The 144,179-nt window shown below is 42.3% G+C and overlaps 3 protein-coding genes across 4 annotated transcripts in view; 1 reads left to right on the forward strand and 2 right to left on the reverse strand.

Moving 5' to 3' along the window:
- Positions 1-6,535: 6,535 nt before the first annotated feature.
- On the reverse strand, positions 6,536-61,514 carry nhlrc2 (NHL repeat containing 2). 2 transcript variants are annotated; one of them, XM_024387340.2, is made up of 12 exons: positions 61,321-61,513; positions 58,245-58,397; positions 46,875-46,924; positions 46,034-46,439; positions 37,856-37,977; positions 37,574-37,703; positions 21,416-21,509; positions 20,639-20,870; positions 9,187-9,309; positions 8,693-8,902; positions 8,188-8,404; positions 6,536-7,397 (listed from the first exon to the last, which is right to left on the reverse strand). In XM_024387340.2, exons 1-12 carry the CDS (start codon positions 61,481-61,483, stop codon positions 7,135-7,137), a joined length of 2,163 nt encoding a protein of 720 aa, XP_024243108.1. In that variant the 5' UTR covers positions 61,484-61,513; the 3' UTR covers positions 6,536-7,134. The 2 variants fall into 2 exon arrangements, with proteins under 2 accessions (XP_024243108.1, XP_024243109.1); XM_024387341.2 differs by lacking the exons at positions 37,574-37,703; positions 37,856-37,977 and having other exon boundaries at positions 61,321-61,514.
- Positions 61,515-61,907: 393 nt separating this feature from the next.
- dclre1a (DNA cross-link repair 1A (PSO2 homolog, S. cerevisiae)) lies at positions 61,908-96,921 on the forward strand. Its single transcript, XM_042305861.1, has 9 exons — positions 61,908-62,831; positions 65,804-67,099; positions 70,540-70,673; positions 71,765-71,883; positions 72,338-72,481; positions 73,889-74,034; positions 81,252-81,406; positions 87,244-87,385; positions 95,244-96,921. The coding sequence occupies exons 1-9, from the start codon at positions 62,366-62,368 to the stop codon at positions 95,423-95,425; spliced, it is 2,784 nt and encodes a 927-aa protein (XP_042161795.1). The 5' UTR covers positions 61,908-62,365; the 3' UTR covers positions 95,426-96,921.
- Positions 96,922-133,911: 36,990 nt separating this feature from the next.
- The window catches only part of ccdc186 (coiled-coil domain-containing protein 186), a 1,196,038-nt gene continuing 1,185,770 nt past the window's right edge, over positions 133,912-144,179 (reverse strand). The window contains exon 16 of the mRNA XM_024387342.2: positions 133,912-136,715. Coding sequence (XP_024243110.1) covers positions 136,659-136,715 — 57 coding nt within the window. The 3' untranslated portion in view covers positions 133,912-136,658. The remainder of the gene's footprint in view (positions 136,716-144,179) is intronic.

A 144,179-nucleotide genomic window follows, 5' to 3' on the forward strand; every position in this document is an offset into this window, starting at 1 on the left:
TGATGATCTTTATGGCCTTCCTGTGACATCGGGTGGTGTAGGTGTCCTGGAGGGCAGGTAGTTTGCCCCCGGTGATGCGTTGTGCAGACCTCACTACCCTCTGGAGAGCCTTACGGTTGTGGGCGGAGCAGTTGCCGTACCAGGCGGTGATACAGCCCGACAGGATGCTCTCGATTGTGCATCTGGAGAAGTTTGTGAGTGCTTTTGGTGACAAGCAGAATTTCTTCAGCCTCCTGAGGTTGAAGAGGCGCTGCTGCTCCTTCTTCACAACGCTGTCTGTGTGGGTGGACCAATTCAGCTTGTCCGTGATGTGTACGCCGAGGAACTTACTACCCTCTCCACTACTGTCCCGTCGATGTGGATAGGGGCGTGCTCCATTTGCTGTTTTCTGAAGTCCACAATCATGTCCTTTGTTTTGTTGACTTTGAGTGTGAGGTTATTTTCCTGACATCACACTACATACTGTACATAATATACAGTATGTAGTGTTTAATGTGTACTTTATATTGTATTTATACGGGGCTTATTTATAAAAGAGACCTAGGTCTCTATGTCTTCCCTGTCAAAATAAAGGTTCGATATGCTTGCCATAACAAAGTGGTTGAATAATTATTGACTCAAGACATTTCAGCTTTTCATTTTTAATTAATTTGTAGAAAATTATCAAAACATTATTGCACTTTGACATTATGGAGTCTTGTATGTAGGCCAGTGACACATCACAATTTAATCATTAAAAAAATGTCAAGGGGTGTGAATACTTTCTGAAGGAACTGTACCTCTTTAAAGCCTTTCAAATGTAACATTTGTTCTTTAATTGTTAAGTTACTAATTTGTTAAACAGATCAATATGCTTCAAATAAGTGTCTGTGAAAAGTTTCAAGGGTGTCAGTAACTAGAACTGCTTTCTTAAGTGCAGAGTACTTCTATTTTGTGACACCCTTTCAACAAATAATTTGTTTGGATGATTTGACAGGTTCAACAAAATGTGGAACTCACTGTGCAGTGGGATGCCCAGGGGAACTCCCCTCCGGTTGGCTAAAATCAGAATATTAACTTCCAATACGGAGTAAAGTATGAGAACCTGCAGTGTGGTTCCTTTATCTTTATCTGGGGCCTAAGTGTTACCAGACACCAATCAAAAATATCCAAGGAAGGGTGCATTTTAAAAAGGGGAGAAGACTGTTCTACAGTCAGTACCAGTCAAAAGTTTGGACACACCTACTCATTCAACGGTTTTTCTTTATTTTACTATTTTCCACATTGTAGAATAATAGTGAAGACATCAACACTATGAAATAACACATATGGAATCATGTAGTAACCAAAAAAGTGTTAAACAAATCCACCCTTTGCTTTGATGGCAGCTTTGCACACTCTTGACATTCTCTCAACCAGCTTCATAAGATAGTCATCTGGAATTCATTTAAATTTACAGGTGTGCCTTGTTAAAAGTTCATTTGTGGAATTCATTTTCTTCTTCATGCGTTTGAGCCAATCAGTTGTGTTGTGAGAAGGTAGGGGTGGTATACAGAAGATGGTCTTTTACCAAATATGGATAAGTCTATATTATGGCAAGAACAGCTCAAATAAGCAAAGAGAAACAACAGTCCATCATTACTTTAAGACATGAAGGTCAGTCAATCCAGAAAACGCCAAGAAGTTTGAAAGTGCAGTTGCAAAAACTATCAAGCACTATGATCAAAACTGGCTCTCATAAGGACCGCCACAGGAAAGGAAGACCCAGAGTTACCGCTGCTGAAGAGGATGACTTCATTAGAGTTACCAGCCTTAGAAATTGCAGCCCAAATAAATGCTTCACAGAGTTCAAGTAACAGACATCTCAACATCAACTGTTCAGAGAATTCGTGAATCAGGCCATTGTTTTTCAACAGGTCAATGACCCAACACACCTCCAGGATGTGTAATGGCTATTTTGCCAAGAAGGAGAGTGATGGAGTGCTGCATCAGATGACCTGGCCTCCATAATCAACTGACCTCAACCCAATTGATATGGTTTGGGATGAGTTGGACTGCAGAATGAAGGAAAAGCATCCAACAAGTGCTCAGCATATGTCAGAACTTCTTCAGGACTGTTGGAAGAGCATTCCAGGTGAAGCTGGTTAAGAAAATGCCAAGAGTGTGCAAAGCTGTCAAAGGCAAAGGGTGGCTACTTTGAAAAAACTAAAATAGAAAGAATGTTTTGGTTAATACATGTTCCATATGTGTTACTTATATGTTGGATGTCTTCACTATTATTCTACAATATAGAAATATTAAATTAAAAAATAAAAAACACTATATTACAGAGCCTTCGGAAAGTATTCAGGCCCCATTACTTTTTCCACATTTTGTTACATTACAGCCTTATTCAATAATGTATTAAATCGTTTATCCCCCTAACCACTCTACACACAATATGAGGCAGGTTGACATTTTTGCTAATTTATTAAAAAGAAACTGATTTTTTTTTTTTTACATAAGTATTCAGACCCTTTACTTAGTACTTTGCTGAAGCACCTTTGGCAGCGAAGACAGAATCAAGTCTTCTTGGGAATGACGCTACAAGCTTGGCACACCTGTATTTGAGGAGTTACTCCCATTCTTCTCTGCAGATCCTCTCAAACTCTGTCAGGTTAGATGGGGAGCGTTGCTGCACAGCTATTTTCAGGTCTCTCCAGAGATGTTCGATCGGGTTCAAGTCCGGCCTCTGGCTGGTCCGGCCTCCACTCCTGCGTTGTCCTGTTGGAAGGTGAACCTTCGTCGCAGTCTGAGGTCCTGAGAGCAGGTTTTCATCAAGGATCTATCTGTACTTTGCTCCGTTCATCTTTGCCTTGATCCTGACTAGTCTCCCAATCCCTGCAGCTGAAAAACATCATACTTCACTGTAGGGATGGTGCCAGGTTTCCTCCAGATGTTACACTTGGCATTCAGGCTAGAGTTCAATCTTGGTTTCATCAGACCAGATTATCTTGCTCCACATGGTCTGAGAGTCTTTAGGTACCTTTTGGCAACCTCAGGCTGTCATGTGCCTTTTACTGATGAGTGGCTTCCGTCTGGCCATTCTATCATAAAGGCCTGATTGGTGGAGTGTTGCAGAGATGGTTGTCCTTCTGGAAGGTTCTCCATCTCCAGAGGAACTCTAGAGCTCTGTCAGAATGACCATCAGGATCTTGGTCACCTCCCTGACCAAGGCCCTTCTCCCCCTATTACTTAGCTTAGCCTGGCGGCCAGCTCTAGGAAGAGTTTTGGTGGTTCCAAACTTCTTCCATTTAAGAATGATGGAGGCCACTGTGTTGTTGGAAGATCTCCAATGCAGCAGATATTGTTTGGTTCCATTCCCCCAATCGGTGCCTCGACACAATCCTGTCTCGGAGCCCTACAGACCATTCCTTCAACCTCATTTTTTTGTTTTTGCCCTAAACATGCACTATCAACTGTGTTACCTTATATAGACAGGTGTTTGCCTTTCCAAATCATGTCCAATCAATTGAATTTACCACAGGTGGACTCCAATCAAGTTGTAGAAACATCTCAAAGTTGATCAATGGAAAGATGATGCACCTGAGCTCAATTTCGAGTCTCATAGCAAAGGGTCTGATTTTTTATTTTTTTAAAAATAAATTTGCAAACATTTCTAAAAACCTGTTTTCGCTTGGTTATTATGGGTTACTGATGAGTAAAAACATTTATTTAATTACATTTTAGAATAAGGCTGTAACGTTACAAAATGTCAAAAAAGTCAAGCGGTCAGAATACTTTCCGAAGGCACTGTATATATACATAATCTATATTTCACTGAACCAATACTTTTCCCATACAAGACGACAGCCCTCCAATGTCAAGTCCCCTATACCTATAACAACAATCCGGAGTGCCAGAGAGCCCTCTGGGTGTTTGTAAATTGAGTATTGTCAGATTGTCCATTCCTTAATTCAGATCGTTTTGCTCTCGGAGCGTTCATAGCGCACACTGGATGCTCTGGTCGAGGATTAGGATTGATCCGAGCGTTCTGAACTCACAACGGCAGTCAAGCACCCAAACCTACTGGCTAACGTTGGCTTGCTTGGTAGCTAAGAAGAACACCTCACACTCTGACCATTTTACTCGCACTAACAGAGCTGGTTAGGCTATTTTCATGTTTTCCAGAGCGTTGGTGACTAACTGTGCTGCTGGCAACAACTGAATTACTATTTTTTTGCCGATGTTTAGTGGCACCGGCCTTATTCAATGGTTGCTGAGCCTTAGTAAATTCCTCAGTTTCAGTAAATTCGTCAGTTTCAGAGAATGCTCTGAAATCGGAGTAGATAGCCAGAGTGAATTTACGAACGCACCCCACGTGTGTCCTGAGGGAATACATAATCCCAAGGGCCTTGTTAGTCATTGATGTCAGCAAAGAAAAGAACAACACACAGAAAGGGCTCATAAAATATGGTTTATTACTTTGCCCTTCTTACATTGCATAATAAAATAAACCAGTTTGTAAAAAGCGCTGCCCTTGGAAAGTATAAAAACACACGCTGGACAGCTGGGACAGAGAAATCAGAATCCCCGTTTACACCTGATACTAATAGGCGTCCTTTGTCCTAATCTTGTCCACGTTCCAATTGTGCCCAACATGTTTTCAGGTGTAGACTATCCGATATTCCTGACCAACTCTGGAGGTAGGCCTCATAAAAGGCATTATGAGTGCTGGTAACACTAACGCTAAACCCTCACTTTAGATTAGGGACAAACTAATGATTACTAAATGGTTTATAAAGGACGTATATTAAACATCTTATTATCTTATGAATCATTAATACATCAGTTAAAATATAAAAGTTTATAAATGTGTGAATAACTAGGTTACTGACATTTACAAATGTGGGCGTAATGATTAAGTGTGATCAAACTTTTTGTAAATGCCTTATGACAAAACCAACAGGGCAAAATTGGGTGAAATGTAATTGTAACCAGTTTTGCCAGCTCTGAAGAATTATTTAAGTAAGCAAGTTGGCTGGCACAAATCCAAGCCAGTCAGCAGACACAGTGTTGTTGTGGACATAAAAGTCTATGAAAGGTTTTCTAGAGGTATTACAGAGTGCTTATGGATGTATTATGTAAACCTTATTTAGAGCCCACATGTTTTCCCCTATCCATAAACACACAGTGAAGAGGAAGACGATACATGCAATTTGGTGCTGAGATTCTGTAAAATAAAGACAGGGAATACTTGTGCAGAGAAAACCATGCACTCCCTCATGTGACATATAATAGTGACCCAATTCCATTTCGACCCCAAGTCTAGTTCCCCTAATGCCTACCTAAGCAGTGTTCACTGATCTAAAATGAATGGACAGTGATCTTATGGAGTTACACAGTTGATATAAGGAAGTCAAGTCAAATGAAATGAATTCAGTAGGCCCTAATTTATGGATTTCACATGATAGGCAGGGGCACAGCCATTGGTGGGCCTGGGAGGGCATAGGCCCACCCACTTCAGAGCCAGGCCCAGCCAATCAGAATGAGTTTTTATCTACAAAAAAAAGGCTTTATTACAGACAGGAATACTCCTCAGTATCATCAGCTTTCTGGGTGGCTGGTCTCAGACGATCCCACAGGTGAAGAAGCCGGATGTGGTCCTGGGCTGACATGGTTTACACGTGGTCTGCGGTTGCGATACCGGTTGGATGTTTTGCCAAATTCTCATTTTTTTTGGCTTATGGTAGACAAATTAATGCTCTGTTAACAGCTCTGGTGGACATTCCTGCAGTCAGCATGCCAATTGCCTGTTCCCTCAATCTGTGGCATAGAGTTGTGTTACAAAACTGCACATTTTAGAGTGTCCCCAGCACAAGGTGCACCTATGTAATTGGTAATGCTGTTTAATCAGCTTCTTGATATGCCACACCTGTCAGCTGGATGGATTATCTTGGCAAAGGAGAAATGCTCACTAACAGGGATGTAAACACATTTGTGCACAACATTTGACAGAAGTAAGCTTTTTCTGCATATGGAACATTTCTGGGTTCTTTTATTTCAACACTTTACATGTTTTGTGTGTATGTATATATAGAGCTGTTAACAGAGCATTAATTTGCAGGTAGAGGTTTTCTTATACTGATTTATATATATATATATATATATATATATAAAAATATATATATATATATAAAAATTCAGTATAAGAATACCTCTACCTGCATTCGAGAATGACAAACCTTCCATGTTTGATGGGTGCATTAAACTGTGCTCAGGATCAAACAAACTGATATCTCGGTATTATGACACATTTCAGTCCGTCTATCCACCCTCTACAGATCCTACTAACGCAAAGTGGGAGGAAGCGCTGGACACCGATATACCTGTTGCAGACAGGGAGGTTACCTTAGAATACATCAATACCCATTCAATTTGAGGGCTCCCGAGTGGCGCAGCGGTCTAAGGCGCGGCATCTCAGTGCTAGAGGCGTCACTACAGACCCTGGTTAGATTCCAGGCTGTATCACAACCGGCCGTGATTGGGAGTCCCATAGGGCGGCGCACAATTGGCCAGCATCGTCTGGGTTAGGGTTTGGCCGTGGTAGGCAGTCATTGTAAATAAGAATTTGTTCTTAACTGACTTGCCTAGTTAAATAAAATAAAAAATAATTTACTCCAGGCATTGTTTGATACAATTTAAGGACTTTAAACTTTTTATTTCTTTATTTTACCAGGTAAGTTGACTGAGAACACATTCTCATTTACAGCAACGAATTAGGGAATAGTTACAGAGGAGAGGAGGGAGATGAATGAGCCAATTGTACAGTACACTTATCAAAGACAAAGTTACATAGGATTTACCCCGAAGGGGAAGGAAGCAGGTAGAGTGGGCTTATCCTTTTGGGGGGTATTTTTTTCTAACTTTAGTCTGTTGATTGAATTAAGTCCGGGTTTGACCTTTTCTTCCCCTTTCCATGCTATTTTTGATATATCTACTTTGTTTAAACATGTCAATCAACTTCTGTGATAAATTATTTGTTACTGTTATCATTTGTGTTCAAAAGGAGCTATCAAAATGATTTCTACATTTGTAAACTTGAATCTTGATTTAAAAATGAAACATATTTGAAACAAAGCCCCAACGAGAGGGAAGGGCTAGAGGCTTGTTAAGTTAGAAGGCATGAGCCAGCGTCACGGTAACCGAGCCGTTTCTGGGTGTAGAGCCTATCTGGAGAGGTTGCGTGAAGGAGGCGGCTTTCATCATACAAGCCCCGCCTCCTGCCAGACAGCAGTAAACCCAAACACTCAGGGTGAGGGAGGGGCTGGACTCTGTCGCCTTGAGAACCGTTGGAAGTATGGCAGGGATGGAAAGGGGCTGGGAAAGATTTTGGATGTCCCCGGTCACCACCTGGTTCCCTACCAACCACTCGTTACCTGTACAACACAGGAAATAGTTAGGCAATATCCTATTTAATGGCACACATACAGTCAACTCATCATAGAATAATATAGCGGATATCAAGCACACATTTCACTCTATCAAGACATATTATCTTAACATAAATGGTAGTATTGCTTGCTGTTTGGGGTTTTAGGCTGGCTTTCTGTACAGCACTTTGAGATATCAGCTGATCTAAGGGATATATAAATACATTTGAGTTGATTTAGAGAGAGACTGAGAACAGGAGTGTTTGAATCTAAGGGCATGTCTGGAATGGGAGAACAAAGCAAGAGAAAAGATGCAGCTACATCAGTCAGCATGTCAATTTGTACTTCAACATATGGTGTGAGAGAGTGTGTCTCTGCTGCCTGGGACAATCTGGCACAATTTCTAAAATATCCTTCACTCCTGTTTAACCATTTTAAAAAGATTGGTGTCGCCAGCCAGTGGGTTAGGTGGAGCTATTGAGAAGGCACGGCAAAAAGGGCCTAGCGATTGGGATGCCACTACGACCCCCGATGTAAGGTTTATTTCATATCCAGGTTTGCTTTGACCTTGAATGGGGGAGTGGAAACTATAATGCCCTTCAAACCACAGCAATTTAACTGGAACACTCACTGGAGCCCATTACAGAACATTAAATTGAAAGGGAATGTTTTAGTAACTTTTTCCAGCTTGAGGCATGAATGGGAACAGCTTCACAGTCACGTGAACAAGGTTATGTTTCAAAATGTTGACAACATTGTGCCCTACTGAACATTACACTGGTGTAATTTTCATTACCTTCTGCTGACAGGGTCCAAAAGCTGGGTGCGTCTTCAGTGAGCTTGGTGCCCTCTGGTAGCGATAGCACCAGCTCCAAGTTGACAGTCTGTCCTGGTGACACTGCCAGTGGTGGCATCTTCACCCTAGAAGCAGATTTGGGGAGCTTGGGGACTTTACAAGGTCCAGAGGACTTAGTTGGTGCAGAGTCTACCGCGTCCTCCAATGAAATGGGGAACTACAAGAGGGGGAGAGAAGAGAAACACTTTTCTTTGGTGTTTCTAAAAGAGAAGCTGTATTAAAAAAAGAGTCAAAGGAAAAGCCCCATAACATCTATGGCTTTCCACTTGTTCCCTCTTAAAAAAAAGTTTTTGAGCAGAGGTCCAGTAATTTCAAACCAAAATGTTTTTGGCAAACTGTACTTTTTTAATATGAAAGCTTCCGAACAGATAGATACATGTTTATTCACACACACACACACACACACACGCACAATCATGCTCTTTCTGTCACACACACCCCTCACCAGTGACACAGTCTTGGTGTCCAGGTCCAAGACTTTGAGGTGGTGGTTGTTGGTGTCAGCTACATACAGCACCCTGCCCCCCTCCCCGACACACAGGCCACCAGGTTCATTGAAGCTGGACTCAGTCAACCCTGGCCCTAACACGTCACCTGCTTCCCCTGTCCCAGCCACAACCAGACACTGCCTGGTTTTTGGGTCCACCACTTTGATCTGAAACAAACAAACACAGCAAGGTTAAGAGGGATTCAATTTGTGAGTACTCTATACAACCAGACCAAACATACATGCCCTGAAGGCCTACTGTCTTTTCAAGAAGCTATCTCCAATCTCACAGCAGAGAATATGAAGGCTTTACATATGTATTGTCTATTGGCTGTTTCAGCGAAAACATCCAATGACACCCCACAAGCTCTTCCTCTTGATGACTTTGTCACTGATGTGAAACTACGCTGTATTTTAGGACATGTGAACATTACCACGTCTGAAAAACTGACCTTGTGGTTGTAGGAATCCGCCACATAGAGGAGGCCTTGGTCAGGAGCCCAGGCCACACCGAGAGGGTGCTGGAGCTTGGCGTCCACTCCTTTCCCGTCCACGTCCCCAAACGCAAACAGGTTCTGTCCCCCAAAAACACCACATGAAAAACATGAGTGACGTTACATGTTTCAACTAATTTCAATGCCACTAGTCATCCATCCATCTAGGGCAGGGTTGTCAAACATGTGGCCCAGTTGGAAGGATTCCAATCCAGGCAAAAGATTGTTTGGGATATTTTGTTTTGAAACTGAGTAGGAAGAATAATAGACCTACATTCATACAGCTTTACTGTCCAGCTCGCTTAATAAATGACTCAAATGAAAGCATTGAAAATCCAAACTATGGAGAGAGGAAATGTTGCTAATTTTCAGTGTGAACCTTATTGAAGAGGTTGCCCCTGGGGCAGAATTAGTTTGGCACCCCTGTTCTAGGGCCAATTTCGAGTCAGCAGCCTTGCCATTTTAGTATTAGGAATCTGAACTGAGTCAACTATTTGTTAAATGAAGCCTTCTGTATAAAGATTGACTTGATGATGAAGCAGTGCATTGATTGTATTTCAGAAATTGTACTACATTAAGCCTTTCCTCGGCAAATCATCTGAAGTTTCTAAAGACAGATTACTCTCATATGTATAAAATTGAAAACAATGCTCTGCTTGAGGGAGGTTAGTGTAGGTGTGTATTCATTATTAACATCAGGTAAAACATTTTGCAACGGTTTGCTAATGAAAATGAGTGTTTCTTAAAAAGGTCCAATGCAGATCTTTTTTATCTCAATATCAAATCCTTTCTGGGCAACAATTAGGTACCTGATTGATTGTTTTCAATTAAAATTGTCAAAAAGAAATAAAAAAATAGCTTCTTAGCAAAGGGCAATTTCTCTAGCAAGAAATTGACTAGGATTGTTTGGGGAGGCGAAAACCAAAAATGAACTGTTATTGGCAGAGAGGTGGAACTCGTTCTTATTGGTCAATTAACTAATTTACCATATGGTGATGTCACCATGGAATGCCAAAAGTCCATCCCACCAAAACAGGTTGAAATTTCAGGCAGTCTTTTCTGAAATATTCTACAAAATGTTATGCTGTTTTCAAATGAAACACAATACCTTGCTCTTGTTAAAGAGAGACCCAACCCGTTGCTGGAAGCAGTGCGATAAGGGACAGAGAGAAAAATGATTGCAGTTAATGTGCAGCCATTGTCAATGGTAGAGGATGTCGGCTTCAATACCCTAATGGCATATCTAGAACCAGAATACAAGATGCCATGTCGAAAAACCGTGACGGCCATGGAGAAATTGTACAATGATCGTTCTGCATGTACAAAGCGCGAGCCATACGTGGCTTCAACAAAAGATTGTTGGACGTCTATGAACATCACTGCAACGAGCCATCACATTGATGAGAAGTGGGACATGACGTCCCATGTACTGACAAATGAGAACATGGAGGAGCGACAGAGAACAGCATTAATACCATCGTTGCTTAGTGGGTGGGGAACAGCAGTAAGGTGAGCGCCTTCTGGTAAGTAGCCAGGACTGAGGTAGATTGAAATGCATTGCCCTCCAGAGATCATACGGATGACCATCTGTTAATTAATTTAATTTAGATGTAATTTTTTTTAAACATTTCAAATTTTAAGAAAATGTTTACATGTATCATATCCCTAGCACAAGTACTAAGTGTTGGTTGGGCTAAGCAGAAATGGACAAAGGAAATCCACTCATTTGTGCCCTGGCCTAAACATCCTCACCGGACACAAAATTGGTAGTTAGCTAAATGGAGCAGAGGATATTTTCAGTGGGTGTATTTCAAAACATGAGTAGTTTTTTTTGACATGAAAGCTAACATTACAAGCTTCCAACCACTTACTGGTTGTAGCTATAATTAGCCTAGCTATCTACAGTAGTTTTTTTTGTCTGCGACATGAAAGCTAACGTTACAAGCTTCCAACCACTTACTGGTTGTAGCTATAATTAGCCTAGCTATCTACAGTAGTTTTTTTTTACATGAAAGCTAACGTTACAAGCTTCCAACCACTTACTGGTAGTAGCTATAATTAGCCTAGCTATCTACAGTTGAAGTCAGAAGTTTACATACACTTGGGTTGGAGTCATTAAAACTAGTTTTTCAACCTCTCCATAAATGTATTCTACCAAACTATAGTTTTGGCAAGTCGGTTAGGACATTACTTTGTGCATGACACAAGTAATTTTTCCAACAATTGTTTACGGACAGATTATTCCACTTATAATTATCACAATTATAAGTGATTATCACAATTCCAGTGGGTCAGAAGTTTACATACACTAAGTTGACTGTGCCTTAAAACAGCTTGGAAAATTCCAAAAAATGTCATGGCTTTAGAAGCTTCTTGATAGGCTAATTGACATCATTGGAGTCAATTGGAGGTGTACCTGTGGATGTATTTCAAGGCCTACCTTCAAACTCAGTGCCTCTTTGCTTGACATCATGGGAAAATCAATAGAAAATCAGCCAAGACCTCAGAAAACAAAATTGTAGACCTCCATAAGTCTGGTTCATCCTTGGGAGAATTTTCCAAAACGCCTGAAGGTACCACGTTCATCTGTACAAACAAAAGTACGCAAGTATAAACACCATGGGACCACGCAGCCGTCATACCACTTAGGAAGGAGACGCGTTCTGTCTCCTAGAGATGAACGTACTTTGGTGCGAAAAGTGCAAATCAATCCCAGAACAGCAGCAAAAGGACCTTGTGGAGATGCTGGAGGAAACAGGTACAAAAGTATCTATATATCCACAGTAAAATGAGTCCTATATCAACATAACCTGAAAGGAGGCACAGCAAGGAAGAAGCCACTGCTCCAAAACCGCCATAAAAAAAGCCAGACTACTGTTTGCAACTGCACATGGGGACAAAGATCGTACTTTTTGGAGAAATGTCCTCTGGCCTGATGAAACAAAAATAGAACTGTTTGGCCATAATGACCATCGTTATGTTTGGTGGTAAAAAGGGGGATGCTTGCAAGCTAAAGAACACCATCCCAACCGTGAAGCACGGGGGTGGCAGCATCATGGGGGTGCTTTGCTGCAGGAGGGACTGGTGTACTTCACAAAATAGATGGCATCATGAGGAAGGGAAATGATGAGACGTCTTGTGGATATATTGAAGCAACATCAGTCAGGAAGTTAAAGCTTGGTCGCAAATAGGTCTGCCAAATGGACAATGACCCTAAGCATACTTCCAAAGTTGTGGCAAAATGGCTTAAGGTATTTAAGGACAACAAAGTCAAGGTATTGGAGTGGCCATCACAAAGTCCTGACCTCAATCCCATTGAAAATTTGTGGGCAGAACTGAAAAAGCGTGTGCGAGCAATGAGGCCTACAAACCTGATTCAGTTACACCAGCTGTCAGGAGGAATGGGCCAAAATTCACCCAACTGATTGTGGGAAGCTTGTGGAAGGCTACCCGAAACGTTTGACCCAAGTTAAACAATTTAAAGGTGATACACTCAATTAGTATTTGGTAGCATGTAAATTTCTGACCCACTGGGAATGTGATGCAAGAAATAAAAAGCTGAAATAAATCACTACCATTATTCTGACGTTTCACATTCTTAAAATAAAGTGGTGATTCTCACTGAACTAAGACAGGGAATTTTTACTAGGATTAAACGTCAGGAATTGAGAAACACTTAGTTTAAATGTAGTTGGCTAAGGTGTATGTAAACTTCCGACTTCAACTGTACATCCGAATTGTGTACATCTGTCATGTTTCCGAGATGTTTTTTAAAGAGCACATTTCCCAAACTCGTGATTTGTTGGGACTGTTGTCTGCCTGAAGAGCACCCTCCCCGGAATTGTTTTTCTCCCCTTTCAAAGGGGCCAAGAGAAATCCATGTGTTCCCCAGACCTAGTGCTGTTGCCCTAGGTCTGGTATTTCCAAGACTACACTATAGCCCAGTGGTTCCCAACTCTAGTCCTCGAGTACCCCCAAAAGCACACATTTTTGCTGTGGTTTTAATAAACAGAAATAGCTTATTTACATAAGTATTCCGACCATTTGCGATAAGACTCAAAATTGAGTTCATGTGCATCCTGTTTCCAGTGATCATCCTTGAAATATTTATACAGGTTGATTGGATTTACCTGTGGTAAATACAATTGATTGGACATGATTTGGAAAGGCACATCTGCCTATATAAAGTATTACAGTTGACAGTGCATGTCAAAGCAAAAACCAAGCCATGAGGTCAAAGGAATTGTCCGTAGAGCTTTGAGACAGGATTATGTCGAGGCACAGATCTGGGGAAGGGTACTGATACATTTCTGCAGCATTGAAGGTCCCCAAGAACAGTGGCCTCCATCATTCTTAAATGTAAGAAATTTGGAACCACCAAGACTTCCTGGAGCTAAACACCTGGCCAAACTGACCAATCGGGGTAGAAGGGCCTTGGTCAGGGAGGTGACCAAGAACCCATTGGTTACTCTGACAGAGCTCCAGAATTCCTATGTGGCGAACCGTACAGAAGGACAACCATCTCTGCAGCACTCCACCAATCAGGCCTTGTTGGTAGAGTGGCCAGAGAGAAGCCACTCCTCAGTAAAAGGCACGAAAGCCACTTGGAGTTTGCCAAAAGGCACCTAAAAGGAAAAAGCGAAGGGGTCTGAATACTTTCCGAATGCCTCACAAAGAATGGCACCTATTGGTAGATGGGTAAAAAAAGAAAGAAAAAAAAGACTGAATATCCCTTTGAGCATGGTGAAGTTATTAATTACACTTTGGATGGTATTACACCATCAATACATATACTTCTTCGCCACACAGTGTGTGGGTGGGCCATTTCAGATCGTCAGTGATGTGTATGCCGAGGAACTTGAAGCTTTCCACCTGCTCCACTGCGGTCCCGTTGAAGTGGATAGGGGGGGTGCTCCCTCTGTCGTTTCCTGAAGTACACGATCAGCTCCTTTGTTTTGTCGACATTGAGTGAGAGGTTATTTTCTTGGCACCACACTTCCAAGGTCCTCACCTCTCTGTAGGCGGTCTCATCATTGTTGGTAATCAGACCTACTACTGTTGTGTCTTCTGCAAACCTGATGATTGAGTTGGAGGATTGCGTGGCCACGCAGTCCTGGGTGAACAGGGAGTACAGGAGGGGGCTGAGCACTCACAATTGTGGGGCCCCTGTGTTGTGGATCAACAAAGTGGAGGTGTTGTTTCTACCTTCACCACCTGGGGGCAACCCGTCAGAAAGTCCAGGACCCAGTTGCACACGGTGGGGTTCAGTCCCAGTGCCCCAAGCTTAAAGATGAGCTTGGAGGGTACTATGGTGTTGAATGCTGAGCTATAGTCAATGAACAGGATTCTTACACAGGTAGCTCTCTTGTACAGATGAGATAGGTCAGTGTGCAGTGCGATTGCATCGTCTGTGGATCTATTGGGGCGGTAAGCCCCTAAGTGGGTCTAGGGTGTCAGGTAAGGTAGACGTATGATCCTTAACTAGCCTCTCAAAGCACTTCATGATGACAGAAGTGAGTGCTATGAGGCGATGGTTATTTAGTTCAGCTACCTTTGCTTCTTGGGTACAGGAACAATGGTAGACATCTTGAAGCAAGTGGGGACAGCAGACTGGGATAGGGAGAGATTGAATAGGTCCGTAAACACTCCAGCCAGCTGGTCTGCGCATGCTCTGAGAACGCAGCTAGGGATGCCATCTGGGCCGGAAGCATTGCGGGGGTTGACACGCTTAAATGTCTTACTCAAGTCGGCCACAGAGAAGGAGAGCCCACAAGGGGCCGTGTTGGTGGCACTGTGTTATCCTCAAAGCGGGCAAAGAAGGTGTTTAGCTTGTCCGGAAGCAAGACCTCAGTGTACGCGACATGGCTGGTTTTCCTTTTGTAATCTGTGATTGTCTGTAGTCCCTGCCACATACGTCTCGTGTCTGGGCCGTATAATTGCGACTCTACTTGGACTCTATACTGACTTTTTGCCTGTTTGATTGCCTTACGAAAGGAATAGCTACACTGTTTGTATTCTGCCATAAAATCCCCAGCTACAATAAATGTGGCCTCAGGATATGTGGTCTTCACTTTGCATAAAGTCCAGTGAAGTATACACGGCTGTATATATAACCGAAGAGACATCGCTTGGGAGGTAATACGGTCGGCATTTGATTGTGACGTATTCTAGGTCGGATGAACAAAAGGACCTGAGTTTGTATGTTATCACAATCACACCATCACTGGTTAATCGTGAAACATACACCCCTGCCTTTCTTCTTCACGGAGAGTTCTTTATTCTTGTCTGTGCGATATACTGAGAACCCAGCTGGCTGTATGGACAAAGACAGTATATCCCCAGAGAGCCATGGTTTCAGGAAATAGAGTATGTTACAATCCCTGGAAGGAGATTCTCACCCTGAGCTTGTCTACATTTTTATCCAGAGACTGAACATTAGCGAGAAATATACTTGGAAGCAGTGGATGGTGTGCACGCCTCGTTAGTTGGACAAGAAGTCCACTCCGAATACCTCTTCTCCCCCGGTGGTATTTTGGATCAGCCTCTGGAATCAGTTCGTAATCCCGGTCGTAATGCTGGTGAGTTACCACCGCTCTGATATCCAAAATGTCTTTCCGGCAGTATGCAATAAACAATTCCCTGGACTAATAATGCAAGAAAAAAAACACACAAAAACTGCAAATACTGCAAAGTTACTTAGGAGCTAGAAGCATAGCTGCCCTATCTGTCAGCGCCATCTTTATATTTAAATATTAATTTAACTTTTATTTAACTAGGCAAGTCAGTTAAGATGAAGTTCTTCTTTACAATGACGGCCTACCCCGGCCAAACCGTAACCCGGAGGACGGGCCAATTGTGCGCCGCCCTATGGGACTCCCAATCACGGACGGTTGTGATACAGGGTCTGTAGTGACGCCTCTAGCACTGAGATGCAGTGCCTTAGACTGATGGGCCACTCGGGAGCCCCATCTTGCTTTATTAACCATAAAGACTCACTGCTGTCATCGCTGCCAAAGGTGCTTCTACAGAGTACTGACTCAGCGGTCTGAATACTTACAGTAACAGTCAAAAGTTTGTCTGCACCTACTCATTCAAGTTTTTTATTTTATTTAAAAAAAAAACTATTTTCTACATTGTAGAATAGTGAAGACATCACAACTATGAAATAACAGATATGGAATCATGTAGTAACCCAAAAAAAAGTGTTAAACTAATCAAAATACATTTTAGATTTTTCGAAGTAGCCACCCTTTGCCTTGATGACAGCTTTGCACACTCTTGGTATTCCCTCAACCAGCTTCACCTGGAAGGTGTTTCCAACAGTCTTGAAGGAATTCCCACATATGCTGAGCACTTGTTGGCTCCTTTTTCTTCACTCTGTGGTCCAACTCATCCCAACCCATCTCAATTTGGTTGAGGGATTGTGGTGGCCAGGTTATCTGATGCATCACTCTCCTTGGTCAAACAGCCCTTACACAGCCTGGAAATGTGATTTGGGTCATTGTATTTTTATTTATTATGGATCCCCATCAGCTGTTGCCAAGGCAGCAGGTACTCTTCCTTGGGTCCGGCAGAATTAAGGCAGCTATACAGTTTTAAAAACATTACAATACATTCATTACAGAATTCACTAAGTGTGTGCCCTCAGGCCCATACTCCACATATCTACAACACAAAATCCATGTGTATGTGTGTGTGTATAGCACGTATGTTATCATGTGTGTGTATGCATGTGTCTGCGTCTACGTTTGTTACTTCACAGTCCCCGCTGTTCCATAAGGTATATTTTTTACCTGCTTTTTAAATCGGATTCTACTGCTTACAAATACACCTCCTCCTCCATGCTTCATGGAGATCATCCGTTCACCTACTCTGTCTCACAAAGACACAGCGATTGGAACCAAAAATATCAAACTTGGACTCAGACCAAACGACAGATTTCCACCGGTCTAATGTCCATTGCTAGTGTTTCTTGGTCCAAGCAAGTCTCTCTTCTTATTGGTGTCCTTCAGTAGTGGTTTCTTTGTAGCAATTCGACCATGAAGGCCTGATTCACGCAGTCTCCTCTGAACAGTTGATGTTGAGATGTCTGTTACTTGAATTTTGTGAAGCATTTATTTGGGCTGCAATTTCTAAGGCGGGTAACTCTAATGAGTCATCCTCTTCAGCAGAGGTAACTCTGGGTCTTCCTTTCCTGTGGCGGTCCTTATGAGAGCCAGTTTCATCATAGTGCTTAATGTTTTTTACGACTGCACTTGAAGAACCTTTCAAAGTTCTTAAAATGTTCAGGATTGACTGACCTTGATATGTTAAAGTAATGATGGACTATCATTTCTCTTTGCTTATTTGAGTTGTTCTTGCCATAATATGGACGTGGTCTTTTACCAAATCTTCTGTACACCACCCCTACCTTATCACAACACAACTGAATGGCTCAAACGCATTAAGAAAATAAATTCCACAAATTAACAAGGCACACCAGTTAATTGAAATGCATTCCCAGTGACTACCTCATGAAGATGGTTGAGAAAATGCCAAGAGCGTGCAAAGCTGTCATCATTGCAAAGGGTGGCTACTTTGAAGAAAGTAGTTTAACCTTTCTGGCGCAGATGTTCTGCTAGCGACCCTCCTCGACAACATCCAGTGAAATTGCAGAGCGCCAAATTCAAAATACGGAAAGTCATAATAAACATTCATAAAAAATACAAGTGTTATACATTGGTTTAAAGAGGAACTTCTTGTTCATCCAGCCGCTCTGTCAGATTTCAAAAAGGCTTTACGGCGAAAGCATACCATGCGATTATCTGAGGACAGCGCCCCGCATACAAAAACATAAACATTTTACAACCAAGTAAAGGAATTACAAAAGTCAGAAATAGCTATAAAATGTATCACTTACCTTTGAAGATCTTCATATGGTTGCAGTCACAAGAGTCCCAGCTACACAATACATGTTCATTTTGTTCAATAAAGTCCCTCTTTATATCCCAAAAACTCTGTTTTGTTGGCGTGTTTTGTTCAGTAATCCACTGGCTCAAAGGAGGTGAAAACATGCAGACGAATACATCCTAATAGTACCGGTAAAGTTCGTTGAAACATGTCAAACAATGTTTATAATTAATCCTCAGGTTGTCAATTGTCTAAATAATCGATAATATTTCAACTGGACAATAGCGTATTCAATAGAAAGGAAAAACAACGAAGGGCACGTAATCGGTCACACGCACAAACCAGCACTGCATGATTCTACAGTCCACTGACAGAAAGGTCTCATTCTTCATTTTTCAAAAAACAAGCCTAAAACAATGTGTAAAGACGGTTGACATCTAGTGGAAGCCATAGGAACTGCAATCTGGGTCCTAACCCATTAGATACTCTATAGGCAGTCAATTGAAAATGCCCACATCAAAAAAATCCCACTTCCTGGATGGATTTTCCTCAGGTTTTTGCCTGCCGTATCAGTTCTGTTATAGTCATTATTTTAACAGTTTTGGAAACGTTAGAGTGTTTTCTATCAAAATCTACCAATTATATGCATATCCTACCTTCTGGGCCTGAGTAACAGGCAGTTTACTTTGGACATGCTTCTCATCCAGATGTCGAAATACTGCCCCCAAGCCATAAGAAGTTTTAACTCTACAGGATCGGTGAGTCCCCCATGGGACGGTTGAGCTAACGTAGGCTAATATCATTAGCATGAGGATGTAACTAACAACAACATTTCCCAGGACATAGACATATCTGATATTGGCAGAAAGCTTAAATTATTGTTAATCTAACTGCACTGTCCAATTTACAGTAGCTATTACAGTGAAATAATACCATGCTATTGTTTGAGGAGTGCACAGTTATGAACTTATGAAAAGTTATTAATTAACTAATTAGTCACATTTGGCCAGTCTTAGTACAACATTTTGAACAGAAATGCAAAGGTTCATTGGATCAGTCTAAAATGTTGCACATACACAAGTGGCCAAAATATAAATTGCGCCTTGGCTGGAATAATATATTATGGCCTTTCTCTTGCATTTCAAAGATGGTACAAAAAAACAAAAAAAAACATGGTTTTTGCTTTGTATTATCTTGTACAAGATTTAATGTGTTATATTCTCCTACATTCATTTCATATTACCACAAACTTCAAAGTGTTTCCATTCAAATGGTATCAAGAATATGCATATCCTTGCTTCAGATCCTGAGCTTTGGGTATGTCATTTTAGGCAAAAACAGATGTATATTATTAAATCCAATTTATTTTCATCTTCTGCTTCAGAAAACAAGAGTGACGCAACAAAGAAATCATATTGGTTTGACTGTAGTGGAATTTCAGGAATTTAAATAAATAGTCATATAATCTCCTTGTGAGCATGCTCAATAAATTAAAATGATTGGATAACACGCCCATTATAAAGATATTAATAATTTCAAAAGGTTTGGAAACTTGCCACGACTGTCAACTAAACTTGCAACAAATGTTACATGGCGCTAGTAATGCTTTTCAAATCTTGTCACGACAAATGCTGTAATAATTCAGCCACTGCTCCAATTAAATCATAAAAAAACTCCCTCGTTGCTTGTTTGTTGTAACCCCTACGGCACAATATGGTTTCTCCTTCCTTTATAAAGAACCAGATCTGTGGGGAGGAAGACAAAGTGCTGAGAGGAACATAAACTGGGTGTGATTAGAGGGAGGTAAGCAATGCCTCATTGCTTCAAGAATATGAATAAGCAATGCCTCATCGCTGAGCGATAGCCTGGAATCAAGTTCTCCCTTCACCAGCCCCCTGCACCCTCGCCCTATTTAGAGAGAACAAGGCCCATAGGTGCCATTTGGGATGCACCCCTACCGTATAGTGTTTGTCAGGCTCAGGAGAGAACAGCCTAACATCAAGGATCAGCTTAAAAGTATAAATCTTCATCTTTAGGTGAAAGGGGGTTGAAACTTCTGACCCTGGATCAGTGTCTAGAGGTGATGTCATTCTACTAAGTGTGGGGAACTGGAACTGCAACACTTGAACCATGGAGAGTCCCCAGTTGACATTGATACTAATATATTGATGATAAATTGAGATAAAAATGACCAGCAGATTCCTTTGGGGTTGCAACTAGATTGTGCCCAGAAACTTTGGTTTGGTTTTAATTTTGGATTCATGAGGAAAAAAGCAAAACATACAACCCTGTGTCCCAATCCTTGACGCTCAGAAATACCTCTAAGAATAAGTAGAGGTTACCCCATAGATATAGAAGACTATTGTCTATGGGTTACCCCTAACCACTGATATGGGCATAGATATTTTTCCCTCCTCCTAAGGGTTAAGGTTAAGATTGGGGTTATGGTAATGTGAGGTTAGGGGTATCTTTTACCTTGAGCCCCCCCCCCCCCAACCTTTCCATCACAGGACTGACTCACCAGTGGGTCTCTCTCGCCCCCCACCAGCAGTTTGACAGCGCCGTCCTTCAGAGCCAGGGAGCGCACAGTGCTGCTCTCACTGTCGGCCACGTACAGACACCCCCAGGGCTCCTCCGGAGCGGGGGCCAGGCCCGAGGGCTGAGCAAAGCCGGCCTTTTGGGGGTAGGCGTTGTTGCGGTTCTCTTCGTTGCCACTCCCGGCGAAGCGCACACACGTCCCCGCTTTGGACTCGCTGGAGGGAGTTGTCATGCGGTTAATATTATCATCTGTGTGTATATGTAGCCTATGTGATCAAGTGGTTAATTCCGCGGAACCTGGCACACATGTATACCAGTCGGCATGGGCTCGAATCCAACCCATGCCCTTCTGACTTATAATATCGCCTAACTTTCCTGTCCCTTCTTCACTGTCCTCTCTCAATGAATATATAAAACCCTCCAAAATAAAATGATAATCCATCACTGGCACTAAAGCTTACAGTCAAATCGAAGGAATGGTGAAATATCACAACATTGGTCTGTAAACCAATCCTAGCCTCAGGAGCCCCATTGTTTGATCCTAAGGAACTGGATTGGTGTTACTTAAGCAATATGGTGCTAGCTCCCCTGAGAGTGGATCTGTCACATTATTGGGTTCTCGTACAGATTTGAAAACACCAAAAGGGGTAGATAGAAGCTAATAGCCTACTTGATTCTAGACTGAATATATGGAAGAACAACATTATCTGGCCCTGAAACAGTTGCCAGTGCACAAAGCGATTATGTGCCAGTCGCTCACCTTCTTTTAGGCAACTTCCCATTTTCCAGGAACAGAGCCCAGATCTGGTGTGTCCCTGCCATGGCCACCCACAGCATGTTATCCTCCTCACCGCCTGGAAAGTAACACAGAAATACCCCTTTCACACTACTGAGCGAGCCGAATCAAGCAAAGCCGAGCTATACAGTACTGCTCTTGCCTGATCACACATCCACCTTTCTTTACCAGATCCATTGACTTGATCAGGAACCAGGAAGGACAGATGGATTTTTAAAAAGTATTCAAGGCATATACCAGGGCCATACACTTGAATACTTTAGATCTGCAACAAGACATTGAGTACACAGGACCCAAATATTTCAGAGCTTGTACTATTGCTTTTAGTCATTGGATACAGTCTAAAATAAATCATTTATATTCAAGCAAGGACACAAAACATCTCCCCTATACTCACATGCTACCCGTATCAGCTTAAACAGAGTAATATTTGCTAGCAAATCTCTATGGGGTCAATTTCACACCTTAAGTATTGAATTCAAAATAAAATAAATTGTAAATATGAAAAATAAGTTGAAAATGTAAAAAATAATATTTGAGGAAAAGTGAAATGATGTTGAAATGATATTGAGATAACAAAAAAAATCAAAAGAAACATTTGTAGAAGTGTGAACAAAAATAATGATATCAAAAGCTACTCTTCCTGGGGCCCAGCAAAATTAAAGCAGTTATACATAAAACATTTTTTTTTTTAAACATTACAATCACAACAGATTTCACACAGTCCCCACTGTTCCATAAGGTGTATTTGTTTGTTTTTGAAATATAATTTTACTGCTGCGTCAGTTACTTGATGTGGAATATAGTTCCATGTAGTCATGGCTCTATGTAGTACTGTGCGCCTCCCAGAGTCTGTTCTGGACTTGGGGACTGTGAAGAGACCTCTGTTGACATGTCTTGTGGGGTATGGATGGGTGTCCAAGCTGTGTGCCAGTAGTTCAAAAAGATAGCTTGGTGCATTCAACATACCTCTAACAAATACAAGTTGTGATGAAGTCAATCTCTCTACTTTGTCTCTCTGTGGCACCTCACCACTGGACTGAACAGTAGCCCAGGTGTGACAAAACTAGGGCCTGTAGGACCTGCCTTGTTGATAGTGTTGTTAAGAAGGCAGAGCAGTGCTTTATTATGGACAGACTTCTCCCCATCCTAGATACTGTTGTATCAATATGTTTTGACCATGACATTTTACAATTCAGGGTTACTCCAAGCAGTTTACTCTCCTCAACTTGGTCAATTACCACATTCTTTATTACAAGATTTAGTTGAGGTTTAGGGTTTGGTGAATTATTTGTCCCAAATACAATTATTTTAGTTTTTGAAATATTTAGGATTAACTTATTTTGGCACCCATTCTGAAACTAACTGCAGCTCTTTGTTAAGTGTTGCAGTCATTTCAGTCGCTGTGGTAGCTGACGTGTTGAGTCATCCGCATACAGTTTAAGTCATAAGTTTACATATACTTAGATTGGAGTCGTTAAAACTCATTTTTTAACCACTCCTCAAATTTCTTGTTAACAAACTATAGGTTTGGCAAGTCGGTTAGGACATCACTTTGTGCATGACAAGTAATTTTTCCAACAATTGTTTACAGACAGATTACTTCACTTATAATTCACTGATTCACAATTCCAGTGGGTCAGAAGTTTACATACACTAAGTTGGATGTATTTCAAGGCCTACCTTCAAACTCAGTGCCTCTTTGCTTAACATCATGAGAAAATCAAAAGAAAATCAGCCGAGACCTCAGATAATACATTGTAGACCTCCACAAGTCTGGTTCATCCTTGGGAGCAATTTCCAAACGCCTGAAGGTACCACGTTCATCTGTACAAACAATAGTATGCAAGAATAAACACCATGTGATCACGCAGCCATCATACCGCTCAGGAAGGAGACACGTTCTGTCTCCTAGAGACGAAAAGTACAAGGACCTTGTGAAGATGCTGGAGGAAACAGGTACAAAAGTATCTATATCCACAGTAAAACGAGTCCTATATTGACATAACCTGAAAGGCTGATTAGCAAGGAAGAAGCCACTGCTCCAAATCCGCCATAAAAAAATCCAGACTACGATTTGATGAAACAAAAATAGAACTGTTTGGCCATTGTCATGTTTGGAGGAAAAAGGGGGACGCTTGCAAGCTGAAGAACACCATCCCAACCGTGAAGCACAGGGGTGGCAGCATCATGTTGTGGGGGTGCTTTGCTGCAGGAGGAACTGGGTGCACTTCACAAACTAGATGGCATCATGAGGGAGGGAAATCATGTGGATATATTGAAGAAACATCTCAAGACATCAGTCAGGAAGTTAAAGCTTGGTCGCAAATGGGTCTTCCAAATGGACAATGACCCCAAGCATACTATTAAAGTTGTGGCAAAATGGCTTAAGGACAACAAAGTCAAGGTATTGGAGTGGCCATCACAAAGCCCTGACCTCAAACATATAGAACATTTGTGGGCAGAACTGAAAAAGCTTGTGCGAGCAAGGAGGCCTACATACCAGCTCTGTCAGGAGGAATGGGCCAAAATTCACCCAACTTATTGTGGGAAGCTTGTGGAAGGCTACCTGAAACATTTGACCCTAGTTAAACAATTTAAAGGCAATGCTGCCAAATACTAATTGAGTGTATGTAAACTTCTGACCCAATGGGAATCTGATGAAAGAAATAAAAGCTGAAATAAATAACTACTATTATTCTGAAATGTCACATTCTTAAAATAAAGTGGTGATCCTAACTGACCAAAGACAGGGAATTTTTACTCAGATTAAATGTCAGGAATTGTGAGAAACTGAGTTTAACCTCTTGAAGCTAGAGGGCACTATTTTATGTTTGGATAAATAACATTCCCAAAGTAAATGGCCTATTTCTCAGGTCCAGATGCTAGAATATGCATATAATTGACAGATTAAGATAGAAAACACTCTAAAGTTTCCAAAACTGTCAAAATATTGTCTTATATTGCAGGCGAAACCCTGAGGAAAATCAAACCAGGAGGTGGCTTCTATTTTGAAAACTCTGTTCCATAGCCTGCCTTTGCTCCTTTTAAAGGGATATCAACCAGATTCCTTTTCCTATCGCTTCCTCAAGGTGTCAACAGTCTTTAGACAGTTTCAGGCTTTTATTTTGAAAAATGATCGAGAAAGATAACATTGTGTCATTGTATGGCCGGGTGCCAGCAGCGTTTTGCTTGGCGCAACAGAGTTTGGGCAGCCATTGCCTTTCCCTCTCCTACTGAAAAAGACAGTTGTGGTTGATATATTATCGGTTATATATATTAAAAACAACCCGAGGATTGATTATAAAAAACATTTGACATGTTTCTGTGGACATGACGGATACTATTTGGAATTTGTCTGCGTTGTCGTGACCGCTCTTTCCTGTGGATTTCTGAACATAACGCACCAAACGGAGGTATTTTGGATATAAAAATAATCTTTATGGAACAAAAGGAACATTTATTGTGTAACTGGGAGTCTCGTGAGTGAAAACATCCGAAGATCAAAGGTAAACGATTAATTAGATTTTTCTGATTTGTGACCAAGCTACTTGATGCTAGGTGTTCATAATGTTTTGTCGAGCGATCGATAAACTTACAAACGCTTGGATTGCTTTCGCTGCAAAGCATATTTTCAAAATCTTACATGACAGGTGGATTAACAAAAAGCTAAGCTGTGTTTTGCTATATTGCACTTGTGATTTCATGAATATAAATATTTTTTGTAATATTATTTGAATGCAATTCATCAGTTGTTGATGACAATTATCCCGCTAAAGGGATGGGTAGCGTCAAGAAGTTAAATGTATTTGGCTAAGGTGTATGTAAACTTCCGACATCAACTGTACATAGACACACTCCCAAGTGGCGCAGCCTTCTAAGGCACTGCATCTCAGTGCTAGAGGCGTCACTACTGACCCTGGTTCGATCCTGTGCTGTATCACAACCGTCCGTTTTTGCCTCCCATAGGACGGCGCACAATTGGCCCATCGTCGTCTGGGTTATGGTTTGGCCGGGGTAGGCCGTCATTGTAAAATAAGAATTTGCTCTTAACTGACTTGCCTAGTTAAATAAAGGTTAAATTAAAAAAATTAAATACTCAAAGCCAGTGGCATGTCGTTAGTGAAGATTGAAAAAAGTAAGGGGCCTAGACAGCTGCCCAGGGGAATTCCTGATATTACCTGGATTTTGTTGGAGAGGTTTCCATTAAAGACCACCCTCTGTGTTCTGTTAGATGGGTAACTCTTTATCCACAATGTAGCAGGGGATGTAAAGCCATAACAGCTAGGTTTTTCCAGAAACAGGCTATGATCAATAATGTCAAAACCCACACTGAAGTCTAACAAAACAGACCCAACAATCTTTTTATCATCAATTTCTCTCAGCCAATCAGTTATTTGTGTAAGTGCTGTACTTGTTGAATGTAACCTATTGAATCGATTTCGCCTACATGCTTTCCTGCAGTTACTACCGTTGGTTAGGTTACTCGGATCTTTGCTTTCACTGGCAGTTGTTTTCGATGGTTTTGGAAACATGTTTCTGAGAAGGCAGGGCTTGGAGGGAGGAGTAGATAAGTCTTTATTGGTCCACTAGTTTTGGAGTGACGATTCATCGTAACCAAATCAATGAGCAGGATAGACAGAGGAAGGTGGAAAACTGAAAAAAAAAGCATACTACAATTATTATTATTATTTTTTTTTTTTATCTTGACAGATTGTAAATGACTTTTATATTACTGTTTTATATCATTATGTCCTCTTGGTATGAATAGAATAGTTTTTATTTCCTTGCAGCTCTGTGTACGAGAAGAGTGTCATTATTTAGTGGACTGCAATAGACTGTAGGAATGTGCACTCCCAACAACTCAATGCCTCTCCTGACTGATAAGAAGTCCTATGATATGAGATATCCTGGGTGATGGAAAAGTACTGAAGTACATCTTTGTGGAAGGGAGGGGGTGAGAGCTAAGGGTATAAAGTGGACACTGCAATTTATTCAAGGTATGTATTCAGCTGTACATCTTCTCTGAGTAAATATTTGAAACGTCACTGGGAGTTTGGGCTCTTTTGTATGATATGTTTATTGTATATTGGTCTTCTTATTAAATGCCGTTTTCAGCAGGATTTCAAGCTTAAGGAACAGGTTTGGGAGGAAGGAGAATCAGGAGTGGAGGAGGGCAGCCAATAAATAAAGGTACGTTTGTATCCTACCAATTCCTCATGTGCCCCTTAAGGGCCATCTACCCATTCTGTTTGTCAACCTGTCGTGAGCCTTGAGATTGTTGAATCAAAGTATCTGTGGAGAGTGAAGTTTTAAAATGTTTAAGCGAATCGGCAATATGGCCATTTAGGAAAAATCCTGTGTGTGCTTGTGACAGGTGGATGCATCCTCTCCGTAACTAGTGGATAGAACCATTGTTATTAAATCTGAGGCCAGTTTATTAGTGGATAGCTCTAGGGATAGAGAAGTATCTTATGTATAGGATTCCACCGGAGATAAAAACTAGATCGTATGCGCATAGTTCTGAGGTGGGAAGTTTGTTGAGACTATACATCAACAAGCCTCCACCAAAACAGACAGCGGGCGGTGTGATTGATTCCCATGTTTATGTGCTACCTATGAGAAGACTCCCAAAGAATCTCTATGATGTGGTCTTGGTGATTGGAGTCACCCGTGTAAGGGACATGCCCATCAAGGCACTGCATCTCAGTGCAAAAGGCTTCACTGCAGTCCATGGTTCGAATCTAGGCTGCATCACATCTGGCCGTGATTGGGAGTCACATAGGGCGGTGCACAATTGGCCCAGCGTCGTCCTGGTTTGGCCAGGGTAGGCAGTCATTGTAAATAAGAATTTGTTCTTAACTGACTTGCCGAGTTAAATAAAAATCAATGGATAGCTCTGGGTGAGGAAGAGTCTTAGGGCAGGTCTTCCAGGGCAGGACCTCACCGAAAAATGTGTTTGAAGTCATATAGACTGCGCAGGGTAAAACGTACCAATGTTATTGGTAGATGCTACCTACTAGAAGATCCCTTAATGATCTATATTGGCTATTTGGCCCCAGTGGGGTAAACAAACCTATTATATAGTTCCCATATACAAAAATGTTGTCAGTGGTTTTGGCATGTTCATTGTAGACAGTTGGGTGAAGTAGCCAGTGCATTTAGGCCTTATTAGTGTATGGTCAAGGGGTGGGAATTGTATCTAACAGATTACGAAGGAGAATATATAGAAAATATTCCTAAAATGTATGAATCCAGAAATTCAGACTGGAAAATTAACAATTAGTGAGTGGTGATCAAAGTATTATCAAAGGATGCACTATAAAAGCAGCACAATATAACCCACAATTGTGAATTAAAGTAGTTTTAGATGGAGTCACTGCTTATTGGGAAAAAACTTGGGTTCCTATTTATGAATATGATGGGAATGAGAGACATTGTGTAGATTTGGTGACTATACATTCAATTCATCGAACTTTTACATTCAACCATCGAGAAGTCTATTTGTAAAAATAAGTAGAGGCAAGAATAGAGAGCTTGGTGGTAATATGGCTCTTCCTGCTTCCCAATCTGTGGGATGTTATGCTGCAGAGTCTAAAACACACAGCAAAAAGTAGGCCCCTTTGCTATTATGTAAATAGTTCATTTTGAAACAACATTCCTCAATTCAAAATCACCCACCAAGTGTAAAGAGACTAAAACATGACTGGAAACTACGCAGAAAGCGTTAGGAGAAAGTGACCAGCTTATCGCTGGTCTCCTACCAAAGATGAATGTATCACGGTACTTTGCTATGTGCATTGTTCCTAAGCACACCAAACATCTTTGTTGTTGTCGTCTGAGTCTGTTGCATCTTTCTTGTAGTCTGTTTTGTCACAAAATTCTAAGTGATCCATCTCTTTGACTCAGTATATAGTGATTAGATTCATTTCACAGCATAACCACACAAAATAAAAAAGTCCAATCAATGGACAGTATAGGTTGGATGTGTGCAAAATGCATAGGCTACAGGTTAAAGTGCATACGGTTGTGAAAGTGGCTGTCTCATTGATCTAGGCCAATTTGGACTGGTCACGACCAGCTACAGTGACTGTCAATCATCAAATCATTGGATTGAGGGAAAAAAAAAAAGACTGATCTTGCATATGAAATCGAATAAACAAAAACATGAAGAACGGCCCATGTATCATTCTGTGTTGTCTGGAAGCCGAATATTAAGTGGCCAAAACGTACAGTGGATAAGTTGAACCAGAAGTCGAAAATAAATTTGAATAATCAAATCATTATTCCGTTTCTCGTAATTCAATATTTCCTTTAGACACTGAAAACAAAAACTCAAATTGTTTGTGTTGTTTGATTTCAGAATCATCTCAAATAAACCAGGAATGACCATATACTTGTTTTTTACATTGTAATATTAATTGGCCAAAACATACACGGACATTATTGCAAGGTGAAACATGTATTTCTAAATGAAACAGTTACTACAGAAAGAATTCAGACCCTTGACCTTTTCCACATTTTGTTACATTACAGCTTTATTGCAAAATGTATTAAATAATTTTTTTAACCTCATCAATCTACACACAATACCCCATAATTACAAATCAAAAACAGTTTGACATTTCTGCACATTTAGTCAGAATAAAAAACAGAAATAACAAATTTACACAAGCATTCAGACCCTTTACTCAGTACTTTGTTAAAGCACCTTTGGCAGCGATTACAGCCGAGTCTTCTTGAGAATGATGCTTCAAGCTTGGCACACCTGTATTTGGGGAGTTTCTCTCATTCTTTTCTGCAGATCCTCTCAAGCTCTGTCAGGTTGGATGGGGAGTGTCACTGCACAGCTATTTTCAGGTCTCTCCAGAGATGTTTGACCAGGTTCAAGTCCGGGCTCTAGCTGGGCCACTCAGGGGCATTCAGAGACTTGTCCCAAAGCCACTCCTGCGTTGTCTTGGCTGTGTGCCTATAATCGTTGTCCTGTTGGAAGGTGAACCTTTGTCCCAGGTTGAGGTCCTGAGCGCTCTGGATACGTAAAAAAAAAAATCAAAGACATCTCTGTACTTTGCTCCGTTCATCTTTACCTCGATCTTGACTAGTCTCCCAGTCCCTGCCGCTCAAAAACATCCCCACAGCATGATGCTGCCACCACCATGCTTCACTGTAGGGATGGTGCCAGGTTTCCTCCAGATGTGACGCTTGGCATTCAGGCCAAAGAGTTCAATCATGGTTTCATCAGACCAGAAAATAGAGAGTCTTTAGGTGCCTTTTGGCAATCTCCAAGCGGGCTGTCATATGCCTTTTACCTAGGAGTAGCTTCTGTCTGGCCACTCTACCATAAAGGCCTTATTCATGGAGTGCTGCAGAGATGGGAGAAGCTTCCAGAAGGATAACCAACTCCACAGAGGAACTCTGGACCTTTGTCAGAGTGACCATCAGGTCCCCCGATTGCTCAGTTTGGCCATGCAGCCAGCTCTAGGAAGAGACTTGGTGTCTCCAAACTTCTTTCATTTAAGAATGGAGGCAACTGTGTTCTTGGGGACCAGAATAATTTTTTTGTACCCTTCCCCAGATCTGTGCCTTAACAATACTGTCTCGGAGCTCTATGGACAATTCCTTTGACTTCATGGTTGGGTTTTTGCGCTGACATGCACTGTCAAATGTGGGACCTTATATAGCATCCTTCACTCATGCTGCCAAACATACCCTTGTAAAACTGACCATCCTACCAGTCCTCGACTTTGGCGATGTCATTTACAAAATAGCCTCCAATACCCTACTCAACAAATTGGATGCAGTCTATCACAGTGCAATCCGTTTTATCACCAAAGCCCCATATACTACCCACCATTGCGACCTGTACGCTCTCGTTGGCTGGCCCTCGCTTCATACTCGTCGCCAAACCCACTGGCTCCATGTCATCTACAAGACCCTGCTAGGTAAAGTCCCCCTTATCTCAGCTCGCTGGTCACCATAGCATCTCCCACCTGTAGCACACGCTCCAGCAGGTATATCTCTCTAGTCACCCCCAAAACCAATTCTTTCTTTGGCCGCCTCTCCTTCCAGTTCTCTGCTGCCAATGACTGGAACGAACTACAAAAATCTCTGAAACTGGAAACACTTATCTCCCTCACTAGCTTTAAGCACCAACTGTCAGAGCAGCTCACAGATTACTGCACCTGTACATAGCCCACCGATAATTTAGCCCAAACAACTACCTCTTTCCCAACTGTATTTAATTTTAATTTATTTATTTAGCTCCTTTGCACCCCATTATTTTTATTTCTACTTTGCACATTCTTCCATTGCAAAACTACCATTCCAGTGTTTTACTTGCTATATTGTATTTACTTTGCCACCATGGCCTTTTTTGCCTTTACCTCCCTTCTCACCTCATTTGCTCACATTGTATATAGACTTGTTTATACTGTATTATTGACTGTATGTTTGTTTTACTCCATGTGTAACTCTGTGTCGTTGTATCTGTCGAACTGCTTTGCTTTATCTTGGCCAGGTCACAATTGTAAATGAGAACTTGTTCTCAACTTGCCTACCTGGTTAAATAAAGGTAAAATAAATAAATAAATATAGACAGGTGTGTGCCTTTTCCAAATCATGTCCAATCAATTGAATTTACCACAGGTGGACTCCAATCAAGTTGTAGACACATCTCAAGGATGATCAATGGAAGCAGGATGCACCAAATTCAAGTCTCATAGCAAAGGGTCTGAATACTTATGTAAATAAGGCATTTCTGTTTAATACATTAGCAAAATTCTCTAAAACCCTGTTTTCGCTTTGTCATTATGGGGTATTATGTGTAGATTGATGAGGAAAATGTTTTATTGAATCTATTTTACAAGAGACTGACAAGTTTCAGCAGAAAGTTATTTGTTTCTGGCCATTTTGAGCCTGTAATCGAACCCACAAACGCTGATGCTCCAGATACTCAACTAGTCTAAAGAAGGCCAGTTTTATTGCTTCTTTAAATCAGGACAACAGTTTTCAGCTGTGCTAACATAATTGCAAAAGAGTTTTCTAATGTCAATTTCCCTTTTAAAATGATCAACTTGGATTACCTAACACAACGTGCCATTGGAACACAGGAGTGATGGTTGCTGATAATGGGCCTCTGTACACCTATGTAGATATTCAACTAAAAATCAGCCGTTTCCAGCTACAATAGTCAATTACAACATTAAACAATGTCTACACTGTATGTCTGATCAATTCAATGTTATTTTAGTGGACAAAAAATGTGCTTTTCTTTCAAAAACAAGAACATTTCTAAGTGACCCCAAACTTTTGAACAGTAGTGTATATTTCCCTCTGTCTGTAAATGTACAATCTGCCAGTCGATGTGTGCTAAGTTAAGGGTCTTGAATTCGAGTGATAGTGCTTCACGTTGAGTCTGTCATTCTAAATTTGGGTTGAATAAGTTATCAATAGTTCTAACGATGATTCGGAAAGGCTAGGAGAGAGAGAGAGCACAAAGTGAGGGGAGGGTGCAGTGCTCCAATCTATGGAGTCTAGAGAGGGTTTCCTCCCAGGATAGTAGGGGTGTTGTAGTTGGGCTAACCACGACAGTAGGGGTTTTGTTTTACCATATATCATCGTAATCTTGTTAAAGCGCATCAATACATATGGCTTTCTGGGTGATACAGTACAGTTAATTAAGGCTTGTAGTCTGCGTCTTGCTTTGACACCCGAGGATGAGCATAAGGTTTTTATTCTAAGAGAAATTAAACTGTTCAATTATATTGAACTCCCAACCAGTCACGTTGTGCAGCCCCATTATGGGCTTTTAGCAGGACAATAGACTCTTACCAACACCTCTCTGTATTTTGATACTTTGTGCAAGGCAATTGATTAGCATTAAAAACTTTGTGTATGGGGTCTCCCGAGTGGCGCAGCGGTCTAAGACACTGCATCGCAGTGCAAACGGCGTTGCTACAGATGCTGGTTCGATACCGTGCCGGCCACGACCGGGACACCCATGAGGTGACGTACAATTGGCCCAGCGTCATCCGGTTTAGGGGAGGGTTTTGGCTGGCCAGGATGTCTTTGAAAACAAAATTATCTCCAAAATATCGTTATTTTTTAAATAAAAAATTTAGAATCCTCTAAATGTAATTATTTGCAGAGAGCCATATAGATTGCAAAATAGTTGAGAAGAGATTTGATGGGACATGGTTTATGAATTGACATGAAGTTTTCCGTTCCTCCTGAACAATAGTGTAAGAATTGCTAGTTCTCGGTCTTGCACGCACACCCAAAAAAAAGAGACACTTATTATTATTTTATTTTTGTTTCTACTTGATCAGAACAATCTTTAACTGGACTGTAGCATATTACTTACAAAAAAATACATGAGAAGTGCACATTTGTAAATCCCAAACTATAAAAATAAGGCAACGGTGGGCTTTTGGTTTCTCTCCCTCTAAAAACAGAGATAAATCATTTAAAATAACAAACTGGCTTTAATTGACAAATTAGTAAGAATGTCTCACCCCATGTTCAAGAAAGTCCTTTTTCTTGCTCACTTTCAGAAACAAAATCATCTCCAAAATATCATTATTTTTTAAACAAAGCGATTATAAATTTAAAATTATATAAAAACTCCTTAGATATTCTCACATATCAGATTTGCCCTAACGAAAAATGCCCCTTAGATATTAATTTAGAATGCTCCAATCCTCTAAATTTAATTATTGGCGGAGAGTCACATCATTGAACTTTTTTTTTTTTTGATTTACTGTAGGTGACATGAGTCTCACTAGTGTTGAGTAATGTGCTGTTAAGTGTGTAGGTCTTTTTTTAAATTAAATAAGCATATTGAAGTTAGAGGCAATAGGATTTGAAGCATTTGTCTACTCGCGTGTGGTCAACTATTTTAGCACCGTTTCCCGCTGCTCTGAGACAAGCATGGGGACTGGTCTTGATAAATCAATTCGATTTTTATTTTCACTGAATCTCTGTTTGGGTATTGGTTAGACTACAATTAGGGTGTGGAAATGTTCTTAGTACTGTAGCCTAGCCCCGACCGTCACGTTGTACAGCGTCATATTTTCCTAACGGAGGGTTTCGTTTTACGTTTTTCTTGGAATAGAAACACCATAATATTACTCTAATTAATTAAGCAACATTTCTTAAACTCAATCCCATATTCTATGTTCTTAAAAAAAAAGGTTTGAAATTCTCTAATTCTCTAAGCTTCTCAAAGACACCCTCTGGTGGTCAAACTAGCACTAAATTGCATTAATGGCAACAATGGCTGACAATTAAATAACGTGCCATAGAATTCTACAGCAGCCCGCAATGTGTGCTGCAGTATGACAACTTTTACAGGAAGAAACACTGTAGGATGTCATTGGAGATGTTGGTGGCTAGAAAACCGGGTATGAATTGGGAGACAGGTAGGGAATATCTGAAAGATTCAGTCCTAAATCTATCAGTGAACTGCAAAGGCAATAGGAGATCAGGAGCAGGAGACCGATTCAGTGCAATAGCTATTCTCACGGCAGTCGCTGTAGGGACAGTAACTGGAGGAGCAGTAGTAGTGATGAAGTATGCTATAGTAAAAGCATGGAACTGGACTACGGTGCAAATGAGGGGGATTTTGAAGTATGCATCATGGGCAGTGTTAGTGGTAGCAGGGGTTACCTTGATAGCATTGTGGGGATATCACCTTCTGAGGGCATTGACATTGAAACGTATATACAGTGCTGAATTGGCTCAAGATAAAGTAAAGTTGATTAAGGTCACCACACGTGTATATTGGGTGGCCCTGGAAGAAGAAGGAGATGGGGGCCGAAGGGATGATATGGCGTGAGAACACCTTTTGTAACCTGTGACTTAACGGGGAAGACTGGTTGAAAGCATGAGGTTTTTTTAGGACCTTAATTTTTGTGGAACCCAGCAGAAAAGCATCCCGAAGGTATAGAGTCAGGTTAAGCGAGAGTGGGAATTATCATCTTTGCATATCTTAATGCATTATTAATACTTTTGTTTTGGGTTTCCTTTTGCTTTTCAAGTCTTGCGCTATAACTCTCTTAGGAACCAGAAGGAGGATATGGGGAGTTTCAAAAGCTCCAGCTGAAATGTCATTATCAGTTGTCTGACGAGAGATGGAAATATACAAATCAACTGAATGTTAATCAGGTTTTATAAAAATGTTTCATTTCTAAGTAATTTCCAAGTTTATATAATGTTGAAGAGTATGGAGATATTATTCAAAAAAGAGGGACTGTTGGATTCTAGCTTGAAATATACTTATTCATGTTACCGTAAGAGAGATTACTGATTACGGTACATGTTTAATGAATGTATATGTTGGAGACAATGGAGAGATAACAACTAGGTGTATGGAAAGTTACTGAGTGAGTAAGGCAGAGACCTTACATTCTGTTAGAACATGTTATTGTTGAATCTCAATGATCCTAGGGAGAGAGGAAAGGGGTAACCGTCTGGTTTCAGTCACTGATAAGGGTTGGATAGCCGTGAGTTAGGAAGCAGTGAGAAATGGGGGCCGAGGTCATGTCAAATGAAGTGAGAAGGAACAGTCACCACTTCAGTTCCTGCCTAGCAACAGAGATGTATTGAGTTGCAAGGAGTGGACTCTGCCTAGGAGGAGGGTATAAATATATGTGCTTGTGTAAACACATCTTTGTCTTTTCAGCTGTTTGACCCAGTGGGTGAATAAACTTGGTTTGAGCTTTGACTAGTTGTCCGTTAGGTTCTGACAAACACCGTGAAAAACTAACAATTGTTTAAGGACAATACATTTTTTTTAAAGGAAATAAATAAAATTGCAGATGGCCAAATTGTCCAGAGCTGCATATCGTATGTCCCGATTTTGCACATCAGTACCATTCTCTCACTCCTTACGCGCTGCGCTGCCTAAGGAGAAGGAGAGAGCGAGAGACGAGCCTTGAGCTACTGTTGATTGCAAAGATGGAGGACTTCTTCATTGAAATAAAATGAAAGTTGGAGAGTATGCAAATAGTGAAAAGCCTACAAGTGGAATGTCCTCCGTATGAACAAGTGTTAATATTGCGGCGTATAAAGATAAGAACTTTCAGGTAGGATGCAAGTTAGGAACTTAATTTACACTTTTCTTTCATTTATATAATAAATCGGATCATTGTTATAATAATAAAACAAATTATTTTAAATATGAAAAAAAAAAAAAAGTTCCCAAATGGCATCCTACTCCTAGCGATTTGCACAGTAGCCTTGTATCCTTGTTATTGTAGGCCTGTTCACTTAAAAAAATATATGTTGACCTTTATTTAACTAGGCAAGTCAGTTAAGAACAAATTCTTATTCACAATGATGTCCTACACCGGCCAAACCTGGACGACGCTGGGCCAATTGTGCACCGCCCTTTGGGACTCCCAATCGCTGCCAGTTGTGATACAGCCTGGATTCGAACCAGGGTGTCTAATGACACCTCTAGCACTGAGATGCAGTGCCTTGGACCACTGCGCCACTCGGGAGCCCTTTATTAATCAAGTTCCAGTTCTTTAAAGAGTTCTTTAAAGATGCTAAATGTGTTTTGTTTCATTCTCTTAATAATTTTTTTGTTGGCTAAATGGTAGCGGCACTAGCATTTCTTGATAATTGCTGCAATATCGCCTGTTCAAAACTTTGTGAAGGTTTAAACCAGTTCCCAAGTGTTGTGTTTCATTCTGTTGAGCCATTTTCTTTGGCCAAATGAAGTCCAACTGAAATGTTGTATTTGTCACAATATACCATCCTGTTTGTATTTTTCCTATAAGTAATGTTTTGACTTACTTTTGATATTGCCCTAATAAAGTTCAGAAACTTTAGTGAAGGTATGGTGTGGTTATTAGCCTATTATACTGCAGGCCTATGATATGAAGGCAGTACTCACTGGCGCTCCAATTGACTGACAATTGAACTTGAGTTGAGGAAGAATGTTTTAGTGCTACCAGAGTTACTTCTATAATCTAACATTTTAATGCTTATCTTTATAAAAAATATTCATATTGAAAATGAATGAATTAGCCTATGCCTATTTCCGTTTAGCAGTAGCCTATCTGACAAGGATAAAGAAATGCATGTCGGTGTCGTAGCATGCCGCCGGCATATCTCCATCTCTTGCTCTCTGGGCCTAAGCTTCTCTTCCTTTACATTTCGTTTTTAAACATTAATATCATATAGTGTACGCCTAAGTCTATGCATGCAATGCCCTGATGCATTTAGTGCTCAAATCCCCGACAGCTGAACCAGGACATGGACATTTATTGTTTTAGGAAAGTAAAAACCAATAAAACAATAGTCTATAAAAGTTTAACATATGCTACACATCGAAACAAAAACTTATTTTTGTATTTTGTTATAGGCCATTAAGGACAAGAAAATGTGGTTCATTTGGCCAATATCCCTTATTTATTGACGGTGCTGGCTGTGTGGGTGGATCCCCTAATGGGTTACGCACCCAATGCATAATAAAAATGTCAATTTTTTAGGAACACAAGCAGACAAGCTCTATTTAACTTCAAGTTACTTCTAGGGATGCTTATTTTTGTCATCATTTTTTTGTTGATAGAATAGTTGTATTTACAAGGTTTGGCTGCACTTCTATCACAATAAATATAATTGTACATTTCACAGGAAGAAAAACAATATCTCACCTGGGCCGCAAACAGTGAAAAGTACCTGGAGCCAGGCTGTGAGCTATTGGTTCAGTTGAAATCTGGCGCGTTTTAGTAACTCTGAATAGCATATCGTGCCGTTTGACTTCTGTTAAGGCCATTTCCAATAAAACGTATTTGATCACGTTTGTAATTAAATGATGCAGAATGTGTTACCAGACATAATCACTGCCACCTGGTCAGGTTAGCATAAGGCTAAATGAGCCAGGTTATGTAATGGGAACAGCTAATATGTAGCATTTTATCATGTGCAAATACGTCCAATGACTGATTGGTTGATGCGCATTTTGAGATGAAAAAAAAAGTACCTAATGTTCGCAAGTATAGACCCAGTGGTTTTGAATCTGTTGTATTTAATTTGGTACTTAGTCACCCCAAGTTGGATCAATTTAAATCCATTCTAAGCGGAGACCTACCAGTAAGTTGGCTCTAGACTTACCTGCAGTCCCAAGGGCCAAGTCCCAGGGTGAGCTGATAGGCTGCTGGGGTCCCATGGCCCCTCCCTCCATGTCTGTGCCTTGAAATCCCACTCCTGCCAGGGTGCTGACCTGTCCCTCTAACAAGTCAATCTGAGAGCGAGAGTGAGCGAGAGATTGGACAGTAATAAAGATTAAAGAGTCTGAGGAGGTTCTATTTGGAAGTATTGGTCTTTTGACCAATCAGATCAGATCTTTTGCCAATAAAAAGGCAAAAGGACATTATTGGGCACCCTCTTTCTTACCTTTCTGATCAGATGGTTTTCAGTGTCGGCCACAAAGACAGTATCTCCTTTGATGACAATCCCCTGTGGGGAGCAGAAGGTTGCTTCGTCGAGATTACCGTCTTTCCTACCACTCTCAGGCCCTGTGACATCACAGGATGACAGGTATGGAAGACTTCATTTGGGGTGCATGTCAATAGTCTAAAGAGGCCTTTTAAGTTAGTATTTTCTTCATTTGCATTGACATGTCAAAGACAGGTTGGAGTACAGACCCTTGCCTCCTAGCTAACAGACTATACATACCATTACATTTCTATACAAACACAGCATCTGGATAAACTTGCGCTGCCATCACATCTTTCATTAGGTAGCAGTCTCTAGTAAAACAAGGTTAACAAAATTTAATATTACCAATAAATAGACAAATGGCATTTACGCGTAAATGAGCGAGTTCATTAGAACGTGCGTTGAAGATGTCGTTCCCATAGCAACGATTAAAACATTCCCAAACCAGAAACCGTGGATTGATGGCAGCATTCGCGTGAAACTGAAAGCGCGAACCACTGCTTTTAATCAGGACAAGGTGACTGGAAACATGACCGAATACAAACAGTGTAACTATTCCCTCCGCAAGGCAGTCAAACAAGCGAAGCGTCAGTATAGAGACAAAGTAGAATCTCAATTAAACGGCTCAGACACAAGAGGTATGTTGCAGGGTCTACAGTCAATCACGGATTACAAAAAGAAAACCAGCCCAGTCACGGACCAGGATGTCTTGCTCCCAGGCAGAATAAATAACTTTTTTGCCTGCTTTGAGGACAATACAGTGCCACTGACACGGCCCGCAACTAAAACATGCAGACTCTCCTTCACTGCAGCCGACGTGAGGAAAACATTTAAACGTGTCAACCCTCGCAAGGCTGCAGGACCAGACAGCATCCCCAGCCGCGCCCTCAGAGCATGCGCAGACCAGCTGGCTGGTGTGTTTACGGACATATTCAATCAATCCCTATCCCAGTCTGTTGTTCCCACATGCTTCAAGAGGGCCACCATTGTTCCTGTTCCCAAGAAAGCTAAGGTAACTGAGCTAAACGACTACCGCCCCGTAGCACTCACTTCCGTCATCATGAAGTGCTTTGAGAGACTAGTCAAGGACCATATCACCTCCACCCTACCTGACACCCTAGACCCACTCCAATTTGCTTACCGCCCAAATAGGTCCACAGACGATGCAATCTCAACCACACTGCACACTGCCCTAACCCATCTGGACAAGAGGAATACCTATGTGAGAATGCTGTTCATCGACTACAGCTTGGCATTTAACACCATAGTGCCCTCCAAGCTCGTCATCAAGCTCAAGACCCTGGGTCTTGACCCCGCCCTCTGCAACTGGGTACTGGACTTCCTGACGGGCCGCCCCCAGGTGGTGAGGGTAGGCAACAACATCTCCACCCCGCTGATCTTCGTTCTGAGCCATCTCCTGTACTCCCTGTTCACCTACGACTGCGTACCCACGACTGTTACCAACAACGACGAGACGGCCTACAGGGAGGAGGTGAGGGCCCTCGGAGAGTGGTGTCAGGAAAATAACCTCACACTCAACATCAACAAAACTAAGGAGATGATTGTGGACTTCAGGAAACAGCAGAGGGAACACCCACCTATCCACATCGATGGAACAGTAGTGGAGAGGGTAGTAAGTTAAGTTCCTCGGCGTACACATCACAGACAAACTGAATTGGTCCACCCACACAGACAGCATCGTGAAGAAGGCGCAGCAGCGCCTCTTCAACCTCAGGAGGCTGAAGAAATTCGGCTTGTCACCAAAAACACTCAAACTTCTACTGATGCACAATCGAGAGCATCCTGTCGGGGTGTATCACCGCCTGGTACGGCAACTGCTCTGCCCACAACCGTAAGGCTCTCCAGAGGGTAGTGAGGTCTGCACAACGCAACACCGGGGGCAAACTACCTGCCCTCCAGGACACCTACACCACCCGATGTCACAGGAAGGCCATAAAGATCATCAAGGACAACAACTACCCGAGCCACTGCCTGTTCACCCCGCTATCATCCAGAAGGCGAGGTCAGTACAGGTGCATCAAAGCTGGGACCTAGAGACTGAAAAACAGCTTCTATCTCAAGGCCATCAGACTGTTAAACAGCCACCACTAACATTGAGTGGCTGCTGCCAACACACTGACTCAACTCCAGCCACTTTAATAATGGGAGTTGATGGGAAATGTAAAATATATCACTAGCTACTTTAAACAATGCTACCTAATATAATGTTTACATACCCTACATTAATCATCTCATATGTATACGTATATACTGTACTCTATATCATCTACTGCATCCTTATGTAATACATGTATCACTAGCCACTTTAACTATGCCACTTTGTTTACATACTCATCTCATATGTATATACTGCACTCAATACCATCTACTGTATCTTGCCTATGCCGCTCTGTACCATCACTCATTCATATATCTTTATGTACATATTCTTTATCCCCTTACACTTGTGTCTATAAGGTAGTAATTTTGGAATTGTTAGCTAGATTACTTGTTGGTTATTACTGCATTGTCGGAACTAGAAGCACAAGCATTTCGCTACACTCGCAATAACATCTGCTAACCATGTGTATGTGACAAATAAAATTTGATTTGACCTATGAGGACCAACATATAATATCAGATTGGGTGTCAAATGAAAGCCAAGAGTCTATATTGTGGGGAAATTAAGACAAATACAGTGGGGAGAACAAGTATCTGATACATTGCCGATTTTGCAGGTAATCCTACTTACAAAGCATGTGGAGGTCTGTAATTTTTATCATAGGTACACCTCAACTGTGAGAGACGGAATCTAAAACAAAAATCCAGAAAATCACATTGTATGATTTTTATTAAGTAATTCATTTGCATTTTATTGCATGACATAAGTATTTGATCACCTACCAACCAGTAAGAATTCCAGCTCTCACAAACCTGTTAGTTTTTCTTTAACGACTAGCAATCCCGTATCCGGGAGCGTAATCATAGCCTCAAACGCATTACCATAACGCAACTTTTCCTATTCATGAAAATCGCAAATGAAATGAAATAACTATATTCAAACACAATCTTAGCCTTTTGTTAACAACACTGTCATCTCAGATTTTCAAAATATGCGTTACAGCCAACGCTAGACAAGCATTTGTGTAAGTTTATCATGGCATAATGCTATGCTAGGCTCTGCTGGCAGCAGGCAACATTTTCACGAAAATAAAAAAAGCAACCAAATTAAATAATTTACCTTTGAAGAACTTCAGATGCTTTCACTCAGGAGACTCCCAGTTAGATAGCAAATGTTGCTTTTTTCCAAAAATATTATTTTTGTAGGCGAAATAGCTTCCGTTTGTTCATCCTGCTTGGCTGAGAAATCGACCAAAAAAATACTTCAACTATAACGCCAAACTTTTTTCAAAATTTGCTCAGTTCTGTGGCACTCACAGACAATATCTTTGCAGTTTTGGAAACGTCAGTGTCTTCTTTCCAAAGCTGTCAATTCTATGCATAGTCGAGCATCTTTTCGTGACAAAATATCTTGTTTAAAACGGGAATGTTTTTCATCCAGAAATTAAAATAGCGCCCCCTATATCGAGGAGGTTAAGAAGCCCTCCTGTTCTCCACTCATTACCTGTATTAACCGCACCTGTTTGAACTCGTTACCTGTATAATAGACACCTGTCCACACACTCAATCAAACAGACTCCAACCTCTCCACAATGGCCAAGACCAGGGAGCTGTGTAAGGACATCAGGTATAAAATCGTAGACCTGCACAAGGCTGGGATGGGCTACAGGACAAATCGGCAAGCAGCTTGGTGAGAAGACAACAACTGTTGGCGCAATTATTAGAAAATGGAAGAAGTTCAAGATGACGGTCAATCACCCTCAGTCTGGGGCTCCATGCAAGATCTCACCTCGTGGGGCATCAATTATCATGAGGAAGGTGAGGGATCAGCCCAGAACTACACGGCAGGACCTGGTCAATGACCTGAAGAGAGCTGGGACCACAGTCTCAAAGAAAACCATTAGTAACACACTACGCAGTCATGGATTAAAATCCTGCAGCGCACGCAAGGTCCCCCTGCTCAAGCAAGCGCATGTCCAGGCCCGTCTGAAGTTTGCCAATGACCATCTGGATGATCCAGAGGAGGAATGGGAGAAGGTCATGTGGTCTGATGAGACAAAATAAGAGCTTTTTGGTCTAAACTCCACTAGCCGAGTTTGGAGGAAGAAGAAGGATGAGTACAACCCCAAGAACACCATCCCAACCGTGAAGCATGGAGGTGGAAACATCATTCTTTGGGGATGCTTTTTTGCAAAGGGGACAGGATGACTGCATCGTATTGAGGGGAGGATGGATGGGGCCAGGTATCGCGAGATCTTGGCCAACAACCTCCTTCCCTCAGTAAGAGCATTGAAGATGGGTCATGGCTGGGTCTTCCAGCATGACAACGACCCGAAACACACAGCCAGGGCAACTAAGGAGTGGCTCCGTAAGAAGCATCTCAAGGTCCTGGAGTGGCCTAGCCAGTCTCCAGACCTGAACCTAATAGAAAATCTTTGGAGGGAGCTGAAAGTCCGTATTGCCCAGCGACATCCCCAAAACCTGAAGGATCTGGAGAAGGTCTGTATGGAGGAGTGGGCCAAAATCCCTGCTGCAGTGTGTGCAAACCTGGTCAAGAACTACAGGAAACGTATGATCTCTGTAATTGCAAACAAAGGTTTCTGTACCAAATATTAAGTTCTGCTTTTCTGATGTATCAAATACTTATGTCATGAAATAAAATGCAAATTAATTACTTAAAAATCACACTGTGATTCTCTGGATTTTTGTTTTAGATTCCGTCTCTCACAGTTGAAGTGTACCTATGATAAAAATTACAGACCTCTACATGCTTTGTAAGTAGGAAAACCTGCAAAATCGGCAGTGTATCAAATACTTGTTCTCCCCACTGTATGCATACTATTATTAGTATTGGATAAAAAAAAAACACTGAAGTTTCTAAAACTGTTTGAATTATGTCTGTGAGTATAACAGAACTCATATGGCAGGCAAAAACCTGAGAAAAATCCAAACAGGAAGTGGGAAATCTGAGGTTAGTAGATTTTCAAAGCTTGGCCTACTGAATACAGTGTCTATGGAGTCAAGTGGCACTTCCTACGGCTTCCACTAGATGTCAACCATCTTTAGAAACAGGTTTCAGGCTTCTGCTATAATGGAGGACGGAATGGGAGCTGAATGAGTCTGTGGTCTGGCAGTGTCTCAGGCTCGTGACGCGAGCTCCCGACAGAGTTAGCTCTCGTACCATTGCTTTTACTCAGACAATGAAATTCTCCAGTTGGAACCTTATTGATGATTTATGTTAAAAACATCCTAAAGATTGATTCCATACATCATTTGGCTTGTTTCTACGACCTGTAACGGAACTTTGAGTTTTTGTCTGGACGAAGTGCTCACGCCTCATGAAGATGGATTACTGGGCTGAACACGCTAACAACAAGTGGCTATTTGGACAATGATGGAACAAATCAGTAATTTATTGTCGAACTGGGATTCCTGGGAGTGCCTTCTGATGAAGATCAAAGTTGTGTTATTTCCAACTTCTGTTGACTCCAACATGGCAGATATTTCTTTGGATGGATTGGGCTCTGAGCGCAGTTCTCAGATTATGCTTTTTCCGGTAAAGTAAAAAAAAAAATCAGAGCGGTTGCATTAAGGAAAAGTCTCTTTAATTCTGTGAATAACACTTGTATCTTTTATCAATGTTTATTATGAGGATTTCTGCAAAATCACCAGATGTTTTGGAATTAAAACATTATCTCATGTAACGCGCCAATGTAAACTGAGATTTGTGGATATAAATATGCACATTATCGAACAAAGCATACATGTATTGTGTAACATGATGTCCTATGAGTGTCATCTGATGAAGATCAAAGGTTAGTGATTAATTTGATCTATATTTCTGCTTTTTGTGACTCCCATCTTTGGCTGGAAAAATGGCTGTGTTTTTTCAACTTGGCTCTGACCTAACATAATCATATGTTGTGCTTTTGCTGTAAAGCCTTTTTGAAATTGGACACGATGGGTAAATTAACAAGAAGCTTATCTTTCATTTGCTGTATTGGACTTGTTAATGTGTGAAAGTTACACATTTCTAAAAAATATTTTTGAATTTCGTGCACTTCCTTTTCAGTGGAATGTTGTCGAGGGGTTCCGCTGTTGATTGTGGCCTGTGAAATGTTGTCCCACTCCTCTTCAATGGCTGTGCGAAGTTGCTGGATGTTGGTGTGAACTGGAACACGCTGTTGTACACATTTATCCAGAGCATCCCAAACATACTCAATGGGTGACATGTCTGGTGAGTATGCAGGCCATTGAAGAAATGGAACATTTTCAGCTTCCAGGAATTGTGTACATATCCTTATGACATGGGGCCGTGCATTATCATGCTGAAATATGAGGTTATGGCGGCGGCTGAATGTTACGACAACGGGCTTCAGGATCTCTTCACGGTATCTCTGTGCATTCAAATTGCCATCAATAAAATGCAATTGTGTTCGCTGCCCATAAATGTACACGGAGAGCTAACATTGATGACATGCATGTCAATCTCTCCTGGCTCAAAGTGGAAGAGATTGACTTCATCATTACTTGTTTTTGTAAGAGGTGTTGACAAGCTGAATGTACTGAGCTGTCTGTTTAAAATACTAGCACATAGCTCGGACACCCATGCATACCCCACAAGACATACCACCAGAGGTCTCTTCACAGTCCCCAAGTCCAGAACAGACTATGGGAGACACACAGTACTACATAGAACCATGACTACATGGAACCCAATTCCACATCAGGTAACTGATGCAAGCATTAGATTTAAAAATTTGATTTAAAAAGCAGGTAAAAATACACCTTATGGAACATCGGGGACTGTGAAGACACACACATACATACATTGTTGAATGTTGGTATTGAACATTTTGTGTTGTGGTTATGTGGTGGTGTAGAGATGTTATATGATGTACCGTTTTATCTTTAGCTCATTCAGTACAAACATAGTTCACCATTTTATATGTAATGTGGATGCTTTGGTGTGTTTCGACCCCAGGGAGAGTAGCATCTGCTTTGGCAGCAGCTAATGGGGATCCATAATACATAGAAATACCATGACCCCATGGCCAAATGGGGCACTCTGTCCACAACATTGACATCAACAAACCGCTCGCCCACATGACGCCATACACAAGGTCCACGGTTGTGAGGCCGGTTGGACATACTGCTAAATTCACAAAAATGACATTGATGGCGGGTTAGGGTAGAGAAATTAACATTCCCTGCAGTCAGCATGCTAATTGCACGCTCCCTCAAAACTTGAGACATCTGTAGCACTGTGTTGTGTGACAAAACATTTTAGAGGGGGCTTTTGTCTGCAGCACAAGATGCACCTGTGTAATGATCATGCTGTTTAATCAGCGTCTTGATATGCCACACTTGTCAGGTGGATGGGATTACCTTGGCAAAGGCACAAAACAACCGTAAGTTTTTGTTAAACCGGTACTGGTTACCTTCAGACGAGTCCCGTCACACTTGTGGGGGTAGTACAGCAAAACACCACCGCTTTCCACAGTGAGGTCACTTTAGTTTGCAGCCCAAACGGTTCAGACGCTAAAAACAGAAGATGGCACATCGACGGTACCGACTTCAAACTAGTTCACTGCCACTTGTGGGAGTTGTGGAGCATTTTTTTGTGAGAACACTGATTTTCAGGATGTCTCATGGTCTGATTAAAACCGCTCTAGCTGCATCTGACACACCAGTGCGTCAAATGACTCTAGGGGGTTAACAATTCTTTAACACTGCTCCATTTCTGATTCCTGATGTCAAAGCAGGGGTTAAGGTGTTGTTGGACATAAAAATCCCCTAATAGGTTTGCTACATAAATATGTCTAAGATTCTTCTGACACCCCACCCTTCAACTGGGTCAGAAAATACAGCATGTTCTATTCCCCACGGGTATATTTGGATTTCTCACCACAAGCTCTGTCAAGCCTTGAGGCGATCATAGAATTAGAGTGTGTAAAACGGGCATCCCCATTCATCTGATTTATTTTGAGGCGATGCTCATTCAGCCCTTACCTCCTATAGAGTAAAGCACCAGCCCAATGTTGGACACCACAAGTACCCGATGATGGCCCGTATCTGCTATAGCCAGTCTCTTCCTACTGGAATCCACTGCTACCTTCCCAGGAAACGAAAGAAGCGATGGGGGCAGAGAGTCCCTGTAAAGCTTGGTCCCCACAAGGTGGTCACTGAGCAGGACCTGGTCCCTGTAGTGTCGAAGGGAGGTGTTGGTGAAGAGCGCTAGGCGCTCACGGTGGCCCTCTCCCACCAGCGAGAAGAGCAGGTTGCCCCTGGGCCCAATGAGCACCAGGGTGGGCCAACAGGCCACCTCCAGCTCATGCCACAGCCGAGCGTCTCCATCGTTCACCACCGGGTGGGTAATGTTGTAGCGGAGCACAGCGCTCTGCACGTTCTGCAGCACCTTGAACAGGAGGTCAAATCCATTCCACTTAGTAAAACATTTTATGGTTAAAGGTTAACTTGAATTATAATATTACTTGCTGTTTTCATACACACACAGACTTTGGATTTGTTTTCCTACTTAGCTACTACCTCCAACAACTAACATTTCAATGTTGTGCAAATAAGATATTTCTACCATTCACTTTTATTGTTTTTGTTCAGTGCCAATGTGAGCAAATAGTACTTGTGACTATGCACACACACCCATAGTGTGGATTGCAATCTGGCCTGGTCCTGTTCCAGAGTAGTTTTGAGTCAAGGAATTTCTAAAGTACCATGACTTAAATGGTGTGTAAACTATCCCTTTAATAATGGAGAAGCTGTGTTGCAATATTAATGAAGAATGTAATTATTAAGATCACATATCTTCAAATAAAACATGACAATGGCTTACCTTTTCGTTGGGGAACTTGGCAGAGTGGACACCCACGATAACAAGCCCATCTTAAAAAAGAAAAACAGATGGAAAGAGAGAATGTGAAAGAGGGAAAATAAGTCATGAACAATTATATCCCCTTTATACCCAAACTATATCCCGATATCTTTACCATACAGTCTCCTTTATACCGCCTTTTCTTTATATGTGAAAGGTGTAGCCAGGAACAAACGCGGTAGATTAAATTCCGCCAACGGCTCTGAAAACCGAGCCCTAAAAAAAATTCTAGGCTTTGGGATGACGCTCAATTGTGAGGCAATTACAAAGCAATTACAAAGCTTCACAGAAATGCTTTTAATGCATTTATTCTCTCCTTTTAAAATGTAAACGCATCAAAAAAAGAAACGTCCTATCACGGTCAACTGCGTTTATTTTCAGCAAACTTACCGTGTAAATATTTGTATGGACGTAACAAGATTCAACAACTGAGACAAACTGAACAAGTTCCACAGACATGTGACGAATAGAAATGGAATAATGTGTCCCTGAACAAAGGGGCAGGTCAAAATCAAAAGTAACAGTCGGTATCTGGTGTGGCCCCCAGCTGCATTAAGTACTGCAGTGCATCTCCTCCTCATGGACTGCACCAGATTCTCCAGCCCTTGCTGTGAGATCTTATCCCACTCTTCCACCATGGCACCTGCAAGTTCCGGGACATTTCTGGGGGGAATGGCCCGAGCCCTCACCCTCCAATCCAACAGGTCCCAGACGTGCTCAATGGGATTGAGAACACTGACATTCCTGTCTTGCAGGAAATCACACACAGAACGAGCAGTATGGCTGGTGACATTGTCATAATGGAGGGTCATGTCAGGATGAGCCTGCAGGAAGGGTACCACATGGTGGAGGATGTCTTCCCTGTAATGCACAGCGTTGAGATTGAGCTTGTTGTCATTGCAGGCAGTCCAATGATACTGTGACACACCGCCACAGACCATGACGGACCCTCCACCTCCAAATCGATCCCGCTCCAGAGTACAGGCCTCGGTGTAACGTTCATTCCTTTGATGAAACGCAAATCCGACCATCACCCTGGTGAGACAAAATCGCGACTCTTCAGTAAAGAGCAATTTTTGCCAGTCCCATCTGGTCCAGTGACGGTGGGTTTATGCCCATAGGCGACGTTGTTGCCAGTGATGTCTGGTGAGGACCTGCCTTACAATAGGCCGGATAGTCTGAGCACTGATGGAGGGATTGTGCGTTCCTGGTGTAACTCGGGCAGATGTTGTTGCCATCCTGTACCTGTCCCGCAGGTGTGATGTTCGGATGTACCATTCCTGTGCAGGTGTTGTAACACATGGTCTACTGCTGCAAGGACGGTCAGCTGTCCGTCCTGTCGTCGCTGAGTTTATGTAGTTCTGTCCTTATGTAGTTCTGTCCTATTAATGTTCACTATTATGTCATGTTTAGTCAACTGTCTGCTGCTGCTATTACAAAAATTAGATGGCGAGGCCATTTGTTAGTAAGCTATCTATCGTAATTTCCGGACTATAAGCCGCTACTTTTTTCCCCACACTTTGAACCTCGCGGCTTATACAATGGCGCGGCTAATTTATGGATTTTTCTTGCTTTCACAAGATTCATGCCGCCAAAATACTGAGCACCGTCACATAATGTGGTGTAAATCGAGCGCGCTCAAACGTCATCATTCTGATTACGGTAGTCATTTTGTCACCCTCATCATGGCAAAGACACGGAGAAATGCATATGATGCAGCTTTCAAGTTGAAGGCGATCGATCTGGCTGTTGGAAAAGGAAATAGAGCTGCTGCACAGGAGCTTGGCCTTAATGAGTCGATGACAAGACGTTGGAAACAGCAGCGTGAGGAACTGACTCAGTGCAAAAAGACAACAAAAGCTTTCAGAGGGAAGAAAAGCAGATGGCCCGAACTAGAAAATGAGCTTGAAGACTGGGTCAACACAGAGAGCAGACGGCCGAGGTGTTTCAACTGTGCAGATCCGACTGAAAGCAAAAACAAAATCGCCACCGCAATGAAGTTTGAGGATTTTAGAGGTGGACCATCGTGGTGTCTAAGATTTATGATACGTAAAGGCCTGTCCATCAGGGTACAGAGGAGTCTGTGTCAGCAGCTCCCTCCCGACTACGAGGAAAAAGTTTCAAACTTCCGCAAATTCACTGATGCAAAGATAGCGGAACATTCCATTGGCCCGCACGACATCATAAATATGGATGAGGTTCCTCTGACGTTTGACCTGCCTCTCACTCGGACTGTCAACAGGAAAGGCGAATCATCCGTCACGTTGAAAACAACTAGGCATGAAAAAACGCACTTCACCTGTGTTCTGAGCTGCATGGCATCGGGAGAAAAGCTTCCACCGATGTTGATTTTTAAACGCATGACGATGCCAAAAGAAAAATTCCCGAGAGGAATTGTTATGAAAGTCAACAAGACAGGATGGATGACGGAAGGCCTAATGCATGAATGGCATACGGAGTGTTACGGCAAGCGACCGGGAGGATTCTTTCACAAGAACAAGGCATTGCTCGTGTTGGACAGCATGAGGGCCCACATAACAGATTCTGTGAAAGAAGCCATCAAGAGGACAAACTCAATTCCAGCTGTGATTCCTGGGGGCACAACAAAGTATTTGCAGCCACTCGACATCAGTGTAAATCGTGCATTTAAGGTGGCGCTCAGTGTTCAGTGGGAGGCTTGGATGACAAGTGGGGAGAAATTCTTCACTTAAAACGGGCCGCATGCGAAGAGCAACTTATGGTCAAGTCTGCCAGTGGGTCCTGACAGCGTGGAGAATTGTCAAAAAATCCACTGTCATCAACGAGTTTCGAAAGGCTGGACTGCTGCGTGTTGAAGAGGGCAGCATGAGCTCAGCGGGGAATTTGCCTCCGGATGAAAGTGACGAGAGCGACAATGAAAACGATCCAACATCGGATGAAGCAATTCTGAGGCTATCCAACTCCGACACCGAAGGAGATGACTTCAATGGTTTCAGTGCACAGGAGGAGGAAGATAGTGACCAATGACATTCTTGGTAGGCTACTGTTTACTGCTATTTTAAAAATTTTTTTGTAACAAGCAGTGTTTCGTTTAAAAGCCTATTTATTTTTGTTACAAGCCGTATTTCGTTAAAGCCTATTTATTTTTGTTACAAGCCGCGTTTCGTTTAAAAGCCTATTTATTTTTGTTACAAGCCGCGTTTCGTTTAAAAGCCTATTTATTTTTGTTACAAGCCGTGTTTCGTTAAAGCCTATTTATTTTTGTTTACAAGCCATGTTCCGTTAAAGCCTATTTATTTTTGTAACAAGCCGTGTTTCGTTTAAAGGCTGTGTAAAGTTAATTTGTTTCAATGTACCGGTAGGCACCTGCGGCTTATATACATGTGCAGCTTATATGTACAAAATACTTTTTTCTTTTAATTCAGTGGGTGCGGCTTATATTCAGGTGTGCTTAATAGTCCAGAAATTACGGTATGTGCATAATATCTAACAAGCAGAGAGAGGGTAGGAAAAAGATTAAACATGGATCTGCATACTTTTTTTGACCAAAAAAGCGACACTTGATTTCTACACACAATAGCAAACAGAAGAGTCTAAAGGGCTCTACACAGTCTACGCAACGGATCCGGTTTGTTACTTACTGCCATTGCTGATTAAACAAATATCCTGATGTGGCTCAATTTAAAAAAGGGAGAATCTGCAGTTGCTACATCCATTTTTTTTTTGTTACTTTTAAATTCATGATAAACAGTTTAGGTCCAATATATTGGCACCATTGCACGATTCACTATATATTTGAAAATTAGTTGGAATTGAAAAAAACTGTTCATGTATAGGTTTCATTTAGGAAAATGTACTGGACCTGAAAAATGCATAATTAAAACGTATTTGATATTTACCTTCAAAGTCCAAAAAAGGCCTGGAATAAATTATAAAAAGTGTAAATTACATTTGGTTGGAGGCAAGTGGTTCTTGTTTACTGCGTAATTGATCTCACCTGTGGTAAGTTGCCTACAGGGTGAAAATAGCCATTCAACAGGTTTTGAAAACAGAACATTCTGCTCTTTTCCACTCCATAGTAAAACTTTTTGCTCGCTTTGAGGACAATAAAGTGCCACTGACACGAACTGCTACCAAAGCCTGTGGGCTCTCCTTCTCCGTGGCCAACGTGAGTAAAACGTTTAAAACGTGTTAACCCTCCCAAGGCTGCCGGCCCAGACGGCATCCCTTGTCGCGTCATCAGAGCATGCGCAGACCAGCTGGCGGGTGTGTTTACGGACATATTCAACCAATCCTGATCCCAGTCTGTTGTCCCCACTGCTTAGATGGCCACCATTGTTCCTGTTCCCAAGAAAGCTAAGGTAACTGAACTAAATGACTATCAATCCGTAGCACTCACTTCTGTCATCATGAAGTGCTCTGAGAGACGAGTCAAGGATTATATCACCTCCACCCTACCTGATACCCTAGACCCACTCCAATTTGCTTACTGCCCCAATAGATCCACTGACGATGTAATCGCCATCACACTGCCCTATCCCATTTGGACAAGAGGAATACCCATGTAAGAATGCTGTTCATTGACTACAACTCAGCATTTAACACCATATTACCCTCCAAACTTGTCATTAAGCTCGAGACCCTGGGTCTCAACCCCGCCCTATGCAACTGGGTCCTGGAATTTGACCCCCCCCCCCAGGTGGTGAAGGTAGGAAACAACATCTCCACAAGGGGCTCCAGCATTCTCAGCCCTCTCCTGTACTTCCTGTGCACACAGGACTGCGTGGCCATGCACGCTTCCAACTCGATCATCAAGTTTGCAGACAATAGTACAGTAGTAGGTCTGATTATCAACAATGATGAGACGGCCTACAGGGAGGAGGTGAGGGCCCTCGGAGTGTGGTGTCAGGAAAACAACCTCTCACTCAACGTCAACAAAACAAAGGAGATGACCATGGACAACAGGAAACAGCAGAGGGAGCACCCCTCCATCTGCATCAATGGGACCGCAGTGGAAAGTTCCTCAGCGTACACATCACGGACAAAATGAAATTATTATTATTTTTTTTGAAATTTTACCTTTATTTTACTAGGCAAGTCAGTTAAGAACAAATTCTTATTTTCAATGACGGCCTAGGAACAGTGGGTTAACTGCCTGTTCAGGGACAGAACGACAGATTTGTACCTTGTCAGCTCGGGGATTCGAACTTGCAACCTTTCGGTTACTAGTCCAACGCTCTAACCACTAGGCTACCCTGGTCCACCCACACAGACAGCGTGGTGAAGAAGGCACAACAGCACCTTGATCTCACCTCTTCAACCTCAGGAGGCTGAAGAAATTTGTCTTGCCATCTAAAACACGCTGCCCCACCCTCCTGGTGATGCAGCGTGTGGTACGGCAATTGCACCACCCTCACCCCCCTGGTACAGCAATTGCACCACCCTCAATCGCAAGGCTCTCCAGAGGGTAGCGCGGTCTGCACAACGCATCACCGGGGGCAAACCACCTACCCTCCAGGACACCTACAACGCCCGATGTCACCGGAAGGCCAAAAAGATCATCAAGGACAACCACCACCTGAGCCCCTGCCTGTTCACCCCGCTATCATCCAGAAGGTGAGGTCAGTACGGGTGCATCAAAGCTGGGACCGAGACTGAAAAACAGCTTCTATCTCAAGGCCATCACTAACACAGAGAAGCTTCTGCCTACATACAGACTCAAATCTATGGCCACTTAAATAAATTGACTTAATAAAAAGGTATCACTAGACACTTTAAATAACACCACTTTAATAATGTTTACATATCCTACATTACTCATCTCATTTACTGTACTCTATACCATCTACTGCATCTTGCCTATGCTGCACTCCATCGCTCATCCATATATTTATATGTACATATTCTATTCATCCCTTTACATTTGTGTGTATAAGGTAGTTGTGAATTTGTTAGATTACTGTTAGATATTACTGCATAGTTGGAACAAGAAGCACAAGCATTTTGCTACACTTGCATTAACATCTGTATACCATGTGCATGTGACAAATAAAAATTGACTTGATTTAAAGTGCAAGAGTGCCAATATAATTTCACCACAAGTGTATAGCCATTGATTCTTGAAGAATATAACTTAGAAATGCCTCATGAGCTTAGTTCAACTGTCTAAACCGATAATATAAGCTTGTTTTACCCCTTCGTTTGTAAACAACGTAGTTGTAAACAAACACTGTATAGCCTCAAAACATGGTTAAAACGATCATTTTGATATCATGAAGGTTCAGTCCTTGTATCCATAGCTCAGTCTATGGATTTGAGTGGAAACATTTCTCCAGCCCCATCCATCAGCTGATTACCGAAACAGTGGCTGGGTGTAATTGTGTTAGTGTTTGAACTGCATATTACGATAAGGAAGAACTAACATGTATCATGTAAGCAATTACAAATAGACAACTCTCAATTCAAAGTTCATGGTATAGGAAAAACAATCTAATTAATTTCACTGGTAACTCGAATGGGTCAAATGCACAGAAAGCTTTATCAGATTGCGGTGCATCTCAGAAGCCTCAATGAGAATTTCTTTGGAAAAAAATATAAAAATATATCCTGGAAGTAGTTTAGCGCATCCAAGATTAAATGGTAAATAACAGTTTTCCTGGTTCATTCTTAACTCAGTGTTCACTGAGTCATCAAAGGCAGTACTTAAACAACAGGCCTTTTAAGTATCCTCACAGGGAAAGTGGTGGCCACATGTTTTGGATCATATAAATCGCAGAACTCAACCAAATCTTACATTTGTCTGTCACAAGTGACCTTATACCTTTAAGGATCATACCTTATGGATGGACCAACTCTCATTACATTTTGTTGAATAATTTCATGAATTGATGCTTTGAAGCTTCCTTTCTGCACCTACAGCTTTTCCTATTTTTTAAATAAGAATAGTCAGCAACATGATTCAAGGACAAGGTCACAGAAAAATGTAATACATTTGAGATTGCTCTTTCATTAACTTACCGGAACAATGTGGGATAAAGCTTCTAACACAATGTCACTTCACATGTAGTCCAGACCGTCAGCCATTCTATCAGCAAGATGCTGATGAGATCTCAGTCATCCAATTACTTGTTCTTATGCTTGAGATTAATATATCCAGGGATATAGTCAGCAAAAACTCTGTAGAATGTGAAAAAAAGGCTGGGAAATGGAAGCTTCCAGGCACAGTCATTCCCAAGATCAGCGGCATCTCTGAGTAAGTTAGCTTGTTTGACTGCCTCGTATTTTTATGGCCGCCACTCACTCTGTTGCGATTTGTGTAATTTAACCGAGATGTCAGAACCACTTTTGCACCTTACAATTCTGACGTGACTTATCCCCCGGGCATGAAACACAGGGGTTTATGTAAGACGGAAGCATATTTTTTTAATTCCATCAAATTAAAATTCATAACCTGAGCAGCTGAAGGTAGTCCAATTATTGCATAGGCCACACAGGCCTACATACTATTTGGCTAATAAATAAATAAAATGTTTTAGCACAAAAATATTAAATGGGTCGTTCTTCATGTTTTTGATCTGCATAAGAAATCGAATAAACAGAAGTCATTTATTTACTTTTTTTGTTTCTCAATCCAATGATTGACAGTAACTGTAGTGGGTCACTTGACCAGTCCAAATTGGCCAATGAGAATCACTTCCACAACCTTATGCACTTTAACCTGTAGCCTATGCATATTATTGCATTTTGCACACATCCAGCCTATACTTTCCATTGCTTGTAATATCCATTGATTGGCCTTTTATTTTTATTTTGTGTGGTTATGCTGTGAAATGGATCTAATCCCTATATACTGAGTCAAAGAGATGGCTCGTTTAGAATTTTGCGACAAAAGAGACCACAGATGGAAATAATGCACTGAGCAGACTACAAGAAAGACGCAACAGACTCAGACGACAACAACAAAGATGTTTGGTGTGCTTAGGAACAATGCACATAGCAAAGTACAATCGGCCTGAAGAAGTGTCATGTGGGAAGTATGGCAGACATCACCACACGGCCAATGTGAGTAATGAGTAGAAGCGAAGGTATAACAACCTACCCACTGACGCAGTGATCTGTGTCTCCAAGGAATTCCAATAGAAATGCTGTTACAGACAGCTACAGTATGGATACAGACACCAGTCAAGAGACCATTAAATCATTCTCTATTAGATGGGGGTAGCCAGTGTAGCTTTATCAGTCAAGATAACTCTCATGCAATGAAATGACCAGCTACAGATCAAATTTCACAAGCGTGTACTTCAATCATGAAGGTGGCAGGAGAATAATTACGCACAGAAGTTGAGGGTAAAAGTCTACACAGCCGTGAGTGGCATGGAGACGCAATAATTGGGAATACTCATTGGGTGACCAAAGTGTGTCGGGGTGGTTCATCCAAGGGACAGTGACAGTGCTGAACATGACAACGGACCCAACTGGAATCATGCACGTACAAAGCCTTCATAAAGTATTCATACCCCTTGACTTATTACACATTTTGTTGTTACAGCCTGAATTCAAAATGTATTACATGTATTATTTTCTCAACCATCTATACATAATAATATGAAAACATGTTTAGACATTTTTGCAAATAGCTCAAGTACATAAGTATTCACAATACTGAGTCAATACTTTGTTGAAGCACCTTTGGCAGAAATTTCAGCTGTGAATATTTCTGGGTAAATCTTTAACACCCCAGCCATCCTACAATCTAAGCAAGATGCTCTCAATCTCACACAAATGATCAAGGAACCTACCAGGTACAACCCTAAATACGTAACCATGGGCACCCTCTTAGATATTATCCTGACCAACTTGCCCTCTAAATACACCTCTGCTTTTTTCAACCAGGATCTCAGCGATCACTGCCTGCATGTGTAATGGGTCCGCGGTAAAACGACCACCCCTCATCACTGTCAAACACTCTCTGAAACATTTCAGCGAGCAGGCCTTTCTAATTGACCTGGCCCGGGTATTTCCTGGAAGGATATTAACCTCATCCCATCAGTAGAGGATGCCTGGTTGCTCTTCAAAAGTGCTTTCCTCTCCATCTTAAATAAGCATGCCCCATTCAAAAAATGTAAAACCAGGTACAGATATAGCCCCTAGTTCACCCCAGACTTGACTGCCCTTGACCAGCACAAAAACATCCTGTGGCATTCTGCATTAGCGTCGAATAGCACCCGCGATGTGCAACTTTTCAGGGAAGTCAGGAACCAATATACTCAGTCAGTCAGGAAAGCAAAGGCTAACTTTTTCAAACCGAAATTTGCTTCCTGTATCACTAATTTAAAAAAGTTTTGGGACACTAAAGTCCATGGAGAACAAGAGCACCTCCTCCCAGCTGCCCACTGCACTGAGGATAGGAAACACTGTCACCACCGATAAATCGACGATAATCGATAATTTCAATAAGCATTTTTTCACAGCTGGCCATGCTTTCCACCTGGCTACCCCTACCCTGGCCAACATCTCAGCACCACCTGGCCCAGGCTTTCGACTCTTATCAATCACCGCATTCTTATCGGCAGACTCAATAGCATTGGCATCTCAAATGACTGTCTCGCCTGGTTCACCATCTACTTCTCTGATATAGTTCAGTGTGTCAAATTGGAGGGCCTATTGTCCGGACCTCTGGCATTCTCTATGGGGGTGCCACAGGGTTATATTCTCAGGCCGACTCTTTTCTCTGTATATATCAATGATGTCGCTCTTGCTGCTGGTGATTCTCTGATCCACCTCTACACAGACGACACCATTCTGTATACATCTGGCCCTTCTTTGGACACTGTGCTAACAAACCGCCAAACAAGCTTCAACGCCATAAAACACTCCTTCCGTGGCCTCCAACTGCTTTTAAACACTAGTAAAATTAAGCGCATGCTCGTCAACCGATTGCTGCCCGCACCCTCCCGCCGGACAAGCATCACTACTCTGGACGGTTCTGACTTAGGTATTTGTAGTTGTCCACATATTCTAGGTGTCTGGTTAGACTGTAAACTCTCCTTCCAGACTCACATTAAGCATCTCCAATCCAAAATTAAATCTAGAATCGGCTTCCTATTTCGCAACAAAGCCTCCTTCACTCATGCTGCCAAACATACCCTCGTAAAACTGACTATCCTACCGATCCTTGACTTCGGCATTTACAAAATAGCTCCAAACACTCTTTTCAGCAAACTGGATGTAGTCTATCACAATGCCATCCTTTTTATCACCAGAGCCCCACATAATACCCACCACTGCGATCTGTATGCTCTCGTTGGCTGGCCCTCACTACATATCCGTCACCAAACCCACTGGCTCCAGGTCATCTATAAGTCTTTGCTAGGTAAAGCACTGCCTTATCTCAGCTAACTGGTCACCATAGCCTCACCCACCCGTAGCACACGCTCCAGTAGGTATATTTCACTGGTCATCCCCAAAGCCAACACTTCCTTTGGCTGCCTTTCCTTACAGTTTTCTGCTGCTAATGACTGGAACGAATTGCAGAAATCTCTGAAGCTGGAGTCTTCTATCTCCCTCTCTAACTTTAAGCATCAGCTGTCAGAGCAGCTTACTGATCACTGTGCCTGTACATAGCCAATCTGTAAAATAGCACACCTGACTACCTCATCCCCATATTATTACTTACCCTTTTGCACCCCAATATCTCTACTTGTATCTCTACTATTTATTGCCTACCTCCCTACATTTACACACACTGTACATAGATTTTTCTAGTTCTCTTTTCTTTTGTGTTATTGACTGTACGTGTAAAGCCACAGAAAGCCAGTAGCTATGGTGGGAAAATAAATTCGAATCCATCATGGTTTATTATTGTTTAGAAATGTATCACATTATAGCACAAGGGAGTAAGCACAACATGGTCCCCAAAAAATAAACAGCCTGTTTAAAGATTCAGTGCCATTAGGAGTTGGTAGCAGTGACATTGCCTAAAAAGCTTGTAATAACATACCGTGCAAATAGGATAATATTCTAAACTCAATATATGGGGTCATTACTGTGCATTTAAAAAAAGGGGGCAAGAACCAGTGTGTGTGTGTGTGTGTGTGTGTGTGTGTGTGCACCAGCAGCAGATGTGAGTGCTGCAGCTGTGCCAAAACATGGCAATCTACTAACATAACTTCAGCACACCCAGTGAAAGTACTGTCATTAATGCAGTAAAGGTCTGACGATGTTTTGGACACATTTGGTACAGATGTGCTTTGTATCCTTAAGTGTCCATGTATCCAAGAACTTCAACACGTTTTAATCCTTCTTGATGTAACATGATTTGTGGATTAAAATAGTGTGTATGTGTGCGTATACCTTTCACAGAGTGCTTTTTCTCCAGCTGATGCAGGTCAGGTAGGATATGGATGCAGTTTATGCAGCAGTAAGTAAAGAAGTCCAACACCACCACTTTACCAGCAAGCTCTCTTGTGAAAGAAAGGGGGCCTTCTGTGTTCAGCCATTCGAGACCTGCAGAAAAATATGCATTATCAAACAGTATCATTTCCATTTTACAGCCAATGGTATAATGACATTCAGAGCTGAGGATGCAACATTTCATATATGTCATATATGTCATATATGTCATAGTGTTTGCATACTAGTCGACAGTGAGAGAATGAAAATACAGCAAACATCGTATGAGACCACATTCGACTTTAGGCTACAATGTTGCAAGAAGAGCTATACCTATGCATGTTGCGCCATGTCAAAATATGCAGACCATTCAACACTGAAAACAAAAGAAGCAGCAACTGCCTGCCCGTATACAGTTGAAGTCATAAGTTTACATATACTTAGATTGGAGTCGTTAAAAATAGTTTTTCAACCACTCCACACATTTCTTGTTAACAAACTTTAGCTTTGACAAGTCGGTTAGGACATCTACTTTGTGCATGACACAAGTCATTTTTCCAACAATTGTTCACAGACAGATTATTTCACTGTATCACAATTCCAGTGGATCAGAAGTTAACAATCACTAAGTTGACTGTGCCTTTAAACAGCTTGAAAAATTCCAGAAAATGATGTCATGGCTTTAGAAGCATCTGATAGGCGAATTGACATAATTTCAGTCAATTGGAGGTGTACCTGTGGATGTATTTCAAGGCCTACCTTTAAACTCAGAGCCTCTTTGCTTGACATCATGTGAAAATCAAAAGAAATCAGCAAAGACCTCAGAAAATAAATTGTAGACCGCCACAAGTCTGGTTCATCCTTGGGAGCAATTTCAAAACACCTGAAGGTACCACATTCATCTGTACAAACAATAGTACACAAGTATAAACACGATGGGACATATAAACACAATGTCATACCGCTCAGGAGGGAGACGCATTCTGTCTCCTAGAGATGAACGTACTTTGGTGCGAAAAGTGCAAATCAATCCCAGAACAACAGCAAAGGACCTTGGAAAGATGCTGGAGGAAACAGGTACAAAAGTACCTATATCCACAGTAAAACGAGTCCCATATCGACATAACCTAAAAAGCCGCTCAGCAAGGAAGAAGCCACTGCTCCAAAACTGCCATAAAGAGCTAGACTACGGTTTGCAAATGTGACATGGGGACAAAGATCAGACTTTTGGAGAAATGTAATCTGGTCTGATGAAACAAAAATAGAACTGTTTGTCCATAATGAAGGGTCGTTATGTTTGGAGGAAAAAGGGAGAGGCTTGCAAGCCGAAGAACACCATCCCGACCGTGAAGCACGGGGGTGGCAGCATGGCTTAAGGACAACAAAGTCAAGGTATTGGAGAGGCCATCACAAAGTCCTGAACTCATACTTATAGAACATTTGTGGGCAGAACTGAAAAAGCATGTGCGCGCAAGGAGGCCTACAAACCTGACTCAGTTAGACCTGCTCTGTCAGGAGGAATGGGCTAAATTTCACCCAACCTATTGTGGGAAGCTTGTGGAAGGCTACCTGAAACATTTGACCCAAGTTAAACAATTTAAAGGCAATGCTACCAAATACTAATTGAGTGTATGTAAACTTCTGACCCACTGGGAATGTGATGAAAGAAATAAAAGCTGAAATTATTATTTCTACTATTATTCTGACACTTCACATTCTTCAAATCATGTGGTGATCTTAAGACTGGGACTTTTTACTAAGATTAAATGTCAGGAATTGTGAAAAACTGAGTTTAAATGTAGTTAGCTAAGGTGTACGTAAACATCCGATTTCAACTGGACATAGAGTACTAGTCAAAAGTTGGACACAACAAAAACAAATGATAGTCCCACTAAGCCCAAACCTGATGGGATGGCGTATCGCTGCAGAACGCTGTGGTAATCATGCTGGTTAAGTGTGCCTTGAATTCTAAATAAATCACTGACAGTGTCACCAGAAAAGCACCCCCACACCATCACACCTCCATGCTTCACGGAGGGAACCGCACACGGAGATCATCCGTTCACCTATTCTGCGTCTCGCAAAGACAGCGGTTGGAACCAAAAATCACAAATTTGGACTCATCAGACCAAAATACATTGCTTGTGTTTCTTGGCCCTAGCAAGTCTCTTCTTCTTATTGGTGTCCTTTAGTAGTGGTGTATTTGCAGCAATTTGACCACGAAGGCCTGATTCACACAGTCTCATCTGAACAGTTGATGTTGAGATGTGTCTGTTACTTGAAGCATTTATTTGGGCTGCAATTTCTGAGGCTGGTATCTCTACTGAACTTGTCCTCTGCAGCATGGGTAACTCTGGGTCTTCCTTTCCTGTGGTTGTCCTCAAGAAAGCCAGTTTCATCATAGCACTTCATAGTTTTTGCAACTGCACTTGAAGAAACATTCAAAGTTCTTGAAATTTCCCACATTGACTGACCTTCATGTCTTAAAGTAATGGACTATCATTTCTTTTTGCTTATTTAAGCTGTTCTTGCCATAATATGGACAGGGTCTTTTACCAAACAGGGCCATCTTCTGTGTACCACCCCTACCTTGTCACAACACAACTGATTGGCTCAAACACATCAAGGAAAGAAATTCCACAAATTATCTTATAACAAGGCACATCTGTTAATTGAAATGCATTCCAGGTGACTACCTCATGAAGCTGGTTGAGAGAATGCCAAGAGTGTGTAAAGCTGTCATCAAGGCAATGGGTGGCTACTTTGAATAAATTCAAATATACTTCGATTTGTTTAACACTTTTTTGGTTAGTACATGATGCCATATGTGTTATTTCATAGTTGTGATGTATTCACAATTAATCTACAATGTAGAAAATAGTCAAATTAAAGAAAACCCCTTGAATGAGTAGGTGTGTCTAAACTTTTTACTTGTGATCACACACACAATCTTCAGACTTCGCAAATGCTGCGCCAGCCGACAATTCTAATTTGAAATAACACCCAGCTAGCTGTCATTAATGTACATTTTCCTAACCTTCGTCAAAATCGGGAATCCTCAAGTCATCTTTGTCGTCTAGTTTTTTCAAGTACTGGTAGACAAGGTTTTCTTTCTCTTGTTGGTTCGTAGCGTTGTCCAGGGCGTCGTCCAACTGGCTCTGGATTGGAAATAAAGCAGAAAGGTTGCACTTGGACGCCATCTTTCCAACCACAATTTCATTGAGTAAAGTCAATGCTACATTCTGCACCAGTACTTTTCAACAGTGACAAAATTAGCAATATGGAATTAATTCATTCAAAAAAATTGTGCTCTTATTAATATAGGATCTTTTGAATACATGTTTATTTTAAAAGTACATTATATTTAAAAAAATAACTGCTAATTGTTTGGAAACTGCTGTTGTATTTTCTAACAACAATACCGAGGAGTCCGTGTTCGAGGGTGTCGTCAATAGTTACCACAGCCACAAAGTCATAAACACCGCCTAATTTCTGTAATGTATCTTCTACATATATATGTAGAATGCTAACCCATATATATATTTTAAACTTAACCTTAGCAGTGTGGTTAACGTTATGCATAACCGTAAGCACAAGTTAAGAACAAAAATACGTTTTTTGTTTTCATAAATGTGTTGTCATGTTTGACTTTGTGGATGTGGTAACTAGTGGAAAACCAGGACGAGCGCATCACCGTGATGTATCATGGGTAAATTGTGACTGACTGATGTGCAAATAATATGTAGTAGTTATTCATGATGCACGGTGATATATAGATCAGAATCGCCCGTAGTCGGATACGTTTCATACATTTTTACGAAATAGCTAATTTTAGCACTGCATTGGCTTTAAGTCTGGTTGCTAGAGTTTTTTTGTTGACAGGTTATTATTTAGAAAAAAAATGCTAACACAATTAGCTGTTTTCGGTTTTGATTTGATGATTGCATCTTTTCCAAAACGGTATGGAATGTTATCATCTGACTTTTTGCAGGATGTTACAGAAAAGCGCGGTTAAACAGGCTATATTGTAGCAACAACGAGGTGTTGTGAAACATTGTGTGTCCTTCTCTCTGCTGCTTCAAATGTCAAAGAACGATTTGGAAGATGACATATGGGAATATAAGCCTCTCAAGAAGAAGAAAAGAAAGGACAAAGAGACACCTGATACTTTTAATGGATCCATGGCTAAGTACAGACAAGCCTCACAATGTTTGACCAAAGGAGAAACTTCTGTCCAAGTGAAGAAGTCAGTCAGACATGTGAAGCTCACCAAAGTAGCTCCAAATAAAACCCTCGGTGTGAAGGAAAATGAGTCTATTCAAAATAAAGAGGTGGCGCGTAGGACACTTTCAACTCAAAATATCGCCTTTCCACAGTCGACACAAGATGATGATAGTACACGTACTGCTGGAGAGAACGTGCACCGGGCATCTTCCCCTGGAGGAAGTTCCTGTCCGATCTGTCAGATGCCATTCTCTATATTGGTGGTGCAATCGCAAAGATGGCATGTCGCAGAATGTCTTGACAATCCTGGGGAAGACCGCAAAGGTACAGTATTGTTGTTTCAGGTTGCGACGTGAGACGTTCCTCAATCAAATCAAATTTATTTATATAGCCCTTTGTACATCAGCTGATATCTCAAAGTGCTGTACAGAAACCCAGCCTAAAACCCCAAACAGCAAGCAATGCAGGTGTAGAAGCACGGTGGCTAGGAAAAACTCCCTAGAAAGGCCAAAACCTAGGAAGAAACCTAGCGAGGAACCAGGCTGAGGGGTGGCCAGTCCTCTTCTGGCTGTGCCAGGTGGAGATTATAACAGAACATGGCCAAGATGTTCAAATGTTCATAAATGACCAGCATGGTCAAATAATAGGTCTGGGACAGGTAGGATGTCCGGTGAACAGGTCAGGATTCCATAGCCGCAGGCAGAACAGTTGAAACTGGAGCAGCGGCCGGCCAGGTGGACTAGGGACAGCAAGGAGTCATCATGCCAGGTAGTCCTGAGGCATGGTCCTAGGGCTCAGGTCCCCCGAAAGAGAGAATTAGAGAGCATACTTAAATTCACACTGGACACTGGATACGACAGGAGAAGTACACCAGATAAAACAAACTGACCCTAGCCCCCCGACAAACTACTGCAGCATAAATACTGGAGGCTGAGACGGGAGGGGTCAGGAGACACTGTGGTTCCATCTGATGTTACCCCTGGACAGGGCCAAACAGGAAGAATATAACCCCACCCACTTTGCCAAAGCACAGCCCCCACACCACTAGAAGGATATCTTCAACCACCAATTTACCATCCTGAGACAAGGCAGAGTATAGCCCACAAAGATCTCCCCCCCTAAACTGGAACACCTGGATTTTTCTGAAATTCGATAGGCCTACATGAAATAGCTTTATTTGACATTTGTATGTAAAAGTATTGTTTAGAAATAATTAATTGAACAGGAATATTTGTGACATTTTGCCCTTACCCGGCCTCCTTTAGTGCTGCGTTCTTAACCAGGTGGGAATTGACCAGTTGTGAAGTCCTAAATAAATACCTTTTGGATGCATTCACATGCTTCGTAAACAACAGGTGCAGACAAATAGTGAAATGCTTACTTACGGCCCTTCCCAAACAATGCATTCCAACTCGAGGAATAAAAACACAATTAGTAGTGATAGCTTGGCTATATGCATGGGGTACCAGTACCGAGTTAATGTGCAGGGGTACAGGGAAATTGAGGTAGATGCTGTATATACATGATGAGTGTGGAAGTATAAGTGTGCCTGTGTGTACGTGGTATGTATGTATGTACAGTTGAGGTCGGAAGTTTACATACATACATACATACACATTTACATTTCAAAATTCCTGACATTTAATCTTAGTAAGAATTCCTTAGGTCAGTTAGGATCACCACTTTATTTGAAGAATGTCAGAATAATAGTAGAGAGAAGGATTTATTTCAGCTTTCATTTCTTTCATCACATTCCCAGTGGGTCAGAAGTTTACAAACACTCAATTATTATCTGGTAGCATTGCCTTTAAATTGTTTAACTTGGGTTAAACGTTTTGGGTAGCCTTCGACAAGCTTCCCACAAGTTGGGTGAATTTTGGCCCATTCCTCCTGATAGAGCTGGTGTAACTGAGTCAGGTTTGTTGGCCTCCTTGCTCGCACATGCTTTTTCAGTTCTGCCCACAAATTGTCTATAGGGTTGAGGTCAGGACTTTGATGGCCACTCCAATACCTTGACTTTGTCCTTGAGGGCTTGTAAATTAGCATTTGACGCTAAGGTGTATTCGGCGCATGTGACAAAGTTTGATTTGATAGCTAGCTACTCTAGCTCCACTGACAGTGACCTATTTGTTGATGTTTATCAACTCTGGGAATTCATGAATCTGTATAAGTAGCCTTTGTCATTCTTCGGAGGTGGAACCTAAACATGCATTTCGTCGTAATAGTGGCAGCAACTTCTTCTGGGGGAGGGTCCTTCAAAGTTATGGTGCATTTTCTACAGAGAAATTGGCATAGTAGGCAATGTAGCCAAAGATTGCCCTCCTTTTACTAGTATCATTGCACATCCTTCGAATCACAATTCACTCTGTTGGTAATGCTTACAAATTGAATCATAATTTTAAAAGTAGAGATACCACTCTGGAATTTTGATATGCCCGTATATTATGTTCAATCACCTATAAACATTATTCATGATTGTATTTTTCAATATTCATACATTTATGTAAGTTGTTATTGAAATCAAAATACTACTCATTACAGAGGCAAGCGGTAAAGCTCCATATTACACCAATTTTCCCTTTGTTGCTCCTACAGATGAAACATTAGGGAGTCTTGAAGGAGGCCTGGATAAGGTCACAAACATTCTATTAGGTTCTGAACTAACAGAGTATAAACTCAAACGGACAACTAGAAAAAGCTCAAACCAAGTTTATTCAACCCACTGTATGCTTCAGCTGCAAACACACTTTACACATAATTAAAAGGGCATTTATATGTCATGACAAGGTTAGGGGTGTGACTTCTCAGAACTATTCATCTGTTTCCCAAAACTAGCTAAATGTTGCGCTGCTGTCTTCGTGGTTAAGCGGTCTGTTAGCAGTGATTCTTCATCCGGTCACTTCTCCATGATGTTTACAAGTGACTTTCTGTTCAACAGACTTTGGACATACATTCTGTTCCCCTTTTCTCTCACAGTAACTTTCCATACACGAAGTTCCTCTTCACCATTCATTTACACATAACATACATTCATTATGCAGATAACATAATCAATCATGTCTAATATAGCAACAGGAGTAAGTATATTTCAAGTTATAACCCAACAATTCCAACTTCAATAAATTATTGTATTGAATTTCAGAAAGTTCCAAAAAAGCATTTCCTTTTTTTCTAGTTTCATGATGTCCCATGTCTATTTTAGCACATTACATGCAAATGCCATTCTTAACCATAATCTCATATCCCTTGTAATTCCTAATCCTGCTCTGTCTTTGTCTTTTATGTCATGTGTGCAGAATGTCCCGATGGTATCCAGTGCTACTCCACAATTCTGAGCCACTACCAGAGATACAGCCACTCCCTGCTTGCCCACAGCCGAGCAACCAATGAGGCGCCCTGCCTCAGCTTGGAGCTGGTAACCAATGGCGGGGCCAATTTAAGCTTGGAGAGCTCACAGGACAGCCAGAGTTCTTCTCCTATTAACAGACACAGTGGAGCTACATCCCGCACAAAGCCAAATGCCCTTCTGCTGCTCCGGTCTCCTGCTCCAGAGGTAATCCGAAAAAAAAAAGGCTGGTCACCTTCAACCAAAGTCTTGAAGTCTACGCTCCAAGACAATAAAACAAAAGTGTCAACCCCCCATAAGGACAATAGGGGGAGTGAAGGCCTTGAGGGTGGTTTTGTCAAAGCAGAGCCCTCTGCTTCTAGTGATGATGAGATCTCCTATTCCCCCATGTCTGAGTTTCCCCAAGATATAGAAGTTAATGGGACACAACCAAAAAAAGCTCTATTTCCAAGCAGTATGTTGGAAGATGGGGAAAATAATGACTCAATGTTGTTGTTCAGTGATGGAGTCTCAAGTGATAATGAGTTATTTTCCAACCTTGTGGCTCATTCTGAAACAAATGAAGTTGTAGGTTCTCCAGTATTCAGCGACAGCCAGGTGGTATCGATTAGCTCATTAGTGCATAGCAATCACCTACCTAGCTTCTCAAGAGAAGAGCATACAGAGGATAACTGTAATGCCTTCAGTGCTAGGCCTCCACTCCAGTCTCCAAAAAGTATAGTATTAGAAAGCTTACGGGAGAGCCTGTTCAGCCCAAGCAGCAATTGCAGCCTCCATTCCAAAAGCTTGGATCAGTGCCCCACTTACACAAACACGGAGTTGAACATGTCATTACCTCAAGTGCCTCCATCTTCCCAAGCTTCCCCCACCCAACATTCTCAGGCAACCATGACAACTAGGAAGGGCAAGGCCTCTGGGCTCAAACAGACAGACATTGGGGTGTTTTTTGGGCTCAATCATCTGAAGGACAAAGGGAAGGAGCAAGAGGCTGGGAACGTTTTACCTGGGGTGACTCTCCATCAGGGACCTGTACTTGAAGAGCGCAAGGGAGGTAAAGAGGACCATGGAGGACATCAGAGGAAAGGCAGAAGTGCAAATGCCACGGTGACCCCTAAAGTTGGAGTGCGATCAGACGGTGGGAGTACACAGACTCCAAGTGAGGGAGGTAGGAAGAGGTGGAACAGGGGGAGAACCGATGGAGAGCAAAGGGAGTCCAAGCGATGCCCGTTTTATAAAAAGATTCCAGGTGAGTTGGTCGGTGACTAGTGTAAGTAGCATGCAGTGTGTCCTGTGGATGGCTAATTGGTAGAGGTCGACCGATTATGATTTTTCAACACTGATACCGATTATTGGAGGACTTTTTTTTTTTTTAAAGATACCGATTAATCGGCCAATTTTTTTTGTGTATACATATTTGTAATAATGACAATTACAACAAGACTGAATGGACAATGAACACTTTTATTTTAACTTAATATAATACATCAATAAAATCTATTTGGTCTCAAATAAATAATGAAACATGTTCAATTTAGTTTAAATAATGCAAAAACAAAGTGTTGGAGAAGAAAGAAAATGTGCAATATGTGCCATGTAAAAAAGATAACGTTTAAGTTCCTTGCTCAGAACATGAGAACATATGAAAGCTGAAGGTTCCTTTTAACATGAGTCTTCAATATTCCCAGGTAAGAAGTTTTAGGTTGTAGTTATTATTGGACTATTTCTCTCTATACCATTTGTATTTCATATACCTTTGACTATTTGATGTTCTAATAGGGACTTTATTATTGCCAGCCTAATCTCAGGAGTTGATAGGCTTGAAGCATTGCGAAGAGCTGCTGGCAAATGCAGGAAAGTGCTGTTTGAATGAAGCCTGCTGCTGCCTACCACCGCTCAGTCAGACTGCTCTATCAAATATCAAAACATAGGCTTAATTATAATATAATAACACACAGAAATACGAACCTTAGGTCACTAATATGGTCAAAACACGGAAACTATCATTTCGAAAACATAACGCTTATTCTTTTAGTGAAATACGGAACCGTTACGTATTTTATATAACGGGTGGCATCCATAAGTCAAAATATTGCTGTTACATTGCACAACCTTCAATGTTATGTCATAATTACATAAAATTTTGGCAAATTAGTTCGCAACTAGCCCGATGGCCCAAACTGTTGCATATAGCCTGACTCTACGTGTAATGAACGCAAGAGAAGTGACACAATTTCCCTAGTTTAATATTGCCTGCTATTGATTTTAAGAAAGTCATTGATGTTTATGGTTAGATACATTCTTGCAACGAATGTTCTTTTTTCGCAAATGCGGTTTTGTTAAATCATCCCCAGTTTAGTGAAGTTGGCAGTCTTTGTTAGGAAGAAATGGTCTTCACACAGTTCGCAACGAGCCTGGCGGCCCAAACTGCAGCATATACCCTGACTCTGTTGCACAGAACGCAAGAGAAGTGACACAATTTCCCTAGTTAAAAGAAATTCATGTTAGCAGGCAATAGTAACTAAATATGCAGGTTTAAAAATATATACTTGTGTATTGATTTTTTTAAGAAAGGCGTTGATGTTTATGATTAGGTACACATTGGTGCAACGATTGTGCTTTTTTTCACGAATGCGCTTGTTATATCACCCGTTTGGCAAAGTAGGCTATGATTCAATGATAAATTAACAGGCACCGCATCGATTATATGCAACGCAGGACAAGCTAGATAAACTAGTAATATCATCAACCATGTGTAGTTAACTAGTGGTTATGTTAAGATTGATTGTTTTTTTAAGATACGTTTAATGCTAGCTAGCACCTTACCTTGGCTCCTTGCTGCTCTCCCATAACAGGTAGTCAGCCTGCCACGCAGTCTCCTCGTTTAGTGCAATGTGATCGGTGTTCAAAAATGCAGATTACCGATTGTTATGAAAACTTGAAATCGGCCCTAATTAATCGGTCGACCTCTACTAACTAATTGGTAGCAGAAACAACCTCCTGAAATCACTTGACATACTGCTAACAGTGCAGTCGGAGACTGGCGTAGGCTATCCACAGGAAAGTATTATTAAATGTACTTATGGGGGACTTTTTGAAGATAGCCACCCCTAGCGCCTTTCCATGAAACATATTGTATTATACCTTAGTCTCCGACTGTAGATGGTTTAGAATACTGCTAGCAATATCAAGATGTTCCGGCTAACCCTATGCTACGGTGCAAAAGGCTTAGGCCTACCTGGCTTTAATGTTTAAGACAAAATACATTTTTAAAAAGTGCAAATTCCAGTCAGCTCTAGGAGAGTTAAATCAAGAGCACCTAGTGGAAATCTACACATTTAAAACTAATTTCATTCTGCAACATGTTTTTCTCAAGTATGTCTGGAAGTGACTAGCGTCCTTCTCATGGCCTTATTGTCTTAAGCTGTTTTGGAATACTCAAACTAACCGTACTATTTGTGATGTAAAATTAGTATATAATATGGATATAGTTAGTATGCCAAAGTTCCCGAATGTCGTACTAAATTTGCCAATATACAAAGTATACAACCAGTGGACACTATTTCCGAGCTTTTAGGGCCCATAATGCAATTCTTTTAAAAAATGGGTGTGGCTTCACAACCTTTTTGGATTTGAAGAAAATAAGGGAAAATATGCAGACAAAGTCCAACAAGAGCAGATACAAATTCATTGCTTTAACTAATTATGACTAAAGTTAAAATGTTGAGCAATGTAATAAAGTAATGCCTTTTGAAATGAGTTATGTTGGCTGACAATTTGTTACATTAGAGCACTATGTAACGTTAGTTGGCTACTAATACATCGAACTTGCCAGGCAGTATATTAACTAACTATAACTACTCAACGTTTATTGACTTGATCATTCTTAGCTATGTGGTATAGTCGTTGTGCATTCAATGGACATTGTTAATTATGGCTATCTACTCCGATTTCAGAGCACTCTCATCTGAACGGGTGTTGCGCGTTCGTAAATTCATTCTGGCTATCTCTTCCGATTTCAGAGCACACTCCTCTGAGTTTGCCTAAGCGCAGAATAATTGATGAATTTACTGAACGCTTAACACCCATTGAATATGGCTGGTGTAAGTAAACTTCTGCAAAAAAAGCGTAATTAAATTGTTGCCAGCACAGTTAGTCACCAACACTGTGGATAACATGAAAACAGCCTAACCAGCTCTACTAGGGTGAGTAAAATGGTCAGAGTGAGGTGTTCTCTCATTTTTTTCTGAAAGTAGCTAGCCAACGTTAGCCAGTTAGCTTGGGTCTTGACTGCCGTTGAATGCTCAGATCAACCCTGCATCTCGGCCAGAGCGTCCATTTTGCGCTCTGAACGCTCTGAATTTACAAATGAACAATTTGACAACACACTGGATTTGGAACGCACAGAGCGTACTCTGGCACTCCAGATTGAATGAATTTACGAACACACCCGGAATCGTAAAAAGACTAGTTAGTCATTTGTTAACAAGCTATCAAGAGGTTTGATAGCAACAGCATCAACTTCCGGTAGACAGGCGAAGCGCTAGTACGCTCAACTGAAACGATACCGTTTGTTTATAGTATACTAAAATGAACTAATAGTATGTAGTATATACTTTATGTATGTAGTATACATTGTTAGTATGGGTATTCAAACACAGCTTTATTTTTTTCTCTCTTTTTGCACAGGCACTAAGTTTGCTGTGGATGCTTTTCAGTATGGGCTGGTTGAGGGCATCACCACTTACTTCCTCACACACTTCCACTCAGACCACTATGGAGGCCTGAAGAAGAGCTCTACATTCCATATCTACTGTAACAGAGTAAGGGCACTTCCCAACTAAAACAGATGCAACATGTGGGGCAATGCATCCTGTCAATAAATTCATTTTTGATTGCGTCAGGTATCCCAATAGAGAGTTGGGGCCAAGCAGAGACGGCAAGGGTGGCTTGTCACTCCAGTACCTTGCCGTTCACCTTCCCATCCCTGGGCCAGACTCAATTATAAGACTGACTGAAGAGATAAGTCTTCGGTCTTAACCACTCTCAAATTCATAGACAGAGCTATGGATGCAATGACTGACCATCCATGATACCAACATTATAGTTTTAACTATGTTTTGAGGCTATATAGTATTTGTTTACATTTACTTTGCTTACAAATATTGGACTTAAACAAGCTTATATTATAGGTTCTGATGGGGTATAATAGTTGAGCTAAGCTCATGAGACATTTAGAAGTTATATTCGTCAAGAATCAATGGGTATATACTGTATCATAAATGTATAAGTTCAAAAATGGATGTAGGAACTGCAGATTGCCCCTTTAAAGGGCAGCTGAACTCACTGATTTTGCCTTGGTTTTTGACCTCCTCATTAAGTAAAACATGATTTGGGTCTTGGGCAATGTTGGAAAAAGCACCCAAATATCATACTTCAGTAAAAGTAAAGATACCTTAACAGAAAGTGACTCAAGTAAAAGTGAAAGTCACCCAGAACAATACTACTTGAGTAAAAGTCTAAAAGTATTTGGGTTTTAAATATTCTTAAGTATAAAATGTAAATGTAATTTCTAAAATATACTTAAGTATCAAAAGTAAAATTATAAATCATATCAAATTCCTTATGTTAAGCAAACCAGATGGCACCATTTTTTCATTTTATTTTAAAAAATGTATTATTATTGACTCGAGTCATTTCAGCTTTCATTTGAAATTAATTTGTAAAATTTTGAAAAACATAATTCCACTTTGACAATATGAGGTATTGTGTGTAGGCTGGTGACAAAACAATCCCAGTTTAATTGATTTAAAATTCTGACTGTAGGCACCGTATATGAATTCTGAAGGCACCGTATATGTGGTCCGGCACTGCAGCCCATTTATTGACAGCTCACAGCTGTGCTTCTACCCAGATCACAGGTAACCTGGTGAAGAGTAAGCTGAGGGTGGCTGAGCAGTATGTCCACATCCTGCCCATGAACACCCAGGTCACTGTGGATGGGTTCAAGGTCACAATGCTTGACGCCAACCAGTGAGTATGAAGAAATCAAAGGGCTTTAAATAGAGTGTGAATTGCTGACCCATCTTGCCTCTTCTTCCCTATATTAGTATGAAAAATGTCATATGGTGAGAATTCCACTCAGCGTGCGGTGAAACCGCACGGGGCGGCAGGGTAGCCTAGTGGTTAGAGCGTTGGACTAGTAACCGGAAGGTTGCAAGTTCAAACCCCCGAGCTGACAAGGTACAAATCTGTTGTTATGCCCCTGAACAGGCAGTTAACCCACTGTTCCTAGGCTGTCATTGAAAATAAGAATTTGTTCTTAACTGACTTGCCTTTTTAAAATACTTTTTTTTTTTAAACAATTACCATACAGAACCTATCCATTCCTTGCACATCTACTGGTCGTCTTAGGGGGTTGAATTCTATTTGGTATTCAGAAATGGTCTTGAGTCGTAATATGTTACCTGGTCCTCTCTGCCCACAGCTGTCCAGGAGCTGCCATGCTGCTGCTGTTCCTGCCCGATGGCCAGACTGTGCTTCACACGGGAGACTTTAGAGCTGACCCTTCTATGGAGGCCTACCACGAGCTGCTGAGCTGCCGAGTCCAGACACTCTACCTGGACACCACGTTAGTTTTTTTAAGCTAGGGTTAGGCTAAGGGTAGAGCCATGGTGTGGTCATGAAGATGGGGTTAGAGTTAGAGCTATGGTTAGGGTTGAGCCAGGCTGTTGACATAAAGCCACTGTTAGGGTTATGGCTAGGGTCAGGCTTGAGTCAGGGTGTAGTCATGAAGATAGGGTTAGAGTTAGAGCCATGGTTAGGGTTGAGCCAGGCTGTTGACATAAAGCCACTGTTAGGGTTATGGCTAGGGTCAGGCTTGAGTCAGGGTGTAGTCATGAAGATAGGGTTAGAGTTAGAGCTATGGTTAGGGTTGAGCCAGGCTGTTGACATAAAGCCACTGTTAGGGTTATGGCTAGGGTCAGGCTTGAGTCAGGGTGTAGTCATGAAGATAGGGTTAGAGTTAGAGCTATGGTTAGGGTTGAGCCAGGCTGTTGACATAAAGCCACGGTTAGGGGTTATGGCTAGGGTCAGCGTGTAGTCATGAAGATAGGGTTAGAGTTAGAGCTATGGTTAGGGTTGAGCCAGGCTGTTGACATAAAGCCACGGTTAGGGTTATGGCTAGGGTCAGCGTGTAGTCATGAAGATAGGGTTAGAGTTAGAGCTATGGTTAGGGTTGAGCCAGGCTGTTGACATAAAGCCACGGTTAGGGTTATGGCTAGGGTCAGCGTGTAGTCATGAAGATAGGATTAGAGTTAGAGCTATGGTTAGGGTTGAGCCAGGCTGTTGACATAAAGCCACGGTTAGGGTTATGGCTAGGGTCAGCGTGTAGTCATGAAGATAGGGTTAGAGTTAGAGCTATGGTTAGGGTTGAGCCAGGCTGTTGACATAAAGCCACGGTTAGGGTTATGGCTAGGGTCAGCGTGTAGTCATGAAGATAGGGTTAGAGCTATGGTTAGGGTTGAGCCAGGCTGTTGACATAAAGCCACTGTTAGGGTTATGGCTAGGGTCAGGCTTGAGTCAGGGTGTAGTCATGAAGATAGGGTTAGAGTTAGAGCTATGGTTAGGGTTGAGCCAGGCTGTTGACATAAAGCCACTGTTAGGGTTATGGCTAGGGTCAGGCTTGAGTCGGGGTGTGGTCATGAAGATAGGGTTACGGTTAGGGTTGAGCTGGGCTGTGAGCATGAAACTAGGGTTAGAGTTAAAGCCATGGTTAGGGTTGAGCCAGGCTGTTGACATAAAGCCACTGTTAGGGTTATGGCTAGGGTCAGGCTTGAGTCAGGGTGTAGTCATGAAGATAGGGTTAGAGTTAGAGCTATGGTTAGGGTTGAGCCAGGCTGTTGACATAAAGCCACTGTTAGGGTTAGAGCTATGGTTAGGGTTGAACCGGGGTGTTGACATGAAGCTAGGGTTACGGCTCAATTTAACCACTGCTGTTAAACACCTCAAACCATTTTTCCTCTCTTTCACTCTCTAGCTACTGCAGTCCTGAATACACCTTCCCCACGCAGCAGGAGGTCATAAACCTTGCGGCCAACACAGCCTTCATGTGTGTGACCCTCAACCCTCGCACTCTGGTGGTGTGTGGCTCCTATTCAGTTGGCAAAGAGAAAGTATTCTTGGGTGAGTGCTGATTTGAGTGTTTGATCACCTTAAAGTAACTTTATTGAGCTACACCAGTGGTCACCAACCTTTTCTGAGTCAAGATTACTTTCGCAGTCAAAAAGTAAGCCGGTATCTACCGCTAAGATTGTTTTTGTTAAACCAGATTTGATTTTTACATGATCCTAATAAAAACCATTCTGTTGTAATTACGTTTGTGCAATAGGCCTATTTGTCACAGCATATTGGCTATAGGCCTGCCAATATTGTTCTCCTCAGACAATATTATATTTCAAAAGTCAAGCTTTTGTTAACAAAACACATCAGTTGGTGTCACACTTGCGAGGCACAGCTGAGCATAAATTGCAAATAATTAGCTTTTTTACTTTACTGGACTTATGGTAGAGATGCATCTGATGGTCATGGTGCTTTCAAGACAACTGGGAACTCGAAAGAAAAAAACTAGGTCAAATCATGACGTCAGTGATCATCAGGTTGGAAAGTTGGCGCTCTAGAAAGATGCCAGTTTTCGACTTGGAATTCAGAGTTGGATGACAGTTCAAAAAGATTTTCCCCAGTTGCCTTGAACACACTGAAATCGGAAGTCTGAGATTTCCAAGTTCGCAGAGTTCCCAGTCTCAGCGGAGGGTCTGCCTCTCACAGTCTCTGCTGGTGCATGAAATCTAAGGAAGTCTCAAGGTTTTGCTCACCTGAGGTATCTCATGATATCTCATGATGGTATCTCATGATAAGCTGTAGACTACACTATTTACCAAGATAATTTTCATCTACATTCTTCGTAGCTGTCTATTTACCACCACAAACTGATGCTGGCACTAATACCGCACTCAATGAGCTGTATACGGCCATAAGCAAACAGGAAAACGCTCATCTGGAGGCACCGCTGCAGGTGGCCGGGGAATTTAACGCAGGTAAACTTAAACCCGTTTTACCTCATTTCTACCTGCATGTTAAATGTGCAATCAGAGGGGAAAAAAACTCTAGACCACCTTTACTCCACACACAGAGAAGCATACAAAGCTCTCCCTCACCCTCCATTTGGCAAATCTGACCATAATTCTATCCTCCTGATTCCTACTTACACACAAAACTAAAGCAGGAAGCACTAGTGACTCGGTCAATAAGAAAGTGGTCAGATGAAGCAGATGCTAAGCTACAGGACTGTTTTACTACCACAGACTGGAATATGTTCCGGATTCCTACGATGTCATTGAGTACACCACATCAGTCACTGGCATCATCAATAAGTGCATCGATGAAGTCGTCCCCACAGTGACCGTACATACTAAAGGGTCGACCGATTTATGATTTTTCAACGCCGATACCGATTATTGGGGGGGTACCGATTAATCGGACGATTTTTTTTATATATATATATACACACATTTTTGTAATAATGACAATTGCAACAATACTGAATGAACAATGAACACTTTTATTTTAACTTAATATGGGCTTTTGGATGGGTGTTCTTAAGGTGATTCCATAGGTTGGTGGTATTTATTGATTTAGCCATTGCTGACCCCATGCTTACATCTTTATCACAAATATGACACCTTGCTTTCCCTGGTGCCAATTCTATGTAGTAGTCCCACACTGGTTCTCTGCTTTTCTCTGCCATCTGTAAAACACACACACGGCTCTGAAGTGACAATGATACTGAAGAGTCTGCTTAGGAGACAAATACTCTCAACTGTTTGAATAAAAATAGAGTTTAAGTTACCTGTGATGAATGTTGAAAACAAAAACTCTAATTTCTATATGCAGGAAATCCTATTTTAATAATGGACATGGTAAGAATTGACTACCAAAGTGTGAGTCATAATTCCCATGACACCTTCTAGCAAAATCTGAAAAGCGGTTCCTTCATTCATTTATTCCATAGGATATTTTTAGATACACTTTAAATAAGGTCTGTTTTGTGTAGGCTTACACCACCTTGCCAATTTTATAACTGTGTAGATATCCATAGGACAAGGTAACTCTAATCAATATTGGCTAAATATAAGCAAAGATCGTTTTTTTTGTAGAGTGGATTTATGAAAATATGTTGACAAACATTACCTTATCCTAGTGAGATTTACACGGGTATCAAAACGCAGAGGCGGTTTAAGCCTGCACGAAACACAGACCTTATTGGAAGTAGATCAAGACATTCTCTATGGAAGACATGAATGGTAAAATAACGAAGGAACCCCTTTCAAGTTCAGCCGCAAGTTATTACAGGAATTATAACGCGTCGACTATTTCTCTCTAAACCATATACCTTTGACTAGTATGAGCCTGCTGCTGCCTACCACCCCTCAGTCAGACTGCTCTATCAAATATCAAATCATAGACTTAACTATAATAAACACACAGAAATACGAGCCTTAGGTCAAGTCCGGAAACTATCACCTCGAAAACAAAACGTTTATTCCGTTCCGTATTTTATCTAACGGGTGGCATCCATGAGTCTAAATATTCCTGTTACATTGCACAACCTTCAATGTTATGTCATAATTATGTAAAATTCTGGCAAATTAGTTCGCAAAGAGGCAGGCAGCCCAAACTGTTGCCTATACCCTGACTCCGCGTGCAATGAACGCAAGAGAAGTGACACAATTTCACCTGGTTAATATTGCCTGCTAACCTGGATTTCTTTTAGCTAAATATGCAGGTTTAATATATAATTGTGTATTGATTTTAAGAAAGGCATTGATGTTTATGGTTAAGTACAATTTGGAGCAACGACAGTCGTTGATTAATTGTTTTTATCAGATAAGTGTAATGCTAGCTGGCAACTTACCTTGGCTTACTGCATTCGCGTAACAGGCAGGCTCCTCGTGAGGCAGGTGGTTAGAGCGTTGGACTAGTTAACTGTAAGGTTGCAAGATTGGATCCCCCAAGATGACAAAGTACAAATCTGTCGTTCTGTCTCGTTCCTAGGCCGTCATTGAAAATAAGAATGTGTTCTTAACTGACTTGCCTAGTTAAATAAAGGTGTAAAAAAAAGAAATCGGCAAAATCGGCGCCCAAAAATACTGATTTCCGATTGTTATGAAAACTCGAAATCGGCCCTAATTAATCGGCCATTCCGATTAATCGGTCGACCTCTAGTACATACATACCCCAACCAGAAGCCATGGATTACAGGCAATATCCGCAATGAGCTAAAGGGTAGGGTAGAGCTGCCGCTTAAAGAGCAGTACTAACCTGGAAGCTTGTAAGAAATCTCGCTATGCCCTGCGAAGGACCAAGCAGGCAAAGCATCAATACAGGACTAAGTTTGAATCGTACTACATTGGCTCCGAAGCTCGTCGGATGTGGCAGTGCTTGCAAACTATTACAGACTACAAAGGGAAGCACAGCTGCGAGCTGCCCAGTGTCACGAGCCTACCAGACAAACTAAATTACTTTAATGCTCACTTCTCAAGTAACAGGCAAGTAACACTGAAACATGCATGAGAGCATCAGCTGTTCCAGATGACTGTGTGATCACGTTCTCCGTAGCCATTGTAAGACCTTTAAACAGGTCAACATCCACGAGGCCGCAGGGCCAGACAGATTACCAGGACGTGTCCTCCGAGCCTGCACTGACCAACTGGAAGTGTCTTCACTGTTTTCTGTAATACCAACAGGTTTCAAGCAGACCACCACAGGCCCAAGAACACTACAGTAATCTGCCTAAATGACTACCGACCCACGTCTGTAGCCGTGAAGCGCTTTGAAAGGCTGTTCATGGCTCACAACACCATTATACCAGAAACCCTAGACCCACCCAAATTTGCATACCGTCCCAACAGATCCACAGATGATGCAATCTCTTTTGCACTCCACACTGCCCCTTCCCATCTGGACAAAAGGAACACCTATGTGAGAATGCTATTCATTGACTAAAGCTCAGCGTTCAACACCATAGTGCCCTCAAAGCTCATCACTAAGCTAAGGACCCTGGGACTAAACACCTCCCTCTGCAACTGGATCCTGGATATCCTGACAGGCCGCCCCCAGTTGGTAAGGGTAGGTAACAAGACATCCGCCACGCTGATCCTCAACACAAGGGCCCCTCAGGGGTGTGTGCTCAGTCCCCTCCTGTACTCCCTGGCCAGGCACGACTCCAACACCATCATCAAGTTTGCAGATGACACAACAGTGAGACAGCCTATAGGGAGGAGGTCAGAGACCTGGCCATGGGTACCAGGACAACAACCTGTCCCTCAACGTGATCAAGACTAAGGAGATGATTGTGGACTACAGGAAAAGGAGGACCGAGCACGCCCCCATTCTCATTGACAAGCTGAAGTGGAGCAGGTTGAGAGCTTTGTGTTCCTTGGTGTCAACATCACCAACAAACCATCATTACACCAAGACAGTCGTGAAGAGGGCACGACAAAACCTATTCCCCCTCAAGAGACTGAAAGTATTCGGCATGGGTCCTCAGATCCTCAAAAGGTTCTACAGTTGCACCATTGAGAGCATCCTGAACAGCTAATCAAAGGGCTACCCAGACCCCTTTTTACGCTGCTGCTACTCTCTGGTTATCTATGCATAGTCACATTAACTCTACCTATATGTACATATTACCTCAATTACCTCAACTAACCGGTGCTCCCCACATTGACTCTGTACCGGTACCCCCTGTATATGGCCTCGCTATTGTTATTTTACTGAAGCTGTTTAATTTGTTTTATTTTATTATTATTATATTTTTTCTTAACTTAAAGCATTGTTAAGGGTTTGTAAGTAAGCATTTCACTAAGGTCTACACCTGTTGTATTCTGCCATTTGACAAATAAAATTTGATCTGAAATAGTGCGTATCTAAGTAAGTTATTTTTCCTGCAAGCTAGCTAGCTAACTAGTTTATCTACTGAAACCCATATTGTGTATTGCTAGCTCACATACTACTGTGTTACAGTGGGGGAAATCAAATAATTTCTGTTTGCTAACTTATCTAGCTACATAGGTAGCTAGCTACCTAGCTAAACAACTACCGGTAGCCATATCATGACAAAAAAATAGAAGTTTTACAATCAGATATTTTTTATCTCGATTGTAAAACCATATTTTCTATTTTTAGTCGTAGATATGACTAGCTACCAAACAGCAAGCTACAAAGCTAGGTTTACCAGCAAACGTTAGCACATGCCTGGAGTTGGCCAGCTAGTTAGCCTGGCACCTGCTAACTTGTTATGCTCCACTCCTTGCATTTGTAACTTGTTAGCAAACGTTTAACTTCAGCATTTCTTTCTATTAGGCTAGATATTTTTGTAAATGTAAACTCTGTGCCTGTGCACATGTTCAACTAATCTACCATAATGTTGATGTTATGCTGGCACGGTTCAACTGTTGTTCAAACTGTACAATGGAGTATAATTGTTTTTGCTTTACAGGAAATACTGTGTAGAGCCTGGGCTTCTTCCTGGAGTGGATTCTAGATACATAATTCCTTTTCCTGCGTGTGCCATTATAGCAAAACTGTATCCCTCTCGAGCAATTAGATATTATGCTGCATTTCAAACAGATGACTCATGAGGAGCTGCATGGCAATTTGATCATGACAACACTCCTCCCACAGCTTTACAAGTATTCCCTGAATTTACTGAATGTTTATTTTGGCATGGCAATTTCATAATTATCACCTCTCCCATCTGCTGATCACCATTTCTCTTAGCTATAGATTGTTACACCAGATAATGTGATTTAACCAAAGATTGTTGGTATCCTGGGAGTTACAGGATAGGTACTGTTTGGTGTATCACAGAGAATTTTCAACCAACCTTATCGATACCACTTTGTCCTCGATTCGGGGAAACAGGAGTCAAAATGTCTGTGTCCAGTTGCTGGGGGTCAGTTTGAATTTAGAAAATGGTCCATTATTAAAATAAATACATTTTTTGCCCCATAAAGTAATCCAACAATATGTGCGACGCCATCGTGGCTTGGCCTGTCTGTAGTGAATGGCCAGCTGGATAAGACTCGGCAGAAAGTCTTAACCACCAACTGTTGGGTTCTCTTGCAGAAGATTTGCTCCTGTGGTCTTAGCATTTTATACTTTTTGTGGAAGGGGCATAAGGCAACATGCCTTTGTTGGTAAAGGTATCAACCGAATGGGACCGGCTAGAGTATTGTTTAGGGACAATGAGGGGACATTGGGAGCTGCTTTTGAGAGAAAAGATAAGTCAACAAAGTGAATGGGCTAGGAGGCTAAACAAGGTGTGAAAGGTCTTAGGAAGGCAGTTCATACACAGTATGTATTGCTGTGTATGGGAGATTGGGTAGACAATACATGCACTGTCTCTAAGCACAAGCACAAGCCTGCAAAACCAAAACCCCTTCCTCATCTCAAAGACATATCTGTAAACCTCCCCCAGTCCATTAAATTTGAGATATCATTATTGTCAATAGTAGCCCATTGCAGGGGATTTTTGTAGACATGTCTTTGTATTGTGTTGAGAATCTGCAGACAGAATAATTAGGTGGTTGTGTCATTACTGTTGTAGTCCTGGTTTTATACCTTTCAGTGTCCCTTGCTGGTTTCTGCCCCACAATCTTGATATGCTCCATAACTGCAAGTTGTGTCCGCTCCCTCATGCTTTTGTACCCATAATGCCCCTGCTTTGGGGGTTTTCAGTGGAGCACAGTGGAATGACTCCAGACCACCTGAGTTTTACAAAAAGAAACGGTAAAAAGAAAGCGGTAGATTAAATTGATTACATAGTCTGGAAGGTACTCTGTGGTCCTCAGGCTACCTCTAACCACCCCATAACACAAACATAAACCATACAAACACTACCCAATTCATGTTTATACCATGCTTACTGTAAATAGAGCTATCTTAGCCGTCAGCTTGTAAATATTTTGGCCAATTTACCTTCACCTTGTGCAGAGCTAGGTGCAGATCGACTAGGAATGCCATAAAGATCTACCAGTCGATCGTGATCGAACAGTTGGTGTCCCCCGAGCTACAATCAATTTGAGACACTTTAGGATGATTTGGACATGAACCGCGAACAATGCTAAAATTGGATGATCGACAAAATGCTTTGCTTAGAGCTTAAGAGAGAGTGTGGCCATTTTAACAAGCCACTTCCAGGATTTTAATCTTGTGTAGCCAACTGAACTACTAGAAGTAGAATCCAACAATACTCATCATGAATCGGTGAATAAAAATTGTCTATACTCTCTGTGTATATATGACTCTGGCTTAACTGTCTTACTCTGTCTTGTCCATAGCTCTGGCAGAGGTACTGGGCTCCAAAGTTTGCCTGTCCCGGGACAAGTTCAACACCATGTGTTGTCTGGAGTCAGAGCGCATCCGCCAGCTCATCACCACTGACTGGAAGGCCGCACAGGTCCATGTGCTACCCATGATGCAACTGAACTTCAAAGTGGGTCCTGTAGTGATTTTTACAGTTCCTATACAGTACCAGTGAAAAGTTCTGACACACCTACTCATTCAATTTGAGGTGACAGGTAGCCTAGTGGTTAGAGCGTTGGGCCAGTAACTGAAAGGTTGCTAGATCGAATCCCGAGCTGACAAGTTAAAAATCTGTTGTTCTGCCCCTGAACAAGGCATTTAACCCACTGTTCCTAGGCCGTCATCGTAAATAGAAATGTGTTCTTAACTGACTTGCCTAGTTAAATAAAGGTTAATTAAAATTGTAAAAATGTCAAGTAAAAATTCAAGGGTTTTTCTTTATTTTTTCTACATCAAAACTATGAAATAACACATGGAATCATGTAGTAACCAAAAAAGTATTTAACAACTCAAAATATGTGTTGTATTTGAGGTTCTTTAAAGTAGCCACCCTTTGCCTTGATAGAAGCTTTGCACACTCTTGGCATTCTCTCAACCAGCTTCGCCTGGAATGCTTTCCCAACAGTGTTGAAGGAATTCCCACATATGCTGAGCACTTGTTGGCAGCTTTTCCTTTACTCTGCGGTTCAACTCATCCCAAACCATCTCAATTGGGATGAGGTCTGATTGTGGAGGCCAGGTCATCTGATGCAACACTCCATCACTCTCCTTCTTGGTCAAATAGCCCCTACACAGCCTGGAGGTGTGATGGGTCATTGTCCGGTTGAAAAACAATTGATAGTCCCATTAAGCGCAAACCAGATGGGTTGGCATATCGCTGCAGAATGCTGTTGTAGCCATGCTGGTTAACCTCTCTGGCATATGTGGGATATGTGCGTCCCACCTGGCCAACATCCAGTGAAAATGCAGAGAGCCAAATTCAAATAAATTACTATAAAAATTCAACTTTGATGAAATCACACATTCAATATACCAAATTAAAGCTACACTTGTTGTGAACCCAGCCAACATGTCAGATTTCAAAAATGCTTTACGGCGAAAGCAAACGATGCTATTATCAGAGGATAGCACCCCAGTAAACAAAGAGAGAAAAGCATATTTCAACTCTGCAGACGTGACACAAAACGCAGAAATAAAAATATAATTCATGCCTTACCTTTGACGAGCTTCTTCTGTTGGCACTCCAATATGTCCCATAAATATCACAAATGGTTCTTTTGTTCAATTTAATTCCGTCAATATATATCCAAAATGTCAATTTGTTTGGCGCGTTTGATCCAGAAAAACACCGGTTCCAACTTGCGCAATGTGACTACAAAATATCTCAGAAGTTACCTGTAAGCATTGTCCAAACATTTCAAACTACTTTTGTAATACAACTTTAGGTATTTTAGGAAGAAAACAAAGTGTAGCGAGCATTTCTGGTCATGCGCCTCTATCTAAAAGTACACTTCAAGTTACCCTCGTTCTGGATGGCCGTACTTCTTCATTACACAAAGGAAAAACCTCAACCAATTTCTAAAGACTGTTGACATCCAGCAGAAAGAAGTTAAGTGTGCCTTGAATATTATAAATAAATATATATTAAAAATAAATTTAATATTTAAAATAAATCACAGATGGTGTGGGGAGGCTTTGCTGGTGACACTATCACACCTCCTCCATGCTTCACGGTGGGAACCACACATGCGGAGATCATCCATTCATCTACTCTGTGTCTCACAAAGACATGTTGGTTGGAACCAATAATCTCAAATTTGGACTCCAGACCAAAATACAGATTTTCCACCTGTCTAATGTCCATTGCTTGTGTTTCTTGACCCAAGAAAGTCTCTTCTTATTGGTGTCCTTTTAGTAGTGGTTTCTTTTGCAGCAATTTGACCATGAAAGCCTGTCTCCTCTGAACAGATGTGTCTGTTACTTGAACTCTGAAGCTCTTGAACTCTGAAGCATCTATTTGGGCTGCAATTTCTGAGGCTGGTAACTAATGAACTTATCCTCTGCTGCAGAGGATAACTCTGGGTCTTCCTTTCCTGTGGCGGTCCTCATGAGAGCCAGTTTCATCATAGCTCTTGATGGTTTGTGTAACTGCACTTGAAGAAACTTTCAAAGTTCTTGCCGTTTTCTGTTTTGACTGACCTTCATGTTGAAAGTAATGATGGACTGTCATTTCTCTTTGCTTATTTGAGCTGTTCTTCCCATAATATGGACTTGGTCTTTTACCAATAGGGCTAGCTTCTGTATACCATCCCTACCTTGTCACAACACAGCTGATTGTGTCGACTCAAACAATTTAAGAAGGAAAGAACTTCCACAAATTTAACTTTTAAGAAGACACACCTGTTAATTGAAATGCATTCCAGGTGACTACCTAATGAAGCTGGTTGAAAGAATGCCAAGAGTGTGCAAAGTTGCCATCAAGGCAAAGTGTGGCTACTTTGAAGAATCTCAAATGTAAAATCTATATATACTTTTTTGGTTACTACATGATTCCATATGTGTGGTTTTATAGTTTGTCTTCACTATTATTCTATAATGTAAAAATAAAGAAAAACCCTTGAATGAGTAGGGTGTCCATACTTTTGACTGGTACTGTATGTCAAAAGTAGTTAAATGTAGAGTTAGTAAGACAACATTCTCCTACAAAGCAGGGCAGCAAACTCACAGAAATGCAACAAAATTCAATATGCCACAGTTGTCTCTTCCCAGTGTTGGCATATTTCAAGGGAGGGCATACATTGTAAAATACAATAGTGGAAGTCTTGACAGATTTGAATTATGTTGTTGTTTGTAATCAGGTAATCACCCTGCTGTGTATATTGCTGAGTCTACCTTTAAACAACAACCACTTTTGTGCTGTCCATATAGCAAAAGAACACGATACAGTTAAAAACGAGTCAAGCTTTGCGTATATACAGTGGGGCAAAAAAGTATTTAGTCAGCCACCAATTGGGCAAGTTCTCCCACTTAAAAAGATGAGAGGCCTGTAATTGTCATCATAGGTACACTTCAACTATGACAGACAAAATGAGAAAAAAAATCCAGAAAATCACATTGTAGGATTTTTTTAATGAATTTATTTGCAAATTATGGTGGAAAATAAGAATTTGGTCAATAACAAAAGTTTATATCAATACTTTGTTATATACCCTTTGTTGGCAATGACAGAGGTCAAACGTTTTCACAAGGTTTTCACACACTGTTGCTGGTATTTTGGCCCATTCCTCCATGCAGATCTCCTCTAGAGCAGTGATGTTTTGGGGCTGTTGCTGGGCAACACGGACTTTCAACTCCCTCCAAAGATTTTCTATGGGGTTGCAATCTGGAGACTGGCTAGGCCACTCCAGGACCTTGAAATGCTTCTTACGAAGCCACTCCTTTGTTGCCCAGGCGGTGTGTTTGGGATCATTGTCATGCTGAAAGACCCAGCCACATTTCATCTTCAATGCCCTTGCTGATGGAAGGAGGTTTTCACTCAAAATCTCACGATACATGGCCCATTCATTCTTTCCTTTACACGGATCAGTCGTCCTGGTCCCTTTGCAGAAAAACAGCCCCAAAGCATGATGTTTCCACCCCCATGCTTCACAGTAGGTATGGTGTTCTTTGGATGCAACTCAGCATTTTTTGTCCTCCAAACACGACGAGTTGAGTTTTTACCAAAAAGTTATATTTTGGTTTCATCTGACCATATGACATTCTCCCAATCTTCTTCTGGATCATCCAAATGCTCTCTAGCAAACTTCAGACGGGCCTGGACATGTACTGGCTTAAGCAGGGGGACACGTCTGGCACTGCAGGATTTGAGTCCCTGGCGGCGTAGTGTGTTACTGATGGTAGGCTTTGTTACTTTGGTCCCAGCTCTGTGCAGGTCATTCACTAGGTCCCCCCATGTGGTTCTGGGATTTTTGATCACCGTTCTTGTGATCATTTTGACCCCCCGGGGTGAGATCTTGCTAGGAGCCCCAGATCGAGGGAGACTATCAGTGGTCTTGTATGTCTGTGCCATTAATACAGGTAACGAGTGGCAGACAGAGGAGCCTCTTAAAGAAGAAGTTACAGGTCTGTGAGAGCCAGAAATCTTGCTCCTACAATGTGATTTTCTGGATTTTTTTTCTCTCATTTTGTCTGTTATAGTTTTAGTGTACCTATGATGAAAATTGCGTAAGGTGCGTCTTTGCGCTAATCCCGCCTACTCTAATGACCCTGCTGTCCTGGAGCTGGAGAGGAAGTGAAAGTCACTTGCAACCTAATGTGACAGCTGCCAGAAACAAACAGAGAAGACGGGGTCAACAAGCATCATTCTTGGATCTGAATCAATTCGACCCCAAAATGTTTTTAAAAAGCGAGAAAAAGACTGCCCATGACCAATCCAGAAACCAGATAAACATTGGAATTAATTTTGAAAGGTGGAAGAGTGACACCGAAATGGCAACCGTTGTCATGGATTGGTCATGTTAGGTAAGTGTTGGGTTGCGTATTTAGCCTGGTAGCTATGTTAGCTGCTAACCTTAGAGTGTTCAATGTTCAATCCAGCTAACATCTTTTGTATTCGGATTGTTTTGTACTCAAAGGAATCTAATGATAGCATCATGTAGCTACACTGCATAAACCCCACAAGATGCCCAATGCCTTTATTTCAACTAGCTAACATTAGCTTGCTAAATCTAGATATTCAGATTGTTGGCATGATAGTGTTTAGTTTGTAGATGATCACGCTAGGTGGTCGACAGCATTTTCGGTCCAGGACCACTCCAAAAAAATCCTTTTGCTGTACAGTTATTTGTGGTATCTAGTTCATTTGTGAGCGATTGGGTGTTTGCAGTTCCAGAGCTGACAACTCTTCAGAATGAGAATATGGTCAAATTGACTGATTTATATTGTTGATATTGTTAATGGTATAACGGTTTATGATAACTACTGATTAAGTTAATTCAAGAGTTTCTCTATATCTAACCCTTTATGGTGTCCCTCTTCGATTAATTTGCATAGGATAACCAAATTAATCAATCAAATCTAATCTTGACAAAAGTCACAACAATTGCCATTATATTCTCTCTCAGGTGAGACCATGGGCAGTATATGACCTACTGCTAACCGTATTACCATAGCTAACTATTTTGGCTTATTACCAACAAAATAATCAGCCCCCTCAAACCAAATATATATATATAAAACAAGGCTGGAACGTAACAAAATGTGGAAAAGTCAAGGGGTCTGAATACTTTCCGAATGCACTGTATGCCAATTTGGTTTGAGGGGGCTGATTAGGTGGCTATGATGGAATGGGGCCACGTTGGGAGTTTAGCTATTTACACCGGGGCAAACACCCCTACTTGCCTTGTTAAATTAAAGAAAATACTCTCATGATAAGTGCCATGGGATTTTAGAATGACCACAGAGGTTCAGGACACAGGTTTAACATCCTGTCCAAAAGACGGCACCTTCTACGCAGGGCAATGTCCCCTTCACTGCCCTGGGATCTCCTCAGAGGGAAGAGTGCCCCCTACTGGCAATCTAAACACTACTTCCAGCAGCATCTGGTTTCCCATCCAAAGACTGACCAGGAGTGACCCTGTTTAGCTTCAGAGGCAAGCCAGCAGTGGGATGCAGGGTGGTATGCCGCTGGTTGGGATTTAAACTCTGGAGTACCTGCAGCATTATAGCACTAGGATTGCTTACCCCTGCACTAGTGGAAAGTTTGCACCTGATATAATACAACATTTCAAAATGTAAAGGGTGGAGCTAAAATGTAAAATACAAGAGTATGACAAACTCTAGGTCACATGTCGGTAATGCCGCTTTGGTTTTCATTCCTCTCAGAAAATAACAGGCTCAAACTATCTGTTCACTCCTCACACTTACTAAACCAAAGTACGTACTCCCATGTCCTTTTTTCCTTTCCAGAACCTGCAGGCTCATCTGAGTAGGTTCTCGAGGCAGTACGACCAGCTGGTGGCCTTCAAGCCCACGGGCTGGACCTTCAGTCAGAGGGTGGAGGCTGTGGAGGATATCAAGCCTATGGTCCATGGCAACATCAGCATCTATGGTACAGCCCATTATCTATACCATCTATAGCAGGTGTGCTCAGATGTGGCTCTCGAGGCCCAGAGCACTGCTGGTTTTGGTTCTAGGCATGAAATTTAAAGCATGCTAACTAGGAGACATTGACTCACATTAGCCATGTCATGCCTACTACTTACTAAAATGAATCATACTACATACTATTTAGAATGTACTGTTTTAGTAAAAATGCATACAGTTAGCAACAAATACCAACATACTAGGCTCACCCATTATGTGAATGTGTCATCTTATGCTCAATTGTGCTGTTTCCATCCATCTGTTAATGTTGGTGTAGCATCCCCTGAGCTAATTATCAACTGTTGTCAATCTCACTCAGTCTGAAAAATATTCCTCAATGGCTCGCAGCGAATTATACTTGATGAAAAGCCGGAATGAGTATGACATCCGAGCATTTAAAGGGATAGTGCGAGATTCTGGCAATTAATGAAAATTTTTATGTCTGCGTCCAGTATGAAGGAAGTTTAGAGAGAGTTTCATTTGCCAATGACTGGAAGTCTACCGGTACAGCTAGCTAGCATTGGCTCACAAAACGACCTCTAATTTCCTTCAAACTGCAGAGACATATAAATGGTATCCATGAGATCATCTGACTCTGGGTAAGTATAATTACCAGACTCTCGCATTATCCCTTTAAAGCATACTCAATTATTAAAATGTTACATACTATTTAGAACGCAAGTAAGATTATTTGTTTTCGTTTTTTGTTCGAAAATGCCAGGTTAGAACATTTGTGGCTAGTTTTACAAAACCTAATGTGTGGATTGCTGTCTCTACTGGCCCATAGACTGCTTTCAACATAAGGAAACAATGATGTACATTTCTAATTTTGCTGAAGAATGCCTTTCACCAGAAACTGAGGAAACCATGTGTGTGCACATGAAATGATAAATTACGTGCCAGGAGAAGAACTAGTAGGAAGGGAAAGTAGCAGGACTGCGGAACTCAAGGTCCTGAGTTGTGCACCCCTGTCTATGGTATAGGACTCTACCTACGGCACTGCTCTGTATGATAATGATGACATGGTAATTTAGCAGACTCTTTTATCCAAGGCAGCTTACAGTTTAGAAATTAAATAAATCTAGGGATGTATGGGGCCCATGGGGAATTAAAACCATGGTGTTGACGTCACCATACTCTAACCACTGAGCTATCTGGTACCTGATTCACAACCTGGCTCAGATATTTTCTTTTCACATTGTCCTTTTCAGCACGGTTCCAGCAAATATGGTGGATATGTGGTGGATGCATAACCAGGCTGGTCTTTGGCTAATCTTTTCACACATCCATACTAGGGATTAACACTGGAAACCGGGATCCCAAGATTTTCCGAGCAAGCTCCTTCCTGAGAGAAAAATGATGGGATCTCAGGAACAATAATATACTATTTCTTTGCAAAAATACAAACATGCATGTGCAAACTATCTGACTTCATTCACACATTAGACCAGTGATCACAACGCTCACTAATAGAAAACGTCACTTGCGTAGCTTATAACTTTCATTGTGTATTGACTATCATGAAACTTGAGGCGGCAGGTAGCCTAGTGGTTAGAGCGTTGGGCCAGTAACCGAAAGGTTGTAAGATCGAATCCCTGAGCTGACAAGGTAAAAAGGCAGAACGAGATATTTTCCTTGTGGCTCCTATCACATTTACATTACAAATGCAAACTATATGTGTGTTTGTATTTGCATAACAATAAATGTGTGTTAATGACGGGGCAACAATGCGCATTGTGTTCGGAATGTAATCACATTTGCCTGACCACCTCCGGAGGTGGATGGGCTCGCATTGTGTTCCAATCTCTGCTCTGTGTAAATGCAACCAGGCCAGCTGACCACATTCAGTGGACAACGGCATCAGTGCTCCGCCTAAAAATATTCCTGTGTTATTTCAGCTCTGCTTCAGTGATCCACCTGTTCAACAAGTCCCTCATCACTGGATGTGTCCCTCAGCTCAAACTGGTGACACCAGTATGTAAAAATGTGGATCTGGCCCTGACAACCTCCAGAACTACAGGCCTATTTCCAACCTGCCCTTCCTGACTAAGCTCCTTGAACGTGCTGTTCCTAGTCAACTTTAAAACCATCTGGCCACTCACAACCTACATGAGCCCTTCCAGTTGGGTTTCAAGGCTGGACACAGCATCGAAACTGCCCTAGAAAGGGTCTCCCATGACCTCCTCATGAATGCTGACTCTGGGGCTGCCAGCATCTTCATACTACTCGACCTCAGTGCAGCATTCGACACTGCACTCCTAGTCAGCTGCCTGCAGGACATCAAAGCGTAGATGCAGTTGAGTTTCCTGCAATTTAGCCACAAAAAAGAAAGAGGCGGTCCTAATTGGCATCCGCACAATCATAAACAACATCAGCAGCTACAGCTGTCAAAGGTCTCGTTTGACACCAATAGTGTCACCAAAGTCAAATGTTTCCATCGACTGAACATTGCCAGCTATCACAACCTGCAGCTGAGTGACTCATCCATGCCTTTATTTCATCCCGTCTGGATTATTGTAATGCCCTTTTTGTTGGCGCATCTGCCAAGTGTCGAAACGGGCTACAATATGTCCAGAACTGTGCTGCACGTGTCCTCACCCACACCTCCCCCCGAGAGCACTTCACAGTGCTTCTCAACATCCACTGGATCCCCATATGCTCACGCATCCCGGTTTACACCTACCAAGCTATCCACAACTCTGGACCCAAGTACCTGTCTGACCTCATTCTACCCTCCTGCCCCACACCCTTCTCCTTCAGGTCCGTCCCCCTTCAGCAGCAGACATAAAACTATGCGTGACGGGGCTTTCAGTTGCGCGGCTCCGCGGCTGTGGTACTTACTTCCAGACACTAATAGGGCTGCGGAGTCTCTGTCGTCCTTTAAGGCACATTTCAAGAACGTGCTGTTCAGAAGAGCTTTCAAGAACCTCTGCTAATGACGACACCTGTATATAGCTTTGATTGTTGTCTGTGTTCTATGTTCTGGATTATGTTGTTTTTTTTTGCCTTGGGTGTGAGATCAAATCAAAGTTTTATTTGTCACGTGCGCCGAATACAACAGGTGTAGACCTTACAGTGAAATGCTTACATACAGGCTCTAACCAATAGTGCAAAAAAATGCATTAGATAAACAATAGGTAAGTAAAGAAATAAAACAACAGTAAAAAGACAGGCTATATACAGTAGTGAGGCTATAAAAGTAGCGAGGCTACATACAGACACCGGTTAGTCAGGGTGATTTGAGGTAGTATGTACATGTAGATATGGTTAAAGTGACTGCATATATGATGAACAGAGAGTAGCAGTAGCATAAAAGAGAGGTGGTGGGTGGCGGGACACAATGCAGATAGCCTGGTTAGCCAATGTGTGGGAGCATTGGTCGGTCTGCCCAATTGAGGTAGTATGTACATGATTGTATAGTTAAAGGGACTATGCATATATGATAAACAGAGAGTAGCAGCAGCGTAAAAGAGGGGTTGGTGGGGCGCACACAATGCAAATAGTCCAGTTAGCCATTTGATTACCTGTTCAGGAGTCTTATGGCTTGGGGGTAAAAACTGTTGAGAAGCCTCTTTGTCCTAGACTTGGCACTCCGGTACCACTTGCCATGCGGTAGTAGAGAGAACAGTCTATGACTGGGGTGGCTGGGGTCTTTGACAATTTTTAGGGCCTTCCTCTGACACCGTGATGTACTGGGCCGTACGCACTATCCTCTGTAGTGCCTTGCAGTCGGAGGCCGAGTAATTGCCGTACCAGGCAGTGATGCAACCAGTCAGGATGCTCTCGATGTTGCAGCTGTAGAGCATTTTGAGGATCTCAGGACCCATGCCAAATCTTTTTAGTTTCCTGAGGGGGAATAGGCTTTGTTGTGCCCTCTTCACAACCCGCTGGGTGTGTTTTGACCATTTTAGTTTGTTGTTGATGTGGACACCAAGGAACTTGAAGCTCTCAACCTGCTCCACTACAGCCCCGTCGATGAGAATGAGGGCGTGCTCGGTCCTCCTTTTCCTGTAGTCTACAATTTAAAAAAATATATATATTTCACCTTTATTTAACCAGGTAGGCTAGTTGAGAACAAGTTCTCATTTGCAACTGCGACCTGGCCAAGATAAAGCATAGCAGTGTGAACAGACAACAACACAGAGTTAAACATGGAGTAAACAATAAACAAGTCAATAACATAGTATAAAAAAAAAAGAATCTATATACATTGTGTTCAAAAGGCATGAGGAGGTAAGCAATAAATAAGCCATAGGATTGAATAATTACAATTTAGCAGATTAACACGAGTGATAAATGATCAGATGAACATGTGCAGGTAGAGATACTGGTGTGCAAAAGGGCAGAAAAGTAAATAAAATAAAAACAGTATGGGGATGAAGTAGGTAAATTGGGTGGGCTATATACCGATGGACTATGTACAGCTGAAGCGATAGGTTAGCTGCTCAGATAGCAGATGTTTAAAGTTGGTGAGGGAGATAAAAGTCTCCAACTTTGGTGATTTTTGCAATTCGTTCCAGTCGCAGGCAGCAGAGAACTGGAAGGAAAGGCGGCAATCATCTCTTTAGTCTTGGTTACGTTGAGGGACAGGTTATTATTCCCGGCCAGGTCTCTGACCTCCTCCCTATAGGCTGTCTCATCATTGTCGGTGATCAGGCCTACCACTGTTGTGTCGTCTGCATACTTAATGATAGTGTTGGAGTCGTGCCTGGCCATGCAGTCGTGGGTGAACAGGGAGTACAGGAGGGGACTGAGCATGCACCCCTGGGGAGCTCCAGTGTTGATGATCAGCGTGGCAGATGTATTGCTACCTACCCTCACCACCTGGGGGCGGCCCGTCAGGAAGTCCAGGATCCAGTTGCAGAGGGAGGTGTTTAGTCCCAGGATCCTTAGCTTAGTGATGAGCTTTGCGGGTACTATAGTGTTGAACGCTGAGCTGTAAATGAATAGCATTCTCACATAGGTGTTCCTTTTGTCCAGGTGAGAAAGGGCAGTGTGGAGTGCAATAGAGATTGCTTCTGCTTCATCTGACCAAGTCACTGGTGCTCCCTGCTTTAATTTTTGCTTGTATGCGCCAATCAGGAGGATAGCGTTGTGATCGGATTTTCCAAATGGAGGGAGAGCTTTGTACACGTCTCTGTGTGTGGAGTACAGGTGATCTAGAATGTTTTCCCTCTGGTTGCACATTTGTTGATAGAAATTTGGTTGGACTGATTTAAGTTTCCCTGCATTAAAGTCTCCGGCCACTAGGAGACCTCTGGGTGAGTGGTTTCCTGTTTGCTTATTTCCTTATACAGCTGACTGAGTATGGTCTTAGTGCCAGCAACTGTCTGTGGTGGTAAATAAACAGCCACGAAAAGTATAGCTGAAAACTCTATAGGTAAGTAGTGTGGCCTGCAATTTATTTCTACTTCAGGCGAGCAAAATCTAGAGACTTCCTTAGGTTTTGTGCACAGCTGTTGTTTACAAATATGCACAGACCGCCCCCCTCGTTTTACCGGAGTGTGCTCTTCTATCTTGCCGGTGCAGCATATTTCCCGCTAGCTGAATATCCACGTCGTCATTCAGCCACGATTCCGTGAAACACAGGATATTACAGTTGATGTCCCGTTGGTTGGATAATCGTGATCGTACTTCGTCTAATTTATTGTCCAATGATTGCACGTTGGCGAGTAGTATTGACGGTAACGGCATCTTTCCCACTCGCCTTCTCCGGGTCCTCACAAGGCATCCGGCTCTTTGTCCTCTGTACCTGCATCGCTTCCTCTTGCAAATAACGGGGATGTCGGCCCTGTCAGGTGTTTGGAGAATGTCCTGTGCGTCCTGCTTGTTGTAGAAAAATATTTTGTCTAATCCGAGGTGAGTGATCGCTGTCCTGATATCAGGAAGCTCTTTTTTTTCCTTAAGATAAGACATTACGTACAAAACAAGTTACAAATAATGCGGGGGAAAAAAACACATAATAGCACAATTGGTTGGGCGCCCGTAAATCTGCTGCCATTTCTTCCGGCGCCATTTTCACAAGTGCTTTAGAAATTAAATGTATTATTATTTAATGCAAAAAGAACAAGGGCAGAGAATAGCAGACCAACATGGAATTATGTAAGAGGAAGAGTGCTTTTAGTGGAAAAAAATCTATACTTTAATCTGTGCTGTTTACAATGTCTTTAGATTGTATCGTTGTTTATTCCTCTGAGCCAGATGACCTCTTTTCAAAGGCAGTATCAAGAATATAAAATATCGAAAGAAAGGCAGTGCCTCTTGGATAAGCTCGGTCACAGAGAGATAGATAGATCTGGATTCTTTGTTTAGCACAAATCTTCTGTGTAAAAAGTGTCTCACACGGAAAGGCAAAAAAGCACCTAATGACGCACTTAGCTGCTCCATGAGGGATCTGTGGCAGTCGAGAAATAACAAGGGTTTTAAGTGCAACTTTAGTAACAATGATGTTGACAAAAACAGCCCAGAGATTTAACATTGCTCATATGAAGGGCCTATTGATTAACTTAGCTTTAAGATGCTTTTGGGAAACCAGGCCCTGGTGTGTAATTTTGCAAGAGAACCGTGAGAGATAGGCTTGAGATCTCTGGCTGAAGTTAAATGCTTATGCATATCAACTCATAGGTTATTAGCTAAATATTAGGCCTAATACGGCAGTGAATTTACTACCTGTGCTATGCAACACAGTAAACAAATCTCTGCCCGTGTCCAGTTTACCCATGTCAAGTGGTTACACATTGTCACGCGCACTTGATATACAATTAGGAATCAGCGTTTTAACCACCTGCTTTACTAAAATCTATCAACGGCTGATCATTATTAGGACAATATCATTTCTATTTTATTGGTTCCATCTTCATCACTATTGCACTATAAAAGACTCTTCACCCATCAATTATTTTCATATTATCTAGTAGGCTACAGGCAACGTTATTTCTCATGTTTTTGTTAGTATTTTTTAAAACAGTACACCTACATATAAGCTTGGCCTAATGCAGAGGAAGACAACTACGACAGCAGCTCCGCAAACAATGGTAGTCATAGGCTCAGCAGGTGCACAAAGAGGGACTTGAAGGAGACACTAAGAAACCTTGTGGAAACTCTGGCATACCTGGTGTTCTTGGGCACCAGGACTGGTGGTCTGCTTGAAACATGTTGGTATAACAGACTCAAATCAGGGACAGGTTGAAGATGTCAGTGAAGACACTTGAAACTTAGTCAGCGCATTCTCGGAGTACACGTCCTGGTAATCCGTCTGGCCCTGCGACCTTGTGAATGGGGCTCCCGAGTGGCGCAGCGGTCTTTGGCACTGCATCTCAGTGCGAGATCACACAGTCGTCCGGAACAGCTGGTGCTCTCATGAATGCTTCAGTGTTGCTTGCCTCGAAGCAAGCATAGAAGTAATTTAGCTCGTCTGGTAGGCTCGTGTCACTGAGCAGCTCGCAGCTGTGCTTCCCTTTTATAGCATGTCATGGGGAAAATTATGGACATTATTGTCTAGCTATAATTTTGAACGCATCCAAAATTGAGTAATTTAAACCCATTGGCCTGATTCCTCACTGCTCCTTTTATTTGGATTGGGGGCCCCCTGGAGGTCGGGGGCTCCCCGATAGCATATGAACACGTCATAAACCATGGCAAAATATGTACAATTGCAGGAAATTAGCTTTGAATCTGCAAAAATGTTAGATGGGTTGGTAGGGCCCCTTATCAGGCCCTAGGGGTGGGGGGGGTGTTGGTCTATTTTGCTGCTCCTGTTTCTGACTTCTAGTTTGATGCTCTCACTTGCCCCCCCCCCTCCCCCTGTTTCTCTCTTACTCTAGGCATCCCCTACAGTGAGCACAGCAGCTACCTGGAGCTGAGGCGTTTTGTCCAGTGGCTGCGTCCCCTCAAGATTATCCCCACAGTCAACGTGGGCAGCTGGGCTAGCCGGAAGGCCATGGAGAGGTGCTTCAGCGAGTGGCTAACAGAGGCTTACGAGGCTAATAATATTAAAGGAATCTAAAACAGGACCCTTCAGTGTTCATACACAGTGAAAACAGCATATGACACAATACTTGAGTGTTAGCTAATTGTTTTTTTCGGATCCCCATTAGCTTTTACCAAAGCAGCGGGCTATTCTTCCTGCGGTCCACACTAAAACACAAGTAACAAAACACTGATACACAAGAACAGTTATACAAATTTAAAATACAACGATATACAAACAATACAACTAAAGAATCATTTGTGGCTAAATTATGTTTGTTACAGTGTCTGTGTGTGCCATGAGATGTTATTTTTATCAATTATTTTAAGGTAATTTTTCTGTTTGTTTGGGTAATTGGAGATGGGAGTTCCATGCAATCATGGCTCTGTATAATACTGTGCATTGCCGTGAATTTGTTTTGGACTTGGGGAGTGTGAAGTGACCCCTGGTGGCATTTTTTGTGGGGTATGTATGGGTGTCTGAGCTGTATGTTATTTGATTATACAGACAATCTGGGATTTTCATTCCTCATAAAAACTAGAAGAGAAGCAGTTAATCTCTTGTCATCCAGGAAACACTGGCATGCATGTTGTTGATGTTTGTTAGGTATGTGCAGTTAAGACATGCATCTTCACAAATTTGTCAAGATTACTTTTCCCGTGATAACTGAACATACAATGTTTTACAGAGTTTAGCTCCCTCAACTTTCTTATGCACAACTCCAGTTGAGGTTTATCTCTTAGGCAATGTTTTGAACCAAATACAATGATTTTAGTTTTAGATGTATTTAAGACCAGTTTATTATTAATCACCCATTCTGATACTAATTAGTCCTTATTTAGAATTTCAGTCAGCTCACTGGCTTTGGGTGCTGACATATAGAGTGTAGAATCATCTACCTACATAGTAATTCTAGCTTCGCGTAAGACCAGTGGCAAATCATTTGTAAAAATAGAGAAGAGTAACGGCCCAAGGAACTTCCCTGAGGGACACCACACTGTACATCTCTGTTATATTGGATAAATAACTCTCCAGGTGATGTAAAGCCATAGCAAGTGAATTTTTTTCAATAACAATGTATGATCAATCACATCAAAGGCTGCACTGAAATCTAACTTCACAGCTCCAACTATCATCTTATCCATTTATTTTAACCAATCATCAGTGATCTGAGTCAGTGCAGTTCAAGTTGAATGCCCTTCTCCATATGCATGCTGAAAGTCAGTAGTTAAAGATATAGCAAATAGGGGTGACAATACAGTTTGCTACCATTCTCAATAGTTTCACATCAAGTTTGATTATCATTATTGATGGATAACAATACATTTTACAGCTCTCCCACACTAACTTGACCCTTATTATTAAAATATGATTAACTGTTCAATGTTGTCATTTAACTTCTGAGTTTATCAACTTATCAACTTTACTCGTGAAATAGTAATTGAAATGATTGGCAATATCGAAAGGTTTTGTTATAAGTGACCCATCAACTTCAATGAACTATGAAGTCTATAAATAAAAATTATTTTTAACTGGGCTCATATCTCACTTACTAGCAAAGATTATGAACGAAATGTGCAAACGTGTCTACATGCAGCTCTCGCTTTGATCTCAAAACAAGCTCATCAACTCATGCTGTAAACTCAGTTCAAAGTGAATGGCACAGATTCATGTATGTGACTCGTCTCAGGAAACTAGGCTTATGTCGTGTTGTGAATTAGCCAAGTCAGTATGACCTGGTGACACTTCCAGTCAGAGATGTGTTAACACTGAAACAAGGTAGATGAAGCAGAAGGACAGGAAGAGGCCTCAAACACAGGTAGCTGGGGAACAGCAAACCAAGACAAAGGCAGAGAGGAAATGACGGTCGGAGGTTCATCTTACATGGCGACATCCCGTCAGATCTTGGCCCTGGGATGGAGTTGGAAGAGTTGCTTGATGGCACGTGGGCCATGAAGCAGATGACATCATGGATTCTTGTCACCTACGAAAGAACCAATGTGGTACCTGACTCTCTAGACATTCTGTGTAAAGGAGCAAATTTGTGTTAATAAACACAAAAGGAGCATTGGATATCTATTGTTAGTCCTTACTCAGACGAAGTGTCGAAACCACGGCTTTCAGCTAAAAATTAATTTCAAGAAATTAGTCTTAGCTGAAACCCTATACCCGGGACTTAGCGAGTGTGATTCACCCGTGAGGGTGAGGTCCGGTCAACTAGAAAGGGAGTACCAGCTGCTAGCAGGAGTGTCTGAGACTCTGCCGCACTTATAAAAATAGTATAACCCGACTTCCGGCGACGATATGGCGATGAGCAGCAGCTAACTAAAGAGGCTGTGTAGCTCCACTTGAATGAGTAGGTGTGTCCAAACTTTTGACTTTTTATGTCTTCACTATTATTCTACAATTTAGACACATTTGCACACATATGGAATCATGTAGTAACCAAAAAAGTGTTAAACAACTCTAAAAATATATATATATTTGAGATTCTTCAAAGTAGCAAACCTTTACCTTGACAGCTTTGCAGCCTCTTGGCATTCTCTCAACCAGCTTCACGAGGAATGCATTTGAGTTAACATCTGTGCCTTGGTAAAAGTACATTGGTGGAATATGTTTGCTTCTTAATGCGTTTGAGCCAATCAGTTGTGTTGTGAGAAGGTAGGGGTGGTATACAGAAGATAGACCTATTTGGTAAAAGACCAAGTCCATATTATGGGAAGAACAGCTCAAATAAGCAAAGAGAAACAACAGTCCATCATTACTTTAAGACATGAAGGTCAGTCAATACAGAACATTTACAGAACTTTGAAAGTTTCTTCAAATCAAATCAAATCAAATTTTATTTGTCACATACACATGGTTAGCAGATGTTAATGCGAGTGTAGCGAAATGCTTGTGCTTCTAGTTCCGACAATGCAGTAATAACGAGCAAGTAATCTAACTAACAATTCCAAAAAAAACTACTGTCTTATACACAGTGTAAGGGGATAAAGAATATGTACATAAGGATATATGAATGAGTGATGGTACAGAGCAGCATAGGCAAGATACAGTAGATGATATCGAGTACAGTATATACATATGAGATAAGTATGTAAACCAAGTGGCATAGTTAAAGTGGCTAGTGATACATGTATTACATAAGGATGCAGTCGATGATATAGAGTACAGTATCAACATATGCATATGAGATGAACAATGTAGGGTAAGTAACATTATATAAGGTAGCATTGTTTAAAGTGGCTAGTGATATATTTACATAATTTCCCATCAATTCCCATGATTAAAGTGGCTGGAGTAGAGTCAGTGTCATTGACAGTGTGTTGGCAGTAGCCACTCAATGTTAGTGGTGGCTGTTTAACAGTCTGATGGCCTTGAGATAGAAGCTGTTTTTCAGTCTCTCGGTCCCAGCTTTGATGCACCTGTACTGACCTCGCCTTCTGGATGACAGCGGGGTGAACAGGCAGTGGCTCGGGTGGTTGATGTCCTTGATGATCTTTATGGCCTTCCTGTAGCATCGGGTGGTGTAGGTGTCCTGGAGGGCAGGTAGTTTGCCCCCGGTGATGCGTTGTGCAGACCTCACTACCCTCTGGAGAGCCTTACGGTTGAGGGCGGTGCAGTTGCCATACCAGGCGGTGATACAGCCCGCCAGGATGCTCTCGATTGTGCATCTGTAGAAGTTTGTGAGTGCTTTTGGTGACAAGCCGAATTTCTTCAGCCTCCTGAGGTTGAAGAGGCGCTGCTGCGCCTTCCTCACGATGCTGTCTGTGTGAGTGGACCAATTCAGTTTGTCTGTGATGTGTATGCCGAGGAACTTAAAACTTGCTACCCTCTCCACTACTGTTCCATCGATGTGGATGGGGGTGTTCCCTCTGCTGTTTCCTGAAGTCCACAATCATCTCCTTAGTTTTGTTGACGTTGAGTGTGAGGTTATTTTCCTGACACCACACTCCGAGGGCCCTCACCTCCTCCCTGTAGGCCGTCTCGTCGTTGTTGGTAATCAAGCCTACCACTGTTGTGTCGTCCGCAAACTTGATGATTGAGTTGGAGGCGTGCATGGCCACGCAGTCGTGGGTGAACAGGGAGTACAGGAGGGGGCTCAGAACGCACCCTTGTGGGGCCCCAGTGTTGAGGATCAGCGGGGAGGAGATGTAGTTGCCTACCCTCACCACCTGGGGGCGGCCCGTCAGGAAGTCCAGTACCCAGTTGCACAGGGCGGGGTCGAGACCCAGGGTCTCGAGCTTGATGACGAGCTTGGAGGGTACTATGGTGTTGAATGCCGAGCTGTAGTCGATGAACAGCATTCTCACATAGGTATTCCTCTTGTCCAGATGGGTTAGGGCAGTGTGCAGTGTGGTTGAGATTGCATCGTCTGTGGACCTATTTGGGCGGTAAGCAAATTGGAGTGGGTCAAGGGTGTCAGGTAGGGTGGAGGTGATATGGTCCTTGACTAGTCTCTCAAAGCACTTCATGATGACGGATGTGAGTGCTACGGGGCGGTAGTCGTTTAGCTCAGTTACCTTAGCTTTCTTGGGAACAGGAACAATGGTGGCCCTCTTGAAGCATGTGGGAACAGCAGACTGGTATAGGGATTGGTTGAATATGTCCGTAAACACACCGGCCAGCTGGTCTGCGCATGCTCTGAGGGCGCGGCTGGGGATGCCGTCTGGGCCTGCAGCCTTGCGAGGGTTAACACGTTTAAATGTCTTACTCACTTCGGCTGCAGTGAAGGAGAGACCGCATGATTCCGTTGCAGGCCGTGTCAGTGGCACTGTATTGTCCTCAAAGCGGGCAAAAAGTTATTTAGTCTGCCTGGGAGCAAGACATCCTGGTCCGTGACTGGGCTGGGTTTCTTCCTGTAGTCCGTGATTGACTGTAGACCCTGCCACATACCTCTTGTGTCTGAGCCGTTGAATTGAGATTCTACTTTGTCTCTGTACTGGCGCTTAGCTTGTTTGATAGCCTTGCGGAGGGAATAGCTGCACTGTTTGTATTCAGTCATGTTACCAGACACCTTGCCCTGATTAAAAGCAGTGGTTCGTGCCTTCAGTTTCACACGAATGCTGCCATCAATCCACGGTTTCTGGTTAGGGAATGTTTTAATCGTTGCTATGGGAACGACATCTTCAACGCACGTTCTAATGAACTCGCACACCGTATCAGCGTATTCGTCAATGTTGTTGTCTGATGCAATACGAAACATCTCCCAGTCCACGTGATGGAAGCAGTCTTGGAGTGTGGAGTCAGCTTGGTCGGACCAGCGTTGGACAGACCTCAGCGTGGGAGCTTCTTGTTTTAGTTTCTGTCTGTAGGCAGGGATCAACAAAATGGAGTCGTGGTCAGCTTTTCCGAAAGGGGGCGGGGCAGGGCCTTATATGCGTCGCGGAAGTTAGAGTAACAATGATCCAGGGTCTTTCCACCCCTGGTTGCGCAATCAATATGCTGATAAAATTTAGGGAGTCTTGTTTTCAGATTAGCCTTGTTAAAATCCCCAGCTACAATGAATGCAGCCTCCGGATAAATCGTTTCCAGTTTGCAGAGAGTTAAATAAAGTTCGTTCAGAGCCATCGATGTGTCTGCTTGGGGGATATATACGGCTGTGATTATAATCGAAGAGAATTCTCTTGGTAGATAATGCGGTCTACATTTGATTGTGAGGAATTCTAAATCAGGTGAACAGAAGGATTTGAGTTCCTGTATGTTTCCTTCATCACACCATGTCACGTTGGCCATAAGGCATACGCCCCCGCCCGTCTTCTTACCAGAGAGATGTTTGTTTCTGTCGGCGCGATGCGTGGAGAAACCCGCTGGCTGCACCGCTTCGGATTGCGTCTCTCCAGTGAGCCATGTTTCCGTGAAGCAGAGAACGTTACAGTCTCTGATGTCCCTCTGGAATGCTACCCTTGCTCGGATTTCATCAACCTTGTTGTCAAGAGACTGGACATTGGCAAGAAGAATGCTGGGGAGTGGTGCACGATGTGCCCGTCTCCGGAGTCTGACCAGAAGACCGCTTCGTTTCCCTCTTTTTCTGAGTCGTTTTTTTTTTTTTGGTCGCTGCATGTGATCCACTCGGTTACACTGGTTGTAAGGCAGAACTCAGGATCCGCATCGCGAAAAACATATTCTTGGTCGTACTGATGGTGAGTTGACGCTGATCTTATATTCAGTAGTTCTTGTCGGCTGTATGTAAAGAAACCTAAGATGACCTGGGGTACTAGTGTAAGAAATAACACGTAAAAAAACAAAAAACTGCATAGTTTCCTAGGAACGCGAAGCGAGGCGGCCATCTCTGTCGGCGCCGGAAGTACATCTCAAAAACGTGCCGTCTCAAAAACCATAAATCACTATGATGAAACTGGCACTCATGATGACCGCCATAGGAATGGAAGACCCAGAGTTACCTCTGCTGCAGAGGATAAGTTCATTAGAGTTACCAGCCTCAGAAATTACAGCCCAAATAAATGCTTCACAGAGTTCAAGTAACAGACACATCCCAACAACTGTTCAGAGGGGGTTGCGTGAATCGAAGATGGCGTAGCAATCAGACATCTTTGTCCTGTCGTATCCCTTTCATCTGGATCTAAGCAACTAGCTAACCGCAATCCCGGGTGACTACTCCTGGCTAGAGTTTCCATCCCGAAGCAAGCACCAATTAGCCTGAAGCTAGCCCGGCTAGGGCTCCTGGGCTACCACCGAAGCCCACTCCTGGGCTACAATATCCGGACCCCTTCTACTGCCGGTACAGTGCACGGAATCCCGCCGATCCTCTACGACTGGAATACCGACATAATCTGCCCAAGGATTCCAACAGGCCCCTCAGGCGCAACATCTGCTGAATGCCCATTCTGCTTGCCGCAGCCTGCTAGCTACCTAGAGCTAATTGGAACCTTATCGACGTCACCTCACGGCGTGGCAAAACAGACTTACCTCCATTGCAACGTCCCCCAAAGGCCCTTCTGCTAACTTGCTAGCCCCGGTCTGCTAACTGCTAGCTTGCTTGCTAACCCTGGTCTGCTAGCTTGCTAGCACTGGTCTGCTAACAGCTAGCTTGTTAGCCACGGCCTACTAACTGCTAGCTTATTCAAATCAAATGTATTTATATAGCCTTCTTACCTCAGCTGATATCTCAAAGTGCTGTACAGAAACCCAGCGCTGGACAGAAGCACGGTAGCAAGGAAAAACTCCCTAGAAAGGCAAAAACATAGGAAGAAACCTAAAGAGGATCCAGGCTGTGAGGGGTGGCCAGTCCTCTTCTGGCTGTGCCAGGTGGAGATTATAACAGAACATGGCCAAGATGTTCAAATGTTCATAAATGACCAGCATGGTCAAATAATAATTACAGTAGTTGTCGAGGGTGCAACAAGTCAGCACCTCAGGAGTAAATGTCATTTGGCTTTTCATAGTCGATCATTTCGAGTATCTCTACCGCTCCTGCTGTCTGTAGAGAGTTGAAAACAACAGGTCTGGCACGGGTAGCATGTCCGATGAACAGATCAGGGTTCCATAGCCACAGGCAGAACAGTTGAAACTGGAGCAGCAGCACGGCCAGTTGGACTGGGGACAGCAAGGAGTCATCATGTCAGGTAGTCCTGAGGCATGGTCCTAGGGCTCAGGTCCTCCTCTGAGAGAAAGAGAGAATTAGAGAGAGCATACTTAAATTCACACAGGACACCGGATAAGACAGGAGAAGTATTCCAGATATAACAGACTGACCCTAGCCCCCCGACACATAAACTATTGCAGCATAAATACTGGAGGCTGAGACAGGAGGGGCCAGGAGACACTGTGGCCCCATCCGATGATACCCCCGGACAGGGCCAAACAGGAAGGATATAACCCCACCCACTTTGCCAAAGCACAGCCCCCACACCACTAGAGGGATATCTTCAACCAACAACTTACCATCCTGAGACAAGGCCGAGTATAGCCCACAAAGATCTCCGCCACGGCACAACCCAAGGGGGAGCACCAACCCAGACAGGAAGATCACGTCAGTGACTCAACCCACTCAAGTGACGCACCCCTCCTAGGGACGGCATGGAAGAGCACCAGTAAGCCAGTGACTCAGCCCCTGTAATAGGGTTAGAGGCAGAGAATCCCAGTGGAGAGAGGGGAACAGGCCAGACAGAGACAGCAAGGGCGGTTCGTTGCTCCAGAGCCTTTCCGTTCACCTTCACACTCATGGGCCAGACTTCACTCAATCAAATGACCTACTGAAGAGATGAGTCTTCCGTAAAGACTTAAAGGTTGAGACCGAGTCTGCGTCTCTCACATGGGTAGGCAGACCATTCCATAAAGGTGGAGCTCTATAGGAGAAAGCCCTGCCTCCAGCTGTTTGCTTAGAAATTCTAGGGACAATTAGGAGGCCTGCGTCTTGTGACCGTAGCGTACGTGTAGGTATGTACGGCAGGACCAAATCGGAAAGATAGGTAGGAGCAAGCCCTTGTAATGCTTTGTAGGTTAACAGTAAAACCTTGAAATCAGCCCTTGCCTTAACAGGAAGCCAGTGTAGGGAGGCTAGCACTGGAGTAATATGATCAATTTTTGGGGTTCTAGTCAGGATTCTAGCAGCCGTATTTAGCACTAACTGATGTTTATTTAGTGCTTTATTAGCCCCGGCCTGCTAACTGTCTGAATCGCCATGTCCCCAGCCAGCCCAACCACTCACTGGACTCATATGATCACTTGGCTACGCATGCTTCTCTCTAATATCAATATGCCTCGTCCATTACTGTCCTGGTTAGTGATTACTGTCTTATTTCAATGTAGAGCCTCTAGCCCTGCTCAATATGCCTTAGCCAACCATGTTGTTCTACCTCCTACATATGCGATGACATCAGCTGGTTTAAACATCTCTAGAGACTATATCTCTTTCATCATTACTCAATGCCTAGGTTTACCTCCAATGTACTCACATCCTACCATACCTTTGTCTGTACATTATGCCTTGAACCTATTCTATTAAACCCAGAAACCTGCTCCTTTTACTCTCTGTTCCGAACGTGCTAGATGGCCAGTTCGCATAGCCTTTAGCCGTACCCTTATCCTACTTCTCCTCTGTTCCTCTGGTGATGTAGAGATTAATCCAGGTCCTGCAGTGCCTAGCTCCACTCCCACTCCCCAGGTGCTCTCATTTGTTGACTTCTGTAATCGTAAAAGCCTTGGTTTCATGCATGTTAACTTTAGAAGCCTACTCCCTAAGTTTGTTTTACTCACTGCTTTAGCACACGCTGCCAACCTGGATGTCTTAGCTGTGTCTGAACCACCAAAAACCCTGAAATCTCCATCCCTAACTATAACATTTCCCGCCAAGATAGAACTGCCAAAGGGGGCGGTGTTGCAATCTACTGCAGAGATAGCCTGCAGAGTTCTGCCTTACTATCCAGGTCTGTACCCAAACAATTCGAGCTTCTACTTCTTAAAATTCACCTTTCCAGAAACAAGTCTCTCACTGTTGCCGCTTGCTATAGACCACCCTCTGCCCCCAGCTGTGTCCTCGACACCATATGTGAATTGATTGCCCCCCATCTATCTTCTGACCTCGTGCTACTAGGTGATCTAAACTGGGACATGCTTAACACCCTGGCCATCCTACAATCTAAGCTTGATGCCTTCAATCTCACACAAATTATCAATGAACTTTACCAGGTACAACCCCAAATCCGTTAACACGGGCACCCTCATAGATATCATCCTAACTAACTCGCCCTCAATCAAGAGCTCAGCGATCACTGCCTCATTGCCTGCATCCATAATGGGTCTGCGATCAAATGACCACCCCTCATCACTGTCAAACGCTCCCTAAAACACTTCTGCGAGCAGGCCTTTCTAATCGACCTGGCCGTGGTATCCTGGAATGACAATGACCTCATCCCGTCAGTAGAGGATGCTTGGTTATTCTTTAAAAGTGCCTTCCTCACCATCTTAAATAAGCATGCTCCATTCAAAAAAATAGAACTAGGAAAAGATATAGTCCTTGGTTCACTCCAGAACTGTCTGCCCTTGAACAGCACAAAAACATACTGTGGCGTTCTGCATTAGCATCGAATAGCCCCCGTGATATGCAACTTTTCAGGGAAGTTAGGAAATATACACAGGCAGTTAGGAAAGCTAAGGCTAGCTTTTTCAAACAGAAACTTGCATCCTGTAGTACAAACTCAAAAAAGTTCTGGGACACTAAAGTCCATGGAGAATAAGAGCACCTCCTCTCATCTGTCCACTTCTCTGAGAACAGGAAACACTGTTACCACCGATAAATCCACTATAATTGAAAATTTCAACAAGCATTTCTCTACGGCTGGCCATGCTTTTCCACATGGCTACCCCTACACCGGTCAACTGCCCGGCACCCTCCACAGCAACCCGCCAAAGCCCCCACCATTTCTCCTTCACCCAAATCCAGATAGCTGATGCTCTAAAAGAGCTGCAAAATCTGGACCCCTACAAATCAGCCGGGCTAGACAATCTGGACCCTCTCTTTCTAAAATTATCTGGCCGAAATTGTTGCAACCCCTATTACTAGCCTGTTCAACCTCTCTTTCGTATCGTCTGAGATTCCCAAAGATTGGAAAGCTGCCGCGGTCATCCCCCTCTTCAAAGGGGGTGACACTCTAGACCCAAACTGCTTCAGACCTATATCTATCCTACCCTGTCTTTCTAAGGTCTTCGAAAGCCAAGTTAACAAACAGATAACCAACCACTTTGAATCGCACCGTACCTTCTCCGCTATGCAATCTGGATTCAGAGCTGGTCATGGGGTGCACCTTGGCCACGCTCAAGGTCCTAAACGATATCATAACCGCCATCGATAAGGGACATTACTGTGCAGCCGTATTCATCGACCTGGCCAGGCTTTCGACTCTGTCAATCACCACATTCTTATTGGCAGACTCGACAGCCTTGGTTTCTCAAATTATTTCCCCACCCGGTTTACCAACTACTTGTCTGATAGAGTTCAGTGTGTCAAATCGGAGGTTGTCCGGACCTCTGGCAGTCTCTATGGAGGTGCCACAGGGTTCAATTCTCGGGCTGACTCTCTTCTCTGTATACATCAATGATGTGGCTCTTGCTGCTGGTGAGTCTCTGATCCACCTCTACGCAGACAACACCATTCTGTATACTTTTGGCCCTTCTTTGGACACTGTGTAAACTAACCTCCAGACGAGCTTCAATGACATACAACTCTCCTTCCGTGGCCTCCAACTGCTCTTAAATGCAAGTAAAACTAAATGCATGCTATTCAATCGATCACTGCCCACACCTGCCCACCCGTCCAGTGTGGGCAGGTGGGCAGGCTCTGACTTAGAATACGTGGACATCTACAAATAGCTAGGTGTCTGGTTAGACTGTAAACTCTCCTTCCAGACTCACATTAAGCATCTCCAATCCAAAATTAAATCTAGAATCAGCTTCCTATATCACAACAAAGCATCCTTCACTCATGCTGCCAAACATTCCCTCATAAAACTGACCATCCTACCGATCCTCAACTTCGGCAATGTCATCTATAAAATAGCATTCAACACTCTACTCAACAAATTGGATGCAGTCTATCACAGTGCCATCCATTTTATCATCAAAGCCCCATACACTACTCACCACTGCGACCTGCACTCTCTCGTTGGTTGGCCCTCGCTTCATACTCGTCGCCAAACCCACTGGCTACAGGTTATCTACAAGTCTCTGCTAGGTAAAGCCCCGCCTTATCTCAGCTCACTGGTCACCATAGCAGCACCCACTCGTAGCATGCGCTCCAGCAGGTATATCTCACTGGTCCCCCCCATCTATCTACCTCATCCCCATGCTGTATTTATTTATTTATCTTGCTCCTTTGCACCACAGTATCTCTACTTGCACATTCATCTTCTGCACATCTACCATTCCAATGTTTAATTGCTATATTGTAATTACTTCACCACCATGTCCTATTTATTGCCTTAACTCCTTATCTTACCTCATTTGCACTCACTGTATATATATATTTTGTTTTGTTATTTCATGTGTAACTCTGTGTTGTTCTATGTGTTGAATTGCTATGCTTTATCTTGGCCAGGTCACAGTTGCAAATGAGAACGTGTTCTCAACTAGCCTACCTGGTTAAATAAAGGTGAAATAAAATCAAATCAGGCCTTTATGTTCAAATTGCTGCAAAGAAACCACTACTAAAACGACACCAATAATAAGAAGAGACTTGCTTGGGCCAAGAAACACGAGCAATGGACATTAGACTGGTGGAAATCTGTCCTTTGGTCTGATGAGTCCAAATTTGAGATTTTTGGTGAACGGATGATCTCTGCATATGTGGTTCCCACCATGAAACATGGAGATGGTGTGGGGGTGCTTTGCTGGTGACACTGCCTGTGATTTTTTTATAATTCAAGGCACACTTAACCAGCATGGCTACCACAGCATTCTGCAGCGATACACCATCCCATCTGGTTTGCACTTAGTGGGACTATTGTCATGGAGATATTCAGTCAATAATATTTCACAAATACCAGAGCCTGTGAGTTCCATTAGACTTTATTACAAAGTAATATAAGCCGAGCTGGTTCATGAAGTAACTCCCTTTCCAGCCTTGGCACACACTTTTTATACAGTTTTCATCCTTACGTCACACACATAGTAACTCCTCTTTATGTTAATGATCCATCCCCTCTGGCATTTAGCCACCATTATCTTTTTGCCTTGCACTCATTTTAGTTTGGTTTCACATTATGCCATAGCAATGGTGTAAAAATAAACAGGCATGCCCACTCCCCAGACAGGTGTATGTCCAATGGTGTCTAATGACCTAGACACACACAGAGTGCACTGATCCTGCTGACTACTATGAAATGTATAATGGGCACACGTGTACTGGAAAATTCCCAATATATCCCTCCTCTGGGATAGTCCCAAACCTTCAAGTTTCTTCCAGTACAAGTGAGAAGGGAAGCACCTTCTATGTTGCTAAGGAGCCAATCTGCCTCCCTTAAACCTTATCAACCTTTGCTTCACTTTCTCATTCATACTGGGGAGGCAAGACCAAATATATCCCCTCACATATACAGTGGGGCAAAAAAGTATTTAGTCAGCCACCAATTGTGCAAGTTCTCCCACTTAAAAAGATGAGAGAGGCCTGTAATTTTCATCATAGGTACACTTCAACTATGACAGACAAAATGAGAAAAAAAATTCAGAAAATCATATTGTAGGATTTTTAATGAATTGATTTGCAAATTATGGTGGTAAATAAGTATTTGGTCAATAACAAAAGTTTATCTCAATGCTTTGTTATATACCCTTTGTTGGCAATGACAAGAGGTCAAACATTTTCTGTAAGTCTTCACAAGGTTTTCACACACTGTTGCTGGTATTTTGGCCCATTCCTCCATGCAGATCTCCTCTAGAGCAGTGATGTTTTGGGGCTGTTGCTGGGCAACATGGACTTTCAACTCCCTCCAAAGATTTTCTATGGGGTTGAGATCTGGAGACTGGCTAGGCCACTCCAGGACCTTGAAATGCTTCTTACGAAGCCACTCCTTCGTTGCCCGGGCGGTGTGTTTGGGATCATTGTCATGCTGAAAGACCCAGCCACGTTTCATCTTCAATGCCCTTGCTGATGGAAGGAGGTTTCCACTCAAAATCTCACGATACATGGCCCCATTCATTCTTTCCTTTACACGGATCAGTCGTCCTGGTCCCTTTGCAGAAAAACAGCCCCAAAGCATGATGTTTCCACCCCCATGCTTCACAGTAGGTATGGTGTTCTTTGGATGCAACTCAGCATTCTTTGTCCTCCAAACACGACGAGTTGAGTTTTTACCAAAAAGTTATATTTTGGTTTCATCTGACCATATGACATTCTCCCAGTCTTCTTCTGGATCATCCAAATGCTCTCTAGCAAACTTTAGACGGGCCTGGACATGTACTGGCTTAAGCAGGGGAACACGTCTGGCACTGCAGGATTTGAGTCCCTGGCAGCGTAGTGTGTTACTGATGGTAGGCTTTGTTACTTTGGTCCCAGCTCTCTGCAGGTCATTCACTAGGTCCCCCCGTGTGGTTCTGGGATTTTTGCTCACCGTTCTTGTGATCATTTTAACCCCACGGGGTGAGATCTTGCGTGGAGCCTCAGATTGAGGGAGACTATCAGTGGTCTTGTATGTCTTCCATTTCCTAATAGTTGCTCCCACAGTTGATTTCTTCAAACCAAGCTGCTTACCTATTGCAGATTCAGTCTTCCCAGCTTGGTGCAGGTCTACAATTTTGTTTCTGGTGTCCTTTGACAGCTCTTTGGTCTTGGCCATAGTGAAGTTTGGTGTGTGACTGTTTGAGGTTGTGGACAGGTGTCTTTTAACAAGTTCAAACAGGGCCATTAATACAGGTAACGAGTGGAGGACAGAGGAGCCTCTTAAAGAAGAAGTTACAGGTCTGTGAGAGCCAGAAATCTTGCTTGTTTGTAGGTGACCAAATACTTATTTTCCACCATAATTTGCAAATAAATTCATAAAAAATCCTACAATGTTATTTTCTGGATTTTTGCCTGAGGTTCTAAGTTATGTAAAATGTAAGAACAACAACAAAAACATAAAAATAAACTAAAGCTCATAAACCCTTTGGATTTGGGGTTAAACTTGGAACATTGTTACACTCAGAAGTATAGGAACATTCGTTACAAAAGTGTAATGCGTGTATATGGGAGGCAAAGTCAAGTGCAGGAGAGCGGAGTATAATAAACAGGCACACTTTTAATACCGGTTACCAAATGACAGCACAATACACATGCAAGTGCCAAAAACACAGTCTAAAACAAAAGTGCAATGCCTGACAATAATCCACGTAACAAAATAACAATCACTCACAAATACAACATGGGGAACAGAGGGTTAAATAATAAACAAGCGATTGGTGAGTGAAGCCAGGTGTGATAAGACAAAGACAGAACAAATAGAAAATAAAAAGTGGATCAGCGGTGGCTAGAACGCCGGTGACGTCGAACGCCGCCCGAACAAGGAGAGGGACCGACTTCGGCAGAAGTCGTGACTAAGAGAGACATGAGGGGTTCCCTAGTGAAGCTTGGGAGGTGTAGGGAACACAATCGCATGTGACTGTGCTGAGAAGGGGAGAAACCGTTGAAGGCTCATATTACGTAGGTCCCTGCTTAGCAAGAATGATGCAATGTTTAGCGATAAGGAGGAAACAACACCCAAAGTGGGGTATTAATACCACCACGGGGGAAGCCATGTCAGTCTGAATTACACCTGTATAGACCCTTTGGGAATAATTAAACTTGATTAAGCTTATTTAATGCCTGTGAGTTATTTACTCAAAATCAGAACCTGACAGATGGAGCTGCGAGCAGGGTACACCATGATTTGTAGTCAAACCAAAGAGTCCCGATCAGTGAAATAGAGCTGGCAACAAACAAGGTAGGCAAGTGCCTATACTTAATTCCACTAATTTTAACATCTTGGGGAGATGAGAATCATAGGCTGAACAATTATAGGATACATTGTGATAAGGTGCGTCTCGTGAGAGGTGTAGGAGTCAGGCGCAGGAGAGCAGGGATTTTTGAGAAGCGTGTTTTAATATATATATAGTCCACCAATTCAAAAATGGCACAGACGAAAATCCAAAACTACGCTCTCGAAGAAATCAGAAACTCGTGCCAACACACGGAGGAACAACCACAGTTCCGACACTTACAAACACTTGCCTAAATAGTGAAAACAATACAGAAACTCGTGCAAAACGCACGGAGGAACCAACTCAGTTCCGAAACTTACATACACGTGCCTAATAGTGAAAACAATAAACATCAAAGATAATCGAGCGCAAATACACACAAGCTTAATCCCGCACGAACTAAGGCAGGCAACAGGTGCCCTATATACACACAGAAATAAGCGCAAATGAAACCAGGTGTGAAAAGGAACACAGACAAAACAACCAGAAAAGGAAAAAGGGATCGGTGGCGGCTAGTAAACCGGTGACGCCGAGCGCTGCCTGAACAGGGAGAGGAGTTACTTTCGGTAGAAGTCCTGACAGTACCCCCCCCTGACGCGCGGCTCCTGCAGCGCGCCGACGCTGGCCTCGAGGACGAGGCGCAGGGCGATCCGGATGGAGGCGGTGAAACTCCCTTAGCATAGGTGGATCCAGTACGTCCTCCACCGGTACCCAGCATCTCTCCTCCGGACCATACCCCTCCCAATCCACGAGGTACTGAAGGCCCCCCACCCGACGCGTCGAGTCCAGTATGGACCGAACTGCATATGCCGGCGCCCCCCGATGTCCAAGGGGGGCGGAGGGATCTCCTGCACATCATCTTCTTGAAGCGGACCAGCCATCACTGGCCTGAGGAGAGACATATGAAACGATGGGTTAATACGGTAATAAGGGGGAGCTGTAACCTACAACACACCTTGTTTATTCTCCTCAGGACTTTGAATGGCCCCACAAACCGCGGACCCAGCTTCCGGCAGGGCAGGCCGAGGATCAGGTTTCGGGTCGAGAGCCAGACCCGGTCATCTGGTGTGTACACCGGGGCCTCGCTGCGGTGGCGGTCGGCACTGGCCTTCTGCTGCCCTTCGGCCCATTTAAGGTACCCGTGGGCAGCCTCCCAGATTTCCCTTGAGCGTCTCACCCAATCGTCCACCCCAGGAGCCTCGGTCTGGCTCTGATGCCATGGTATCAGGACCGGCTGATAGCCCAACACACATTGGAAGGGCGACAGGTTCGTAGAGGAGTGGCGGAGCGAGTTCTGGGCCATCTCTGCCCAGGGGATGTACTTCGCCCACTCCCCTGGCCGGTCCTGGCAATACGACCGCAGAAACCTACCCACATCCTGGTTCACTCTTTCCACCTGCCCATTACTCTCAGGGTGAAACCCAGAGGTAAGGCTGACCAAGACCCCCAAACGTTCCATGAACGCCTTCCACACCCTAGACGTGAACTGGGGACCCCGATCAGAAACAATATCCTCAGGCACCCCGTAGTGCCGGAAGACGTGAGTAAACAGGGCCTCCGCCGTCTGTAGGGCTGTAGGGAGACCGGGCAAAGGGAGGAGACGACAGGACTTAGAAAACCGATCCACAACGACCAGGATCGTGGTGTTGCCCTGTGATGGTGGCAGATCGGTCAAGAAGTCAACCGACAGTGTCAAACGTCCCGCTGGACACTGTGGTGGAGTAGGGTCAACACGCGATGCTCGCTCAATGTCTGCGTCCAACTCCCACCTCACAGGTGCTACTAGACAAGAAGCCGGGAGGATGGGCGCAGGATTGATGGCCCGCTCCTCCGTATCATATAGTCGGGACAGTGCGTCTGCCTTAGTGTCCTGGGAGCCTGGACTATAGGAGATGGTAAACCTAAATCGGGTGAAAAACATGGCCCACCTTGCCTGACGAGGGTTCAGTCTCCTCGCTGCCCGAATGTACTCTAGATTACGGTGGTCAGTCCAGATGAGAAAAGGGTGTTGGGCCCCCTCAAGCCAATGTCTCCACACCTTCCGGGCCCTGACAACAGCCAGCAGCTCCCGATCCCCCACGTCATAGTTTTGCTCCGCCGGGCTGAGCTTCTGAGAAAGAAAAGCACAGGGGCGGAGCTTCGGTGGCATACCCGAGCGCTGAGAGAGCACGGCTCCAACCCCAGCCTCGGATGCGTCCACCTCCAGCCGACCATCCCAGACGCACCGCCCCCCTTCAGCAGTGACATAATGGGAGCAGCCACCTGCCCCAAACCCCAGATAAACCTCCGGTAGTATTTGGCAAACCCTAAGAACCGCTGCACCTCCTTTACCGTGGTTGGAGTCGGCCAATTACGCACGGCTGTAATGCGATTACGCACGGCTGTAATGCGGTCACACTCCATCACCAACACCGATGTGGAAATGCGATACCCAAGGAAGGAGACGGCCTAGTTGGAAGAACAAGCATTTCTCAGCCTTGACGTACAGGTCATGCTCCAACAGTCGCCCAAGTACCATGCGCACCAGAGACACATGCGCGGTGCGTGTAGCGGAATAGACCAGAATATCATCGATGTAAACCACCACACCCTGCCCTTGCAGGTCCCTGAGAATCTCGTCGACAAAAGATTGGAAGACTGCTGGAGCATTCTTCAACCCGTACGGCATGACGAGGTACTCATAATGGCCGGATGTGGTACTAAACGCTGTCTTTCACTCATCTCCCTTCCGGACACGCACCAAGTTATATGCACTCCTGAGATCCAGTTTTGTGAAAAACCGTGCTCTGTGAAATGACTCAATCGCCGTGGCAATGAGAGGTAGTGGGTAACTATAGCCGACCGTGGTGGAATTTAGACCTCTATAGTCAATGCACGGACGCAGACCTCCCTCCTTCTTCTTCACAAAAAAGAAACTCGAGGAGGCAGGTGAGATGGAGGGCCGAATGTACCCCTGCCCCAGAGATTCAGATATGCATGTCTCCATAGACATACATACCCATACCCAGTGGATTCGTGGCCTCCCTGACTAGCCCTGACCCTAATGATCGGCTATCTAAGACGTGCACTGGGAAGGGTTTGTCAAGCTGAACAAGGGGGATCCCTAACCGGTGCGCTAAACCGCGGTCAATAAAATTCCCTGTCGTGCCTGAATCTACTAGCGCCTTATGCCGGGAAAGATGGGTAAATTCACGAATAACAATCCATACATACATGTGACCAACAGGGGGCTCTGGGTGAGCCTGGTGCCGACTCACCTGAGGTGTCCGAGCAGTGCTCGGCCTGGCGTCTCGACTCCCTGGAGGACCCCCCCAGCACCGGTCAGCAGTGTGCCCTCTGCGACCACAGCTGGCACAGGAAAGGCCCCCTCCTCCGGTCGCCCTCGCTGCAGCACCTCCTAGCTCCATGGGCGTTGGAGTGGTGGAGCTGGGGGAAGTCATGACATATATACGGACCTGGAGAGCCTGAGTTTAATTCGCTAAGACCATTGTGTAACCCCCAGTCATAGCTTTGTGGTATATTCTAGTACCATAATGTTTAGAGTAGAAGTCCCGAGCAGAATAGATCTGTGGAGGATAACATCTCATAGATAAGTCCCGAGCAGAAAGCCTGTGGAGGGTAACATTTCATAGAGGGGAAGTCCTGAACAGGGTAGTCCTGTGGAGGGTAAAACCCTAGTGGAACGGTATATTGGCCAAAATCTGTAAGAAGGGTGGAAGCCCAGTCACGGTGGCCATGAGAGCGCAGGGTGTGAGTGTGTGTGTGAAAGAGAGGTTAGTTCTATGCCCTGTTGGGGTGGGAAACCAGGAGAGATTATGTGGAAATAGGAAGTGTGAATAATTTTGGTGATGTGGGTTATTAATAATAGTGATAGTTGAGGCAATACAGGAAAAATCCATTAAGTCATCCGTATTCTCCAGTAATACATTTGCAGACACTATCGTACACTTAATACAAGGTATTAAGGGCCGTGATCAATTAATTATTATCTGGGGAAGTGGGTAGCGCTTCCTTGGAAAATAGTTAATAGGTGTGTATTATAGACCGGAGTGAAGAAATCCAAAACACCCTGAACACCGTCGGGAGAGGTTAGGTAATAATAACTATTGAAATGGCGACAAAAGGAACCGATTGTCCCTTTAATATTGAGCCAGAGGATTTTAATAAAGCCATGGAGGCACTGAAAGAAACACAGGTATTCTACCAATTTGGCTCGAATATGGAAAAAATTTAGCGACCGGAATTAAATTGGGCAACATTTCCCTGCTGATGGAGCATTCAAATCAAATAAAGAATTCAGGGAGGCAATTATGACTTGACACAAAGACATAAAACCAGAATCAAAAGCTCAATATACCAGCGTTTTGATGTCAGCATTCTATCAACAAAAAATACAAACCTGGAATTAGTAGATGTAAGCATCCACAGAAAGACTTGATAGAAGTTCGGTGATAGAATTTGCGCTTCTGCTGTGATGGCAGGTTTGAATCCTGTGATCAAAACGGTAATTGCGAGGTAGTGGGATTTAATTCAAGAGGCTGTTTTGAGAATGGAATATAACTCTGCTCACTTCGCAGACATTTGAGGGGTAATAGGGCCATAGGGAGAATCACAACTATAGCGTCAATGGCCAAGGTAAACCCAAGAAACATAGCAAAAAATACATCAACACGTAGGGAGACAGAGTCCTGTTTTAGGTGTGGGGCTATTTGGTCATTGGAAAAGGGAGTGGAAAGTGGGTATGGACCCTGCAGGATTTGGAGAAAATGCTGCCAGGCAAGCGTTTGCATCTTTATTAAAAGTGCAACAACAAATCCTCCGGAAAGTATCAGGACGGAAACTTTCACCTAGCGGTCTATAGCCTCGATTCGATAGATACGTGGTTCATAGAGATTACAGTTTCTATGTGAAGGAAGACATATGAGATCACGTCTTACCTAACTTTTTAGTAGAGGCCATAAATCAAACATTGCGGATTTCTTACGATGAGACACTGGCTAAATTTGCAACAGGAAAACGTATTTTGGGTTGAAGAATCTAGGCGAAATGGATTCTAAAAGTTAACAAATTGAAATTATATGGCCAAGCACTTTCAAACTCAGAAAGCCTTGGGGGTTTTTTTTGATCTCATGAGACATTTGTGTTGTTTTATTTTGAAATAGATGTGTGTTTTATGTCGTCTTATTCTGAAATAGATTTCTGGACTATATGAAAGGGTGGAGGGGTAACAAGGAATTAGAAAAGGAATTACAAAACCTAAAATTAACTTTACATTTGTTTTATTAGTTCATGAACATTGTGGTGGATTGAAACAAACATTTAATGATTGGAGTAAGGACAGTGGATTGATCATGTTTGGTTCATAATTCATACTTTTGGATTGCGGATTCAAATGTGGCATAGTGAAGCCTAATGAAATGTACACTTTCTGTTCCAAAAGAGGGGTTTCATTATTTCTCATTAGAATGTCCCTGGAGACTGTGGGCTTGAGAGCAGTTAGTGATAGTTTTAAGTATAAGAGTATCTGGATTAGGCCATAAACAAGTTTCAAATAAGTGAGGGCTGTTCATGTGTGTTCTACACCTACGGTTCACCAGCACGCACACCATTTACGGGTTACAAATGTGCGTTAGTGTTGATACTGTGGGATTTATTTTGGATGGGGTCTTTTCAATTCCGTTTTAAATTGGGTATGCAGAAGGATGGAAGTATGAGATACTAAGGTTGTGAAATGAGTTCTGAAGGAAAGGGAAAGGAAATACTGTAATGGTGTCGAATGCCCTGTATCCTGACTTTCTGGTGAGGCCTGATCAATCTCACAAGAAATGATCGGAACAAGTGGGATTTAATTATTAAATGAGAAACACCCGTCTCTATTCAAATTGTACCATTACTTTGAGATATTATTTCTGTTGGAGTTACAGTGCCTTGCGAAAGTATTCGGCCCCCTTGAACTTTGCGACCTTTTGCCACATTTCAGGCTTCAAACATAAAGATATAAAACTGTATTTTTTTGTGAAGAATCAACAACAAGTGGGACACAATCTTGAAGTGGAACGACATTTATTGGATATTTCAAACTTTTTTAACAAATCAAAAACTGAAAAATTGGGCGTGCAAAATTATTCAGCCCCTTTACTTTCAGTGGAGCAAACTCTCTCCAGAAGTTCAGTGAGGATCTCTGAATGATCCAATGTTGACCTAAATGACTAATGATGATAAATACAATCCACCTGTGTGTAATCAAGTCTCCGTATAAATGCACCTGCACTGTGATAGTCTCAGAGGTCCGTTAAAAGCGCAGAGAGCATCATGAAGAACAAGGACCACACCAGGCAGGTCCGAGATACTGTTGTGAAGAAGTTTAAAGCCGGATTTGGATACAAAAAGATTTCCCAAGCTTTAAACATCCCAAGGAGCACTGTGCAAGCGATAATATTGAAATGGAAGGAGTATCAGACCACTGCAAATCTACCAAGACCTGGCCGTCCCTCTAAAGTTTCAGCTCATACAAGGAGAAGACTGATCAGAGATGCAGCCAAGAGGCCCATGATCACTCTGGATGAACTGCAGAGATCTACAGCTGAGGTGGGAGACTCTGTCCATAGGACAACAATCAGTCGTATATTGCACAAATCTGGCCTTTATGGAAGAGTGGCAAGAAGAAAGCCATTTCTTAAAGATATCCATAAAAAGTGTAGTTTAAAGTTTGCCACAAGCCACCTGGGAGACACACCAAACATGTGGAAGAAGGTGCTCTGGTCAGATGAAACCAAAATTGAACTTTTTGGCAACAATGCAAAATGTTATGTTTGGAGTAAAAGCAACACAGCTCATCATCCTGAACACAACATCCCCACTGTCAAACATGGTGGTGGCAGCATCATGGTTTGGGCCTGGTTTTCTTCAGCAGGGACAGGGAAGATGGTTAAAATTGATGGGAAGATGGATGGAGCCAATTACAGGACCATTCTGGAAGAAAAAGTGATGGAGTCTGCAAAAGACCTGAGACTGGGACGGAGATTTGTCTTCCAACAAGACAATGATCCAAAACATAAAGCAAAATCTACAATGGAATGGTTAAAAAATAAACATATCCAGGTGTTAGAATGGCCAAGTCAAAGTCCAGACCTGAATCCAATCGAGAATCTGTGGAAAGAACTGAAAACTGCAGTTCACAAATGCTCTCCATCCAACCTCACTGAGCTCGAGCTGTTTTGCAAGGAGGAATGTGAAAAAAATTCAGTCTCTCGATGTGCAAAACTGATAGAGACATACCCCAAGCGATTTACAGCTGTAATCGCAGCAAAAGGTGGCGCTACAAAGTATTAACTTAAGGGGGCTGAATAATTTTGCACGCCCAATTTTTCAGTTTTTGATTTGTTATAAAAGTTTGAAATATCCAATAAATGTCATTCCACTTCATGATTGTGTCCCACTTGTTGTTGATTCTTCACCAAAAAATACAGTTTATATCTTTATGTTTGAAGCCTGAAATGTGGCAAAAGGTCGCAAAGTTCAAGGGGGCCGAATACTTTCGCAAGGCACTGTATGTATTGCTGATTTCATTTTGTGTTTCGATACAAATTTCACCAGATTGAGATACTGATCTTTCATTACCAGGCCATTCGTGACAGGAAAATAGGGACAAAAGGGGTCTGTAATGAGAAGAGTTATTACCGGCAGTAAAAGGTTTTGTTTATAAATGTATGTTCTAACAGTGATGATGTGTGCTAAATTGAGAAGCTGGAATCCGAGTCCTAGACTCAAGCATTAAGGACTGTCATTCTAAATTTGGGCTGGATAATTTATAAAATGTTTTAGTTATGGTTGACATACAGCGAGAGAGAGTTGTTACAGAACGCTGAGGGGTGGGGGCGCTGCTAAAATTTATTTGGCAGAGGGAGGCTCCAGAAACCTTCTCTAAGAGTCCTCCGACGGGGAGGTTGTTAGAGAAATCACTGGATGATTGCTTGGGTCAATCATGAATGTTTTTTGTGTTCTCTTTTGTTTTACCATGTAAATCAGAATTGTAATGTTAAATCTCATTAAACAGATGGTGTGAAGTTATTAAGCATGTACTTTCTTTCTCTTTCCTGTTCAAGTCAATATGTTTTTAGGTTTCTTGGAACATAAGAGTGATCACTGTTCCAGAGGGACTGATGTTTTTTGTATTGTTTGTTGGTTTGGCAACTCCACTGTCAGCAAGAGAAATATGCTGAGAAGGATTATCACCACAGCAAGCAAGGTACTTGGAGTCAAACAGACAGGCCTGGATGAGATCTTTAACCTCACTAGGGTAGGGGGCACTATTTTCACCTCCGTATGAAAAGCGTGCCCAAAGTAAACTGCCTGCTGCTCAGGCCCAGAAGCTAGGCTATGCATATAATTCGTAGATTTGGATAGAAAACACTCCAAAGTTTCTAAAAAACAAATAAATGTCTGAGTGTAACAGAACTGAAATGGCAGGTGAAAACCTGAGGAAAATCCACCCAGGAAGTGCCATTATTTTAAAATGGCTGTTTTCCCAATGAAAGCCTATCCATCATTTAAAGGGATAGGACCCAGATTCCATCCCTATGGCTTCCACTAGTTGTGAACAGTCTTTAGACATTGTTTCAGGCTTTTATTCTGAAAAATGAGGGAGAATGACCACATTGAGTGAGTGGACCCTGGGATGTCCCCAGAGCTGTTTCCTGCACGCGACCGAGAGCACACCTTTCTTGTTTTTCTTTTATATTGAATACGTTATTGTCCGGTTGAAATATTATTGATTATTTAGGCTAAATACAACCTGAGGATTAATTATAAACATCGTTTGACATGTTTCTACGAACTTTACGCATACTATTTGGAATTTTCGTCTGCCTGTTGTGACCGCAATTGAGCCATTGGATTACTGAACAAAATGCGCCAACGAAATGGAGGTTTTTGGATATAAAGAGGGACTTTATCGAACAAAATGAACATTTATTGTGTAACTGGGAGTCTTGTGAGTGCAACCATATGAAGATCATCATATTTCTGACTTTCGTGACTAGTCTACTTGGCTGGTAACTGTATGTAATGTTGTGTGTGCTGAGCGCCGTCCTCAGATAATCGCATGGTTTGCTTTCGCCTTAAAGCCTTTTTGAAATCTGACATGGCGGCTAGATTAACAACAAGTTAAGCTTTATTTTGATGTATTACACTTGTGATTTCATGAAATGTAAATATTTATAGTAATTAAATTTGAATTGGTCACTCTGCAATTTCACCGGATGTTGACCAGGTGGGACGCAACCGTCCCACACCCCCTAGAGAGGTCACGATGTCACGAACCGGCTCAAAGTTTGTAACAAAAAGGGAGAAAACGTGGAGATAAAGAATAACAAAATATATTTATTAACTGAAGTAAACTAAATACAATTAAAAATGGTGTGTGTAGTCAGTAATCAGTAGTGAGGTGAGTGTTTGCGTGCATAAACATGATAATGAGGGGTGTTGAAAAGTGCCAAAGCAAGCAAACCTCCACAAAAATTCCACAACCAAAATCTATAAGTGTGTCTGCATGGAGAGCCTCCTCAATAAATGGGGAAGAGGTGTATTTATCCCTGGGACACACCCGAGCCCAGGTGTCCCGTTTCGCTGACGACCCTCCCGGCTCCGCCCACCAACATCCTAGTGAGGAAAACGAGCAAAGAGAAAATACGGCAGACAGAGTGGGAGGGTCGTCACAGTTAGGGCCCTCCACAAAGCTCACAAAATCATTTTAGACCCAAAGCACCCCCTGTACCCAGACGTTGAACTACTCCCCTCTGGGCGCAGGTATAGGGTACCCCTCGGCCCAGAAAAACAGAACTAGACAATCATTTGTGCCAGGTAGGTGTGATATCCCTCCTAAATAGTTTGGGCTAATGTTCCTATCGACCCAGTAAAGCCAGCCTTTTTTTATTGGTATGTAACTGTTATGAAAGTTTTATTGCCAATTTGTTTTGTTATTTAAAACGCCACTTTAAACATGTACATGACACTGCAACAACATTTCCCAATGGGGACAATAAAGTCTGTAAATAAAAGTATATGCACTAATTGATTTGAGAACATGTTAATATGTTTATAACTGTAGAAAATGCATTTGGAGTAGTGACTAGTGTGCAATGGGTTAGATATAATGATAGAGGAGTATCATTCCCAGAGACTGTATATTGTTACAGGAGATAGCTCATAGGAGAGGGAGGACAGCTAACTGTACACAATATGGGGATTTAAATTAACATTACACATACCTAGATCATGGTGAAAGTAGCAGAGATAGTGGTGGCATTTCAGACACTATGGTAAACTGTCAAGAAACCTGTGATTCAGAGTTGTGTTAGGTTGGATATTCTTCCAACTCATTAAATATTTTAATGGGAAGGCTGTGCTGCTTGAAGGCAGTGGGAATGGCAAAATGGGCTCCAACCCAGGATGGAGCTTGTGGTCCAGTCAATCACAGGATTTTGCTTTTGTAGCCAGGAAAATCCCAACACAACCAGAACATGGGGAGATGCAATGAGGACGAACTGTATGGTCTCACTGTGGTTACCAGAAACCCATAATTGAACGAGCACAGTACTATGGGTGACTTCCCCTATAGAGCGGCAGTCCAGTGCCCTAGCATCCATGGGCACAGAGAGAGGCTGAGTGGGAATACCAAGCGCCGAAGCTATCGTGCCATCCATAAGACATTCATCAGCCCCAGAGTCAATGAGCACTCTGAGAGACTTTGATTGGTCTCCCCACAGCACAAGCACAAAAAAGGGTGTGCGGGTGATGGTAATTAGGGAACTCCCAGTCTGACTCGCCATAGTGCTGGTACCCACTAGAGACAAGGGTTTCCTAATAAGGCAGGTAGCTATAAAATGTCCTGCCCCTCCACAGTGCAGACAACAGTTACTGTTCATCCTGCATGAGCGTTCCCCAACTGACAACCTAGCTCTTCTCAACTGCATAGGCTCAGGACTATCCAACTCACCCATCGTAGACTCATGAGAGGGCTCGGGTGGCTTCGAATTCTCTCGGAAAAGCTGCCTTCGGAAACTTCCGGATTCCCTCGAAGGTGAACGAGCCATAGCGGGTGCACAAGTGTGCCCGAGACAGACCTCCTCTCACTCCCACGTTCTCTTAGGTGTCCATTGATTTTGATGGTTAGGGCGATAAGGGAGTCGAAGTCCACCAGTAATTCCCGAGCAGCTAGCTCATCCTTTACCTCCTCAGATAATCAGTGTAGAAAAGTATCGAAAAGAGACTCCGGATTACAGGCACTCCCGGCGGCCAACGTGCGAAAATCAACCACGTAGTCTGCCACACTACGTGAGTTCTGAGTCAAGCAGTTTACTGGCCGCCTTTCTCCCGGATACCAGAGACTAAAATACCTTTCTCACCTCTGCCATAAATTCCTCCAGATGACCACAAATGGCAGATTGGTGCTCCCAAACTGCCGTAGCCCAGGATAGAACCCTTCCCGACATTAGCGTAATAATATACGCTATCTTCGATCGGTCTGAAAGAAACGAAGATGGCTGTAGCTCAAAAATAAGCGAGCACTGAAAAAGAAAACCCCGGCAGGCACCAGACTTCCCCGAATATCGCTCCGGAGGTGGTAAGCAGGGTTCTTGGGGAGCCGGGATAGGCTGTACCAACTCACCACAGAGAGGGAAAAATAACTGTGATTGGGTTTTTTCCAGAGGTGGCAGACAGTTTCTGAGCTAACTCCCTGATTTGCTCCATAATAGCCTTTAACCCCAGGTCTTGGCGTTCCATCAAGGACCTGAGCCCTTCCAAAAGGCCCTGTACCAACTCCTCATGTCTCCTAATGGTGGCTCCCTGCAGGGAGACAGCTTGGCGGAGCTGGTCCAAGTCTGCTGGTCTGTCATGGCCAGTTCATACTATCATGACACAAGGCGAGACCCAGATGCAGACACAGGAGGCAGATGGTTGGAGTCTTACAATGTTTAATAATCCAAATGGAGTAGGCAAGAGAATAGTCGTAGACAGGCAAAAGATCAAAACCAGATCAGAGTACAGAAGGTACAGAATGGAAGAAAGGCTCGTGGTTAAGGCAGGCAGAATGGTCAGGCAGGCAGGTACAGAGTCCAGAAACAGGCAAGGGACAAAACCGGGAGGACTAGAAAAAGGAGAAATGCAAAAAGCAGGGGAACAGGACAAACACTGGTATACTTGGAAACATACAAGACCAACTGGCACAGAGAGACAGGAAACACAGGGAAAAATACACTGGGGAAAACAAGCGACACCTGGAGGGTGTGGAGACAATAACGAGGACAGGTAAAATTGATCTGGGTCTGACAATTATATGATTGGTCTCTCTCTTCTATAACCATGTCCAATTATCCTGGTATCGTTACTAGACCAATGTTCAATATGTTCAATTCAACATCTGTTTCACCTTAGATTGTTCCTGTTGACCTTTCTAAATGTAATAATTTTTCATGTCGCAAATATGGTCAATTTCTCAGTTTAAGAAATCAGTGATATTTGATCCTAGGCATCTAATAAAAAGTTGTTTGAGACATGGTCTCCTATGTCTCCCTTAATTAACATTCCATCAGTCCTGGAAGCATGAATTATATTCATGACACATCAGATAATAAATACAGTGTTCCATTAAGTGGAATTGACCCTGTCTAAAATAAACAATCCCAGAACCCCTTTCCGGTAATCCTATCAGTTTAAGCTGTTGCATTAATTTAGTAAAATACAAAACTGTTGTTTAACAAATGTATAACCTTCAAAAGTTGGTGCTGTCTTATCAGCTTAATAGTCAATACTTATTTCATTCTGCTTTTATTACTGGACACTGTTCTACGTAATGGAAACAGATGATACTTTTAGAATACATTCACTTCTGGCTCAAATTCACTGGTGTTACCTAACTATAAAACCAAGCAACAACAATCAGAAACGGTCAAAGAATGTTTCTCATACCTCTACTTCAAATATCCCCCTACCTGCTTGCTTTCAACCGCAGCTAATCTTTTTATAGTCTCAAGGCTCAATCCCTCTACTCATCATTTAACCTTGTATTGAAACCTCAGATTTTCAAATTACTACAATATTGCATCATTAGAGTGGCATTAAAAAACACTAGTAACATATTACTATTCACATACTGTCAACACTCATTACGTTTACATCAACCCTCCTTATCAATTACTATATTTTTATCACTAACCACTGCTTCACACCCATTAAACATCTGTTATTTTAAGATGAACTTGTAATGCGCAAATGTAGAAAATACATCAGCCAATTTTTAATCAATCCAAACAACTTGGAAATTCTTCATTTCCAATTGACTAACTCTCCTTTGTTACCTTCCCTAGTCTACATCTCTTCCCTTAAACTCAGAAAGCTCTCTACAATCTCAACCATACTCCACCTCTGTGGACGTTACTTTACTAAGGGAACTATTTTTCTATAATTATAGTCAAAACAACATATATTCTGTTCACAGGGAGGCCACTTTAATTACTCTTATCTCTTCCTCCCATTCGTCAATTTAATAAATATTTTTTTTGAAAAAAACGAAATAAAGTCTCACGAGTTTAAAACTACTGGGGTTTTCTTCTTGAGTCACATGGTTCTCAAAACCCCCAAATATATTCTCTTGTTTCACCGGTTGTACTCTACCATAGCTACAATTCCTTGTGACCCTGCTCTACCACATAGTTTACTAATGTGGCGATGTTTGGCATATGAGGTTCTTCGTCTTTTTACGGCAATAATAAATGCACTACCTTACATATTGTATCAACACAGAACCCCCAAATCTACACCCTTTAGCGATTGTTTGAATGCGGCGTGATACAAAGTTCGACCATTTTTAAACATCATTCGTGCTCTTGCCCATATATACTGCCCATTTTAACGTGTTACCTAATATCCACTGTCCTTGATTCTAACAAGGATTAATCAACCCTGCTCTGCTAAGAACCAAACTCTCTGATTCATAATGCATCATTATTTTCTTACCGTAAAGGCAGTCAAGCACCCAAGCTAACTGGCTAAAGCTGGCTAAACTCTACTTTCAGACACAACCAAGAGAATACATCTTCCCTCTCTATTCTACTCACCTCGCAGAGCTGGTTAGGCTCTTTACTTGCTTGTTAAAAACATTGGTGACTAACAGTGCTGCTGGCAATAATTAAAATAGTTATTTCCCTGACGTTTACTGACACCGGCCATATTCAACCGGCTTATAGCATTTGTAAATTCATCAGTTATTCTGCACTCTGGTACATTCAAACTAGCGCTGTGAAGTCCGAACAAAATAGCCTGAGCGATTCTACCATGTACCCCATTCAACAGTATTACTCAAATAGTGCGGTTACGCTGATAGAATGCTAACTTCAATACGCTCGTGTATTGAGCTTTTGATTCTGGTTTTATGGGATTGTGCCAAGTCATAATTGCCTTCCGGAATTATTTATTTGATTTGAATTCTCCGTTAGCAGGGAAATGTTGCCCAATATAATCCAGTTTGCTCAATTCTTCCCATCTTCAAGCCAAATTGGTAGAATTCTCGTGCACTTCTTTCAGCGACTCCACGGTTTTATTAAAATCCTCTAGCTTAATTTTACAGAGAGAAACGGGGCCGTTTGTCAACATATGAACAGTTTTTATTCCCAAACCTCTCCCTACTGTGTCTAGGGTGTTTTAGATTTTTTCACTCCCGTCTATATTACACAACTTCTATTAACTATTTTCCAAACCTCTCCCTATTTTCCTGTGATATTTGTATATATTCTCTGCTACCTAGCTTCGTTTTATTGTGCTATTCACTTTATTAAAACCACTCTCTTTCTCTTGTTCTTAGATTTATCCTTACAGGTCCAGGGCTAAATCTACCTAACGTTCTATTTAAGCCCTGTATGGCTTGACCCTCTTCCCTTCTATTTATATCCACATAATTTTTCTTTCTCTGATTATTGTACTCAGTCTTTTGGTTATTGCCCGTCTCTAGGTTTTTATAATTGTTCTCTCTTTTTGAGTATATTCTTACTTCAAATGTTCCAATTTCTATATTTCTCTGTATTGACTATTCTTCTACCTTGCAACACAGTATGTAATTTGTAATGGCCTTACCGGGCAAACGCTGATGTCATCTTCACATTTATTACTATTTTACTATAATGTTCATGTATTTTTTTATTTCTTCTAACTATTCAAACTTATAGTATCATATTACTTCAATGGTTATTCATGTACCATTCACAGTCCCCTCCTTTAGTGTGGGACTGGGTGCGTCCTCCCTACCAGGTCACACTTTAAGCAGAGAGGTACGCAAACCTTTCCCCACTAACAGTAGAAAAATGTAACACACCTCTTACGCTTTCCAAGGCAACCTGATTATACAGCATCCATTCTGATTCACTTCCTCAACACAGAAAAGGCAGTATTCTACAGGATTTTTACCTATCCAAGCAGTCCCCATTGATCGATTCACTTCCTCAATGCAATAGTTTGGTTTCATGCATATTAACATTAGAAGCCTCCTCCCTAAGTTTGTTTTATTCACTGCTTTAGCACACTCTGCCAACCCGGATGTTCTAGCCCTGTCTGAATCCTGGTTTAGGAAGACATCCAAAAATTCTGAAATGTTCATCCCTAACTACAACATTTTCAGACAAGATAGAAGGCCAAAGGGGGCATGATTTCCACCTGGCTACCCCTAACCCGGTCAACAGCACTGCACCCCCAACAGCAACTCGCCCAAGCTGATGTTCTGAAAGAGCTGCAAAATCTGGACCCCTACAAATCAGCCGGGCCAGACAATCTGGACCCTTTCTTTCTAAAATGATCTGCCAAAATTGTTGCCACCCCTATTAATAGCCTGTTCAACCTCTCTTTCGTGTCGTCTGAGATTCCCAAAGATTGGAAAGCAGCTGCGGTCATCCCCCTCTTCAAAGGGGGGGACACTCTTGACCCAAACTGCTACAGACCTATATCTATCCTACCCTGCCTTTCTAAGGTCTTCAAAAGCCAAGTCAACAAACAGATTACCGACCACTTCGAATCCCACCATACCTTCTCCGCTATGCAATCTGTTTTCAGAGCTGGTCATGGGTGCACCTCAGCCACGCTCAAGGTCATACACGATATCTTAACCGCCATCGATAAGAAACAATACTGTGCGGCCGTATTCATTGACCTGGCCAAGGCTTTCGACTCTGTCAATCACCACATCCTCATCGGCAGACTCGGCAGCCTTAGTTTCTCAAATGATTGCCTCGCCTGGTTCACCAACTACTTCTCTGATAGAGTTCAGTGTGTCAAATCGGAGGGTCTGTTTTCCGGGCCTCTGGCAGTCTCTATGGGGGTGCCACAGGGTTCAATTCTTGGACCGACTTTCTTCTCTCTTCTTCTTCATCAATGATGTCGCTCTTGCTGCTGGTGAGTCTCTGATCCACCTCTACGCAGAAGACACCATTCTGTATACTTCTGGCCCTTCTTTGGACACTGTGTTAACAACCCTCCAGGCGAGCTTCAATGCCATACAACTCTCCTTCCGTGGCCTCTAATTGCTCTTAAATACAAGTAAAACTAAATGCATGCTCTTCAACCGAGCACTGCCTGCACCTGCCCGCCTGTCCAACATCACTACTCTGGACGGCTCTGACTTAGAATATGTGGACAACTACAAATACCTAGGTGTCTGGTTAAACTGTAAACTCTCCTTCCAGACTCACATCAAACATATCCAATCCCAAGTTAAATCTAGAATTGGCTTCCTATTTCGCAACAAAGCATCCTTCACTCATGCTGCCAAACATACCCTTGTAAAACTGACCATCCTACCAATCCTCGACTTCGGCGATGTCATTTTTATTTTATTTTTTTTCGCAACAAAGCATCCTTCACTCATGCTGCCAAACATACCCTTGTAAAACTGACCATCCTACCAATCCTCGACTTCGGCGATGTCATTTACAAAATAGCCTCCAATACCCTACTCAATAAATTGGATGCAGTCTATCGCAGTGCCATCCGTTTTGTCACCAAAGCCCCATATACTACCCACCACTGTGACCTGTACTCTCTCGTTGGCTGGCCCTTGCTTCATACTCGTCGCCAAACCCAATGGCTCCAGTTCATCTACAAGTCTCTGCTAGGTAAAGCCCCGCCTTATCTCAGCTCACTGGTCACCATAGCAGCACCCACCTGTAGCACGCGCTCCAGCAGGTATATCTCTCCGGTCACCCCAAAAAACAATTATTCCTTTGGCCGCTGCTGCCAGTAACTGGAACGAACTACAAAAATCTTTGAAACTGGCAACACTTATCTCCCTCACTAGCTTTAAGCACCAGCTGTCAAAGCAGCTCACAGATTACTGCACCTGTACATAGCCCATCTATAATTTATCCCAAACAACTACCTCTTTCCCTACTTTATTTATTTTGCTCCTTTGCACCCCATTTTTTCTATTTCTACCTTGCACATTCTTCCACTGCAAATCTACCATTCCAGTGTTTTACTTTCTATATTGTATTTATTTAGCTCCTTTGCACCCCATTATTTCTACTTTGCACATTCTTCCACTGCAAATCTACCATTCCAGTGTTTTACTTTCTATATTGTATTTATTTAGCTCCTTTGCACCCCATTATTTCTACTTTGCACATTCTTCCACTGCAAATCTACCATTCCAGTGTTTTACTTGCTATATTGTATTTACTTCACCACCATGGCCTTTTTTTGCCTTTACCTCCCTAATCTCACCTCATTTGCTCACATTGTATATAGACTTAGTTTTCTACTGTTTTATTGACTGTATGTTTGTTTTACTCCATGTGTAACTGTGTTGTTGTACGTGTCGAAATGCTTTGCTTTATCTTGGCCTGGTCGCAATTGTAAATGAGAACGTGTTCTCAACTTGCCTACCTGGTTAAATAAAGGTGAAATAAAATAAATCAATAAGAAATAGGCGGTATCACAGGATTTCTACCCATCCAAGCAGTCCTTATCGATTCACTTACTCAACACGATAAGTGGTATTACAGGATTTCTATTTCTATTATTTGACCATGCAGATGGACGGTTGCCACTCCAAACTGGATCAAACAGAACAATCAACAGGGCAGACAGACAACCTGAATGAGACTGAACACACCCACCCCAGATGAGCATCTGAGCGAGCTGAATGAATTGAATGGCCCACTGACTCGGACTGATTGAATAAGATGAATGGGTTGCGTTTTGTGCACAAACTCAGACAGGTCTAAACAAATAAGTCCAGCCAAACTGAATCAGAAAACACAGTCACAACTCAAACAGACTGAACAAATAAGTCCAGCCAAACTGAATCAGACAACACAGTCATAACTCAAACAGACTGAACAAACTGGTCAGATGAACCGTCTGAACAAATGAGTGAATAACCCCACTCAACTGAGCCAGTCAAGACAGATGAAGCACACAACTCTCCCTCTGCAGTGGTCACACACCCATTACTATACATTATTCACATTTTCAACCCTCAAAGTTTCTTATTATACCCCCAATATTTTGCACGCATTTCATTTGAACTGAAAAGCTCCCAATATTTCTTTGGTTCGTCTATTTGGAGACCAACTTGGTGATCTACCGCTGAGACACGTTCCTGAAGCGAACCACTTAAACTCTATACTATAGGCAAGAACTTTACCTTTGTTTTCAAGTGGCTGTTTGTGCTGTTCGTCCAAGAGGCCCATTCACAGCTGTAGATTTTCACCGTCTCTGGTCCCTTTTTGCCACTCCTGGCAAGCTCGCCATTTATCTTGTGGAAATATTCAGTCAATAATATTTCTGAAATACCGGAGCCTGTCAGTTCAAATAGACTTTATTATAAAGTAATATAAGCCGAGCTGGTTCATGGAAGTAAAGTAATATAAGCAGAGCTGGTTCATGGAAGTAATGTAATATAAGCCGAGCTGGTTCATGGAAGTAAAGTAATATAAGCCGAGCTGGTTCATGAAAGTAAAGTAATATAAGCAGAGCTGGTTCATGGAAGTAATGTAATATAAGCCGAGCTGGTTCATGGAAGTAATGTAATATAAGCCGAGCTGGTCCATGGATCAACTGCCTTTCCAGCCTTGGCACACACTTTCTATACAGGTTTCATCCTTACGTCACACACATAGTAACTCCTCTTTATGTTAATGATTCATCCCCTCTGGCATTTAGCCACCATTATCTTTTTGCCTTGCACTCATTTTAGTTTGGTTTCACATTAGGGCATAGAAACATTATGCCATAGCAATGGTACAAAAATAAACAGGCATGCCCACTCCCCAGACAGGTGCATGTCTAAAGGTGTCTAATGACCCAGACACACATACAGAGTGCCCTTATCCTGTTGACTCCTCTGAAATACTATCATTTACTATCAATACCATAATTTGTTTTTCAATAGGACAATGACCCAACACACCTCCAGGCTGGCCTCCACAATCACCAATTGACCAATCAACCAATTGTGATGGTTTGGGGTGAGTTGGACCGCAGACTGAAGGAAAAGCAGCCAACAAGTGTTCAGCATATGTGGGAGCTCCTTCAACACTGTTGGAAAAGCATTCAAGATGAAGCTGGTTGAGAGAATGCCAAGAGTGTGCAAAGTTGTCATCTAGGCAAAGGCTGGCTATTTGAAGAAACGAAATGTAAAATATTTGTATTTGTTTAACTTTTTTTTTGGTTCCATGTGTCATTGCTTTGCCCTCTTTGGGTACAGCAAGCCCCATCCCCCTCTCACTGCCTCCTTCAACTAGGCTGCTGTGGTCAGAGAGGTCGTAAATTCCAGGAAGATCCTGCCTTATGGCCACACAGTATAGAGACAGAGTGAATTTTCATAGAGAACAAAGGAATTTCTTCCACCTCTCAGAACTTGAGGTCCGAACAACATTTATGTTCCGGTGAAGGTATAAAAGATCATTGAAGAATCCAGCTACGAACTGGTCCATTTGTTACATTTTGGTGAAGCTCATGGGAGACGGTGCGGCCACATTACCATAACGCTGTTTATATAATAGCCTCAGATATGAGATTAACATCTAATTGTTGTATAAGATGAATGAGTGAGGATGATACTGTTTGTAAAATTGTGTAATGTGATTTTGGACTGTTTAATTAAGGAAGCTCCAATTCCCTTTTTAGTTTGACTAATATCAGAGGACCGCCCATGAGCCCCGTTAGGGTCGGGTATCCTGGGACAGGCCCTTTTCTGCAATTCCGAATAAAACCCCAACTTTGAGAAGTTCTCACTAGACCATGTTTTTCTCCATTACGAGGGGACAAAGGTTTGCAGACCATTTCTGAATCTTTTAACCATCCCACGTGGTTAAACTCTTAGACTATCGATACCGACAGAATAAGAACAAATCTTTGATATTAATTACTAGTCTGCAGCTAGGAATTCGGTATCATTGAACGAAGAACGACAACCGCCGAAACATCCATTCTACAACAACATGAATGTCGCTCTGAACTATTCCCTTTAACAACGACAGAGAGAGAGAGAGAGAGAGAGAGAGAGAGAGAGGACGAAAACTCTCGAACAGAAACTAACTTTTCAACAAAGGTCCCGACGACACACTGAGTGTAAATATATACACTGCTCAAAAATATAAAGGGAACACTAAAATAACACATCCTAGATCTGAATGAATGAAATATTCTTATTAAATATTTTTTTCTTTACATAGTTGAATGTGCTGACAACAAAATCACACAAAAATTATCAATGGAAATCAAATTGATCAACCCATGGAGGTCTGGATTTGGAGTCACACTCAAAATTAAAGTGGAAACCCTACTACAGGCTGATTCAACTTTGATGTAATGTCCTTAAAACAAGTCAAAATGAAGCTCAGTAGTGTGTGTGGCCTCCACGTGCCTGTATGACCTCCCTACAATGCCTGGGCCTGCTCCTTATGAGGTGGCGGATGGTCTCCTGAGGTATCTCCTCCCAGACCTGGGCTAAAGCATCCGCCAACTCCTGGACAGTCTGTGGTGGATGGAGCGAGACATGATGTCCCAGATGTGCTCAATTGGATTCAGGTCTGGAGAACGGGCAGGCCAGTCCATAGCATCAATGCCTTACTCTTGCAGGAACTGCTGACACACTCCAGCCACATGAGGTCTAGCATTGTCTTGCATTAGGAGGAACCCAGGGCCAACCGCACCAGCATATGGTCTCACAAGTCTGAGGATCTCATTTCGGTACCTAATGGCAGTCAGGCTACCTCTGGCGAGCACATGGAGGGCTGTGCGGCCCCCCAAAGAAATGCCACCCCACACCATGACTGACCCACCACCAAACCGGTCATGCTGGAGGATGTTGCAGGCAGCAGAACGCTCTCCACGGCGTCTCCAGACTGTCACGTCTGTCACATGTGCTCAGTGTGAACCTGCTTTCATCTGTGAAGAGCACAGGGCGCCAGTGGCGAATTTGCCAATCTTGGTGTTCTCTGGCAAATGCCAAACGTCCTGCACGGTGTTGGGCTGTAAGCACAACCCCCACCTGTGGACGTCGGGCCCTCATACCACCCTCCTGGAGTCTGTTTCTGACCATTTGAGCAGACACATGCACTTTTGTGGCCTGCTGGAGGTCATTTTGCAGGGCTCTGGCAGTGCTGCTCCTGCTCCTCCTTGCACAAAGGCGGAGGTAGCGGTCCTGCTGCTGGGTTGTTGCCCTCCTACGGCCTCCTCCACATCTCCTGATGTACTGACCTGTCTCCTGGTAGCGCCTCCATGCTCTGGACACTACGCTGACAGACACAGCAAACTTTCTTGCCACAGCTCGCATTGATGTGCCATCCTGGATGAGCTGCACTACCTGAGCCACTTGTGTGGGTTGTAGACTCCGTCTCATGCTACCACTAGAGTGAAAGCACCGCCAGCATTCAAAAGTGACCAAAACATCAGCCAGGAAGCATAGGAACTGAGAAGTGGTCTGTGGTCACCACCTGAAGAACCACTCCTTTATTGGGGGTGTCTTGCTAATTGCCTATAATTTCCACTGGTTGTCTATTCCATTTGCACAACAGCATGTGAAATTTATTGTCAATCAGTGTTGCTTCCTAAGTGGACAGTTTGATTTCACAGAAGTGTGATTGACTTGGAGTTACATTGTGTTGTTTAAGTGTTCCCTTTATTTTTTTGAGCAGTGTATATTGATTGCAATTGTTCCCGAATGAGTGAGCATTCATGTTCAAAGGATTAGCATTTCAATTGTTATAATTATCAACTTTATAGTGTCTCATCTCAGTTGATCCCCACTTCCCCTTTTGTCCACCAAGCCGCGATTCCGGTTTATCCAACTAGGAAACTCCATTGTCATTTCCTTGTAACTATCTGTTTGTTTATGCATTTCTGTGAATTACTTAGTAAATAAATGATTTAAGACAATTGATGTATGGATAACTTATAGTGAAGACTGAGTTCGTGCAGATAACCAACAATTTACGACGTTTGGAATGAGACTAACATGAGGTAAATTAAGTAATTAATTAATTCGAAGACTAATTGATCAGATATAAAATATCTGAAAGGTTATATTAGGAAATTATAACTTTGTAATCTGAATATTTTCCTTGGTGCCCCGACTTCCTAGTTAATTACAGTTACATGATTAATCAGTTTGATCGCGTAATACTAATTACAGAGAATCTTTCATAAAAACTAAGTCTTCAATTTAATGATCGTAAAGACACAACACGTGTGTTATTTCATAGTTTATGTCTTCACTATTTTTCTACAATGTAGAAAATATGTCAAAGAAAAACCCTGAAAAGTGCAAACTCATTGAACTACATTACCCTAGCAGTAGGCAAGCTGCTTATGCTGAAAAGCCTTGTTAGTGCATAGGGTCAATTAGCTTTTGGATTTCCTGTCTTTTTTGGGATTCAGACGAAAGCTAATATTTCACTTAACTTTTTTGTATTAAGATGTTACAGGTTTCTAGTGATACTTACAAAGACAATTTCCTCTGGGCTGTACATTAATTCACTTTCTTTTTGCTTTCTGTGTAAGGGACAATACAAACAAGACAATAATGAAGAGAAACAGAGATTCATCTCTTTTATTCCCTGTAAACACCATATATACATATTGGATCTGGAATATTAAAAACATTTGACCATTTTACAGAAGATCATATCTACAAATGTATAATAATCACAGTTTGAATATTCAATCAAACAGAGCACATTGAACAACACCAAGACAATCAACAGAAAATACCAACATCTCGCTATAGTCAGTCATAATTTTTACACTCACAACACATCTGTCCATATTGCTAATTTCACTGTTACGGGAGACAAATTTGCCACTCTCTCTCTTTGTGGACTGGTCTCCCAGGCAAATAACATATTCATTTAACATTGCTCCAATGTTTTCATGTTGTGAGAATGTAGGCCTAGGTTGGACCACACATGGGAGTGCTTGACCCTTTTCACAATTCAAATGGTACTTTCCAGCACGTTTAAAGTAAAGGTTCCAGCAACTATGGTGGATGCGGAACCAGGCCAGTGCATGGCTTAGTAGTGTGAAACGGGTACTAGAGTTATGCTTCCAATGGTTTTGTTATCATGGAGGACACATTTCTTTAACCATAAGAGTACCACATTATCCACAGTCACTACATTTGTCTTACCAAGATATCTAGTATGTTGTTCATTTGACAATCAAATTAAACAGTAATGAAACGATTCAGGCAAATTATTTTGTGTCAAATGAACAATAATTGTTGCCTTTGTAACATAAGTTACAAAAATCATTGATTGGTGAAAGTCTTCATTGGTTGAAGATACTCTACAACGTTAATCTTTAAGCCATATCAACAGTTTGCTGATCAATGATAAACTGTTTTACCCATAGTGTATATAGCTCTGCTTCTGGGGTATTTGGCTAACTCAGTGCATAATAACAAGATGTCCGCCAGCCATTTCATTATGTTAATGTATTTATTCAGATGAATTCCTTCTTGAATATTCTCTCAAGTTGCTCCTGAAAAATCGATTGACTAATTTGCCCACGCTGCATGTTCTCTACGCACTGTTGCGGAGTAGAGAGCCAGGCTGGGAATCCTGTGTTTTAGGTTTGCCAAGTTGAAAGGGTGCAAAAAGAACAGTAGTGTTTCCCCTAGATTTTTTTCCCCTAGGCGGGAAGCCCTCAGACCAACAAGCCGTAAACATCAAATTACACAAATCGCTCCTGTGATTGTTCAATAGCGGGGGGCCAAGTAGACTTGTTTGGGGGAGAAGGCATCCCACCTAAACAATGGTGGGAGAAACACTAAAACTCCCAGAGTCAAGAGGGGCCTCCTTTACACTATAGTCAAAATAGTTACACATAGGTGACAAAAAAACAAATGGGGGAAAATAACTACAACCATAGACTGCAGCTTAGGAGCTAGTCTTCATCAGAATTCTCCATACTTCTGTGTGTGTGTGGTGTGTTGGTTGTAGCATAGGCAGCCGTGGCTGAGGAAAAGTCACTCTTTATCATGTCCTTGCCAGAAGACAGTGTGTTGCAGGTGCATGTCAGCTCCTCTGCGAGTGGTCGGGCTACCTTTAAAATGTAAGTGTTGTTTACACCCATCCCTGGGATCATACACCTCTAGCTCGGCCAGGTGACCCTCACTATGACAGCTGAAGAACATACTGGTGAAGAAGCAAATGGGGGGGCTACAATGCTTTGTCCTACAAATTAATGACAGTAAAAACAAGGGAGTGTGTGAGAAAGGATGGAAACAAACAATTGAATATAAAATAATATTATACAAGATTTCCTTCAGTGAATGGACAAAATGAAGAACAAAAAGGAGAGAGCAATGAACTTGGATTTTAAACTAAAGAAAAGCAAAGAAAACATTAAATGCCAATCAAAAACAACAGAAATAAATAAATCACATTAAATTAACAACTAAAGACCAGCCCTAGATTATCCAGCTGAACTCATTATTATTTATACAACTTCATAGTAGGACATTTGGGGTCAAGCCAGGAGTTCTTCTTTGACATTGGTGTTTGCAGAATGTAGGCCAACTAGCGAATCGTGACTCCAGATACTTTGTCATAAATCGAACATTTGATGTCAATGGGAGATATGCATACAAATACAAGTTATGAATGATCATCTCAAGTATCATTTTTGCCTTAAGTGCTTTGTAGGGCTACGGTGAGAAAGGAAAGTGGAGCCTGGTGGACAAATGTCTGAAGGGTTGTGGGTTGAGTGCATTAGTAGTCTTTAGTTACTGGTTCACAGTGAGAGTACTACTGTATGCGTTAGGGGTCACAGCGGTAATTCAAAAATATATTCAGCAAATTGGCACAAACACTTTTTTGGGAGAGTAATAAGGATTGGCATGCACACGGACCGGCATTAGCAACTGGCTTCAGAAAATGCTAACCAACATAATCCTTTCAATTCATTCATAAATAAAGCTATCCTTGACATCCCGGGAAAGTGTATTAGATTATGCGGGGGAAATAGTAGGGCAATCCATTGGTCAGAGGATCTGAGTACTCATCCCACTGGAGAGAAGAGTTGAGAACATGGGGGTTATCAAAAAGAACAGGCGACTGGTATTCAACATTCAAATTTCTCCTTTACACTGCATGTGTGCATGTGTGTGCGTGTGTGTGTTCGCATGTGTGTGTCTCAGTTAAATTCTTGATGTGGCACAAGATAGTTAGTTGGTGGGGTCTTCAACATTCCCTCTTCACTTGGTCCTCTATAATTTCCTTCAGACACTGTCGTCTAGCATGTGCAACTTCCTCTGAGCAATGTCCTCCAGCTATCGTTGCTGTTTGATAAGTCGCTCAATCTCCGCCCCTAACGTCTGAAGATTTTCCTACAGAGAGATGGAGATAGAGACAGAGAGACACAGAAAGAGAGAGAGAGAGACATCAGGCAACCCATTCAACAGTGAAATATTCTGAGCTGGACTACATCGTTTCCCATTTGGAGTCCTTGACCTTGCACATTTCTAGGTCATCAAAGTTAGAAGACTGGAGAAATGGAAGATAAGAATGAGGACAGAGAGAGAGAGTACAAGACAGAGAGAGGGAACAAGATGGTGAAAAAGACACACAGAAGAAAGAACAAGAGAGGAGAGAGAAAAACAGTGAAAAACAGAAAGATGCTTGCAGCAGGGATGGATGTGTATCGTCTTGGTGCTTTCCTCAGAGACTGATTGCCTGATCACCCCAGTAGACTAATCCTTCTACCATGGGCAATGCTCTGCTGGTCAAATAATTGGGCATCAAACCTGGGTCTTCTGTGCAACTCAAAACCTCAATAACCCACTGAGCTTAAGTCTAGGAATTTGTTCTGGGAGCTAACATAGGATTTTGGGTTTCAGTCAAGGTAACTCATAATGCGATTTTAGTTCACCAAACCAGCGCTCTGTTACACAGGTACTGTATCTTACTTGTATTTATTTATTTAACTAGGCAAGTCAGTTTAAGAACACATTCTTATTTACAATGACGGCTTACCCCGGCCAAACCCTCCCCTAATCCAGAAGACGCTGGGCCAATTGTATGCCGCCCTATGGGACTCCAGATCACGGCCGGTTGTGATATCTGTGAAGCCAGCTACCATAATTAGTGGCTTTCCATAGCAATATCCCAGTGAGCAATGACCAACGCAGGACATTCATGGACGTTAATAGTGGTTGAAATTTGGTTCGTCTGCTCTGGCCTTGAATTCAACGTCTACAGACGTAGATTTTTGGTCAGGTCCGAACTGGCCTTGATTTAACCCAAACATAGACGTCAATACTGTTTTACTGTACTCTACTGAACTCTACAGTACATTTTGTGAAACAGATGTCTATGATTGGTTCAGATTTGGTCCGGTTTATTTAATTGTCAGCCATTGTTGCCATTAATGCTAATTATTGCTAGTTTGACCACCATAGGGCATCTTTGAGAAGCATTTGATAGTCTTCAATATTGTCTGTACTAGAGAATTTAAAACCCTTTTTTATAAGAACATAGTATACGGGATTGATTTGAAGAAATGTAGCCTAATTAATTGATTAACATTATAGTGTTTCTATTCCAAGAAAAACGAAAAGCGAAACCCTTGGTTTCCGTTAGGAAAATATGGTCCTGTACAACGTGACGATCGGGAGTAGGTTACAGTACTAAGAGCATAATATTTCCACACCCTAATTATAGTCTAACCAAATTCCAAACAGAGATTAAGTGAAAATAAAAATCTCATTGATTTACTAAAACCAGTCCCCATGCTTGTCTCAGAGCAGTGCAAAACAATGCTGAAACAGTTGACCACACGCAGGTAGGCTATTGCTTCAAATCCTATTGCTTCTAGCTTCAATATGCTTCTAAAATAAATAAGACATACACCACTTTTAACAGCACATTACTCAACACTGAGACTCATTTTGCCTACGGTAGGCCTACAGCATATCTACAAATATTTTTTTCAATGACGTGACTCTCTGCCAATAATTACATTTAGAGGATTGGAGGATTCTAAATTAATATCTAAAGGGGCATTTTTCGTTAGGGCAAATCTGATGTGTGAGAATATCTAAGGGACTTTTATATAATTCTAAATGAAATAATAATAATTGCTTTGTTTAAAAAATAGCTATATGGCTCGCAACCAACAAATACATTTAGAGGAATTGGAGGATTCTTAATTGTTTGTTTAAAAAAATAATGATATTTTGGAGATGATTTCGTTTTCAAAGACCTCCCCTAAACCGGACGACACTGGGCCAAATGTGCGTCGCCGCATTGGTCTCCCGGTCGCGGCCGGCACGGCATCGAACCAGCATCTGTAGCAACGCCATTTGCACTGCGATACAGTGTCTTAGACCGCTGCGCCACTAGGGAGGCCCCATCCACAAAGTTTTAAAAGTTTTTAATGCTAATCAATTGCCTTGCACAAAGTATCAAAATACAGAGAGGTGTTGGTAAGAGTCTATTGTCCTGCTAAAAGCCCATAATGGCGCTGTACAACGTGACTGGTCGGGAGCTCAAAATAATTGAAAAGTTTATTTCTCTTAGAATAAAAACCTTACTGTAACAACAGTTTTAGTAAGTAATACTGGCGAGTAATAACACAAAAATAGGTGTATTTTTCTGGGTGTGCATGCTGTACAGAGGAATAGCAATTCTTACACAATTGTTCTAAATTCAATCACCTTCTTCATCCTCATCATTCAGGTCATTGAAATTCAATTTTGAAGTCGTGCACAATTATTAGTTTCTATTTGGTTTATGTCGGCCCATTCATTGTCAGTTAGTGACACATTAGCGCCTTGGGACCCAAAAGCATAATCAGTGCTCTAACTCCCCCTTGCACTGGCCTGGAGCAAAGAAGCAGTGACGCAGGGTACCGTACTAAACTACAAATTCCATATTAAGTTAATTATTAAGTCTCAACACTTTTAGTTGAGCAACCACTGTAAAAATGTTTCTGTAACCTTTACTGAGAATGTCATTGTAGTTGAAAGGCTCTGTTGGTTTGTGTTAGGAAACTTTGAATATGGTCACTGCCAGTTCCAAAGCTCTTGGTTAACACAATGGAGTAATAATACGTATTCCATACTGTAATCTTCATTTTGATCCATTATCCTTTATTCAATGTGACAATATTTGTTGACATATAGATAGAAAAGTGAAATGATGTACAGTTGAAATTTGCCAATAGAAACAATGACCCCAAAAAAACATTCTCAACATCCGTGAAAGACCTATTTTCCACATCCGTAACATACGCACGTTCCACATCCGTAAAATACGCACGTGCCACATCCGTAAAATACGCACGGCCAACATCCGTAAAATACGCACGGCCAACATCCGTAAAATACGCACATTCAACATCCGTAAAATACGCACGTTCAACACCCGTAAAATACGCACGTTCAACACCCGTAAAATACGCACGTTCAACACCCGTAAAATACGCACGTTCAACACCCGTAAAATACGCACGTTCAACACCCGTAAAATACGCACGTTCAACACCCGTAAAATACGCACGTTCAACACCCGTAAAATACGCACGTTCAACACCCGTAAAATACGCACGTTCAACATCCGTGAAAGACCTTTTTTCCACATCCGTAACATACGCACGTTCCACATCCGTAAAATACGCATGGTCCACATCCGTAAAATACGCATGGCCAACATCCGTAAAATACGCACGTTCAACACCCGTAAAATACGCATGGCCAACATCCGTAAAATACGCACGTTCAACATCCGTAAAATACGCACGTTCAACATCCGTAAAATACGCATGGCCAACATCCGTAAAATACGCACGTTCAACACCCGTAAAATACGCATGGCCAACATCCGTAAAATACGCACGTTCAACATCCGTAAAATACGCACGTTCAACATCCGTAAAATACGCACGTTCAACATCCGTGAAAGACGCATTTTCCACGTCCGTGAAAGACCTATTTTCCACGCCCGTAAGATACGCATGTTCCACATCCGTAAAATACGCATGTTCCACATCCGTAAAATACGCATGTTCCACGTCCGTAAAGTACGCATGTTCCACGTCCGTAAAGTACGCATGTCCCACGTCCGTAAAATACGCATGTTCAACGTCCGTAAAATACGCACGTTCAACAGCCGTAAAATACGCACGTTCAACAGCCGTAAAATACGCACGTTCAACATCCGTAAAATACGCATGTTCAACATCCGTAAAATACGCACGTTCAACATCCGTAAAATACGCATGTTCAACATCCGTAAAATACGCATGTTCAACATCCGTAAAATACGCACGTTCAACATCCGTGAAAGACGCATTTTCCACGTCCGTGAAAGACCTATTTTCCACGCCCGTAAAATACGCATGTTCCACGTCCGTAAAGTACGCATGTCCCACGTCCGTAAAATACGCATGTTCAACATCCGTAAAATACGCATGTTCAACATCAGTGAAAGACCTATTTTCAATGTCCGTAAAATAAGTATTTTCCACATCCGTAAAATATGTATTTTCAACATCCGTAAAACACTTATTTTAATCTTTCACTGAGAACCAAAAGTGAATGTGACATCAATGTCCATAAAATATGTATTTTCAATGTAATTTTGCTCACAAGAATGTCATTGTCCTCACACTGTACCTTGGCCAATGCCATACTAAACAATGAGTCCCCAGTCCGTCATTGAAAACCATATAATAAAAAAAGATTTAAGAGGAAGAAGTAAATCATTGAAAACTTTCTAATGACTATCTTGGCCTTATTTGCCAGATCCTTGGAAATGTCAAGATCATATTGCTAGATTCAACGTATCAGAGCAGTCTCCTAAAAACCATTGCTACATTACAGCCAGTGTTTCCACTTGAATTCCCCATTTTTTCATTACAGCCATGATAAAAAGGTTTTTCAGTGTAACCTTAAACATCTAAAACCAGACAAAGTATGTAGAAAGGAGCAATATATTTTTTAATAAGTAATCTTTGAGTACTATCATCAAAATAAAAATTCCAAACGTCATTGATTTTGTTATAATGTTCATGACAGCCATGACAAAATGTGTACTATTGCAGGAAATTTGCTAAAAACTGCACCGTTGGTCATAACAACTAACTAGAATAATCCCAGTAAGCAAAACTACATTGAAATATTTTATTTTCCAGACGTTGAAGTTAATTTCAATTTAGGCTCTGAATGAAAGTTGAAAAGATGTATTTTCCAGACATTGAAATACATTTTTTCCAGACGTTGACCAAAAACCGGACATGTAAACCAACGCCGATCCGGACTGCACCAAAAAAAAAGACGCCCAAAAGGTGTCAGCCTGTGCTGACTGAGGTATAGCCTACAGTGTGGCCTGAAGTTACATTTTAGGAATGCCCATTTATGAGGTAGGCCTACCGTTTGTAAAAATTTTTTTTTTTTAAAAGACAGCTGGTCTGGACAGGACCAGAAAAAGACATCCAAAAGGCGTTGGCGTTGGTCCATGCTTACTGGGGTATAGCCTACCATGTCGGCCCGCTATGAAATTTTATGAACGCCCATATATGTGGTAGGCCCACTGTTTGTAAAACAGTCGGTTGTATTGGCTTTATTAGTCCTGATTCCTATGACTACTCAATTTGGGTTGAATATCAGCTACACAACTTTATCAGGAGGAGTTATCATGAGCCTATTTGAAATGTGTTTACATAGCGGGAAATGCAGAAATATTCTATTTTTCACTATGATCAGCACCTAAAAAATTGACGCATACAAACTTGAAACCACTGATCATGACAATTTAGTCCACAGGATGACATTTCTGGACAGCAGTTGTGAGCAGCCTGATTGTCCATTCCATATTGTCCATTTTACCTTGACCTGTCCTGTTTTTAGGATACAGTGTTTGTTAACATGTAAGCACATTTTTTATTTAGATTAGGCTATTTGATCGGAGAAACCTGCAAGATCTAAAAAGTTTCCGTCTCATTACATTGTCATACATTTTATCTCCAGCCTGGAGGCTACAGAAAAGGCCACATACTCTTTCTACCATATGCTACATCTGCTAAATATTTTTTTCGGACAAAATGTTGGAGCCCGCAGCGATGTGTCTCTCCAACAGCACCCTGGAGAGGCGCGCTGGGAATGTACAAAATAAATATTTTGCGTCCCTGCCTTTTACAAGGTGGTCACATGGCGACATCTGCGCTCAGCTAAAAAGCCAATATGCCAGTGGTTGAGAGAAATTGTAGGTTGTTTTTAGACAGAATTATATGTGAGGTTTTATGTGTTGGAGTTGCGTCTTGGTCAGTTTAGCTCAGAAAATGCCATCCTCGTCAATCTGCCACCATTGGTGGTCACCTAATCCTGCTTAATGAGCGGACCGACCGGCCCTGTGTGTGCATAAAAGCGTTTACACTGCAATTTGTTGCTTCATCTTTATTCCAGACAAAAAAATGTAATGTACATTTTTCTAGTTTGCATCATGCCTGTTCTTTTATGTGTCAGGTAATTCATCTGCATAAAATGGTTGGATGGAAACATGGTTACTGACTGATAGTGCAGGAGTATGTAGTGTGAGCAGAAGTTAATTGTATAGCTTAATAAACTGAACTCTGGGGGCTTTTATTCCCAGCAACACAAGGTGAGACAGTGTGTTCTTAATTGAGGAAAATAAGAACAATCCGAAATTCCTTTTTGATACTGTCGCAAAGCTAACTAAAAAGCAGCATTCCCCAAGAGAGGATGACTTTCACTTTAGCAGTGATAAATTCATGAACTTCTTTGAGGAAAAGATTATGATTATTAGAAAGCAAATTACAGACTCCTCTTTAAATCTGCATATTCCTTCAAAGCTCAGTTGTCCTGAGTCTGCACAACTCTCCAAGGACTTAGGATCAAAGGAGACACTCAAGTGTTTTAGTTCTATATCTCTTGACACAATGATGAAAATAATCATGGCCTCTAAACCTTCAAGCTGCATACTGGACCCTATTCCAACTAAACTACTGAAAGAGCTGCTTCCTGTGCTTGGCCCTCCTATGTTGAACATAATAAACGGCTCTCTATCCACCAGATGTGTACCAAACTCACTAAAAGTGGCAGTAATAAAGCCTCTCTTGAAAAAGCCAAACCTTGACCCAGAAAATATAAAAAACTAATCGGCCTATATCGAATCTTCCATTCCTCTCAAAAATTTTAGAAGAGGCTGTTGCGCAGCAACTTACTGCCTTCCTGAAGACAAACAATGTATACGAAATGCTTCAGTCTGGTTTTAGACCCCATCATAGCACTGAGACGGCACTTGTGAAGGTGGTAAATGACATTTTAATGGCATCGGACCGAGGCTCTGCATCTGTCCTCGTGCTCCTAGACCTTAGTACTGCTTTTGATACCATCGATCACCACATTCTTTTGGAGAGATTGGAAACCCAAATTGGTCTACATGCACAAGTTCTGGCCTGGTTTAGATCTTATCTGTCGGAAAGATATCAGTTTGTCTCTGTGAATGGTTTGTCCTCTGACAAATCAAATGTAAATTTCGGTGTTCCTCAAGGTTCCGTTTTAGGACCACTATTGTTTTCAGTATATATATTACCTCTTGGGGATGTTATTCGAAAACATAATGTTAACTTTCACTGCTATGCGGATGACACACAGCTGTACATTTCAATGAAACATGGTAAAGCCCCAAAATTGCCCTTGCTAGAAGCATGTGTTTCAGACATAAGGAAGTGGATGGCTGCAAACTTTCTACTTTTAAACTCGGACAAAACAGAGATGCTTGTTCTAGGTCCCAAGAAACAAAGAGATCTTCTGTTGAATCTGACAATTAAT

This window comes from Oncorhynchus tshawytscha, linkage group LG25 (genome assembly GCF_018296145.1).
Source record: "Oncorhynchus tshawytscha isolate Ot180627B linkage group LG25, Otsh_v2.0, whole genome shotgun sequence".
NCBI lineage: Eukaryota > Metazoa > Chordata > Actinopteri > Salmoniformes > Salmonidae > Oncorhynchus > Oncorhynchus tshawytscha.

Bases quoted from the DNA above. Each gene is read 5' to 3' on its own strand.
- dclre1a (XM_042305861.1), top strand. From the start codon at position 62,366: ATGTCAAAGAACGATTTGGAAGATGACATATGGGAATATAAGCCTCTC. The intron at 70,674-71,764 runs GTAAGGGCACTT...GCTTCTACCCAG, and splicing joins TCCATATCTACTGTAACAGA to ATCACAGGTAACCTGGTGAA. The intron at 74,035-81,251 runs GTGAGTGCTGAT...TCTTGTCCATAG, and splicing joins CAAAGAGAAAGTATTCTTGG to CTCTGGCAGAGGTACTGGGC.
- nhlrc2 (XM_024387340.2), bottom strand. From the start codon at position 61,483: ATGGCGTCCAAGTGCAACCTTTCTGCTTTATTTCCAATCCAGAGCCAG. The intron at 46,440-46,874 runs GTAAGCCATTGT...CTCCTGTTCAAG, and splicing joins CCAAGTTCCCCAACGAAAAG to GTGCTGCAGAACGTGCAGAG. The intron at 21,510-37,573 runs GTAAGTCTAGAG...GTTACTTTCCAG, and splicing joins CTTGGCCCTTGGGACTGCAG to GCGGTGAGGAGGATAACATG.